This window comes from Quercus suber, unplaced genomic scaffold (assembly GCF_002906115.3).
Source record: "Quercus suber isolate HL8 unplaced genomic scaffold, Cork oak 2.0 scaffold_279, whole genome shotgun sequence".
NCBI lineage: Eukaryota > Viridiplantae > Streptophyta > Magnoliopsida > Fagales > Fagaceae > Quercus > Quercus suber.
In genome coordinates this window covers 125757-269935 of record NW_027069735.1, presented here as the reverse complement: position 1 = coordinate 269935, position 144179 = coordinate 125757, and the positions used below count along the sequence as shown (strand labels likewise).

Sequence of the window (144179 nt, the reverse complement as noted above, 5' to 3'; positions counted from 1 at the left end):
GAACACCTCATGAGAAGGGTTTTTTGGTGTTTGGTGTGCAAATACCAAATATTTGGCATTTAGCACACCTGATGAGAATGCTATAAGAACTATACATAAGTTTCGGTAAAAAAAAAAAAAAACTATATTTAAGTTCTACCATTTTTGTCTCAAAGCTGGTTGAAGTAATTAAAGACAAGATACATAAAAATTTTAAAAATCACTACTCTATTATTAATTGCAAAAGACAAAGAACATAACATGTGATGGCTAAGGGTGTCCATGAGTTTGTCTGGGTTGGGTTTGTGCCTAACCCGCAACCAAGTAGACCAAGTTGGGTGGACATTTTCCAAACTTGCCGCCGATCAGTGAAGGAGTCAGGTTGGATTGGTCAAGTCTTTGATAGATGGTGATCGGTCTCTATAGAGTTAGGGAGGAGGAGATCTGGCCAAAACTTGCCAGATTTGGCAAAATCTGACCAAGGAATTCCAAAGATGTCGAAGAACGACGACCTTTTGGTGGTGGAATCAATCGGGTCAGTTGAAATCGGGTTTCAATGCAACAACTTGCCAACCAATTTGCCAGAATTAGGTTTTGGACTTTGATAACTACCTCTAACAGCCACAGGAGTAAAATCGGGCAGTTTACGGATCAGGTCTGTCGATTTGGGCAGGTTGGTCAGGTCTGTGAGTGATTTGAACTGCCCAAATATAGAATGAAGTAGGGGGGAGAGAGAGAGAGATTAAATTTAAGCCTACTTTTTGGAAAGTTTTGATTGAAATCTTTTTTAAAAATTTCGTAGAAAAGTCGGTACAACAAAATTTAAAGACATTTTCAAAATAATCATATTTTGAGTTGTGATGGGTTTGAATAAAATCTTATTTTATTTTTTAGCTTATGATGTATTGACAGCTCAATTTATCATGAAAATATTTTGAAAATTTGTTATAACTATAGAAAAACTCCATTTTTTTAGCAAGCTAACTAAGCATTGACTTATAAGAATACAAATTTTTTGTCCTAATTTTTAGGTTCCATTCTTTTACTAATTATAATCCCTTATTGTTGGCAAACTTTTTGCTTGAGATATAAAATGTAATCATGACGGTGAACACTCTTAATATTCTACCAATGATATTCTTAGACTCTGTTAGTCTTATTTTTCGATAAACAAACTCTTACGCTCTGTTTGTTTTGACGTAAAATATTTGCAGGGAAATATTTTCTCATTTTACAGTGTTTGTTTTGTAGTAAAACATTTAGTTAAAAGTAAAATATTTTCAGTCAACCAAATCAATCCAAGCAAATTTGTGTAAAATATTTTACACTTAAAATTTTGGTAAAATATTTTACAAATTCTCTCTAACTCTCACCCGACAACTCTCAGGCTATCTATTCTCTCCCTTTCCCGCTATCTCTTCTTTCCTTCTCAACCTCCTTCTCTCCCAAAACCTACTGGCACCACCCACTAACCGGCGCAACCCAACAGCGGTGCCACCCATCGACTGGAGCCACTCACCGACTGGTGCTACCCACTAGCGGTGCCACCCTCGGGACTTTGACTCTCAGCATCAATGTTCCCAACATGAATGTCGAGTGCAACGACAGATCGACGACCACTACCTCTTTTGTGGTGAAGATCGGCGATAAGGTCGATAGTGGGGTAGGTCGTCGTCAGATCTGAGTGCTGATGTCCCTCTCAATGGTGGGGTGGGTCGTTGCTAATGGGTTTTAATGGGCTGGGTCATTGTTGTTGGGTTTTGGTAGGCTGGGTTTGGTGTTTTCAGGTTTGGTTTTGAGGTTGGTGGCCAGAACTGCCATCATGGGTTTTGATGGTGGTTGAATAAGAGTGGGTTTCATTGATCTTTGATTTTGGAATTTTTGTTTTCATTTGGGATTGTTGCTTCCTATTGGTGGTTGTTGTTGTTGTGGTGGTGTGTAGTCACTAGATTTTGGTGGCAGCGGGGTAGTGATGGCTGCTTTTTTTTTTTTTTCCTAGGTGGTTAGTAGTGGTGGTGTGCTTGTATTTGGAGGCAGGTGGCTGTTTACATTTTCAAAGGTCTAATATTGCCAAACACTTGAAAATGATTTCAATGAAAATATTTTACATCAAAACAAATAGAGCGTTAGTGTTGCATACTTGCATTCATGAATTTGAATAAATGATTTGGCTCACACAGGTTTAATAATCACTATATTAATTTGTTATGTGTCCTTCTCAAAAGAAAAAAAAAATTGTTACGTGTCGACCTACATGCAATAACATAATTAGATTGACCATTTGGAGAAGAACATGAAGAGAAAGCAGTACTAAAACCTTTTCCTTTTCCATACACGTTTTGGAGGCAACTCCTTCCAATTCTTTACATTTATATATACACATTGCTTGCTATCCACCCTTCATATACTACAAACTACAACACCTATGAAAGCACAGGTACGGATTTGGGTGCGGGTGTAGGTGTAGTGTGGCAACTCGGCAATTTTTGAAAAAGTAAGGTGCGGATGTGGTGGGATACATTTCTTAAAATATTATTAAAAAAAATTTTATTTATATTTTCTATATACTACTAAGTACACTTTTTCATATAATTGTAAACATATACCAATTTAAGAGTAATAGTAGATAATAATTAAAACATGATGCTCATAAATTAGAATACAACCCACAAGTTTGAAACTAAAACATTCCATGATGTTCAGAAATTAGAATATAATCCACAAGTTTGAAACTAAAACAAAATAAAAGATAAGTGTTCAAGACAATCAAATACAACCATCATCCTTATTGTCAAGATCAATAGCTTCACTTTGAACTTCACTTTCACTAGCAGTAACACTAGTGCTAGCATTCCCAATAACCATGGCCTCCAACTTTGGCTCATCAAGTGTAAGGGTAGGATTCTCAAGAATTCCAACTCCTCCATGTATGTCACTCTCATTCCAAGAGTCTCCTGCAATATCCCACATCTTTGTTACTGCATTTACATACTCCTTATGGCACCTTGACAAGAGTCGAAGATTAGAATGCACATATACCAAATCCTCAGCATGTGCAGGAACCATTTTGTTTCTCTTAAGGAATGAATGAATTTGTATATGCTCCAATTCCTCTTAGCACATGAGGATAAACAAGGTTGTCCAAGAAGTTTAAAGGCAAGGGTTTGAAGCGTTGGTAATGAAGAGCCATAGTATTGCCACCAAACCAAAGGTTGTAAGACCCACTTATTTGTCAAGGCATTTAGTGAAGGAAACCTTCCTCCTGAAAATGTAGCAAACTCAACTTTCACCATCCTTAATTCATTTCATCTTCAAAGTATCGCTCCAAACTTTTGCTCCTTTCTATAGAAATTTCATGATCCTGATGTGGAGGGACAAGTTTTGGATTCTCCGAAAGCCATTAATAGAGTAATACCTAGTTTTAAAAATACACACACACACACACACACACATAGATGGTGAAATGTGTGTTTTACTAGAAAGGGAACTAAGGAAAATAAAAAAAATGAAAGTACTTGCTTAGGATTTAAGTAATGAGCCAAGCAATGTAATGGTGTACAATTTTTAGTCCATCGATCAATGAGTATATCATACACCACATTAAAATATGAGCTATACTCATTTGCTTCCAAGCCTTCATGCCGATACATTACTGCCTTCACCTTCTCTATCATTGAATCCCACATTTCATACACAAGATGAAGACAAGGTCTATTTGTGTCACTTCTTGTAGCATATCATGAATAGGTGCTGTAAATTCAATGATATAATCAACAACATCCCACCAATGATCACTTAGAATCAAATCTTTCACTTTTTGAGCTTTTCCAATATCATCCTCCCCATAAGAAGCCCATTGGTCACTAATAGCCATGGCTTAAAGGCATTTTTTTATCAACTTCAACCTTTGTAGCATAACAATAACCGAAGCAAATCTAGTATCAGCAACTTGGAGCTGTTTTAATGGACAAAATTCCTTAAACATTGCTAACCTCATTGAATGGTTTATGATAAAAACACGTATAAAGGATGGATCATCAACAATATGTGTAATCCAACGACATTCCTTATATGTAACTTCATTCTTGTCAGAGTTTTTTACTGCACAAATATTCTTCAAAGCTAGATTGAGAGTGTGGACAACACATGGTGTCCAAAATATTTTGGGACACTCACCTTCAATAAGAGCTCTAGCAGCCTTCATCACATTAGCATTATCAGTGATGATTTAGACAACTTTTTCATGTCCAATCTCTTTTATAGCATCCTTCAACACCCCAGCAATAATAAGTTTGTCTTTGAACTCACCTGACCCATCAATTGCCTTTATAAACACTGGACCTCCATCTGATGCTGCCATAGTATTAATAAGAGGCCTCCTTTGTGGATTTGACCATCCATCAGAAACTATACTTACACTATTTGAAAGTCAAGAGTCCTAAATTGGTTTCAAAGGTCTTTCAACATTAGCTCTTTCTTTTTGCAAAAGTGTTGTTCTCAAGGCATTGTATCAAAGAGGAACATAACTCAAAATATTATGATAATTTGGGTTCCTTGCAAAGTGAAACGGAAGCCCACCAGTATAAAACATCCTAGTAATTCTACTGTCCAATTCAGCTCTAACACTATTCTAGAATGCTCTCTCCAAAGGAGAATTCACAATCACCTTCCTCCTTTTACCATCAACCATTGAATCTGTATCACCACTCCCTTCCTGTCTCCGAAATGAGGGAATCAGCACATGGAAAGGTGGGGGTAAGGGAATTCGACTTCTGCATTCTCGCTCTAACTTATCATTCTTAACCTAATCATGCACTCTCTGCATTTCCAATCTATGGCCCGGTGTCACATTCTTACATGCTCTAAAACCTTTACCACTAATTTGTGATAAATGAGCATTAACCCTAGAATAGGATCCCACAAAAATTCCATCACAATAGTTGCACTTAAAATGTGTGTTTCCACCTAATTTAGAAGTAGAACCAAGAGGTTTTTCCAATTTAGTTACATTCTGTCAAAGAGGACCATTTGATGAAGGTTTTATGCTAGTAGCTTCATCCATTGAAAATTTAATAATTTCAATTTAAGTTGTTTAACCTACAAATAAATTGACAAGTATATAATAACTAAATAAGAAATTAAGTGATCAACCTAAGTCTCAACATTACAGCTTATATAAAAAATTAAAATTAAAATTAAAAAAATTAGATAATAGATACAAATTGAGGGACATATATAGAATGAGCAATAGAGCATGTGTATAATGGAGATTGGAGGGTGAGAATGAAAGCAAAATACCTGAGTGAGCTTGGGACTTAGGTCAGTGTCAGTTAGCTTGAGACTAAGATTGAAATCGATAGATGGAGAAATTGAGACTGAGAGATGGAGAGATTGAGATCGAGAGAGCTTGGGCAGTGAGGTAAAGGAGAGATTCTAAGTGAGTGGTTGTGGGTTAGGGAGTGAGAGAGGGGAGACTGAGAGTGAGAAAACGAGAGAGGCAGAGAGGAATTGAGAGGGATTAGGGTTTTTTTTTTTTTTTTTTTAAGTTTCTTCAAAGTTCAAAACAGTGAGTTTTACTTTTGTATAATTTTTTATTATTTTTACTAGAATTTCGGCGTGAGTCAAGGTCAATTTCGGCCTAATTCGGCCCGTTTCGGCCGATACGGTTCGATTGCGCCAAATCAGAGCGAGTTGGTTTGAAATTGCAAAAAAAAAAAAAAAAAAAACAACAACAACAAACAGCAACGTAGCACGAATGCACGGTCAGTGGCACCGACCACCACACTCTGTGTCAATGCGCATCGGGTGTGGGTGTGGCGTCCAACACTCCTCAATATATTTACATTTTCCTTTTCTTGACCTCATATTAGCTACCTAATTAATTTAGGCTTCAAACACATTCTAATGAGATCTCTAAGTTTAGATGAGGTGGTTATTGGCAAATTTCTCGGAGTACTTTTTCTAATGAAGACGATTGTGAATGGCTTTAGTTTTGGAGTAGATGGTTTGAGCATGGAATATTATCTGCTCAGGTGCCCATCAGCTGAACTAATTGTGAAGACGGCAGTTATCCAAGCTTTGGAAGCTGATCCTAAGCTAGCAGCCGGCCTTGTTAGACTGCATTTCCATGATTGTTTCATATAGGTACTCTCTCTCTTTCTCTCGTATGACTGTCTTTTAAGGCTTGGTTATTTTCTTTGTTGATGAAAAGATTTGGTTATACTTTCTTGGTCTTAGAATTTCCTGTTTTGTTGGTTAAGTAGGGATCTGACAGGTCGGTTCTCATTGATTCAACAAAGCAAAATATAGCAGAGAAAGACTCCCTCGGAAATTTGAGTTTGCGGGGATTTGAAGTTATTGATAAAGCAAAAGAGCAGCTTGAAAATGTATGCCCAGAAATAGTCTCATGTGCTGATATTCTTGCAATGGCTGCGAGAGCAGTATTTTGGGTAACCAAATATTAATTTAAAGTGAATTATTTTTCACTTTTTTTTTTTTTTGGTGTCATTTTCATTATAATGATTGAGATCAATTTGTAATGGTCTTATTGATTTTAAGGCCGGGGGTCCTCTTTATGACATACCTAATGGAAAAATGGATGGTAAGAGGTCTAAAATAGAAAACATAATCGACCTTCCTGCACCCTTCTTCAACGCCTCTCAGCTCATTAACATGTTCGGGCATTGTGGTTTAGTGCCCAAGAAATGGTGGCTCTTTCGGTAAAATATGTTACAAGTTTTCAAAATGATTGATTCTATATGATTATGTTACAAATTTCGTGTCACTCACACCAAGATTAGTGTAATTAATATTAGGAACATGTTACAACTTACAAGTTTCTTGTTCTTCCAGAAAAAAAAAAATATATATATATATATATCCACCAGGTAAAACTTAAACCCATCTCTTTCTCTCTCTCTCTCTCTCTCTCTCTCTCTCTCTCTCTCTCTCTCTCTCTATATATATATATATATTTATTTATTTATTTATTGTGCAAACTCATTTGAAATGTGCATGCTATCAAAATTTTTGTGATCTTGGTATGCAGGGGCACATACGCTAGGAATGGCAAGGTGCGCATCATATAAGAAACGATTGATGCACGGCGCTGATCCAGATTTAGATTCAGTCTTTGCAAAGACATTGTTCAAAACATGCAGTGCTGGCGATACTGCAGAGCAACCCTTCGACGCAACAAGAAATACTTTCGATAATCTTTACTATGATGCATTGCAAAGGAAAGCCGGGGTGCTTTCTACAGATCAAACACTGTATGCATCTGCAGAAACTAAAAGATATGTGAATGGCTATGCATTCAACCATGCTGGGTTCTTCTTTGATTTCCAACAGGCAATGGTGAAAATTGAGTAAGCTCGATGTTAAAGAAGGTTCAAAAGGCGAAGAAAGACGAAATTGCCATAAAATTAATTGATGTTAAAGCTTTCTATCAACTAATTAGTTAGTCCCATTTAAAAATAAATAAAAAATAAAAAAATCTAAGTTAGGTGTTGTAAGACTGGAAATTTCTGTTTCTTAACAGAAAAATGCGTGATAAAGATCCTTACCTTAGTTTAATTTGTGTTTCTTTAGATTGTAATTAACTATCAATTAATTGCTCATCCTTGGCACCTCATGTTTTACAGTTTTAGTTTACTGGAATTTTGACCTGTACCCCAACAAAACTAAAGCAAAGATGAAAGACGAAACTTGGTTCGTGCCACTATCCGCTGCCACTGGCACTTGTGGAGTTGGAAGTATGATCTTCCTCCATAGATGTATAAATGATACCACCACCATTTTTATAATTGAAATTACATACACAAATTAATCGTAATGTTGAATTGATTACTTCAATACCATAGTTTCATCTAATAATCAATTTCTTGATTTATTTCAATCCCATGATTTTATCTAATAATCAATGTCTTGGTGAATGGCAAAGCAAAAGTAGTTTCTTAGAAGAACCAAGCTAAATATATCCAAACATTTTAAAGCCAAAGAATACTTTTTTTTTTTTTTTTTGGGGAAAACAAACTCAAACTTCATTCGTTCATGAATAGAAAGGAGTCCAAATCTTCTGTCTCATCAATTGTGCTCCACTTCATACTCTACCAATAAAATTTAGACAGCTAGCCTCTCTCATTAAATAAAATATCTCATTAAATGAGACAACTAGCCTCTCTCATTAAAGTCAGAGTTATCTTATTTAATGAGAGAGGCTAGCTGTCCAAATTTTATTTGTGGAGCATGAAGTGGAGTACAATTGATGAGACAGAAGATTTGGACTCCATAGAAAGAGAATTCAAATACAGTGCCTCCAATGCTGGAAGAGGTGACTCTTACAACCATACAATATCCTCAACTACCTGCCTAGCATAACAGGCCAAAGAGTGTGCAACTGAATTCACATTCCGGCGAACACAGCTTATCTCCCCACGCCCGAGACCCCTTAACAACCACTGAATATCCTTATAGACATTACCTAGGCGAGACATATTACATTGTGGCGAGTGGATGGCCTTTATTACTATTGTGCTATCACCTGCAATCACCAAGTCAGAGAAACCAGCTTCAATTGCGAACTCTAAAGCTTTCCTGCACGCCAATACCTCCGCCTCCTCGCTGTCTGTTATTGTAGGACCCTTAGATGAAAGCGCTGCCATGACCTGGCCTTTATCATTCCGGATCACCAACCCAACTCTGAAGTCTGCCATATCTGCAAATACCGCGCCATCAAAGTTAAGCTTGTAATCAAACCATTAGGGGCCTGCCACGAATTCATCAACCCAATCGTCATTGGCTCTAGAACTGCCAAGTGGGATTGTGCTGCATTAACTTCTTTGATAGTCCCTAGCTCTTGCATTAAGCCGAGAAGGTTCCTTTAAATTACTACCACGCAGGAGCGAATTTCATTGATTCCATATCAGCCAGCATTGGACCCCAAAAAATTCAAGATCATCCACTGAGAGCTTGTGCATCAAGTCCGCAAATAGCTACATAATGTCATGTTGGCCACTCAAGCTTTTTTGATATTGGATTGAACACCCAGCCCACACATCCTAAGCCGTTCCACACTCCCACAATGCATGAATCACAAACTCTGAATTCCTCAGACATATAGGATAGTTATCATCCTCGATAATTCGACGCCAAGCCAGATTTGCATGAGTTGGCAATATATTCTGACAAGCTCGCCATCCGAAGACCTTTATTTTGTTTTGTAAAGTTGTGATTTATAATTGTGTTTTATGTTGGCTTTATTCCATCACAAGAAGTGTTGTAATTATTTCAATTTTGTTCCTTGTATTTTGTGGGATTTTATTGTATTGGGTTTAGTATTAAGTTGGTGAAAACTCAAGCTTAATTGAAGATCAAGTGGATTTCATGAGAAGCTCACGAGAAGCTAACCTGCGAAGTATCCACGTGAGAAGCACATGACTGGAAGCTGAAAAGTCATGCCTGGCTGTCAATTTCTCGAGTGTCTCACAGGTAAGGCCTTTACGCGAAGTAGTAGTGAAACATTCTGCCTAGAGGATTTTTAAGTGTAACTTTCTTACCCTTCACTCATACTATATATACCCTCATTACCCACAAATGTAAGGGAGGCTATTCAGAGAGAGAAACCCTAGATCTTTTAGAGAGAGACCTACTCATCCTTAGTAAGAAATTATTGTAGCCTCTTTTTCTTCCCTCTCCCATTGTTATACCTTGAGAGGAGATTTGTACCCAAATATAACCCACACCTATGCAGAGTGTAGAGATTGTTTTAGAGTTTGGGAAGTTTTGGAGATTTTCCAAAAGAAGCTGGTGAGGCTTGGTAGATGCAATTGGGCGTATTGCGAGATCCGAAAAGTTAGACAAGACACGGTTCTGAGAAGTCTTGTTGAAATAAGAGCTTGGAGAGTTTAGGTACATTGGGTAGATTAGGCTTGAAAGGTCTCTTGCTATTCGTGTATCCCAACTGATTGTCTAATGGATCGATTTACCGCTTGGAGGGTGGTGGAGAGGTTTTTCGCCAAGTTCTTCGGTTTTCTCTTTGATAACACATCGCCATGTTATCTTGTGTTTACATCTCTCTTCCCTTACTCTTGTACTTTACTTTTATTGTTTGTTGTTCATGTTTATGCACTAGAGTAGTATCGGTTGATTGCTCTTCATTTACTCTTATTTTCGCACTTAGATAAGTTAGAGTAAAAGCAATCTAGCCATAATTTTTAATTGGGGGTCTAAACAAGCTCTTGTGTTTTAACACATTTTCGAGCTTTCAATTGGTATTAGAGTGGGTACACTCGTTTTGGTTTAATTATCTAGGTGTGATCCTTGACCCCGTGTGTGTTTTGCCATGGGCAGTGTTTTGTATGCTTCTATGGATGTTTGTAAGTGTAACATGCCATGTATTTGTAAAAATGTCTCTATGAGTGTTAATCCTCATAATTGTGATGACATGTTACTTGAATCTATGGGTGTTGTTGACAAACTCTTGAAGAAAGGAGTTAAGAAGTTTCATAAGAATTTGAGCAAGTTTTGTTGTGAAAATGATAATTTGATTGCTAAGCTCAATGAATCAAATAAATTGTTTGAAAAGTATAAGAAGCTTGTTGAAAATTCTCTTGAAAAGTTGAAAGAGTTTGAATGTTTGAATATGGACTTGAATGCTAAACTTGTTTTGTCTGGCAAACTTGTTGATGATCTTAAATGTGAAAATGAGTCTCTTAAGATGCATGCCAAATGTTTGATTGTTGAACCTGTTGCTAAAAAGAAAGAAAATATATGTTGCAATCATGTTGTGTTACCCGATTTTGTGTCTATTGTGTGTTCTACCTCAAAGGATAAATCAGTGTACATTCCTCCACATAAAAAAAAAAATCAAAAAGTGGAGAGAAATGCTCTTAAGCCTAAGCCTCTGTCTAGGTCACATCCTAAGAAATTGAGTGAATCTAAGTTTGTTCCTAATTACCATCATTGTGGTGTGATCAGTAACATAAGACCTTAATGCCCCAAGTTAAAGAGAAAACAAACTCATGTGACTAGATCCCTTCCCAAAAGGCCTAGTGGACCTAAACACATTGTTTGTCATCATTGTGGTGCCCTTGGTCATCTTAGACCTCATTGCTCTAAATTTCAAGCACTTAAAAAAATCAAAAGAAAAGAGAAACTTGATCTTCTTAGAGGTTGTGTTAAAAAGGGTAAACTGGATTTGAGTGAAAATAGCATGTTGTTAAAGAAAGTGTTTAATGCTCTTAACTCCTTGTCTATGTGCATCTCTGGTTCTCATTCTTCCAACCTTCGTCTCACTTCTCATAAGATACTCATTTCAAACAATTATTTCGTTTGGATGAGAAAGGGTTCCTATGGTTGAGTTTTTGCTGTTTTGGTCCTTGATCTAATACTTTCAATCTTTGTAGGACCCCTCATGCATTAAATGTTATATCTTCATACATTTTATTGTATCTTGCATTTATTTGTAGGCATTGCTTTTGTTTTTTATCTTACTTTATTGCTTTTGTTTTGTGTGAGTAAAAATCCAAAACCACATAAAAAGTGAAAAATTGAAAAATTTTGATCGTATATGTTTGAGCACATATCACATGTGGGCCTAGTACCTTCGTACTAATAGCGTAGTGTATTTATGAGTTTAGCTTGTTTTGTATGCACATTTATCTTTGTGGGAAATATCTTGAATTCTATGTGTGACTATTGTAAATCAATCTTCAAGCTTGTCATGAATAATTGGTCAATAGTTTTGCTTCCCACTTTATTTTTATGTTTTTGCTAAAAAAAGCTCAATAAATGTAAATCTCAAAATAAAAAAAGATAATGAGCTGCAAAAGCCGTTACATATACTAGTATTTGACTAGAAAAAAGGAAAAGTGACTTTTTATTGAAATATATGATGCCCAAAAAGCCAAAGGCTTTATTCACAATGTAAGCTCGAAAACGTGTTGAAGAACACAAGAGCTGTTTAGACCCCCGATTATAATTACGGCTCGATAGATTTTACACAACTTTAATATAAAGTGCGGAATAGTGTAAAAGCGAGCGGATGAACAAGTAAGCTACTCTAATCCATAAACTAAGCAACACAGCAGTATAATGGAATATAAAAGAGTAGGGAAGAAGGATGCAAACACAGAAAACACCAAGACGTGTTCTCGAAGAGGAAACCGAAGAACTCGGTGAAAAACCTCTCCGCCGCCCTCCAAGCGGAATCGATCACTAGACAATCAGTTGGGATACATGGGTTAGCAAGAGACCCTCCAAGCCTAATCTACCCGATGTACCTAAGCCCTCCAAGCTCCTACTCCAACAAGGCTTCTCGGAACCGTGTCTTGTCTTAGTTCTTCGGATCCCGCAACAAGCTCCATGTTGCATCTGCCATCCTTGGCTTCTTCCAATGCTTCCCAGCAACTCCAAAGCACTCTCTACACTCTGAATAGGTGTGGTTGTGTTTGGGTACAAATCTCCTCTCAAGGTATGATAATGGGAGAGGGATGGAGAAGAGGCTACAATGATTTCTCACTAAGGAGGAGTAGCTCTCTCTCAAAAGATGGGTGTGTGTGTTGTAGAAAACCTATCTAGGGTTTTTCTATCTGAATAGCCTCTTATACATTTGTGGGTAATGAGGGTATATATAGTATGGTAAAGGGTAAGAAAGTCACTCATTAAAATCCTCCAGGCAGAATGTTTCGCGACTGTCTCGCGGGAAGGCCTTACCCGCGAGACAATCGCGAAAATGACATCCTGGCACGACTCTTCAGCTTCCAGTCATGTGCTTCTCACATGGCTCTTTCGCGAGTTAGCTTCCAGCGACACACCCGCGAGATCCACTAATCTTCAATAAAGCTTGAGTTTTCACCAATTTGATACTAAACCCAATACAATTAAATCCCACAAGATACAAGGAAATGAATTAAAGTAATTACAACACATTTTGTCATGGAATAAAGCCAATATAAAACATAGTTGTAAATCACAACTTTACACACAATATTAAAATATCAAAAATTTCAGGCACCGATCTTAGAAAAAAGATGTATTGTTCAAAAATGATCAAATGTTATGAATTGTAATGAAACCAAATGAAAAGTTTCAAAGATATGTAATCATTTTTGTGGGAGATCATATATGTTCATTTCTATAATTGAGATAGACCACTTGATTTAATACTAGTTGTGTATAACTTGATTGAATTGATCATTGAAATTTCACTCTGAACTAAGGACTATTCTACATTTGATACTTACACACAACACACAAGACTTTTGTTCAACAAATGCTTATTTCATTTGTATGATTGTACATGATCAAATGTGATGTGTGTGTGTGCTCAACCATATGTGGATCAAACTAAAAAAAAAATTGTTTTCTTTTTGTTTGCTTTTGAAAGTGATTTGTATCACCCATGGTTTTCAAGGTATTTTTGTGTGAAAAATATGTTTTCTGGGTGTTTTTGTGATATAAGCTCAGTCACGAGTTAAAGGGTCCAATTTTCAAGTTTTTTAACTTTGGACAAAGAGTTTTGCGACTCGAGACTATTTCGCGAGTAAAGTTTACCAGCGTTATACTAATGAAATACCAGCAAAATTTCGCGGGATTCTAACTAACGAAATTACTAGCGAAAATTTCTAGATCAACCTTTAAAGGGCATTTCGTAGGTCATTTGTTTTAAACTTCTCTCATCTTCTCCCAAACCCTTATTTTATTGTTTCTACATTAAAACCCAACTAAATTCAATTGTTTTTCATTCCATTAACATCCTTAAGTTAATCTTTAACTCTTTTCATTGATTTTGATTCTTAGATTATGTTTTTTGGGGTTTTATGTTCATAGTTGGGATTTTTTTTTAAATAGGAGTTGGAAAACTTAATTTTTGTCAATCATTTTTGTTAGGCTTTGTTTTAAATGTTGATTTGCTTTGGATGTTGGCCCCTTGTGAAAAAAATAACATGTATTTAGGCAAGATTTTCATATGTTCATGCATTGTTTAACATACATGTGTAGTGTGTCTATGTGTTTGATAAAATGCCCAAATGACATGTTCTCGTTATTTTGGACTTCAATGAGTACCAATTTTTAGGGATCACCATAATTATTCATGTTTATCATGTTTTGATCATTGGTGGTTTGTTTTATACACTTTGCCCCGTGAATGCTTGCTCATGCATCTCACATGCACACTAGATGCAACTTTGCTGTGCACACTCTAACACTTGACATGTTTTACATTCACTTATGCTAGTTAAGTCTTTTTAGACCTTTTAGCACATATAACATGTTCTTGTGTCCTTGCCATGCCTTGATCTACATTTTGTTTCATCATCCTTAGCATGTCCTATTTTCTTTATGCTTTGTAGCATTATGTCTTTAAGATGTTTTATTTTTTGTTTGAGCTTCATTTTCTCATTCATCTTACACCCCTCATGCATCATCTTTTACCCTTGTTCATATCTTCTTTTCTTTCCCTCCTTCCTCTTGTTTGATATGAACAAGGAGTATACCCTTGTTCATATCGTCATTTCTATATAACTCATGCACACATTCTTAGGAGGAGAAATTCTACCTCGTGCACATTCGTAGGGAGAGAAAGTCATAGGCGAGATGTATATACCAAGGGGGAGAATATTTTTTTTTTAGAAAACCTTGTTTTGTTTTGTTTTATTTTATGTTTGTTTTCTCGTTATTTTACAGTGCTTTGAGTTAGATTTTGTATCTATCCTTTGTTACTCTCATCGTATCGTGTTTATGTGTTGAACAGGCATTTATCCTTATGCTATTGTGCTTTATTGGTTGCATGTTAGGATGATCATTTGCTTTGCTATATGATTATTATAGTCATATAACTGTTTTGGTGTATGTTCAAGTTGCTCACATGTTTCACATCATATTTACTTGATCACAATTTACTTGTTACATTATACTTGTCCTTTTATCACTTGATTTATCTTGAGGGTCTAATGCGTTTTGTGTAAGTGTTTCAGGTTACAGGTATGTATGTTCCAAGTTCATCACAACTTCTAGATTTAGGTGTGAGTGAGTTTTGCCATTGTTCTCAAACTCACGTTTAAGTCTAAAGTCTGTTTTAGGGTGTTTTGTCACGGAATAGCCAAATGAGGAGATTGAGAAGTTGTGATTTACAACTATGTTTTATGTTGGCTTTATTCCATAACAAAAAGTATTGTAATTGCTTCAATTTTGTTCCTTGTATTTTGTAAGATTTTATTGTATTGGGTTTAGTATTAAGTTGGTGAAGACTCAAACTTAATTGAAGATCAAGTGAATTTCGAGAAAAGCTCGTGAGAAACTAACCCGCGAAGTAGCCACGTGAGAAGCACATGACTAGAAGCTGAAAAGTCGTGCTAGGCTGTTAGTTTTGCGAATGTCTCGCGGGTAAGGCCTTCTCGTGAGGTAGTCGCGAAATATTCTGCTTGGAGGATTTTTAAGTGTGACATTCTTACCCTTCACCCATACTATATATACCTTCATTACCCACAAATGTAAGGGAGGTCATTCAGAGAGAGAAATCCTAGATAGGTTTTCTACAATACACACACCCATCTTTTAAAGAGAGAGCTACTCATCCTTAGTAAGAAATCATTATAGCCTCTTCTCCTTCCCTCTCCCATTGTCATACCTTGAGAGGAGATTTGTACCCAAACACAACCCATACCCATTCAGAGTGTAGAAAGTGTTTTAGAGCTTAGGAAGTTTTGGAGATTTGCCAAAAGAAGCCGGTGAAGCTTGGCAGATGCAATCGGGCATATTGCTGGATCTGGAAAGTTAGACAAGACACGGTTCCGAGAAGCCTTGTTAGAGTAAGAGCTTGGAAGGCTTAGGTACATTGGGTAAATTAGGCTTGGAAAGTCTCTTACTATTCGTGTGTCCCAACTTATTGTCTAATGGATCGATTTACTGCTTGGAGGGCGGCGAAGAGGTTTTTCGCCAAGTTCTTCGGTTTCCTCTTTGATAACACATCACTGTGTTATCTTGTGTTTGCATCACTCTTCCCTTACTTTTGTACTTTACCTTTATTGTTTGTTGTTCATGTTTATGCACTAGAATAGTATCGGTTAATTGCACTTTATTTACTCTTGTTTCCACACTTAGATAAGTTAGAGTAAAAGCAATCTAACTGTAATTTTTAATTGGGGGTCTAGACAAGCTCTTGTGTTTTAACACATTTTTGAACTTTTATGTTTGGCACCTATAGCTTCCATATCTTATCCCAGACGTGGCTTTTTGACACCGGAGCTGAGCTCTCACCCTCACAGCCCGCTTCCTTCAATAGTAATCTCGCAATATAGTAACCCGACTTCACAGAGTATCGTTCGTTCTTATTATGCAGCCATAGCAACACATCTGAAACATACCTGTGACTTTGTGGAATTCTCAAAAATGGCATCTGCATCAAACCTGTGGAAAACCGTGGCTACCAACTCCTTATTCCACTGGCAATTACTCCAATCAATTAAGTCCGAGACCCTCCATTCCCACTCCACTTCATTTAGTGGTATAAGCACCTTATTTGAAGGATGGTTTGGAATTCACTTATTGTGTATCACCCGTATGGAAGAACCATTTCCCACTCTCCAGCAACATCCCTTCTTTAGAATTTGTTGACCTGCAATTAAGCTTTTCAAGACATACGAGCTATTTAGGTTGTCAAATGCTTCCAGAATGCTACATCTTGGGAAGTACTTTGCTTTGAAGCACTTGTAGAGAAGTAATCCTTGGTCCTGCAATAATCTCCATCCTTGTTTAGCCAACATGGCTAGAGTGAAACTCCTTATATCCCTGAAACCTATCCCTCCTTCCTTCTTGGGCAAAATCATTGAATCCCAACTCTTCTAATGAATCTTCTTTTCGTCTCCACATCCCACCAAAACCTGGCACACATAGCATTAAGCTCATTGCTAAGCTTCATTGGCAATTAGAATACACTCGTTATGTATGTGGGAATTGATTGAGCCACTACCTTTATCAATACCTCATTCCCAGCTCTAGATAGCAATCTTCTTTTCCACCCCTGTATTTATTTTTACAAACCCTTACCTTAAGAAAAGAAAAGGCTTGATATTTGGACTTGCCAATCAGCGTGGGCAAACCCAGGTAAGATTCAAATTTCTCCACTTGACTCCCAAAGAATTTTTTATCCAATCCCATTGTGCACCTATAGTATTGCCACTAAAGAAAACAAGGGATTTGTCCAGATTGATACATTGCCTAGAAGCCGTGGCATACAGCTAAAGGATGTCAATGATGGCCTATACTTCATGCTTTGCTTGGCAAAACAAGAGTGATTTATTTGCAAATAGTAGATTTGATATGTTAGGTGCTGTCCGGCAAATAGAAACTCCATGAAGTCGTCCCTCCTCTTCTGCTTTTGCTAGCAAAGACATGAACCCCTATGCTCATAACAGAAAAAGATAAGAGGATAGAGGGTATCCTGGATAGCATGGTTTTAAAAATCGAACCGAACCGGCCGGTTCAATCGAGAACCGACCTCCAATCTAGTCTGGTTATGACTAAAAACCGAAAATCATTCAAAAACTGGAAATAATCGGAAACCTGCCGGTTCAACCATTAAGACTGGAAACCGGTATGGTTGCACCAGTTATTGTCCAGTTTGCTTAAAACACCAAAATGCAGCAGTTTTGACAAGATAGTAAAGATCAGAAAAACAAAGCAATCAATCATGACCATCCTTTGCCACTAAAAAAGACAAAGAATAGAAAAAAAGAGTAGTTAAGGAGAGGGATTCTTCAATGGAGGCACCATCTAACTATCTGAGCACACACAAGAATGTCGACCAAGACAACTTAAACAAGTCTAAAATAAAAGAGAAGAAGCAGATCTAAGTTGAGAGACAAGGGAGAAATAAACTTTAATAAAAAGAAGTGGGGATGACCCAGAGGTATCTAGCGAAAATAACAAGGAGAGAAACAAGTGGGGTAGGTTGGAAAGTGGGGTAGGTTGGAAAGTGCGGTAGGGATATTAAATGGTTAATTATTAGAGTTTTTTTTTTTTTTTTTTTCAATGTTGTCTTGTAGTGTATGTAGTAGTGTCGTTCTTTTGGAGGGTGTGTTTTTTGCTTTTGGGCTTTTGGCAACCTTTGGGCTATTAGCCTATTTCATGAACTTTGATATAGAGGAAAAGAGCTAAGTAACATGTTACCCACCAATTTCCAATTTTGATCATATAAATAAATAATAATAATATATAATAAATGTAGCCAAAGCATAATATATAAAAAATGCACAATAATAATCCATATAAATTTAATAATAAATAATAGTACAATTTTTCTTTTTTCTTTTTTTAAAGAATTACTAATTTATAAGCATAATATATAAAAAATGCACAATAATAATCCATATAAATTTAATAATAAATAATAGTACAATTTTTCTTTTTTCTTTTTTTAAAGAATTACTAATTTATTATGTATTGTTAATTTCATACTAAATATTTTTAATACTATATAAGTTGTGGATTTGTTATTTTAATTTTCTAAATATAGGATATGATAATTAAACTCACATTTTTTTAATAAAAAATATATGTATTTAAAACTAATTATTCTTAGTTTTAAACTTATTACATATTTTATTATTTATATATTATAATTTAAAATTATTAATTAATTAATTATGACCTCACTGGTTCGACCATTGGTCCAACCACAGTCCGACCATAAAACCGGGAACCACTACCTTTTTCGGTTGTTTAACCGGTCTAGTTTTTAAAACCATGCTTGATAGAGCCCCCTAGATGGCAAAATATTACCATATGCTTTCCCATTAATACAGACAAAGAAAGAGACAGTGGTGACACAACTCATAATATGATCAGTCCACATTTCAAGAAAACCTAACTTGTTCATCATGCCCTTAAGAAAGGTCCACTATATCCGGTCATAAGTTTTGCTAATATCCAACTTCAATGCCAAAACACCTTTTTTACCTTTCTTTCTACAATGCATAGCATGAAGGGTCTCATAAGCCATAAATACATTGTCAGTGATAAGGCGACTTGGAACAAAAGCACTTTGGGTGGGCAAAATCAACTTGGGCAAAAGCTTCAATCTATTAGCCATAACTTTTGAAATTATTTTATAAATAACATTACTTGTTGATAAGCCTATAACTTCATTAAAATGTGTTATTTTCTCGTGTATAACACAAATATTTTTACATAAGGTAAGTCGTTACATGTAAGGTCCCAAATTTTACTAGCTCAAGCCCACTTAGAATAATGGGGTGTGCCTTTCAAACCTGGCCCAAATCAATAAAATTTGTAAGAGGAGGGAAGAACAACAACAACGAGCTCTGCCTAAGGACAACTACAAGGCAAAATTTGTGTTTGTATTCAGGAACAAATGAACATAAGGCTCTGTACAGGTGCTCCTAAGGAGACTGGATTTGTATAATAATGGTACTATTCACCTTCTTCTCTCAATATTCTTTCTTCTGTTCTCTTCTTCTCACCCTCGATTCATTTTTTCAATGCCCTCTGCTCTACTTATATACCTCCACCTTCATCACATCTTCACCCTCCATTTCTACTTCACCTCCCTCCTTTTTTTACACTTGTTACCTTTCACATCTGAAGCAGGTGGTGGAAGAGCCCTGCTTAGCTATGTCTTACACTGTTCAGGTCACTTCCTCATTAATGCGACTGATAAAGCTGTTGTCTACCATTTAATGCGGATGCAACGGACTACATCAGGCTGAAAGCTTCCCTACTGCCTACTGACTTTCACTTTCATCAGATCCCAACTTCCACTTAGAATACTTTAGAGTGTCATGATTCAATTCTTCTCCTCCTCAGGCAACTGCCTTCCTTGGGCCCGTGGCTAGCAGTAATTCCACGTCAATGTCGTGACCTTTCAACTTCCTCATCCATCCTTGGGACGATGCTGCAACCTTCCAACTTCATCCTCAGTCCTCGGGCCAATGCTGCGACCTTCCAATTTCATCCTTAGTCCTCAGGTATCCACATTACCCAAAAAAAAAAAAAAAATTCCAATCAATTTGTAAATTGTGATTTTTTAAATCATATCGATCATAATTAAATATTCTATAAAAATTTTAGATCAAGATTTTGTTAAATAATTTAGAGATGATTATACTAATAATAGACTATGGGGGACTTTTCATACGGTTGGGCCTTGACCCCTTCTACTGTATTATGACCCGTTAGTTTGAGGTAAGAGAGTTGGGATTGGCCTTGCTAGGACTACGCTTCAGGCTAGCTTGTGCACAAGTCAGGCTCACCCAATGTAGACACGTTTTGACATGAGTGTTATGGGCTAAACGTAAGGTGTGGTCACATCAGGAATAATTGTTACAAGTATTACAACAATAATACACTACAATAGAATAACTATGATAATAAAATGTATTAAGTAAAGCTAACATCGTGAATAAAGTTAACAGAGTTATGGCAAAATAACACAGCAAGTGGGAATAATACTACAATAGGAAAAGGTAAATAACTTAGTAATTTCTAGCCAAATAATGGGTAAATCATCCAATGGACATAACCAATGAAACAATTTATTTGCTGGATTATGGGCTGAACTTTTCAGCAAAAGCAAACCCAAGAAGGGAGCCAATCTCCAAAGCGGGTAACCTCAACAAAAGGCTCCTGCCATTGAAGTTACTCACTTTGAAGAAAGGGCCTAAGTGGTTTGAGCTTCGATTTACAATCTTTAGAGAATGGGTCTATCAAGAGGGAGAGAAAATGTGGTCTATTGGTGCATGCCTTTATTTCGTTCTCTTTCTTTTCTTCCTCCCTTTTTTGTTCTCTCATTTTTACTATTCATGGCTACCCCCTTTAATATCGTTTGCCATTGTAGGATTTACCCCTTTTGCCCCTCAACCATTTTTGGCTTGTTGTGGGCATCTCTCCAAAATTGCCTACTAATCTGCTGGTTGTCCAGCCATTACCTCTGCCCAGAGTGTGTTGATTGCACCACTCTCCATTTATAGACAAAATTACTTGTCTTATTTCTTACCTCTCTGTGTTTTTGTTTCATCTTAAGGATAAAGATTAAGGTATCTCACAACCTATCTCTATGGCATGCATCAAGTGGTCCCAGCCCACAGTTGCCTCCATTGGGTGAAACGCCATCCCAGCAAGACATTCCCCCAAAGAAGCTTAGGCGAGAACCTTAGAATAGACCCCCCCTTTCTCCCCATCACCAAACCACACCCTCTGAATACCTTAACCCGTGGCCCACCTCCCATGTATTGGCTGGGTACAAGTAGGTGGTGCCCTGGTCCTTTATGCATGCTCTACTTTCATCAGTTTTTGTTTCTTTATGGCCTTCACACCATTTTTGCTGCTCCTGCGTTGTCTGGTTCTGCTATGCGTGCTAGTTTGTGTTTATCCTTTGTGGCATGAAGGATGCATGGGCTTTTGGGCTCATGTTTTCTTTCTTTTATCCCATCCTAGGCTGGGTATTGTCTAGGCTTAAGCCTTTATCTCCATAGCCTGCTGAGCCCAAGCTTTTGTCTCTCTCCTTCATGGCTTGGGGCCTTTTAGCCATTAATCCTGCAATACTACTTCATTGTTTTTGCCATATTTACCTCTTATTATTCTTATGGGCTTATTGGCCATCATTCCTGTCATGTCAGCTCATTTAGTTTTCCACTTTATTCTTTGGGCTTCCTCAGCCTATTTACTTCTTCTTTATCTCTTTTTACTCTCATGAGTTTATTACTTAATTCTTTAGGCTTCCACGGCCCTTTTACTATATTTTTACCTCTTATTACTCTTATGGGCTTATTGGCCATCATTCCTGCCATGTTAGCCCATTAAGTTTACCACCTTATTCCTTGGGCTTCCCCTGCCTATTTACTTCTTCTTTACCTCTCATTATTCTCATGGGCTTACCACTTCATTCCTTGGGCTTTATCAGCCCATTTACCTCTTCTTTACCTCTTGTTACTTTCATGGGCCTGTTGACTATCAATCCTGCCACGTCAACTCACTGGGCTTGTTAGCTTATCTCTTTACCGTTTTGCCCATCGTTTTCTTCTCTCACCTTCCTTATTGTTGGGCTTCTTCTATTATTGGACCCTTTGTCGAAAATGGGCATCAATGTAGAGTATACTAATAGTTTTAAAATTAATAAAACATATTAAAAAATTAATCAAATTTACACATTTTAACTAATAAACGTTGCTTTACAAATATATAGAAATCAATATAAGGAAATATAACAATAATAAAAATTGAATAAAACCTTATTTTTATAGATAACAAATACGAAAAGGATCTATAACTCTTTAACCACGAAATCTGCAATTGTCTTTTGTTTTAAAAATAAAAAATTTTGTATGCATATTTCTAATTCTCCAAATATAAAATATTAATAAAAAAATATTTTAAAAAATAATGAAGGATTGCACTAATGATATTTATTTATAAATTTAACGAGCTACATATGATATATAAGAGTATTAGAAAGGAAAAATAATGCATTAATTATTTATATAAACTTATATATATATATATATTATATTTTTTTTTTTAAAAAAATGCTAGCCCACTAACCCTAGGGGATCGGGCTTTCACCCATTGTTCTTCAAGTCCCCTTTCTCATCCCAATTGGGATAGCGGAGGTTGCTTGTCGTTGAAGATAAGTTGGCGGGGTTACCTTAATGTTGAGATCTGTCTTAAACTTCCTTGGCTTAGTGTTGTAGCTTAAGAGTCTTTAAGACTTGTGATTGAAATGAACATTGAGACCCACGGTCTTAAAGATGGAATAGAAGGGCCAACTTGAGAGCGAGGCAAGCCGAGAACGAGCAGAAACTTACAATTTGAAGACCAAATCATAGACTACTGGACATGGACTATTGGACATGCTATAAAGTGATTTTCAACAAGAACGTTGAGACTTTTCAAAAATAAAAAATTTAGCTTAATCCACCTTGTGAGGGAAGGGGGGGGGGGGGTGCCATGATGAAACAAGGAAATGAAAGGCTACTTTACGTTGGAAGCTCTTTACACTCTCCAAGCAAAGCAGAGGCTCCAGAGGTGGTGGTTTGTGTTGTGCCATCATTTTGGATTCACGACTGACACTAGAATAGATTTCTGCTGCCATTTCCGGAAAGTGAATGGACAGCTGCTCTTTCCCATTCTCATAATATTCCCAAACTTCCTTTGCTCGTCATTGATCGAATGAACTAAAGGTCAATCATTGTCCCACCTAATCTTGTTTTTTTATAAGTATAAAATATGGATTCTTTCATCCCTAGTCCTGTCGTCCTAGAAGGAACAAGCAAGAGACAATGCTAACTAGACGAACTCCTCATATCTAAGGTAGCTTACCACAAGCACCCCCCCCACCAACTAGTTGGGGGACTATTCGTGTGTTCTCCACTTTCTAACCTCAAAAAGAGAGAACGTGTTTTCCTCTAAGTACTCTCATTCGCTTTGCGAAGAAAGCGGGTTTTGCCCTAGCACTATCCTTGGGCTGCAACAAAGCTACCACCATCGCCCATATGCTAGAGATTATGTTGAGTTTGTCCCCTCACTACGACCTTGCCTTGGGCCTTTCCTTCTTTTAGTAGCACGACCATGGCTCTTTCTCGTGGACAATACTCACTTTGTTGTTGTGTTCTATTTTTTTGACCTTGATGGATCAATGATGATAGTGTTCTATGTAAATATAGCATATTTACTTTTTTCTTATAATTTTGCTCTATTTATACCCAAAAAATAGAGATTTATTTAACTTTTACACAGGGATGGATGCGGGGTTTCAAGCTGGGGGGGGGGGGGGGGAGATAAGCAAAAAAAAAAAATTCAAACACACATCCATATAGTCACTGGCAGAGCCAGGAAATGTTCTTAGGAAGAGCAAGTTAGTTATGCCTACATTGTGTTAATAGGTTAAGCCTACGTTGGCTTAAAATGCAAAAAACTCAAGTTAATTTGGCCCAAATTGTGGCCAAAATTAAATTACTTTATTTCACAAACTAACTTTAAGTAAACTTGTGCCTACATTTTTTTCACTGTACTAAATTATTTGTACTTAGGTTAATAGGTTTGAACTTACCTTTTTACATTTTAGAGCTTTTCTAAGGAGTTATATCTAATGTTTCAGCATTTAGGATAAAAAATTGATTAATAGGTATGAAATTTTGAAGATTTATACAATAATTTTTGTTAAAAAAAGTGTGAACAATGAAGTGTAAATTACTATTTAAGTGCAATTAGATCAAATCAAACAATTATTTGTCCTCCTATTATTATCAGATATAAATAGATAATCTAATATTCTAATATAAACCACATTATTATACATTATATTATAATTATTATTATTATTATAAATAGATTTATACAATATATTTTTTTTAAAGGTTTTCATGGGCTTTTGAAAACTCCTGGGTTGGCTGGCTGGGGCGCCTGAGCTAAAAACCAAGGGGGCCCAAGCTAAAAGCCAAGAGGCCCAAGCCTTTTTTTTTTGAAAATTTTACATACTAGATTTTTTTTTTTGGACCCAAGGGGGGCCCGGGCCCCCTTTGCCCCCCACCTGGGTCCGTCCCTGCTTTCACATAAGTTCCAAGTGGTGGGAGATGAAAATTATTGGTTTTTAAGTGAGATATTAAAATTTCATGAGTCATGGGATTCACACCCATTTTAGGCCATTGATTCTCATTAATTCTAACAATTAGCAAAAAGATTACCTCTCACATCATTAATATGTAATTGTTTTTTTATCATGTCTAACTCATTTAAATTAAATTCCCACATTCACCTCACTATTAATAATCATCTTCCTATTCATCAAGTAAATCACCTTGGTTGAGGATTGGCAGACTGTATTTATATCAGATGCAGTCAATGGTTTCAACTTTCAAGAGTTTCATTGAACAATTAAATTAGGCAAAACACCTCAATAGTGATCTTAAAATTATGTACATTCAAGCAATATAATCTGATTCTATTGACCACCAATAGTCCAATATAATGTGAATTTCAGCAATATATTCACCCCCAATAGTCCAATATTAAATTTACACCAAATGAGGAAGTAAAAAGAACTATTGATGAGATGTTTACAAACATCTTCTGTTAATTTCAAGGTCGTATATTATCTTCCTATTTGAACAGAACTAGAAGTGGGAGGGAGAATAAGATATATATATATATATATATATTTATTTTTTTTTTCGTTAAGTGGAAGATGATTATTAAGGAGAGAGAGGTGGTGGATGTGGAGGAATTTAATTAAAATGAGTTGACTTGTCAAATAATAATTATATATTAATGATGTGAGAAGCAGTCTTTTGCTGGCTGCTAGATTTAATAAGAATCAACGGTCTAAAATGAGTGTAACTCTAGTCAAGTTACACCATGTGTAACTTGAACTCCTCTCATATATATATATATATATATATATATAGTTGGGTTCAAGTTACACATGGTGTAATTCTAAGTAATGTTACACCACCTAATAACTTATTATTAAATTAATATTTTGAAAATCCAACCTTTGTATTACATGTTCTATATGTTCTTAATATGCATGCCAATTTTCATATCAATCTGATGCTATTTACCATTTGATCCATAAGCTCATCTTTTATGCATTATTTTAAACTATAAAAATTTGAATTTTAACAATTTATTGATGACATGGTTATTAATTTTTGATCTCCTTGAAATTTTGCAAGTATAAAGAATATACGAAGATAATGTAATTTAACGGTAGATTTATCAATATTCACATCCAATTAAAAAATATTGAGTGGTGTAACATTGCTTAGAGTTACACCAGGTGTAACTTGAACCCAACCCACATATATAAACCTCAATAATCCACTCAATTCCAAAAAAAAGGAATGACAAAATCTTTAAATTTATATTCATTTATTTTTCTACACATAAAAATCGACAGGTACATTATCCACTCAATTCCAAAAAAGGGAATGCCAAAAATGTATAAATTTATATTCATATTTTTCTACACATAAATAATTAACAGATACAAAATTCCAGTAAACTAAAACACTGGCTGCCGAGGACGAGCAATTGTTTCAATCTACAGGAACACAAAGCACACTTAGGTAAGGGCCATTATCACACATTTATCTATTAACAGAACTTTCCATTCGTACAACCTAAAGAAAAAGAAAAATGCTTGTCCGTTCGGTATATCGTTGTTTTTTTTGTAGTTTATTTGTCATATTATATGAGGCAAAACCATAAAAATTAACTTATGTTTTAAAATAGGAGAAGCTAGTTTTGGAGTTTTTTCAACCAAAAAAAAAAACATTTGAAAACTATTTTGCCAAACAAACTAAAGTCTTGATGGAAAACTTTATGGTTTGTTTGGATTGAGAAGGAGGGAGGGAGAGAGGGGAAGTAGAGCAGAGTAGATTTATCACAAAATTAACTTATTTTTAACCAACACTACTCTACTCCACTCTACTACTCCTCNGCAATTGTTTCAATCTACAGGATCACAAAGCACACTTAGGTAAGGGCCATTATCACACATTTATCTATTAACAGAACTTTCCATTCGTACAACCTAAAGAAAAAGAAAAATGCTTGTCCGTTCGGTATATCGTTGTTTTTTTTGTAGTTTATTTGTCATATTATATGAGGCAAAACCATAAAAATTAACTTATGTTTTAAAATAGGAGAAGCTAGTTTTGGAGTTTTTTCAACCAAAAAAAAAAAACATTTGAAAACTATTTTGCCAAACAAACTAAAGTCTTGATGGAAAACTTTATGGTTTGTTTGGATTGAGAAGGAGGGAGGGAGAGAGGGGAAGTAGAGCAGAGTAGATTTATCACAAAATTAACTTATTTTTAACCAACACTACTCTACTCCACTCTACTACTCCTCCTTCCCCCCTCCATCCAAACAAGCCATTAGTATCAATTAATTTTATAGCAATTTTGTCGTACTTCGCCTTGTGAACCTTGTTTAACATTAAGCATACTCATTTTCACCATTGCCCGTTTAAAATCAGAGAAGAACATGACTTTGTTGGATGCATAGCTATCCACGATTCCTTTAGTTTCTGCGGACGCATATAAGGTTTGATCGGAATCGAGCACTCCAGATTTACATTGCAATGCACGATAGTAAAGATTATCGAAAGTATTTCTTGTTTCATCAAAGGGTTGCTCTGCAGTATCACTAGCGCTGCATGTTGTGAATAATGTCTTTGCAAAGTCTGCATTTAAATTTGCGTCCAAGCCGCCGACTAATCGGTTTTTAAATGATGAGCACCTTGCCACTCCTAGTGTATGTGCGCCTGCAAGCCAAGATCACAATAATTAGATTACAAGCAGCTTTCAAATGAGCGTGCACAAAAAATTTGTCTACAGGAACAAGAAACTTGTTAGTTGTAACATGTTCCTAATAATAATTACACTAATCTTGGCGTGAGGGAGAAGAAATGTGTAATATAATCATAAAAATTAATCATTCATTCAAGTCATGAGTTTTATAACTAAGCTGACAAGTCTTAATATTTCATACGAAGATATCTAGGGTTTAAAGTTACCTTTTGTCAATGTAACTATTGAATTTATCAAATATATATATTCAAAACTTGCAACATATTTACCCGAAAGAGCCACCATTTCTTGGGCACTAAAACCATGCTGGCCAAACAAGTTAATGAGCTGAGAGGCATTGAAGGTTGGTGCAGGAAGGTTGATTGTGTCTTCTATTTTAGACCTCGTACCATCCATTCTTCCCTTAGGTATGTCATAAAGAGGACCCCCGGCCTTTAAAATTAATCAATAACACCATTACAATTTTGATCTCAATCATTATAATGAAGATGACAAAATATATATATATATATTCACTTTTAAATTAACATTTGGTTATTTGGTTACCTTGCATACTGCATCTCTGGCAGCCATTGCAAGAATATCAGCACATGAGACTATGCCAGGGCATTGTTTTTCAAGTTCCTCTTTTATTTCATCAATAATTTCAAATCCTCGCAAGCTCAAATTTGCTGGGGAGTCTCTCTCTGCTTTGTTTTGCGTTGTTGAATTAAGGAGAACCGACCCGTCACATCCCTACTTAATTGAACAAATTAAAAATTCGAAGATCAAGAAAGTATAAACAAATAAATCTTTTTGTTAATTTAAAAAGAAAATAACCAATCCTAAAAAGACAATCTTTTAAGAGAAAGAGAGAGAGCACCTCTATGAAACAATCATGGAAATGCAATCTAACAAGGCTGGCTGCTAGGGTAGGATCAGCTTGCAAAGCTTTAATAACTTTAATTTTCACAATTAGTTCAGCTAATGGGCACCTGCGCAGATAATAGTCCATGCTCAAACCATCTACTACTCCAAATCTAAAACCATTTACTACATCAAATCTAAAACCATCTACTACTTCAAATCTAAAACCATGCACAATCATCTCCATTAGTAAAATTAAACCAAGAATTTTGCCAATAACCATCTTAACTAAACTTAAAGATCTGATTAGAATACTTTTAAAGCGTAATAATAAGGTAGCTAAAACGAAAAAAGTATGGAAAATGAGGCTGAGAGAAAAAGGAAAATCTTAATATATAGTGGAGTTTGTAGTATATGAAGGGTGGTGAGCAAGAAATTCTATATATAATTAAAAATGGTTGGAAGGAGTTTCCCCCCAAATATTGTATGGAAAAGAAAAGGTTGACGATAATATGTGGCTTCTCGTTCATCATGTTTTCCTCCAAATGGTCAATCTAATTATAGCTAGTATTGCATGTGTAGTTCGACACGTAACAAATTAATTCACGATTAGTGATTATATTAATCCTGTTTGAGCCAAATCGTCCATTAAATTCATGCATGTTTTTGCAACACTAAATATTTGGAAATTTTACAAGAGGAATATTATTAGGCAATAAAGAAAATAACACTCTTGGCTACGTAAGATTTTAAGGTAAGGCCTAAGGGTGTTCTCTGTTGTGAGTTATGACCACATTTTATAAAGAATTATATCTGAACGCAAAAAGTTTTCCAACAATAAGGGGGAGTTTCAACCATCTCATGAAAAGAGAGCAAAAGTAAGATAATAAGGTGCACCCACGAGCATAGAGATTTTCTTGCATTACCTAAATTTAGGATTTAACTTACTTCCAATACTTTTTTAATTGGAATTTCCTTTTATTTTAATGAAAAACTGTCATATCACCCACTTACTAAATAAAAAGTGGTGATTAAAACTCACCATCACTTATCATTGTATATTGGCGTAAATGCACTTTTGCTTCCTACATTTTGGGTCATTTCTCGATTTGGTCCCAAAACTGATTTTGCTCTTAGGTCATCCCTGAAATCAGAAAATCGATTCTATTTGGTCACAGCCGTCAACCCACTAATAGAAAAATCCTACGTGGCTAACAGAGTGCATAAGTGGTATGTTAGATGCTGACGTGGCTAATAATTTAATAATAAAAAAATTTATTTAATTTTTAAAAATGCCACCTCAACTCCACGTAAGTTTCTAAATTAAAAATAATAATAATTTATCAGTTTTAATCAAATAAAAAAGAGGAAAAACAAAATTAAAAATAAAATCAATTAAGATTTGTGTTCATCTTGATCATGAACACATAAGAAAAACAACCCAGAATATTCAAACACAAGAGTAAAAGAATAAAAACCCATAATATTCCAAAATTTGTACCTAAATTCTTCCACAAAAATCAATTATATATTCAACCAAAATTATTATCCAAAACCATCTCTTTCCCAAATACCCATCAAAATTCTCAATATAGCATAATGGAGGAGAGGTAGAGATGTGGCTTCGCCGTGGGGACTAACCTAGGCTTTACAATACCCACAAACCCACTACCTGAGGCTTCACAACACCCACTACTTGAGGTTTCGCCATTAGAAACAATCTGGGCTTTGCCGTGAGGACTGATCTAGGCTTTGCACTTGAGGCTTCGCCATGGGGACCATCACAACAACATAGCCAGCACAACCATCGATCCTTCGCAACCACCACCACCACTTGTCTGGGGTTTCACAGCAACATAACACACCCACAAATCCATAACCCACAAATCCAAATCAACCCACCCCCCAAACCGATCCTTTGCAACCACCACCACCACCGGTCTTGGGTTTCACTGCAACATAACACACCCATAAATCCACAACCCACGAATCCAAACCAACCCACCACCCTAAACCGATCCTTCACCTCCACTGATCCATAAAACTCCATGGTTGAGCTTGAGAACTTAATCCACAAAACCCCATTTCAAAGCATTTAATCAGCTGGGAGAGTTTATCAAAAAAAAAAAAAAAAAGAATTGACTGGGGAGAAAGATCAAAGAGAGGGAGAATGTGAATCGGCAGAGAAAGAGAGAGAGAGAGAGAGAGAGGAGAATGAAAATAACTTTTTTAATTTAATAATTTTATTTTATTAGCTTTGACATTTTAATAATTTAATAACTTTTCACAATTCAGATTATTTTTAATTTTTTCTAACCTAGCATTTTTTATTAATTTAAATGCTGACATGGATGTTGATATGGTATTTTTATTATTAAACTATTAGCCACATCAGCATCTAATAGGCCACTTATGCACATTGTTAACCACGTAGGATTTTCTGTTAGTAGGTTGACGGTAGGGACCAAAATAGAATCGATTTTCTGATTTTAGGGACTGACCTAGGAGCAAAATCAGTTTAGGGACTAAATCGAGAAATGGCCCAAAATGTAGGGACCAAAAGTGTATTTACGGCTTGTATATTTAAAACAATAAGAAATGTCCAGTTAAAAAAGTACTGAAGGTAAGCCAAACCCCTAAATTTATTAATAGCTTAATTAATACTCCTACAAGCCTAAATCTTTCATCTACTTTTTTTTTTTTTTTTTTTATAGATTTTTTTTTTAATTTTTATCTATGGTTAGAACTTAGAGCTTTACATAATCTACATTCTACCCGACCCCTTCCCCCAGGCTACTACTCGAAACCGGGAGCCCCATTATCCCCAAAGCGTAATAGACAAGTGTGTTAGATTTTATTAATTAATACTTGTGGTTTTTTTTTTTTTTTTTTTTTTAATTATTGATTAATATTTGCAATTTTTTTTTACCAATACTTGGGACTTTCTCCCACTTGGGGTTTGAGGCCATGGCCTGAGTGGTTGAGACAGCCCTGGTTTCATGTTCAAATCTTTATTTGCGAGACTTTATGAGTTTCAAGATTTATCTATTTTTTACCAAAAAAATAAGAAATAAAAAAAAATTGTAGGAAAGTATATATTTTCTATATTATATATTGAAAACCAAATCAAGGTTAGAGGCGAAGGGAGAGGGGGAAGGCCACATCCTTCCTATTTTTTTATAAAAATAAATAAAATTTTAAATATAAAATTTAACTAATGGGCCCCTAGATTTAAAAAATAAATTGGTTAAATAACACATACATCATTTTTTTTTTCCAACTTATTACTTTTATCCCATATGTAACTCGTGTTTAAATTAAAGTGATTCAAATTATATGCAAACACTGGATCGAAATCGCACCGGTATGTATTTATGTCATCACTCATTAGCCACTTGCTCAAAGAGTAGTTGGAGAATGGGCTGGCTAGGTTGAGATGTAAATTTCTAGACTTCCCTTTCTCAAATCTAGAAATTTCTAATAGATGAAGTTTTGGTTCCGAGATGTTGAGAAAAATGGCTTAAATCAAATAGAGTTGCGCAAAATCTAATTGAAATGACATTCTACAAAGATGGATTTAGGGCCAAAAAAAGAAGTTTATTTTACTCTACATTTAAATGCCCTTAGAGGCATGATTTTCAACATGATACAAAGTAGATCCAAGTGCTTTCCCTTAGAGCATTCGCATCTGGGGTTGTTTAAAAGTTGCTATTTTACAATCTAAAAAGTTACTTTATCTATTATACTATCTCGCTTTATAATACACCCAACATCCCAGTTTATATTTTTCCATACAACACAATAAAATAATATTACTACACCATAAAATATTATAAATCTCTCCTCTCTCTACCTCTCTGTCCCTTTGTCTATCCAACACCATTGATTCAAACGCAAGCCTCAGCCACCGAAACCAAAGCCTAAGCACCACTGAAACAACCCAACCCACACCGATTCAAACAAGCTTTAGCCACTGAAACACCCCAGTACCACCGAAACAACCAACCCACATTGATTCAAAGAAGCCCAGTCACCGAAACAAACCAACCCACACTGATTCAAATAAGCCCCAACCATTGAAATTAACCCATCACCACTGAAATCAAGCCAAACCACACCGATTCAAACCAACTTACCACCGATTCAAGCAAGCCCCAGCCACAAAAAATAACCTAGCACCACCGAAATCAAGCTAGACCACCACTAATTCAAACCCACAATCACCAATTTAACATCTATTGAAAGCCACAACTTCAAACCCAAAACACAACAAATTGGAACTAAAGCAACCTGCAACGGCAAACATGTTGCTATCTACTTGAGAGAGAGGGCAACAATGAGGGTAGTGGTGATTTGGAGAGAGAGAGAGAGAGAGAGAGAAGAAACACAGAAGGGAAGAGAGAGAGAGAGATGAGTGAATAAAATAATTGATTTTAAGTTTACAAGTGGGTGAATAGTAGGGTGTAAATCTAGCAACTTACTGTAACTGGGTTGTATAATTTTTAAGATATACAACCCTAGGTGGTACATGTTTTGGGCCACATAGAGTGTAAAATAGCCATGTGGGAGGTTTTACCACCCCCCACCCCCCCTAATGCTATTGCTCTTATGTGCCAAAAAAAGAGAAAAAAAAAACCGTTGTCCTTGATCCTATATCAATAAATCATATTTAAGAACCTAAATTCAATTGATAGTTTGAAACCATAAATATTATCACCACGTATCGTGGGTATACACTAACTTCAGGGGTAGATGCACAATGTTGGTTGGGGGGCATAATTTCTCAATTTTTTATAATATGGGCTATGACAATTTGTGGGTTAATAATTGCATAGCCTAGTAAATCTTTTGTGTATGTGTGTGTATAACAGGAAATCTTTAGTTGCTTAAGTGGTTTCACCCAAATTAAAAAACTTTAACTTTTATAGCTTTACCTACAAATTCCCAGCTATTCTTTCTTTTTAATTGCTAACCCCAGTATATTACAAGTAATTTTATTGGTTACATAGAGTCTAGATACAAATATTTTGTAAGTAGACTTTATAACAACTTTTTATTATAGTACATTTTCTCTTGAGTTAGGTTACCCTTTTCACTTTGTTATAAATACCTACTTGTAATCACATTTCCATTATTGAAGAATTAACCAATTGCTTAGTGCATTATCTCTCTTTCTCTCTCATAATCTCTTTCTTTCTCTATGAGGGTAACTACCTCGAATTAAATCAATTCTCCTACAATTCCTACTCGTCCCCATTAGGAACCTAGTGGGTTCCTAACATAATAGAATAGGTAGGTGCCAAAACATATTTTTAGGGGGTTGGCCTCTAAGACCAAAATGAAATTATATAAAACTTAAGTTATCTATACACCAATTTTTGGTTTGAAAATGTGAGTGAATTTTTTTATATTTTATTATAGATACTAAACTACAACTACAATTATAGAGAAATTCCTAATTTAATTTAATTTAAAAAAATTTAAATTGAAAAAAATATATTTTTTGAATAATTGAAATTATCTATAAGTTTTATATAAAAATTAAATTTAAAATGCATATTTATATAGTATCTGTAGGGGCACTATTTACAGCCCAAGCACAATATGTATGGGATTATGGGTTAATAAGCCAAGTACAATGAATTTGTAAAGAGTGGGTCAAAGAACTACATCCTAGTGAACCTAACAACGGCTAGGATGCGTTTAAAAGACAATCATGCAAGAGCAAAACACGCAAGATTGGGTGAATATATTTTCCGAGGAGACAAATGTTTGTATAGCACAATGAAACTAATTACAAGTGCAGCATTGGTTGCTACAGTGTTCTTTCTCCCTTTTTTTTCCTCCCCACATCATCTGGTCCAAGGACTTCAAGCATGATTGAGTTTCAGTTTAAACACTTATAGAAGTTGTCATTGTGTTAACCTCCCCACATCATTTGGTCCGAGGACTTCAGATATGATTGAGTTTCAGTTTAAACACTTACAGAAGTTGTCATTGTGTTAAGCTCCCTACATCATCTTGTCCGAGGACTTCAAGCATGATTGAGTTTCAATTTAAACATTTATAAAAGTTGTCATTATGTTAACCTCCCCACATCATTCGGTCTGAGGACTTCAGGCATGGCTATAGTTCTTTTCAGGTTGTTTACATTTCATGGACGTGGTATTACATGTTTATATAAATCTTCCAATTGCAGGGCTCTGGTACCTTCCTCATAGGAGAGATGACTCTTACCCCGTGAGCGACTTTTACCAGATTGGACAGTGTGCACACTTCCCTCCCATTCCCTTCTACATTCGAGGTTGACAAAAGGATTTTCACGTTGGGATCCTATGAATTCTGCCTGTTTGTGGACCTGAACCTACCATCGTTAGCCTCCCCACATCCTAGCTGTTGTTAGGTTCACTAGGACCTAGTTCTTTGATCCACTCTCTACAAATTCATTGTATTGGGCTTATTAACCCACAATCTCATACATATTGTGCTTGTGCTGTAAATAGTGACCCTACAATTGGCGCCGTCTATAATAAGAAACTTGTGTGATAGTGAGCACAACGTCTAACGATGGTAGGTTCAAGTCCACAAACAAGCAAAATCCATAGGATCCCAACGTGAAAATCCTTTTGTCAACCTCAAACGTAGAAGGGACCGAGAGGAAAGTGTGCACATTGTCCAATCTGGTAAAAGTTGCTCACGGGGTAAGAGCCATCTCTCCTATGAGGAAGGTACTAGAACCTTACAACTGGAAGATTTAGAAGAACATGTAATACCACATCCATGAAATGTAAACAACCTGAAAATAACCATAGCCATGCCTGAAGTCCTCGGACCAGATGCTATGAGGAAATTGACAAGCAATGACAACTTCTATAAGTGTTTAAACTGAAATTCAATCATGCCTGAAGTTCTCGGACCAGATAATGTGGGGAGGTTAACACAATGACAACTTCTATAAGTGTTTAAACTGAAACTCAATCATCCCTGAAGTCCTTGGACCAGATGATGTGGAGAAGTTAACACAATGACAACTTCTATAAGTGTTTAAACTGAAACTTAATCATGCCTGAAGTCTTCGGACCAGATGATGTGGGGAGGAAAAAAAAAAGGGAGAAAGAACACTGTAGCAACCAATGCTACACTTGTAATCAGTTCCATTATGTTATACAAACATTTGTCTCCTCAGACAATATATTCACCCAATCTTGCGCGTTTTGCTCTTGCATGATTGTATTTTAAACCCATCATAGCCGTTGTTAGGTTCACTAGAACCTAGTTCTTTGACCCACTCTCTACAAATTCATTGCACTGGGCTTATTAACCCACAATCCCATACATATTGTGCTAGGGTTGTAAATAGTGCCCCTACAGTATCTATGGTATATTTTTAATGTTATTCACATGTTATGAGATAATTTTTGTTTAGTTGAAACTTTTATTTGCTTAAGCAGTTGGATTTTATTTTTGAAAAAATAACTTCGTTTACCACTCACAATATTAAGAAATTTGTGGAATACACTAGATTTCTAGCATATAAAACAATTATTTGATACAAATAGCAAAGTATTACACCAATCAATAATTATTTTAAGAAATTATTGTTTCAAGAAATCTCTAAAAAAAAAAACTTGTTTTTCTTTCAAATTAACATCTCATGTAACTTTGCACTCATTTATGATCTAAAAATCAACAAAATACTGAAGTGTTTGGGTACTAAAGTAAATTAAAAAAATAAAAAATAAAAATAAAAATGAGCATATTGAAGTATTAAACACACAATTTGAAAAGTGCATGGGTTGATAAAACCTAAAATTTCTTAAACAGCATTTTATTACTCATACTAAATATGTATTTTATTCTGGATTTGAAATTGAATTCCCTTTAACTACATGCGTTAATAAATAATTATCATGCACTCTTGTAAGGAAAAAAAAAAAAAAAGAGAAAAGAAAATTATTATGTATTATTTTCACAAAAATAATAAATTTTACCATCTCCGATTATTGCACTCTCACCCCTTACAAATACTTTTATTTGTGAAGCGACTTTGCGTTGTGATTAGAGTTATAGACTATTACTTTCTACCATCTCGAGTATTAAGCAAAGTCATTGACTCCTGGGTCCTGACCCAACGAAATATCTTAGTCCAGAGGGCCCAAAAACAGTTGTATTATCAAATTAATCAAGCCAACGTTGTTTTCTCTTTCGGAACATTTTGTTTTTTCCTGAGAATTGAAGCAAAAGTTTCTCACTCCTTTCCGTTGGATTCTCATAATCACAGATCCAACAACTGCATTCTTATTTTTTCTCGAGAAAGAAAGAGTGAGAAAACAATAACAAAATCACAGTGAAGAAAAAAAGAAATGGAGAAAATGAACCAGGCGTTGGAGAAGATGAAGATGATAGTGGGAATGGAAGTGGACGAAGAACAGCAAGAAGAAGAGAGTAGCAGCTCCTTCGCTTTCATGGATGACTTCAATCGCAACTGCACCTTGTCCACCAAACAGGTTCCATTCCTTTTTCCTTTTCTTTTTAAAGTCTAAAGCTCTAAACAATTATAAAGACTAAACCAAATTATGTGAATTGTGAAGAGAAAAAACTTCGAGCTAAAAACATTGTGTCAAATTGCAAGTAAGTTTTATTTATTTTGGTTACGAGATGAATCTGAAATTTAATTTGCATTTTAGACTAATACGACCTAGTGTGGCAAAAACTTCTTCTGTTAAAAAATTAACCCTTATATTGTTTGCTAAGGGAAGGGACAATCAGGATTTGCCTTTTGATTTGAGAAGAACATGCATATTTACTTGTTGGTTCTAGTTAGCTCAACTGGTAAAGTATCTCGTGGTTAAATAAGAGATTTGAGGATCAAATCTTGTAGACACCAACAATCAATTGGTGTCTTGTATTGATAATGAAGCATGAATTACCAAAAGTTGTATGACAATCGAGTCGATTCGATGATTTAAGTTCATTACATACCTGTAGGTCCAGGACTGACTGGAATAGGTTTAGGTTATATCGAAAGTAGATGATCTTAAAGACTATTTTAAATTCAAAAGAACTGCGCAATTTTTTTTTTTTTGGGGGGGGGGGGGGGGTCCTCCCCTTGCAGGAAAATAGCTGGTTCCTTCACTCATGGGGCATTTCTATGGTTGATTTTCCATGTGAAGTGGGTGTTCAATACAAGTTATGATTGGTTAGATCTGTGTTTTTTGTATCCTTTATTTTAGGAATTTTTCATGGGTATGTTTGTATGTTTTGTTTTCAGCTATATAGTTTCAGTTTAGTATCGACAAGCTTTTATTTTTAGAGTATTCCATGTTTTGCTGATTGACCTTTGAACATTTTCTATTCGTTGATAAGATTCTTTTGAATTTATTGATCTCACTTACTCTTCTTTCGGATTAAACAGAGGTTTTATGGTTTTGCCATATGCTTTGTTGCTGGTTTGACTTGTACACTCTTGGTAAGTTTTGAACATTTAGTGATTTCAGTTTAGATTTCTTTCTGGTTAGTTACTACTGATTATTTTGAATTATATATGTGCTTTGAGTGGAAAGTTAATGGAGGTGACTTCATTTGGATAAATAGAAAGGTGGCTTATTAGGTGTTCATTAAAATGTGTATCTCTGCTAAGAACCTTGAAAACTAGTAAATGTATATTGAATGAAGGAATTATTACCTATTAAAAATAAAATAAAAAAAAGGCAATTATTGGCAGACTATTGAATCTATGAAGTTTTTCTAGTTAGATACATTTGGATGAACCAGATTTTGCAGAAAAGGGTAATTTCCTTTCCATCTATCCCAGTTGCTCCAATTCCCCAAATATGTGACACTTTTGTTCGTAAAAACTAAATTTAGTGCTCCAAAAATTTATTTTATTTATTTATTTCTTCCTTTGGTTTGCCTTTATATAAGCTGACGCATCAAGGGCAATAGGTTGAAATCTTAATTAGGATTTTCTCGGGAGAAAGTCAAGTAAAGTAGGGCTGTAGCATCTCAAGAGCTCATTGTTTAATAAATAAACTTAGTTTCATGCCTTCACATAACTAGAGTCTATACTTTAGCAACTTTATGCATCAAGATACTTAAAAAAAATCATTATAAATTGCATGAAAGGAAAATGAATCTCTCAATTAGAACGAGCTCATTAGTCATGACTAATTTATCTTAAAAGGCTCAACCATGCTTTGTTTGCTAACTGGTTCTCTGTGTCAAGGATTTCATTGAAGATTCTGCTGTTGCTCGTATTTTTATTTATTTTTCTATTGATAAGTAAGGATTCCTCCATGTCTCATTTCCTTAGATTTTTACACATCTCAATTGAAGTAAGTATGAATCTCGTTTATAGGTTATTGCCATTATCTTGAGCAACCTCTTTTGCAAGTCGTTGGGTAATTTTTACTGTACCAAAAGCACTCATTTTCTGCCAACATGTGTGGTCATTGCACCATTTCTTGTTTGCAAGCTTAAATTTTACTGTTGGGCTTGCTTTCTAGGGCCAGCCCTTTGTTAGATACCTCTTACCTTTTAATATAAATTGGCTTAGCAGAGCTACCAATTTTCAATTCAGAGATTGTCGCAGAAGTAAAAAATGTATGATAAATACATTAGGATACTAATCATTACTTTAACCTTCCTATGCTTCAATGAACTGGAATGATCATAAACCTTTCCACTTGGCGCTGAGATACATATGACTACAAGTCAAAATTTCAAGTGTGCTAATGATCTCTAACTCAAACGGCATTTTGACATAGTAGATTGGGGAAATTTATCCATGTGTGCATGTTGTGGGTTGAGGGTTAGGAGAATTTTTGGATCTAGAGTTTAGAGATGTAGAAGAATGGGTTAGGCCTCAAAGTTGACTTGATTTTGATAAGATGGGTAAAAAGGACAAGAATACTATTTATTGAAGAAAACAAGTTGCTAGAAAATTATGGACAGCACTTGTGTTCATAATTAAAGAATGGTTTTGATGAGTTATTTGATGACTAGTTAGTAGAGAAACTATGTGGGCTTATATGATTTTGATAGGTAAGAGGAAGGTCTTGATTTGGGGTTGTAAGGGAGAAAGAAAAAAAAAAAAAAGAAATTTATGTTGTTAGGGGCTGTATGAATAGTATCTATAAATGATACCCTGAGACGAAGAAGAAAAGAGAGGGAAAAAGAGGAAATAGAAGCCTTCATGCCTCAATATTCAAAAAACTAAATATTTTTTTTATAAAACAACTTCCTTTTATTTTAGTACAATAACACACTTATATAGACTCTAGATCTTAACTTTTTCTAAGAAAACTTTGAAGGGTATGAGCGGACAACTCTAGATCTGAAATTGCATTTTCTGATAACATTGTTTGTTTGGTTGTTAGCATCAAGAAGTCTTTCTTTCTCCAGCTTATTAGAGTTTCTTGATCATTGTACACTTAGCGCTTGGTTGTGATGTACATCTAGTATACATCCTGTATAGTGTTTCCTTATTTCTAATAAAACTTATTACTTATATGGATTAACTATCTAATAAAACTAAAGCAAATCCTAATTAGACTAGTAAACTAAAACCTAAGAAGGTTATAAATGGATAGCTTGGACTCAAAGAAAATGCATCTAAGATACTCAGGATCTCCTAGAAATTTCTATACTCAACTAAATTACCAAAATACCCTTATATTTCTGGAGTTACTGAAATTACTGTTTTGACCCTGAATACAGAACTTAAATTTTTGTAACTAGGGCTTTAGAACCACTACATACTTCAATTGGGATTCACCTGTGGACCAAATAAAATAAATCTTGAATAGACAAATTTGCAGAGCAGTAATTAGTTAATCTTCCATCTCTACATCACACTTTCTCCTCTCTTAAGAATGGGTGGAGGGTGGGGACTTAGGTTCAAAACCCATTGGGTGTATAACTTTTTTTTTTTTTTTAGTGCCTATTATTGATTTGTTGCTAATTGTCCTTAGCTGCAAACTGGGCTCTCTGCCATTGAAATATCTGGGTCTTCCTTTGGGTGCTAAATTCAAGGATAAGACTATCTGGAATCCAATTCTAGAGAAAATGGAAAGGAAATTGGCGGGTTGGAAACGCTTGTATCTATCCAAGGGTGGTAGAGTCACTCTTATCAAAAGCACCCTTTCTAATTTACCCACTTATTTCCTTTCTCTTTTCCTATACCTGCTAGTGTGGCTTATCGTATTGAGAAGCTTCAACGGAATTTTTTATGGGGCGGTTTAGGTGATGAACCTAAATTGCATTTGGTTAAATGGGCTACGGTATGCACTCCTATTTTTTCAGGTGGTTTAGGCATAAGGAAGATAAGACTTTTCAATATAGCTCTTCTTGGGAAGTGGTTTTGGAGATTTGGGTCTGAGAAGGATGCCCTTTGGAGGCAAGTGATAGAGTTGAAGTATGGATGTCTTTGGGGGGTTGGTGCACCAGACCTGTTAAGGGTCCCTTCGGAGTTGGGTTATGGAAGTGTATCAGTCAGGGTTGGCCTTCTTTCTCTCGCCATATTCGGTATGATATTGGTGATGGGTCTAGGGTGAAGTTTTGGCTTGACCATTGGTGTGGAGAGCATCCTCTTGCTGTTAGCTACCCTGGCCTATTCAGATTTTGCAGGAATAAGGAGGCTAGTGTGGCTGAGCTCATGAAATCCCCAATGGTGTCTTTTTTGGGATGTGAGTTTCTTTAGGGGTGTGCATGTTCGAGAATTAGAGGCTTTATCAAGCTTCATGGAAACCATTTATGGTTCTTCTATTAGGGGGTTTGGTGAGGACAAGATGTGTTGGATTCCTAACAAAGCTAAGGGGTTCTTGGTGAAAGACTACTATAGAATTCTTGCTGGTCCTACTATCTTCGGTTTCTCTTGGAGAAGTATTTGGAAGCAGAAGATTCCCTCTAGAGTAGCTTTCTTTGTTTGGTCTGCTGCATTAGGGAAATGCTTGACGATTGATAATTTGCGAAAAAGGAAGGTGTGGATTTTGGATTGGTGCTACATGTGCAAGAGTAATGATNCTACCCTGGCCTATTCAGATTTTGCAGGAATAAGGAGGCTAGTGTGGCTGAGCTCATGAAATCCCCAATGTGTCTTTTTTGGGATGTGAGTTTCTTTAGGTGTGCATGTTCGAGAATTAGAGGCTTTATCAAGCTTCATGGAAACCATTTATGGTTCTTCTATTAGGGGGTTTGGTGAGGACAAGATGTGTTGGATTCCTAACAAAGCTAAGGGGTTCTTGGTGAAGACTACTATAGAATTCTTGCTGGTCCTACTATCTTCGGTTTCTCTTGGAGAAGTATTTGGAAGCAGAAGATTCCCTCTAGAGTAGCTTTCTTTGTTTGGTCTGCTGCATTAGGGAAATGCTTGACGATTGATAATTTGCGAAAAAGGAAGGTGTGGATTTTGATTGGTGCTACATGTGCAAGAGTAATGCTGAATCGGTTGACCATCTATTCCTCCATTGCCCCGTTGCTATGGATCTCTGGTCTATGGTCTTGGGTTTATTTGGAGTATCTTGGGTTATGCCCCTTACTGTTTTGGGGCTGTTAGGGTGCTGGCAAGGCAGCTTTGGTCGTCATTGAAATGGTTATATTTGGTCCATCATTCCTCATGGCTTAATGTGGTGTCTTTGGAGGGAGAGGAATAGTCGTTGTTTCGAAGATTCTGAGAGATCTATTCCAGACCTTAAGCTTTTCTTTTTTAGAACTTTGTTGGATTGGTTGTTTGCTTTGCAAAACAAATCTTTCCCTTCTCTGTTTGTTTTCCTAGATTCTTGCAATTTTTGTGTTTGATCTGTTTGGCTCCTTGTTCACTCCCTGTGTACTAGGGTCTTTCCCTTTTGATATCAATATATCTTATTACTTATCACTCCAACCGGAACCAATTCGGACTTGCCCAAATTAATCTTAAGCCCCGACACCGCCTCAAACCAAATAAGAATCATACGAAGAATCAAAATCTGATCTAGATCAGCATCACAAAAAATGAGAGTGTCATCCGCAAAAAGGAGATGAGACACTGCCAAGGATCTACCCTCTGAGTTATCCACACAGAAACCTGACAAGCGGCCTTCAAGAACAGCTTTATCCAACATTCTTCCCAAAGCTTCCATCACCAACACAAACAACAAAGGCGACAACGGGTCACCTTGTCTTAAACCTCTAGAGCTACCAAAAAACCCACAAAGAGAGCCATTAATCAAGATAGAGAAGCGGACAGTAGATAGGCAAAAGAAAATCCATTTTCTCCACTTGGCTGAAAACCCACTTCTTTCAAGCATATGCAAGAGGAAATTCCAATTTACATGGTCAAAAGCCTTCTCAACATCCAATTTACAAATCAACCCAGGCACCCCAGACTTCAATCTGCTATCAAGACATTCATTAGCAATAAGAACAGGATCCATAATCTGTCTGTTCCTCACAAAAGCATTCTGAGAAGCTGAGATTATATCCCCCATAACCATGCGAAGACGGTTAGCCAAGACTTTGGCAATAATTTTATAGACCCCCCCAACAAGACTAATGGGCCGGAAATCCCTAATCTCACATGCAGCATGTTTTTTGGGGATGAGAGTGGTAAAAGTAGCGTTTAAGCTTTTCTCAAACTGACCATTAGCAAAAAAGTGGTGAAAAACAGCCAAAAGGTATTACTTTAACTTAACTTTAACTTATTACTTTTTCACCTAGCAAAGAAAGAAAAAGGTATTACTCTTTCAAATAGATTCATAGTTGCATTCACTTGATCAGATTAGAAAATTTAGTTGGCATAAGTATCATGGTAGTCCTTGAATCATATCTAATACACCATATCTCACTTCATGTATGCTTTTTAGTGGGGGAGCTCTGAAAAATTTTATAATGGATTGCTCACAATTGGAAAAGGTATGTTGTTTCACAGTTTTGCTAGAACTTGAGGTTTAGTCACTGAGAAAGAGCTACTTTTGCATGAGTTAGAAATAAGAATAATCTTGATACTTTCATGAGGATAGGACCGAGTTAAAAGGTTTAATGCACATATTCTTCGAGGGAATCAACCTCCAATAGTATCTCAAAGAGAACTAATCACTGTATTATTCTACAATGAATTCCACAATACAATCAGTTTAGTCTTATACTCTACTGACTAGCAACAGAGTACAACAAATTACAGCTTATTCACTCAACTAACCAAGTACAAGCTTCTAATACATGTCTTAACCAACTATAACTAACTCTGAACCAGTGTTTACTGCGCAAAGAATGCTGCAGTAATGTATTGTACTGGAGCCTTAACAGTTTTTTCCCCCTTTCCATGCAACAGTCGATGCTTGTATTCTTCAACCCAATCAAGTTCGGAATGACATTCACAATGGGCAATCTTCTTGCACTTGGAAGGTGTGTTTCTAGATTTGTAAGCTGTATGCCCCATTTTGGTATTTTCAAATTAAATAATTAGGTGGCCATGCGTGTTTCTTTCTTTTTTATTTTTATTTTTATTTTTTTCTGTCCCAGGGTGGTGGGATTGAATATGGTATTTGTACTTAATGTGGATGAGATCATGTGAATTTTTTTGGTTTTTTCATTTATTTTGGCTCTATGGATGGTCCAAATCTGATATCTTCCAATTTCCATTAAAGTATCAGATGATATCTTTTGAGCTTATACAACTTCCAATGCTTGTCTTTAAATAAATGTTATAGAAAATAAAGGAGTGGAGAAAGGCTTTTGGTCATTTCATGCATGGTCTTAAATTTAGGTTTTTCTATTCACCTGTGTTTCAGATTTGAAATGTTGTGATTTCATTCCTGGTTTAAATGTAATCTTACGGTTCCAGAACATTTTTATTTGTCCAAATTGATATGAGAGCTTTAGTTATTTTTCCACTGAATGTGGGCAGTCTTTTTTAAGAGATGAATTTCTTCTTCTTGTTCTTCTTTTGTTCCCGAATTTGGCACGTAGTGCTGGCATCCTGTTACATATTCGTATAATTGTATTGTTACTTGTGTTGATTTTTTAATTCAGCCTTTTGAAATAAATTAGGCGTGTAGCTATTTCTTTTTTTTTTTCTTTTTTTCTTTTTTTCATACTTACTCTCTATGGCTATTTTGTGTTCTTTGGATGCTAAGCTGGACTCTTTTGTTTGGCAGCACAGCATTTCTCATTGGTCCTAAGAGACAAGTGACGATGATGCTTGACCCTGTTCGTATATATGCCACAGCCTTATACCTTGCAAGTATGATAATCGCCTTGTTTTGTGCTCTCTATGTAAGTTGCACAGTGGCCATTTTGCTAGTTTTGTTTGTTTCTACACCCCCCCCCCCCCAGGAAAAAAGAAACCGATCAAGACGAGAAGCTGAAGAAGAATTGGACCAGGTGTAAAGGCCCCCTGCCATGGGGATATCCATCAGCCCATGAAGAGAGATAAAATCAGAGAAATCAAACATAGCCCGGGAAAAGTTAGCAGCCCCCAGTCGCTCAGAAGGAAAACGGATGATATTAAAGTCTCCTCCTACGCACCAAGGCAAATCCCACCAACTGATCAGCCCGGTTAGTTCCTCCCACATCAACCTACGCCTTTTGTTAAAATTTGGTCCGTAAACACCAGTAAAAGCCCACTCAAAATGGTCGCCAACATTTTTAAACTTGCAAGAGACCGAAAAATGCCCCACTGCTTCCTCCACCTTTTCCACAACCCGGCTGTCCCACATCAATAAAATACCTCCAGAAGCACCATCAGAACCCAAGTACAGCCAATCAACATAAGGGCAACTCCAAATACTCCGGACAGTACCTCTAGTAATCCATTCTAGTTTGGTCTCCTGCAAACACACAATATCAGCCTTCCAGGAACGCAACAAATTACGAACCTGAAGCCGCTTAACAACATCATTCAGCCCTCTGACATTCCAAGAAAGAAACTTCAAATTCATTGAGCCACAGAGAGAACCCGAGCCCTATTAGAACCACTACGCCTAGCAGAGGTAGAGCCATAATTAATAGAGCTGAACAGCCCCTTCAGCTCTCTTAAACCTTTCATCCCTGGGCTTTTGAAGCTACAAGATGATGTGTTCACCTCAGCCCTCCGCTTTAATTCAACTTCAACCGCCAATAAAAATTCAGTTGCTTGATCTTCCAAACCCTCTAAGGACGTGCCAAGGAAACTATCAAAATTATTAAATCTCCTTTGAAACCACTCAGAGTAAGGAGCTTGCCTCTCTGAAAAATCCACGCCCACCAACCCCTCCTCATCCACAACCGACAGCTCAGCCAAAGCCGAAGGGAGAGAAGAAGCAAGAGGTTCAACAGTAAGAGGCTAATAAGCATCCTCCGAGAAGGAATCTGAAACCCAGTCCTCCACCAGCCCTTCATCCTCTTCGAATAGAGCCGTAGACTCATTGACAGCTTCAGAAGACTCCCACGGAACTAAGGCCAAGTGTTTTTGGTCCTCCAAAACCTCGGTAGCTACACACCGAGGCCGAGATAAAGGAATCGGAACCGCAACCCTCCTTCCGTCACGTAGTTCCAAAACCCACTGCTCCGAATTCCCCCATTTCTTGACAATATCGCCGGAATGCTCCTGAAGGATCAGTCGGAGGTCTCGCTCTAAGCCCTCTTCACTATCCAAGTCTGAGGTGCAAGCCGATACAGGCATGGGCTCATCGGCCACATCGGAACCGAGAGGCTCAGCCCCGACTACATCGGAAGCGTGATTCAAGTCAGACAGCGCCGATATCACATACCTGGCGTCGTCGGCCTCATTGGAGACTAGAAACTGAGTTGTTTCGTCCATTGTTGACCCCAGCAGCTTTATCGGCACAACACCCACTCCATCGGAAGACAAAACACCAACCTCTAGGGACGATGAGGCTGATGGGAGCGACGAAGCTTTAACTAAAGAATGAGAAACACTAATTGGCAGGGGTTTAAGTTCTTTAGTTTTGGGCCGCCAGACCTTGGGTATGGGCTGAGAAGGAGATGGGCCCTGTTTAGATTTTGGGAGAACAGAGGGCCTAAAGACTTGTGTGGGCTCAACACTTCCCCGGCCCACTTCCCTAATGTTAGAGTGTTTAACAACCCACTTCCCATTCAGCCCACACTCCAAAGACAGAGAAAGTTCCAGCGATAAAGGAGAGTTAGAGCCGTGAGAGTCATTGGCGTTAAACTCAAGCATGAAGTCAGCACCAGGTACCAAACTTACCTTCCCAACACCTCTATCCCTCAAATCCTGGTACTGACTACTCAGACAATCTTGATTCTGACTGCTCGGACAAGGTAAGTTTGAATTTTGAATACTTAAATGCCTTCCTTTTTTTCTTCCACCATTGTCTTTCCGATCACCGTCCACCACCGCCGACAAAAAGGATTTATGTTGCCTGAAATGTTGCCCAGTCATGTTCAATACAAATTGAGAAGATGGATTGACGGTAAGAGAAATTGGAACAATAGCCTTGCGAAGATGAAAACCAAATCCTCTCCACCCACTACCCATCTTTCCTTTCGGCACAATGATGGAACCCTTCCGACGCCCATGAAGAAGTTCAGAGATCATAAGAAAGCTTCCGTGAGCATTGGAACCCAGTTGCAAAATGAAAACCTTACTACCATCCCTAAATGTACGAGCAAAGTTACTAGGTGGTATATTAGAAATGAGATCCTCCACATAAGATAGCAAACGTTTAGCACATTCTTTGCCCATGAAAACTGACCGGAGAGAATCCTTGAATCTTTCAAATATACGAAGCATAAAGTAAGTACCACCCTCCTCAACAGAGAATTCAAAAGTCTTGGACTCAACGAAGAAGAAAATAGAACCTCCCATAAGAGCTGAATAAAACCGCAAATTTTGTGACTAATCGGAGGTAGCCAGGCCTCAAATTTTGTGACTAATCAGAGGTAGCCAGGCCTCACAAAGAGAACTTTCTATACTCGGGTCATGTCAAAATGAACTCAACCTTAAGCTACAACAGACACCATAGGTTGCATACCAAAGTGGTCCATCCATTCACATGAATAAATCTCTTTAAATAAATTGGATCCAGGAAAACTACCCTTTGAAGTAACTATTTAACCAATATTTGAGCAATAATCTCAGGATAACTTTACAGTTGCGAATTATAACAAACCTCCTGCTTTGGTCCCAACTTCATATACTGAGGTAAATCAGCAGCAACTAGAGCAGGTTCACAAAGCTTTATAGCAGTATGCAGATCCTTCAGATGCCCCCATTTAGGCTCACTTAGCAGACCTAATGAAGGAAAAAAAAAATGATGATATGGCTTCAGAGATTTTTATCTACAAAATTCCTGGATCTCCCCCTAGGGCCACATGTGCCTCAATCAAAAATAATTTTTAATAGAGTAACATATTCCACATATTCCTTCATTTAGATTCATCTCACCTACCATATTCATCAATTGGAGCATCATAATCATAGCTAGTAATATCAAATGGGCCCCCAGAAGTCCGGTTGAAGTTTGTTCCACCAAAATACTGCAACATGCGGCAACCTTGTCAAGATATATTTGATCATCTGGAATCTAAATATGACTGAATCAGATATAACCTAAATGGAAAATAATATACATCATAAACATTATCCATATAAAAGAGAACATGAGAGATCATCAGTTTTGATTTTACTTTAATGGCCAATTGTAGTATTCTCTATCCCATCCCTATAGATCTTTCATAATCACTCACCCATGGCACTAGCCCTTTCCCTATATAGTTGCCCATTGAAGCTATAGACTTCTTTCACCAAAGCTCTAGGAAATATGAGAAGGTTTACTGAAACTTGATTAAAACGTGAATGAAAAAGGAAGTGAAACATTTCAATTGGAACAAAGGAAGCCAGCAGGAATTTGGAAGCATTTTGTTGGACACCAGAAAAGAAGCATACAAAACCAATTTAGATTTCAATTCTCTGAAACACTTTTTAATAGAAGTAAATTTTGTCACACGTCTTTTTTAATTAAAGCCAGCATCATTTAAATTATGCATCATACCATATAATAATTTTGAAAGCTTCCTCCACGTTGAAAAAAGCGTGCAACAGCAAAAGCAAGGTCTTCAGCAGGTCTATGAGGCAATCTTCCACCCCATGTTGTATACCTTCAAAATATCAACTTCAGAAAACTAAACCCACTCCTCTGAAATTTGTAGCCATTTACATTCAAATACTTACTAGAAAATAAAAAATTATAAACAAACCTTCAAAGTGAAGACACCTAATACTACTAATCATTAAACCACAAACATTCATTAATTGAACACACGTTCTTGATAAGTGATAAGTGTTCTAGTAGTAAAACTAACTATAAAAAGAAAAGAAAAAGGAAAGAACATTACTCTAGTAATCAGAATTTAAGGCATAAGCATACCCATGCTGCAAGACAGAATAAAACTTCTTTGGTGAAATTATGATATATCAAAGGATACAAATGGAACTTGTCAAGCATCATGATTTGCACAAACTTAAAACTACAAAATATTCACAAGTGAAAACAAATTTTTATATATGAGATTCAACAACATTGATACATAGCTTTCCTAAGGAATTATATGAAGAAACTCTCTAAGAAAGCAAGGAAACTGTCAAAGATGTGACACTAGATAACTATTGTTATCATTTCATTTTTCATATTGTCAAATATTTGATAGTCATATATGATTAATTCATTTCTAAGGTAGTTAAAACATATTGATTGTGAAAAATCAGATAGTTGTTGATTTCACATCTTTCAGATGAGAGCTATTGAGTCATAGGAACAATGAGAGAGAATTAGTTGGCTGATTCTTCCTCTTTTCTTTTTCTTTCTTTTATGTATGCAACAATTTCTATATTCTGATTTAACAGGGTCTTTCTTTATTGCTTTCTCTTTTCCTTTGTCCTTCAGTGGTTTTCAATGGTCAGTGAGATAGACATCAGAACAGCCCCAATAACCTTAGTCAATCATTTCCTACCACCTCAGACACTCTAGAATCACACCCCCCCCCCCCCCCCCCCTATTTGAGATTTTATTTTATTAGTTATGGTCAATTTTATATTCAAGAGAAAATTTGTAATTTTTGCAATTCCTATAAATTAGGGTATGTTGTTAATTTAGTTGAGTTTAGAATCTTTTAGGAGATCCTAATTATCTTTGGATTTATTTCCTTGGAGCTCAAGTTAGTCTTTTATTAGGTTTTAGTTTCGTAGTCAAACTAGGAGTCCCAACACTACTAGGATAAGAAAGAGTCCTTGATATATATATATATATATATTTATATATTTAGAGGGAGAGAGAGATAGAGAGAGAGAGAGAGAGAGTTGATTAGTAGTGTGGGGGGCTCAGGCCAGATAGTCAATACAGACCCGCTTACCAAGGCCAAGATTGGCTCAAGTAGCCAAATCCAATCCATAAGATGGAGATACACCAAACCCAGTTGAAGTGAGCCCAGCCCAATGACACATATGTTGAGAATAAGAAATTATCGTTCGGGAGAAGCCCACAGTGTTCGGTCCACTATCGACTAGTGAGGCGGTGGGAAAGTGATGATGAAATAATTAGATTCGAGTCGGTTACCGAGAGTTGTCAGTGCCTTTGGGAGTTCGTTGCCGAACACTATTTGACGTTTGGAACAAGTTTCAAGAGAATTCTCAGAAGGCATGATTGTTTCTTGGGATTCTGGGTAACAGTGAGATTGCATGGAAATTGGTGAAAAAGTAATGATTTAAACCCCACTAAGGAGAGAGACTATATAAAGGGAGTGAGGGTAGATGATTCAAGGTGGTTAGAAAAAGAATGCAGAGGAAAGAAGGAAAGAGAGAAAATAGAGAGAGGGTGAGTAAGGGAGAAGAGCAATCAAAGGGGAAGGGGTGTTGTTCCAAAAACTCACAGAGATAATAGAAATAGGACTATCCAGCTTGTGTTTGAAGCCATTTTCCTGTAGGATTGTTAGGAACCCACCAATAAATAAATTGGGGGCCAAATCCTTTGTCAGGACTTCAGCTCTCACAAGTTTGGGGACTAGAAGTAGAATTATTGAGTGTTTTGAGCATAGAGGCATGTTGGCCTTTTTATGTTCTTTTTTCCCTTTCTCTTCTATCTTTTCCTTTTCTTCTCTCTTTGGTGCCTGTTCATACAGCCCCTAACATTATAACCTCTCTTTTTCTTCTTCCTTACAACCCCAAATCAAGTGTTCTTTACCTCTCAAAACCCTAAAACTCCACATATTTTCTTCTATCAAATGTTCATCAAATAACTCATCAAAGCACTTTTTAGTTCCTCACAACCCATAAAATGTTCTTTAAAAATTCTAAACCCCCCACGACCACATGTAGAAAAANTAAAAAACTTTTTTTTTTTTTTTTGATAAGTAAGAATGATATATATAAACGAAAGGCTACTCTATGCATGAAGAACATAGAGCAAACCTAGAAAAAACAAGACAAAAACATAAAAGAAAACCAAAAAACAAAAAAATTACAAAAGAGAAAGGGAGCAAAGAAAAGAAGGGAGGGAATCACTAGACGTGAGTCCCCACGCTCGAGACCAATCAAAAAGAGTTCCACAAAAAGAAGCAAACATCTGATCACTGGAGCTATCCAAATCCTCAAAAGTCCTCCGATTCCGTTCCTTCCAAATACACCAAAAGATGCACAATGGGACTAAGTTCCAAATCTGAGACGAATGCTTCCCCAGCCAATTCCACCAGCCATAGAGCAAGTCTGTAATTGATTTAGGTATAACCTAAGACAAGCCAAAAGTTACAAAGATAAAGCTCCATAAACGATAAGCCATCTCACAATGAAGAAGTAAGTGATCAACCGTCTCTCCACAATAACGACACATAATGCACCAATCCACAAAAACCAATCTCCTTAATCTCAAATTATCTCCCGTTAGGATCTTATTCCAAGCTACACACCAAACAAAAAAAGAAACTCGCCTAGGGGCTAATACTCTCCAAATAGTTTTCCAAGAAAAGACAGTTGAAGGAGAATCCCCTAATTTGTTATAAAACGACCGGATGTCAAAAACCCCATTAGACTTCAATTTCCATCTCATCCAGTCTCCAACATCCATAGGAAGAAAATGCAACCCTTCATCCATCTCCCAATCATTAAAATCTCTAATAAAACGAACATTCCAAATTCTTCTCTCCTCCACCCCCTACCTTAGCAAAGAAGCTTCAACAGAAACCTCCTTATCAATGGCAATACCATACAGCCTTGGAAAAGCCAATTGAAAGGATTGATCCTCATACCACCTATCTTGCCAAAACCTCACTCTACTCCCTAACCCAACAATTAACTGACAATTTAGTAGGATGTTGAGAAGAGTGGAGGGAGCTGGTTTGATCCGTGGTTTTAATCTTGAGGGTAGAAGGGATGGTGGGGAATGTGTTTCACATCTTTTGTTTGTAGATGATACTATCCTTTTTTGTGATGCAGATGTGGAGCAAATTCTTCATATTCGGTTGTTGTTGCTTAGTTTTCAGGCGGTAACAGGTTTGAAGGTCAATGTGCATAAGAGTGAAATGGTTCCAATAGGGGAGGTTGTTGATGTGCATGCCCTGGCTGAAATTTTGGGCTGCAGAGTTGGAACTTTGCCTATGTTGTATCTTGGCATGCCGTTAGGGGCTTCACATAATTCCCCTTCGATTTGGAATCCAATCTTGGAAAAAATTGAGCAGAAATTAGCTGGGTGGAAGAAGTTGTACTTGTCTAAAGGGGGTCGTTTGATGTTACTTAAGAGTACGCTATCTAGTCTTCCGACTTACTTTATTTCGTTATTCACAATTCCTACTCAAGTGGCTAATAAAATTGAAAAGTTGTAAAGGGATTTTCTTTGGGGTGATAGCAAGATTCATTTGGTAGGATGGGATAAAGTTTGTCTTTTTTAATACCTAGACCTTTAAAAACACACGACTTACTTCAATTGGACTTCACATGTGAACCCCATAAAATAATTCTTGAATAGGTGAATTTGCAAAGTAATAGCAAATCAATCTTCCATGCCTATTATTATAATTATGACTATATAATTAAATTCATCATTTTCCAACAACTTAAAACTTTAGGGACAATTGGTAATGTATTATGGTATCACAGCAGGTTGATTGGACCTTGCTCATATGATTTATCTCTTGTCGATGTATTCTAATATTTACCATCTAAATAATCTTTTATGATTCACCCCTTTTCTTTTCTTTCTATTTTTCATAAGAGATATTTTCGCTTCTTCATGCATATTGGTCATTTTACCTATGCGCTTCTTACTCCTAGTACCTTGCATCATAGCAAAGGATATCATCACATAACATTAACTTGGCATGTAGTTCAGACCTTTAAATCACTGGTAATTAGGAATCCTAATGTGGAGAAATTAGATCATAGGTTGGCTAGTTGGAAGAGGCTTTACCTGTCAAAAGGGAGGAGATTAATGTTATTGAAGAGTACGATATCAAGTTTGTCTACTTATTATTTATCTTTATTTACCATTCCTACTAGTGTGGCTAATCAGATTGAGAGGTTGTAGAGGAATTTCCTGGGAATGGGATGGATGAGTTAAAATATCATTTAGTTGGATGGGGCAAGGTGTGTGCTCTTATTGCTAGTGGTGGATTAGGGTGGCAATGTCATTTTGATGTGTGGTCTCACATGGCAAGTATCCTTATAACCATATTCCAAATATTTGACAGTGTTTTGTGTTTCCCCAACCAATTCCTCCATGAAAAAAGAAAAAAGAAAAAAAAGAGAAGCAATTCAGCATAGAAGACATCATCCACTGAATCCCAAAAGCTAGAAAAACTTCTCTCCATAAAGTATGAGCAAACTTACAATGAAGCAAAAGATGGTTCACAATTTCCCATCGCAACGATACATGCAACACCAATTAACTAGGGCAGTCCTCTCTTAACAACATTATCAATGGCAAGTATCTTATCCCAAGCTACTGTATATAAAAAAGAAGACACCCTTTTAGGCACCTTTACACACTAGATCTTCCAAAAAACACAATAGTAAAAGGGGGACCAGACAACAAATTATAATAAGAGTGCACATCAAACAACACTAGTCTGAGTCAACTTTCAAGTCAGGTTATCATCCCCCTCACCCCTCCCCATATTCGAATAAAGATGTTCAAAAATAGAACATACACCCTCCAACTCCCTACCATGAAAAGCTATATGGAATTGTAAATTTCAGTTTCCAATTCCCCCTTTTATGCAAAAATTACCAAGTTTGAAATCCTAGCTTCTTTAGACATAGAACAAGCAAATAGATCTAGAAAAAGATCCAAATGCGGTGACCCCCCCCCCCCCCCAACACACACAAAAACAGCATACACTACCTATCCAAAGAAACTCTATGCACCTACCCTAATACTCTTCCACATTCCACACCCATGAGTCCCTCTTACACCTCTAGTGCACCAGCCCCCCTAGTCACACCATATTTGGTTGTTATAAATTGACGCCATAACCTATTACTTTCCTTCTCGAAGCACAATAACTACTTTCCAAGCTAGGCTTGATTAAACAACTCAATTTTTTGAATCCCCAAACCACCTACCTCCATTGGCAAACAAACCTTATTCCAAGAGACTAAAGGATATTTAAAAACTTCCTCAAGTCCCTCAAAGAAAATTCCTCTAAATCTTTTCTAGTCTAGCTGCCACAGCTTGAGGGATAGTGAACAAGGATAAAAAAAATAAAAAATAAAAATAAAAAGGTAGGAAGGCTCAAAAGAGTAGTTTTTAACAAATTAAGTCTGCCACCTATTGACAAATATAAACGTTTCAAACTAGAAAGTCTCCATTTTTTCTATAATAGTACCAAGACTATTAAGGTTAAAATACACCATCACATTTAGTGCTAATCAAGCTCACAAATTTCAAGATCTCAACATAGAAAGGTTAGACTAAGGGTCTACTGGTATCAACCTAGCACGAGAACCTTTGAAGTTGGGTCCACCCGCATAAGAGATCGTATTATAGAATAGATGTAACATACACAACTCTTGCTATATAGATTTTTGGGAAAATTAAACCAAACTTCCTTGAAGTTTTATGAAATGACACTTCACCGGCCATGAGGGTTAACTCACTCTTGAAAACCGGCTTGCTAGGGGAGGGTGTCCAAGAGCTTATAAACACATGATTAAGTTTATTCTTACACTTAATCCATGTGGGACAGTTTTATCATAACAATGTAACAAACAAGTCTATGCCCTATTATATTGTGACTTCACTTAGATAANACCAATTATCCAAGCATTCCTCGATTTTTTGAGTTACTTTATTCATTTCTACTAAATAATGCTCCAATAAACTCGATACAATAGTTCCAATTATTCCTCTGATTGGATCATTGGTTAAGCGAAATTTTGTAACACAGTAGGGCCTCCAATTAGTAAGTTGACTCAGGCCGATTTATTAGATTTTGAGATTATCAATCGACTTAATATGGAAACTCACTACCTTCAATCAACCTCAATTGAATAAGTGGTTGTGGCATTTTGGGGTTGAGGTAACTCATTTATGGGGAGGATAGTAGCTATGCAGTTTGGGGTGGAGTGGGGTGGATGGTACATAAATCTATACGAGGCACTCATGATTGTGGTCTATGGAAGGGTATTAGAATGAGGGGATGCTTTTTAAAGTACACTCATTATGATGCAGGTTCTAACAATCGGATCCAATTTGGTATGACTTTAGGTGTGGGGATCAATCATTGAGGATACTTTCCTTATCGTGTTTGAAATTGCCAATGATAGGGATGCTTCAGTGGAGTCGTTAGTGAGACATGAGTAGGGGGAGGGGAGGAGTAGGGATGTGAGTTCCTAACGTTTATGATTGGGAAATAGAGGAAGTGGCTTCATTTCTCCACTTGATAGACTCATATTCCTATAAGAGAGGGGAGATCAATTAAGATGGAAGTTGAAAGGAAGTGAGGTTTTTGATGTGCAATCTTTTATAATGTTCTAAGGGGTTCATATCCAGATTCTTTTCCACAAAGGATCTCTTTTTCTGTTTGGACAACGGCTTGGGGGAAGATACTCACTTGTTATTTGTGTCGATGTAGTGGGGAAATGCTAGACCATCTTTTGATTCACTATAGTGTGGCATTGGGGTTGTGGAGTTTGTTTTTAGATCCTTTGAGATGTAGTGGGTTTTACCAAAGAAAGTCCTTGAGTTTTTGTGTGGATGGAGGAATTGGGTTGGTAACATCGCTTAGATATTTGGAATCTTGTTCCAATATGTTTAATGTGGACATTGTGGTGGAAAAGAAATTGTTACTCTTTCAACGATTCTGAAACCACAGGGAGTCAATTGCAAGCAACTTTCAGCAAATCTTTATATGAATGATCGAGCATTGGGTTATACAAATATTGATTCGATGGTGTTATTTGTAGAATCATTACCATTTTGTAGATAATTGATTAAGCTACTTCATGTTCATTTAACATAAAGTAGTCTTTTTCAATAAATATTTTCTTCACTATCAAAAAACATTATAGTGACATCTTTATAGGAGTTCTTTGCAAGTTTTCATCAAGGGGGTAGTTGCTAAGTTAATGGTGTGTTATTTTCATGTGCTGTTAAAGCACCTATATTGGTTCATACCAAATTTCACTTTTGTTGACTAATTTTCTTGCCCCCCCCCCCCCCCCAACACACACAAAAACAGCATACACTACCTATCCAAAGAAACTCTATGCACCTACCCTAATACTCTTCCACATTCCACACCCATGAGTCCCTCTTACACCTCTAGTGCACCAGCCCCCCTAGTCACACCATATTTGGTTGTTATAAATTGACGCCATAACCTATTACTTTCCTTCTCGAAGCACAATAACTACTTTCCAAGCTAGGCTTGATTAAACAACTCAATTTTTTGAATCCCCAAACCACCTACCTCCATTGGCAAACAAACCTTATTCCAAGAGACTAAAGGATATTTAAAAACTTCCTCAAGTCCCTCAAAGAAAATTCCTCTAAATCTTTTCTAGTCTAGCTGCCACAGCTTGAGGGATAGTGAACAAGGATAAAAAAAATAAAAAATAAAAATAAAAAGGTAGGAAGGCTCAAAAGAGTAGTTTTTAACAAATTAAGTCTGCCACCTATTGACAAATATAAACGTTTCAAACTAGAAAGTCTCCATTTTTTCTATAATAGTACCAAGACTATTAAGGTTAAAATACACCATCACATTTAGTGCTAATCAAGCTCACAAATTTCAAGATCTCAACATAGAAAGGTTAGACTAAGGGTCTACTGGTATCAACCTAGCACGAGAACCTTTGAAGTTGGGTCCACCCGCATAAGAGATCGTATTATAGAATAGATGTAACATACACAACTCTTGCTATATAGATTTTTGGGAAAATTAAACCAAACTTCCTTGAAGTTTTATGAAATGACACTTCACCGGCCATGAGGGTTAACTCACTCTTGAAAACCGGCTTGCTAGGGGAGGGTGTCCAAGAGCTTATAAACACATGATTAAGTTTATTCTTACACTTAATCCATGTGGGACAGTTTTATCATAACAATGTAACAAACAAGTCTATGCCCTATTATATTGTGACTTCACTTAGATAATATTCCATTTGTAAAAATGAGTAGTGTTAAAGATATTGGGTTATTTAGTTAATTATGTGTAATTGCCCAAGAGTTCAATTATGTAATAAGCCTATGTACAACTAAACCTAGTACATGTAGTCTCTAAATAAACCCTCTTAGGCTCGTTGTACAACATTGTGCTAATATCAAAGATGTAGCCTTCACTTTATTCAATTAACGACTATCTGGCCAAACCATGTAACCCTTGTATTCTTTTTCTTTCTCTTCTACATTTTTCTCTACAATGTTTTCAATTAGTTTTAACATGGTATTAGAGCCACTTTCATGTGACCTTCAATTACTTCTATTCTTCCACAATTTTGTCCTTTTGTCCCACCAACAATAGGCCACTTCCATCTCATCTGAGTGGCCTTGTCAAAGAGCATGGCGATGTGCTACTACAAATCTCAAACGATACAAGTTGCCTCCACCACAACCGCGTGACCAACAAGCTCAAACGGCACCTATCACCGATGGTCCCACAACCATCTCAATCCTCCCCAGTGTCCTTAGCCACTAGATTTGCACCGAGCAAGCACTAAAAAGCCATCTTCCTCAAGCCCAAGCATGTTGCTCCACCTACAAGTGAAGGTCCTACACTTGTTTGACGAAACCACCACACCCCACACAAGCTCAGATTCAAACAAGGCTCTACCAACACCAACCACTTCATGAGTTGTCTAGATCTTGCAAACATAGAGGAAATGCCCCACGTTTCATTAGAGCTAACATGTGTCCTCTAGTTTCTAATGTGAGATGACAACATGGAAGGTTAACACTTTATTGCACAAAGGTAAAAACACTCACAACTAATGAGTTAAGTTCATGCCTACAATAGGACTATGGGTATCTCAAGACACATCAAGTGGTCTGGGCACTTCACCAAGTGGGCTATTCTCTAGAATTTGAGTTTTGTTTGATTTCAATATTAAAAAACATATATATATATATATAATATAATATAAAAAAATGCCCAAATCACCCCTTCACACTCTTCTAGCGTCTTTTGAAGATCTTCTCAAGCGTCCATGTGCTTGCTCGATTTCCATGCTCGATTTCTAGTGACATCATCCATGCCACTACCACATTATCCTCTTATGTCAGCATAACATCATCATGCCATGTCATTTGCACGGCACCTGGTGCCACATTAGCAGCCTTTGCCACATTTGCAACATCTCTTTGGACTTGAATCCAACTTGACTTGATCTGTTAACACGACCCGAATTTGACACTTCGACCCAAATCAAACTAGGTCATTTTTTGAACTGCTTACCCAAACCGTTGACCAAATCTTCACAAACCAAACTAAGGTTTCATCAAACCTCTACATTGAGTTTAGGATGGGGTGTTAAAGATATTGGGGGCCTATTTGGTACATGTGTTTAAACACATGTTTTCAGTTTTTAAACAACATTACATGTATTTTCATACACTTTTTCACCTACACGTATTTCCAAAAAATACAAACAACGTTACCAAACGGCCCTTGGGTTATTTAGTTAATGAAGTGTAATGGCCTATGAGGCCCAATTATGTAATAAGCCCATGTAAACCTAACCCTAATACATGTAGTTTCTAGATGTACCCTATTAGGGTTCATTGTCCAAAATAGTACTAATATCAAAGATGTAGTTGTCAAGGGCTTTATTCAATATGCATAGGATATCAAGCCAAACCACATAAACCTATTGTTCTCTCTTTCGCTTTTTTAAAAATGGAATATTTTGTTAAAGAAGTAATGGTGTGAGAGGGCATGGGCTTATCTATAGCATTTATAAGAACGTATAGGGCAATGTTAATTCTTGAAAAGTTTGGATAGAGTGTCATTTCATGAAACGTCAAGAGGGGTTAATGTAAGCTATACTAATTTTTGTTCTTGGTAGTTTACAAGAGAAGTCGGGCCATGGTGTGATGGAAAGTGCCTTCCACCAAAAGTAATAAATTGCGGGTTCAAATCTAGGAATCAGCCTCTCCACACAACCAAAAAAAAAAAAAACACCAAAAGGCTGCATTTTTTTTTTTTTTTAAGTTACACAAGCACCAAATGGGTTTTGAACCCAAGATATCACTCTCCATTCCATTTGAACAGGGGCTCATTGACAAACCCAGATATATAAATTTTTTATAAGGAATGGTTAAAGGTGGCTGCCCAAGAAGTACAATTTTATAAAAACTTATATCAAGAGACAAAGGAGTGGAGACCTTTTATGGAAGGTTTGGAGTTTGATCAAATTGGGGGGATGGAAAGGGTATGGCTTGAAAGGAAGTTTGAGAAGGAGATCCTTCAAGTTGTATGAGATATTGAAAGAGATAGAGCTCCAGGTCTGGATGGCTTCTCTATGGCCTTTTTTCACCGTTGTTGGAGAGTTGTGGAAAAAATTTCTTAGCTGTCTTTGAGGAGCTTCATCAACACAGTAAGTTTGGAAATTCTCTTAATGCTACTTTTATTGCCTTAATCCCTAAAAAAATTGATGCCCTAATCTTAGAGATTTTTTTGACCGGTTAGTTTGGTGAGGAATGTGTATAAAATCTTGGCTATGGTATTGGCGAACCATTTGAGAGGGGTTTTAGATCATTTGCTATCAAAGTCTCAAAATGGATTTGTGGGTGGAAGACAAATACTTGATTCTGTCCTTATTGCAAATGAATGTGTAGATCATGTTTTAAAAACTAGACCAAGGCAAAACCGGATTTGCCTCCAGTTCCCAGTTTTGGCCCATTTTGGGCATTTTTACCAAACCGGACTGGTACCGGTTCACGTTTGAACCGGTCGGACTGGCCTTTTTTGAAATCATATGGTGTAGATAGTCTGGTCAAGAGTAAGATTCCGGGGGTTATATGTAAGATAGATATTGAGAAAGCTCATAATCATGTAAATTGGGAGGCACTCCTAGATTTGTTGAAGAGAATGGGCTTTGGGGGGAAGTGTAAATGGATTCGTCCTTGTATATCCACAATTCAATTCTCTGTTTTGGTAAATAGTTCTCTAGCTGATTTTTTTTGAAGTTCGAGAGAATTGAAACAAGATCCTTTATCCTATGTTTTATTTATTTATTTATGATGGATGTTTTTAGTAGGATGTTAAAGAGAGTGGAGGGGGTAGGTTTAATTTGATGTTTCAAGGTTGATGGTAGGCAGGGTGATGGGGTATTGATGCAAGGAGCAACAAATTTATTTAAGATATTGTTACTAGATTTGAAATTATTTTTGAAATTTAGTTTTTAATGTTTAGGGTTTGAAGGGATTTGATTAAGCATTTCCATATCGGTGTACTCCCTAAACCCTATTAAAATAGTAGTCTTGTGATCGTGAAATGACAATTGAATTTGAATAAGAATTATTAATAATAATTCTTATTTATTATCATGAGTCGAGAAAATGTCTCCTCCTTTTGTTCTCTTTGTTTGGTGGAGATGCCAAATGCCCTTAGGTAGTGAAGCCTAGGGTTTGCAAGCAAGTTCTAGGTGGTGGAGCCTAGGATTTGTTCTATTGTTTCTTTTGCTCCACTATATTTCCTATTTTCCTATTTGTGTTCTGCATCATAAATTTGTTGCTCCCTACATCAAGTATGTGTTTCACATCTCTTGTTTGCAGACGATACAATTCTTTTTTGTGATGCAAATGTGGAGCAAATCCTTTGTATACGGATGTTGCTACTTTGTTTTCAAGCTATAACAGGTTTGAAGGTTAATGTGTAAGAGTGAAAGTATGAGTGAAATGGTTCCAATTAGGCAGGTTGATAATGCGCATGCTTTGGGAGATATTTTGGGGAGTAGGGTTGGGACTTTGCCTACATTTTACCTTGGCATGCCTTTGGGGGTTTCTCATTTTGGAACCCTAATTTGGAGAAAATTGAGTGGAAATTGGAGGGGTGGAAGAAGCTTTATTTGTCAAAAGGTGGTAGATTGACATTACTTAAGAGTACTTTATCGAGACTTCCCACTTATTATTTATCACTTTTCACTATTTCTACTCGTGGCTAACAAGATTTATCACTTTCACTATTCCTACTCATGTGGCTAACAAGATTGAGAAGATGTGGGATTTTTTTGGGGGAGGTATGGGAGGTAAGTCCAAGTCTCTTTTTTTTTTTTTTTTTTTTTTAGAGGTATGGGAGGTAAGTCCAAGTCTTTTTTTTTTTTTTTTTTTTTTTTGATAAATAACAGAATTGTATTAAAAAAGAAACTAGGTACAACAGGGGTGTACGTGAAAAACAATAAATCAAACACTTAAATTACAAAGATCAATTTTTATCTGAATTATATGGTTTTGAATGTATATGACTTCTTGTAACAAATTCTCACTTATTGAAATTTTAGATTGTTTAAATTTCTAATAAGATCTAGAAAATTCTCTAGGCTCTAAAATCCCCAAGAAACAAAAAGGCATCACCATACCATCCATCCCAGTTCTCTGTCCAAAGTACCGGTTTGTTATAGGAATTTGGCTTGAAACCATCGCAATAGAATCCATTGCAGGCATTTATCTGTGAAGCAGAACAAAAGAACCTATAAATATCAACCATTATAAATTCCAGAGCACCATAACATTTTATATGAAATGCAAGTCATTCTAATAATGAAACCCAATCACCAATCTAATTTACAAAAACACTAGTTCCAAGAAAGCTAAGCACATAACACCTAGGCTAAAAGCTTACAATATTATCTGGAGCATCTGGTTGCTTGCACATGACCCACGGAACCCCAGTGCCAAGATCAAGAGCCATCTGAGAAGCCCATTTAACATATTCCTTCCCTCTCTGGCCATATGAGCTTTCTACATCTCCATATTCATTCTCAATCTGATAAAAATTCATTCCAGTTTTGGCATATCCAATGAGAAAATACAAAGGGAAGAAAGCCTCATTAGAGAAAAGATAAAAGTATGGTAAGCCCATAATAACAAAATTAAAGGTGACCACTGTAAAGCTCATTTAATATAGATATACTATCTGCCTGTACACCACCAAGCAGATGAAACCATAAAACACATTTGAATGTCAGTAGAGGTAATAGGGAACATAATTTGGAATCAAAATAGATAACCAGACTGGGTGGTTTTGCTTCCAAATGATGGATGCATGGACCTCCATGGGGTTGCAACAATGATTGCCACAAAATCACCGGAATCTGATATTTATTGGATACTGCTACAGTCCAACTGGTTGGAGAGCTTGGCAAAATCTCTTACTTATATGTAATTCAAAAAGAAAAGGGAATGAGAAGTACACACAGGAGAAATGAAATACCAACAATATTGAGAAATCCTAGTCCTCCTAAAATGAGATTACTTTTCTGAATAGCAAGTCCAAATTGCAGAATATCAACAACAACACCAACAACAACAACAACAAAAAGTAACCCCCATTGCAGGAGTTGCACAGATTGTTATGGTGATACCTGAAATCAACTCCCATTTTTCACAATCCAAATAAAATAAAATAATTAAGCTAATTATCTGATACCTGAAATCATCTTACATTTGAGGATGTGTATAGCACTGGGACTTAAATGTTAGCTAGGTTTACTAGTTCTTTATTTGATTGGACTTGCGTTTGGGGCTTTACTACTAGTACACTTCCATTCCAGAGTTTATAGAGTTGTTGTCTCTCTATACATAATATTATTTTTCTGTAATTCTTTAGAATTATTTATGTCAATTGTACATAGAGTACTCTTTTTGCGATAAAAAACTGTTTAATTATGAACCAAGCTAATTGTGTTATCATTCCTCCTAAAATGAGATTACTTTTCTCAATAGAAAGTCCCAATTGTAACCCACCAAAAATTAAAAAATAATAATAAATAAAAGGAAAAGAGTCCCGTTGCAGGAATTGTGCAGATTGGTTATGTGATACCTGATATCAACTCTCAGTTCTCACAATCCAATTAACTTAAGTCAATTAACCACTAATTATCTTACAATTAAATTAAACTTCAAAAACAACCTGCAACATAATGATTGGACCCCCTTGCCAAGAAAATAGCATTTCCTCTCGCATCAATTCCACAATCTTTTTAACAAATCGTTGCATCTCCTCCTGGAAAAGATGAAATGTCACTATGATGTTAATAAATATTGCAATAAAATTAAACCACAAATCTATAGCTAGTAATTAAGTCAATAATGAGAAGTTCCTTTGTTGAGATGAATAAATTTTTATTTTGTTTATGACGAGGAATGCCGTCAAGGTATGGGCCAGTGGGACCACCCCTAAGGGGCAAACTCCGGATGCCTACACACCTCCACTGAGCAGGCATCAGGTAATCACAAAATACCTCATCTAGAAGGAGAGACTTCTGGATTTACAGTTAGTCTCGGCACACTCCCTTACCGCTGAGACACCCCAGGTGGGGGCACTCATTAAGATGTATTAATTATAGTACTAAACGAACCCCACCCAACATCTAAGGAAGAAGCAAGCAGCAATCACATTGATATAAAGCACTTCCAGAGGAACTAATGAAACAATCAAACAAGAATAACTTCTTGGGAGAGAAAGCAAAGAGAAAAAGTGCAAAACTGATGATAAAATTACTTTCAAGCTTAGGCAGGATGGGAATGGAAATATTTCTACAGGTGAACCAAGAAACTGAATTTGTTAATTAACAAAATATGCCGGCTAGCATTTTATACAAATGCATATTCCTTTTGCACTTCTAGTCCACATAGATACCTGTTAGCTAAAAGAACCAAGAACAAATGATAAATGTTCCAAGGGAGAACCCCTAAAGATGGAACTTTACAAAGATGTAAAAACACTTCAAACACAGCCTGCACATTTTCTTTTTCTTTGCATACTCAAAAAAAGATCTGATGGTAAATATAAAATCTATGGCTTCCGCCATGCAATTAGCCCTGTCAAAACAAAGATGCACAAAAGTGTTTTAACATATTTCAAGACTACCATGCTTTCATGTAAATAATAAATAAATTGAGGTATTAAGAGCATTCGCATCAGCTCATGTAAAATTTCTGTCTATTTTACACGAAAAAACCCACTTTTCTATTTTACACGTTTACTCTTACAATACACCCACATCAGTTCATCTATTTTACCACCTCTTTTATTTAAATAATCAATTTTTTCAATTATTTTATTATTTCTCAACTAACCCTTTTTATACGCGCTATACCTCTCTTTCTTTCCATTTTTTCTGATTCTTTATACCCATCTCTCTCCCTCTCGTCTCCCTCTCAGTCTATCTCTCTATACCCATCTCGTCTCCCTCTCAATCTGTCTCTCCACAACTCCGATTTTTTCTAACTCCGATCCACAAGCACCGGTCTCCCTAGCTCCGATCAGGCTCCGATCACAAGCTCCGATTTTTTCTAACTCCGATCCACAAGCACCGATCTCCCTAGCTCCGATCAGGCTCCGATCACAAGCTCCAATCCACAACTCCGATCACAAGCACCGATCCATTGAGGTTGTTGAGCACGAAGAAGAGAGAGAAAAATTGGTGCGAACGGATAATATTATTTTAATATATACAAGAGCTACAGTACCCATGTATATTTACACGGGTACTGTAGCTCATGGAAAAATATGGCCAGTTTTACACATTTTTACACCCACTGATGTGGGTGTTTTTTTGCTCAAAATGTGTAAAATTTGCACTGTATATGTATTTTAGAAGACTATAACTGATCTGATGCGAATGCTCTAAGGAAGTACTTTCACTTTCAATTTAGGAAAGAAGTCACACAGTAAGTGAGTCAAAGTTAATTATAACGAATAAGCTAATATGTGTGCACATGACATGCCTCCTAACATAAGCAATTATCATTTAGTAGCTTATTATATTGCACAAATAAGAGGTAAATATTTTTGATAAATAACATAACTTTATTAATGGAAAATAGTAACCCAAATATACAAGGAGTATACTATGGGTACACAATCAAGCTCCTAAGGTACAATGGTCAATCATATCTGAGAGAGAAGTAAAGGAAAAGGACCCCAAAGTTAGCAACCAATCAAACAAAGATTTAAGGAAAAATAACTTAAGATCTAGAATATTTTGTCCACAACCCTCAAACCTTCTACCGTTCCACTCCCCCCAAATGCACCACATTAAACAATGAGGTACAAGTTTCCAAACTGCTAAGACCTTGCCAAGAAGCTAGCATATCCGAAACTATTTGCGACCTAACCCAATGAACTCCAAATAAATACTTTCATCATTGCATTTCCAAACTTTTTGTCCCAGAAGATTTCCATTTTGAGTAGAATATACCAACTAAACATATTGAAATTTCATTTCTTTGCCTTGAAATCATTTTCATACCCCTTAAGCCAAGGCTTGAGAGACAGAGAGGAAGATAGAGTGAGAACGGTGTCAGCCATTTAAAATGGTGTACAGGGGGAACCGACACCTGTGTTATAAAATGACAAAGTTTGGCTATAAACTTGACCAACAATAGGAAGATCATGTCATCTTCCTATTGTTGGTTGTACCCTAGTTTGTAGCCAAACCTTGTTCATTATAAAAAAAAATATAGGAAAAGGATACAATAGTTGACAAAAGAGGGCTGTAGAATACAAAGATAGCAACAGTTTGCATTTGACATTACACCATTACTCCTATTTTATTGGTACAATTTGATCTTTGGTTCTAGTATTTGAACATTGTTATCTAATGAAAATCCATTTAAGATATGGCAAAAATGAAAATAAATATATTCTAGAATTTTGAGAAAAAACTGATATAGGACAAGAGGGAACAAAGCAAAATCTGATTTAAAACTCCTGGGGCAGATCCGGTAGCACTTGGGCAGCTTAGGTTTTTAGGAATTAGGGTTAGGTTTCTAGGAAATAGTAGGGATTATAGGGTTCCAATGGAGGAAAGGAATAGTGGGATTTGTGGAAGAAACAAAGGGAAAACCCCAAAATTTGGGTTGCTGTTCTAGGGCTGTGAGCAGTAACCCGTGAACAGTGATAGGGGTTTAAGAACAGAAAATAAAAAGAGATAAATTTCCAGGCATCACACCTAGGGTTCCTTAGCATCACACAAACCTTAAAAAAACTTCAAAGCTTCTCTAAGAATCTGAAAACTTTATTATTCTTAAAATAGAAGACTAATACCTATTCCTAGTTGAAATAGCACTTTATTTAAACTCCTAATAAGATTTGGACTTGGACACTCAAATCTATATATAATATATAATAGCCAAACACATTTGACCGTTAGTTGACCTAATATTTTGTCAAATAAGTTTTGGAAGTCTCACAATTTTACACATCACTTATTTATTTATTATGTCAAGAGGAGAGTTTTAAACTAACTATTACTCAGCAAACTGAAGATTTTTAGACCAACTACTACTCAACAACAAAGTTTTAAACAAAACCAAAGACGTTTGGCTATTAATTGATCTTCTAATATTTTGTCACGTAAGCTTTGGTAGTTCCACAATTTTACACATCATTTTTTTTATTTACTAATTTATTATGTTAAAAGGAGAGTTTTAAACAAACTACTACTTTAGCAAACTGAAGAGTTTTAAACAAACTACTACTCAACAACATGAAGAGTTTTAAAACAAACCGACATACTACTACACACACACACACATTACCACACTGGGAGCTATACTCTTCGGGAGACTTTTACAGAACTCTATAACATTAGTTGTAATAAGGAGTCTTCTATTGCAGATGTTTTGCACTTTCCTAACCATTGGCTTCACTGGGATCTTTTTTCTAGAGCTCCCCAAGATTGGGAAACGGAACATTTTTACACTTTTCTAGATCTTATCAATTCTATGCCCCTTAATGGTGAAGGTCAAGACAAACTATGTTGGAAACCGGCAGGGAATAAGAATTTTAAAGTGACTGAGTACTATCTTTCCCTTTCCTCTACTCTTGACATTTCTTTCCCTTGGAAACCTGTGTAGCATTCAAAGGTCCCTCCTAGGGTTGCTTCCTTCTCTTGGACTGCTGCATTAGGTAAGATTTTGACAATTGAGAATTTATGGTATAAGGGTGTCGCAGTTTTAGATTAGTGCTATATGTGTAAAAACAGTGAGGAATTGGTGATTCATCTTCTTCTTCATTGTCCTATTGCTTATGAATTATGGTTATGGTGTGGACTCTATTTGGTCTTCTATGGGTTATACTGCATGGTGTCTCTGATTTATTTTCGAGTAGGCAAGGTTCCTTCGGTGGGCATCAAAGCATTGATTTATGGAGTGCTGTCCCACATTGTCCTATAGTGTATTTGGTGAGAACGAAACTCAAAATGTTTCGAAAGGAAGGAACAATCTATTTCAAAATTTAAATCTCTTTCTTCTTCACACCTTGCTAGAGTGGAGTTCTTCCTTTAATTTTTTTTCCTTGTTCTAATTTTTTAGAAATGCTTGATCTTTGTGATTTATGTGTTTGATGTACTATTATCCATGTACACCCCCGGTGTAGTTGGACTTTTGATAAATACAATTCTGTTATTTATCAAAAAAAATATATATATACATCACCACACCAAAACCCTTCATGTTGTTTACCCTCTCTCTACCGTTTTTGCTCTTTTGTTTCTACAAACCCTTTGTCCTCAAGCCTCAAGGTATCTTTTACATAAATTTCTCTTTTGTAACTACTTTTGTTTTTCATATTTTTTTTTCCTTTAATATTCTGTGTTTGTATATCTTTTTTCGCATTTTTACTTCCATTGCCCTTGTGTTTGTGTAATATTTTATTAAGAACCAAACTTCTAGACACCATGTTTGTATCTAGAGTTTTTATAGATGGAGTAAATGCTAAGGGCCCGTTTGGTTTGTGTTTTCAAACAACATTTTTTAGTTTTTAAACAGCATTTCACGTATTTCAACACACTTTTTCACCCACACGTATTTCAAAAAACTACAAACAACAATTTTCAAACTACTCTACCAAACACCCCCTAAAAGAAAACTAGAGGTAATGGATGCCACCAAAATGTATTGATTTTTTAATTTTCATATTTGACATCTTAATTTTGTTGGATGAATATTTTGTGCTATAGAATGTTATATTTTGTTGTTCCATATTTCATAAAAGTTTAAACATAGTAGAAACATTAATAGTGTATCTTTGTTTCATCTTATAAAAAATACACAATATAGTTATTTTTTCAAAATATGTATATCTTAGTTTCGTATTATAAATATTGATTTTCATTCATTTTTAACTAATTGTAGCATTGAACATAGTGAAGATATTTAACTATCCGGTGCATCACACAAGTTAGAGACTAGTAAAACTAAAATAGGACCCAATAGACAATTAGCACAGCCTATCCCAGAAATTATGAAATTACAAAATTGCCCTTGCCACTTAAAAATAAATATAACAAAATAAAACTAGCTACCCACTACCTGCATCAACAACCAACAAAAATGTGCAAGTGTAGAGGTTCAAAGGTGCATTGTACCTTGAAAGGTACATTTTCTGTACGAAATTCTATGCCGGGGACATCACGCAGCCACACTGGAAAGCCCCTATAAGATTATCAGCAAAAATCAGATGAAAATTGACAAACAAAATATTTCACAAGAATGTCCATAATAGTCTTATCAAAGGAGCATCAAAGGGTCAAACTATAAGTTAGATTGAGAACTGAAGAATACATACTAATATTTCTTCTTAATATTCCACGACTAGCCTAAAATCTTCTAGGAAGAATATACCATTACGCATGAAAACATTGCTTCTTTTTCTCACTGCAATGTGCAGTCATGATGGAAATTCAAGCATTTACAAGCTACTTTCAAAATACCTAGCTACTAATGTATAATTGCGCTTAGAATAGACTTTTGTATAGTTTTCTTTCTTTAATATACTTACCCAAAAAAAAACTTTTTGAAGATGCTGATGACAGAATAAGAAATCAATATATAATTTTTCCAAGTGCATCTAGAAACCAACTCATTGAGAGAGCTTCTTCTACCTCATCCTCAATCCCACTATCTATTTAACTCAATTTTAATTTAGAATAGCTTTAGCATGAGAATTCCACTTATATGCTAACCTTATGCTACTAATTTTGCTAAGGACAGAATTGAAGGCACATCAATATAACTGGAGTAAGTTTTGGGTTATAACTTTTAATAGTTCCAATAAGATTTTTTTTTTTTTTTTCAAAAATCTAACTTCATTGAGTAGTCTAAAGTTTTCTTTCTTTTCTTTTTTATTTATTTCCAACTTGACGGTTTTCAATTGTAGTATATTTGACATGCCATTTGTGACTAGTTCAATTAGATAATGCTCCTTGATAACAATCCATTTTAGTTTCATTTCTGTATGGGTGTCTCATTCTCTAAAATCATAAACAAGTTGTATAGGTGTCTCATTCTCTGTATGGGTGCCTGGATCACTTGATAGGATCCAAACTTGTTTTGGTGAACCAAGAGTACTTTTCCTAGTTAAATAATGTTTACTCGCAGGAGGAATTTAGAATGAGAGGCCTGGCTACCTCGGATTAGTCACATATGAGGCCTGGCTACCTTGAATTAGCCATAGATTTTGTGCTTACTTCATAGTCTGGTTGCTGCTGCTTTAGATTTCGTGCTTTCTTCATAGTCTTGTAGCTGCTGCTTTATTTAATTCGCAATAGGTGGTTCCACATTTTTCTTCATTGAATCCAAAATGTTTGAGTTTCCGTTGAGGCAGGGGGTTCTTATTTCTTATTACGGATCTTTGAGAGAGGCCATACCATGCGCTCTGTTTTTATGGGGAAGGAGAGTGCAAACCGATTTTTGTTCCACTCAGAGGAAATAATTTCAAAGCAATCACCTGGTCATTATGCAAGAACGATTAGAGAGGGTGATATTGTTTTCATCCTTCAATTGGGGTCCAACGCCCATGGCACATTTTTAATGGTTTCTGAACTTCTTCATGGTCAACAGAAGGGTAACATAGTGATACCTGAGGGAAGGTTGGGTAGTGGCTAGCGCAGCTTTGGCCTAAACCTCAGGAAAATTTTAAAACCAACTTCTCTTACTAGTCAGGGATCGTTTCATAGAATACAGAGTGCACCAAAGGCTGAGACGGCGGTGGTGGTTGACAGACCTCATAATCACGGCGGTGCAAAAAATAAAGGCAAGGAGAAAGTTACGGTCTTTCAAAATTTGAAATCTTCAATTCCCAATAACTCATACCATGATCAAGGCAGGAGTTATTCTAGGAAAGATACGGCATAATTCGGGGTAGATAAATTGTCTAATATTAACGTGATTGCCAAAAGAGATTTGCTGACTCTAGACATCTCTTTACGTGTGGAGCGTGGGAAAGAGGGGCAATAGGCTACAGTTTCTTCTTTTATTAAAGATGTGGGCTCCAATCACATTAGCCATGGAATAAGGCCCAACACTTTCAAGGGCCGTAACATGTAACCAAAACTGGGCCCCCAAACCTAAGCCTAAAGCCCAACCCATCTCTCAGCAACCCATTAGATCTAAGCCAAAAGTCACCCACTCTCATCAAATCACCGATACGATGCCGATGAAGCTCATCTCCCCCTCCATGCATCCTCCAACTATCATCACCATCAACGGCACTTCTAACCCACCGAGGAGCACCACTAGTAACGATTCTAATATGCCTCCGACGTCCACCATCATCAAGGACACCGCTTCCCATCCGTTGTCCAACATCGTCATCTCCCCACCAGTGAAGAACAATCCCACTCCTCCACTAACGACCACCATCATTAAGGGCACCACTTCCCAACTGACGACCGACATCGATATCTCCCCACCAGTGAAGAACAGCCCCACCACCAACAGCAACAGCTCCTCCACCACGGGTTGACTCTTTAGAATTTGGGTCTGTGTCGGGCATCAATCCTCCACCGTTGACCAACAGCATTTCTCAATCGAGCACTTCTGCGGTGGCCAGTGCTATGCTCTCCGATTTGCTAGTAGCTCCAGTGCTAGTTACCACTGAGGATTGTCATGTTGAGCCTCACCCCTCCATTAAGAATTTCGTTGAAGATTTGGAGCACACCTAGGGTAATTTAGAGAAATGGGTCTTAGAGCTTCGTGGAGGGAGGCAGATAGCTATTCCTCTTTCACTATACCACTCACCTGGGAGCATGTCAGATTTTTTCGATCTCAAGGGAGCTGTGGGACAGGGTAACAACACTTTCAAGGAAGAAGGGCATATTGTTAATTGGGCAGATGAATGTAATGGTGCTCTAGATAACGTTTCTGTAGTATCAGGGTCAAATTGTGAGTTGGGGGACTCTGATGGGGGTCTTGTAAACTAGGAAAAGATTAAAGAACCACTAGTTGTGCAACCTTTGGCCATGGCTAACCAGTTGCTCCACTTGTAGAGGTGGTAAAATGCTTCCACTCAATTATCACCATGGGTTGAGAAACGAATTAAAGCTTTTAGAAAATCTGTGGGTACTTCCTTGGAAGGCTTTGAAGCGAAAATTATTAGGATTTTGTTAACTTTGGAGGCTAAGAAGAAAGCTAAAATGCAGGGAGAATGCCCTCAGAAGAGAGAGCTTAAGACAAGTTCTAAAGGGCATAGGGAGTTGAAAAGTCTACTAAATTCTTGGAATTTTGAGAATAATTCTATTTTGTTAGGAAATGCTAGTGGGGAATGGGATTCTGTGGTGCCTCAATGAATTTGAAAATTATCTCCTAGAATGTTAGGGGGCTAACTGATTGTGGAAAAAGACTTCGAATTCGTAATATGATCAGAGGTTGGGGTACAAACATTATTTGTCTTCAGGAAACAAAAATGGAATTGATAACAAGGAGAGAAATCCGGAGCTTATGGGGTTGTCAACATTTGGATTGGCTATATTTGGGCTCTATAGGTGCTTCGAAGGGTGTTTTGGTGATGTGGGATAGAAGGATGGTGGAAAAAATTGACGAAGTAATGGGAAGGTTTTCTGTCTCATGCAAATTTAAGAATGTGGAAGATCATTTTGTATGGGCTTTCACTGTTGTATATGGACCAAACTCTGATCGTGACAGACGACTGCTTTGGGAAAAGCTGACTGGTATTCATAGTTGGTGGAATATGCCTTGGTGCATTGGTGGTGATTTTAATGTAGTGCAATTTCCTTCAAAGTGACTTGGTGCAAACTCTTTCTCATCAACCATGCTTGATCTTTCAGATTTCATTTTTGAACACAATCTTATCGATTTACCATTGGAAGGTGGTACTTTCACTTGGACTAATTCTAGAGCAGTGGCTTTGCGGTCTAGGCTTAATAGGTTTCTTCTCTCTTCTGATTTGGAAAAGCACTTTCCTAACATTCGTCAAAAAAGATTGCATAGATTACTTTCAGATCACTTTCCAGTTCTTTTAGAAGGGGAAAATTTTCAAAAAGGCAACCACCCTTTTCGCTTTAAGAATATGTGGTTAAAGGCAAAAGGTTTTGTGGAGAAAGTGAAAACTTGGTGGGAGTCCTATCATTTTTAAGGTTCCCCTAGCTTTCAATTTGCAAGCAAATTGAAAGCTTTGAAGCTAGGTTTAAAGAAATGGAATGTAGAAGAATTTGGCAATGTGAAGGATCAGATGAACAAGTTATGGAAGAACCTTGAAGTACTTGATTTGTTGGAAGATAGTCGTCCTCTATCATATGATGAGACTTTGGAAAAAGAATGGCTTTGTATTGATCTTGAAAAGGCAACTCTTATGGTTGAAATATGTTGGAGGCAAAAATCTAGGGCCCTTCGAATCTAAGAGGGGGATAGAAACACTAAGTTCTTTCATAGAACAGCAAACTCCCATAGAAGGTTTAATACTATAGACAATCTTTTGGTGGAAGATGAATTGACATCGGATCCAAATTCAATATCAGCTTGCATCTCTCATTTCTACAAACAATTGTACTCTAAAAATGAGGGCCAAAGACCTATGCTAGATGAAGTGGAATTCTCTATGATTTCTGAGGAGGAAGCTGCTTGGTTAGATAGACCATTTAAGGAAGAGGAGGTATATGGTGTCATCCAAGGTTGTAATGGCAATAAATCTCTAGGACCAGATGGTTTATCAATGGCTTTCTTTAAGGCTTGTTGGGACTTTTTAAAACTTGAAACTATGGAGGTTCTTGCAAACTTCCATTCACAAGCTGTCTTTGAGAAAAGCTTTAATGCAACTTTCATTGCTCTCATTCCAAAGAAAGTAAATGATGTTAAAGTGAGAGACTTTAGACCCATTAGTCTAGTGGGCAGTATTTATAAAGTCATTTCCAAGTTGCTGGCAGGCTGAGAACGGTGATTACTGGGATTATCTCAAAGTCTCAAAATGCTTTTGTTCTAGATAGACAAATCCTAGATTCTGCCTTAATTGCTAATAAGTGTTTGGATAGTAGGATCAAGGCAGGGATACCTGGGGTTTTACATAAGTTAGATGTGGAGAAAGCTTTTGATCATGTCAATTGAGATTTTCTTATGTATATGTTGCAATGTTGTGGATTCTCTGAGAAATGGAGAAGGTGGATTTTGTTTTGTATCTCCACAATGAAATTTTCAATTTTGATAAATGGCTCCCCTAAGGATTTCTTTGGGAGCTCTAGGGGGCTACGCCAAGGATATCCTCTCTCTCCCAGCTCTTATTTGCTATTGTTATGGAGGCATTAAGCCGCTTGTTGGATGATGCAGTTCTGGCTGGACACATCTCGGGTTTCACTATTGGTACCAGGTCTAATACCCCCCTCATGATGGCCCATCTACTCTTTGCGGATGACACTTTAATTTTCTATGATGCTTTAACAAGTTAGATTGAATATTTGTGGGAGATTTTATCCTCTTTTGAGGCAGTGTCAGGGTGGCACATTAACCTAGCTAAGTCAGAATTAGTTCCAATTGGAGAGGTGACTAATATGGGGGAGCTTGTGGCATTGCTGGGTTGTAGACAGTCATCTTTGCCAATGACTTGCTTGGGACTGCCTTTCGGTGCTAAATTCAAGGATAGGGCGATTTGGAACTCTATTCTAGAAAGAATGGTGCAAAGATTAACGAGTTGGAAGCATTTATATTTATCAAAAGGTGGTAAGATTACCTTAATCAAAAGCACTCTCTCAAGTTTGCTAACTTATTTCCTATCTCTCTTCCCTATTCCAGTGGATATTGTTATTCGTATTGAGAGGCTTCAAAGGTATTTTTTATGGGGTGGGATAGATGAGTCCCCTAAATTTCGTCTAGTAAAATGGGCCCAGGTTTGTTCTCCCTTGCAGTCCGGCGGTTTGGGTATTAGAAATTTGAGAACCTTTAATCAAGCTTTGTTGGGGAAATGGTTGTGGAGATATGGAAGAGAGACAACCTATCTCTAGAGGCGGGTTATTGAGACTAAATATGGGAATGATTGGGGAGGTTGGTGTACAAAAGAAGTCTCTAATCCAAATGTAACCATTTCGATAACGACCAAAGCTACCTTGCCAACACCCTAACAGCCCCAAAACAGTGCGTGGCATAACCCAAGTAACTCCAAATAGACCCAAAACCATAGATCATAGATCCATAGCAAAAGGACAATGAAGGAATAGATGGTCAACCGATTCACCATTTCTTTTACACATGTAGCACCAATCCAAAATCCACACCTTCCTTTTTCATAAATTATCAATCGTCAAGCATTTCCCTAAGGCAACAGTCCAAACAAAGAAAGCTACTCTAGAGGGAATCTTCTGCTTCCAAATACTTTTCCAAGGAGACCAAAGAAAGTGTTGCCAACTAAAATTCTATAATAGTCTCTAACCAGGAAGCCCTTATCTTTGCTAGGAATCCAACACATTTTATCCTCACCTAGACCCCTTGAATGAGAACCATATATGGTTTCCATGAAGTCTGACATAGCCTCAAGATCCCAGTCATGGACCCCCCCAAAGAATCTCACATCCCAAAAGAGGACACCATTGGCAGACTTCATAATGACCACACTGGCATCCTTATTCCTGCAAGATCTAAACAAGTTAGGATATCTAACAGCAAAAGAAGTCTCTCCACACTACCGGTCTTGCCAAAACTTCACTCTAGACCCATCACCAAATCATACAAAATATGGTGTGGGAAAGAAGGCCAACCCTGACTGATATTTTTCCATAAACCAACACCATAAGGGCCAAACACAGACCTAGTACACCAGCGCCCCCCCCCCCCCCCCCCCCCCCCCCCCCCCCCCCCCCACCCCCCCCCCACAAACATCCATACTTCATCTCTATCACTCGTCTCCAAAGGGCATCTTCCTCAATCCCAAATCTCCAAAGCCACTTTCCAAGTAAAGCTTCATTGAAAAGTCTTATCTTCCTTATCCCTAAGCCACCTGAAGAAATAGGAGCACAAACAGTAGCCCATTTAACCAAATGAATTTTAGGATCATCTCCAAAACTGCCCCATAAGAAATTCCGTTGAAGCCTCTCAAGTCGGTTAGCCACACTAGCAGGTATAGGAAATAAAGATAAAAAATAAGTGGGTAAATTAGAAAGGGTGCTTTTGATTAGGGTGACTCTACCTCCCTTGGATAAATATAATCGCTTCCAACCCGCCAATCTCCTCTCCATTTTCTCCATAATTGGATTCCATATAGTCTTATCCTTAAATTTAGCACCCAAAAGAAGACCTAGATATTTCATTGGGAGAGAGCCCTGCTTGCAGCCAAGAACGACCAGGAAAAGGTCAAAATTATGGACTACCCCAACCGGAGCCAATTCAGACTTGCCCAGGTTAATCTTTAGACCCGACACCGCCTCAAACCAGATAAGAACCATACGAAGAATCAAAATCTGTTCTAAATCAGCCTCACAAAAAATTAGCATGTCATCCACAAAAAGGAGATGAGACACCGCCATGGATCTTCCCTCCAAGTTCCCCACACTAAAACCAGACATGCGGCCTTCATGAACTACTTTATCCAACATCCTTCCAAGAGCTTCCATCACCAAAATAAACAACAAAGGAGACAACGGATCACCTTGCGTCAAACCTCTGGTGTTACCAAAGAAACCACAAGGAGAGCCATTAATCAATATGGAGAAACGAACTGTAGATAGACAAAAGAAGATCCATTGTCTCCATTTGACAAAGAACCCACTTCTTTCTAACATTTGCAGTAGAAAACTCCAGTTTACATGGTCAAAAGCCTTCTCCGCATCCAACTTACAAATTAGCCCCGGCACCCCTGACTTCAATCTACTATCAAGACATTCATTAGCACTGAGAATAGGGTCAAGGATCTGTCTGTCTCTCACGAAAGCATTCTGAGATGTAGAGATTATATCCCCCATCACCTTGCGGAGTCTATTAGTCAAGACTTTAGCAATAATTTTATAAACCCCCTCAACCAAACTAATGGGACGAAAATCTCTAATCTCACTTGCTACATGTTTTTTAGGAATGAGAGATATAAAAGTTGCGTTTAAACTTTTCTTAAACCGACCATTGGCAAAAAAATGATGAAATACGGCCATAAGATCAGGTTTAACAATCCCCCAGCACGTTTGGAAAAAAGCCATAGGGAAGCCATCTGGACCAGGGGATTTATCACCATGAAAACTCAAAACAACATCAAAAATTTATGCCTCTTCAAAAGGTCTCTCAAGCCAATCCGCATTGTCGCTAGAAACCATTGGAAAAACCCGCGAATCCGGAAATGGACGATCAACCTGCTGCTCGGAGTACAAATTCATGAAGAAATGAGTAATGCAGTCTGCAATTATACCCTGATCTGAAGACAAGGTACCATTAACCATAAGGCTTTCAATACCATTATTTTTTCTGTTAGAATTAGCCATTCTATGAAAGAATTTGGTATTGGCGTCCCCTTGCTTCAAGTGCATCACCCTAGACTTTTCTCTCCAACTAATCTCTTCCATAAGAGTTAACTTTTCAATATCAATACGAAGATTAGTTTGTTCTAACTTCTCCTCAGCTGTTAATCTATGAGTCTCTTCTTTAGCATCCAAAACATTCAGCTTGCTCCAAAGGTCCTGTTTCTTAAATGTGACATTGCCAAACTCAGTCTCATTCCACTTTTTTAAATCCAACTTCAAGGCAACCAACTTCTTAGCTAGAATAAAACTTGGGGTTCCTTGGAACAAATAGGATGCCCACCACTTCTTCACTTTGTCAACAAAATTATCCACCCTCAACCACATATTTTCAAAATGGAAAGGAGTTCTACCTCTTCGCTGACACCCACCCTCCAACAAAATAGGAAAATGGTTAGAAAGAACTCTAGACATCCTTTTTTGGGTGAACTGAGAGAAGTGGTCTACCAAAAGAGGGGAGAAAAGGAACCGATCCAGCCGACAAGCAAAGGATGTGTTGGACCAGGTGAAAAGGCCCCCTTCCATATGAATATCCATCAACCCATGCAAGGAGATAACGTTAGAAAATCCATACATAGCCCAAGAGTAGCTAGCAGCCCCCAGCCGCTCTAATGGGAAACAGATTATATTAAAGTCCCCTCCAAGGCACCAAGGCAAATCCCACCAATTGATCAGCCTGGTTAGTTCCTCCCACATCAACCTTCGCCTTTTGTTCAAATTTGGCCCATATACACCTATAAAAGCCCACTCAAATTGGTCACCTACATTTTTAAACTTGCATGAAACCGAAAAATGCCCCACTGCTTCCTCCACCTTGTCCACAACCCGTTTATCCCATGTGAATAAAATGCCACTGAACCCAGGTACAGCCAATCTACATATGGACAACTCCATATACTTCAAACAATACCTCTAGTAATCCACTCTAGTTTGGTCTCTTGCAAACACACAATATCGGCCTTCCAGGATCGCAGCAAGTTGTGAATCTGGAGCTCTTGTCAACTTCATTCAGCCCTCTGACATTCCAAGAGAGAAGCTTTAAATTCATTGAGCAACAGAAAGAACCTGATTCCTATTAATACCACGTCGCCTAGCAGGAGTATAGCCATGATTAATAGAACTAAACAACCCTTTCAACTCTCTAAAACCTTTCATCCCTGAACCTTTTAAACCACATGTTTTCTTGTTCACCTCCGCCCTCCAATTTAATTTAGCTTCAATAGCCAATAAAAACTCAGTTGCTTGATCTTCCAAACCCTCAAGGGACGTGCCAAGGAAGCTATCGAAATTATTGAATCTCTTTTGAAACCAATTGGAATAAGGTTCCTAACTCTCTGAAGTATCCACACCCCTAAAACTTTCCACATCCACAAGTGACTACTCTGCAATGGCCAACGGCAAAGAAAAAGCAATTGGTTCAACATCTAGGGGTTGAACAACTTCCTCCGAGTAGGTATCCGAAACCCAATCCTCCACCAATACTTCATCCTCTTCAAAAAGAGCCGATGACACATTCGTAACGTCAGAAGACTCCAACGAAACTAAGGCCAGCTGTTTTTTCTTTTCCAATACCTCTGTAGCTGCACACCGAGGCAAAGGGATTTGAATCGAAACCGCAACCTTTCTCCCATCACGTAATTCAAGTACCCACTGCTCCGAATTCCCCCATTTCTTGACTATATTGCCGGAATGCTCCTAGATAATTAATCGGAGGTCACGCACTAAGCTCTCGTCGCAATATTTGGTACAAGCCGACCCATTCCTGGCCTCCTCGGACTCGTCAGAGCCGAGAAGCTCAGACTCGACAACATCGGAGACTTGAGTTGAGTCAATTGAGTCAATCTGTGCCGATGACTCATACCTGGCTTCATCGAGCATATCAGAGTTGAGAAATTGAGCAGCGGCAACATCGAAGACCATCAACGACATCAACGGCATTATCGATGGACACGATGATGAAGACTGGCTCTCGCATGGACACAATGAAGACTTCCCTAGAGATTGGGTCTCTCTCATCGGGAAAGATCTGGTGGCCAGTACTTTTCTTTTGGGCTGCCAGACCAAAGTGGACTTGGGCTTAAATTTGTGGACATAGGGTGAGTTGGGTGGGTTGAGTGGAAAAGCTTCAGCAAGTGTATTGGGCCTAAGGACATCTTGCATGGGCCCAACACTAGAATGACTTGCACAACCCACTTCCTTAATGTTGGAGCACTTAATATCCCACTTACCGTTCAACCCACGCTCCGAACTTAAAGAAACTTCTAGCAACAAAGGAGATTTAGCACCCATAAGAGCATCGTCCTTTAATACAAGCGTGAATTCAGCCTTAGGAAACGTGCTTACCTGCCCAACACCCCTATCGCGCGAATCCTGGTTCAGACTGCTCAAGCTTGATTTGATTGCTTAATTAGATTTGATTGCATTTTGAATGCTGGGCATTAAATGCTTACCCTTTCCGCTTCCACCATTGTTTTTCCAATCATCGTCCACCGCTACCGACAGAAAAGATTTCTGTTGTCTAAACTTTTGCACTGTCGAAATCAGGACAGATTGCGATGGCGGTTTGACGACAAGCGAGATAGGAGCAATAGCCTTACGTAGATGGAGCTCAAATCCTCTCCACTCACTACCCAGCTTTCCTTCCGATACAATGATGAGGCCCTTCCGACGACCATGAACGAGTTCAGAGATCAAAAGAAAGCTACCATGTGCATTGAAACCCAGTTGTAAAATAAAAACCTTATTACCATCCCTAAAGGTTCTAGCAAAATGTTCAAGAGGTGTATGTGACATGAGATCCTCTACATAAGTTAGCAAACGTTTAGCACTCTCTTTACCCATGAAGACCGACCGGAGAGAATCCTTATTTCTTTCATAAATACGTAACATGAAGCAAGTACCTCCCTCCTCCACTGAGAATTCAAACGTTTTGGATTCGACAAAAAAGAAAATAGAACCTCCCATGATAAACAAGAAAAAGAACAAACCAGAGAAATATGTGACTAATCCGAGGTAGCCAGGCCTCAAATCAATGCATCAGACTTAGAGAAACATCACAAACTAAACTGACAATATTAGAAGTGAGAGAACAATTGTGGATGCTAATTTCCTGGACCTTCACCATTATGGATCTTATCAATTCTATGCCCCTTAATGGTGAAGGTTAAGACAAACTATGTTGGAAACTGGCAAGGAATAAGAATTTTAAAGTGAGTGAGTACTATCTCTCCCTTTCCTTTACTCCTGTAATTTCTTTCCCTTGGAAACCTATGTGGCGTTCAAAGGTCCCTCCTAGGACAGCTTTCTTCTCTTGGACTGCCGCTTTAGGTAAGATTTGGATCATTGAGAATTTATAGTATAAGGGTGTCACAGTTGTAGATTGGTGCTATATGTGTAAAAAGAATGGGGAATCAATGAATTATCTTCTTCTTCATTGTCCTATTGCTTATGAATTATGGTCTATGGTGTGGGCTCTATTTGGTCTTCAATGGATTATGCCGCATGGTGTCTCTGATTTATTTTCAAGTTGGCAAGATTCCTTCGGTGGGCATCAGAGCGTTGATTTATGGAGGGCTGTCCCACATTGTGTCTTACGGTGTATTTGGCGAGAACGGAAGTCAAGATGTTTCGAAGGGAAGGAACGATCTATTTCAAAATTTAAATCTCTTCTTCTTCACACCTTGCTAGAGTGGAGTTCTTCCTTTAATCTTTTCCCCCGTTCTAATTTTTTAGAAATGCTTGATCTTTGCAATTTATGTGTTTGATGTACTGTTTTCCATGTACACCCCCGGTGTACCTAGACTTTTGATTAATACAATTCCGTTATTTATCAAAAAAATATATTAGGGGGTGACAATTGACAAAATGGTGTTCTACGCCCAAATGCAACCATGCCTTTTAATTACATACACCAATAACACCACACAGGCACCTAGAAGATGCTGGAAAGAATTATTATGCATTTATTAGGAGCACATAGATAGTCGGCCCACTTATAAAACCTTTCTGGATCATGCAGCATTGAAGGGAATTTTATTTCATTTAATTGAATTGTAAGTGGAAAGGAAACTTTTTCTTTAAGTAGAAAAAGGAACTAGTAAATATGAGGGGAGAGAAGATTAGACCCAAAATTCCACTCGGCGCATACATAAGGTCCTATGCGAAGATGGAGATAGAGTCCACTGGATCCCACCAGCTTCACGAACTTGACAATATCATATCTCCCTGCGAAGTTATACTGAACAAACAAACTAGGAGAAAATTAAAATTTTGACAAACAAATATATATATGTGTGTGTGTGTGTGTGTGTGTGTGTGTGTGTGTGTGTGTGTCTCATGTTTAGAACAAGTCACAACTACACATCAAATCACAAAGCTACCCAACCCAGAGTAGCTGTGAAAAATTTTTTATTGCACCTGTCCTCTGACTGGCTCATGCCCATTCCAAAACGCATAAGTTTGGATCACATCTGCTCCACCTTCCCTGCTCTTTGCAATCAGATCAGGCCACATCTGGGATCACATGAAAATAGATATCATAAGACACTTAGAAAGAAAAGCAAGCAAGCAACGATACCCATGATAAGGGAAGGCTTAAGAAGCTGCCCATTTTTTTAAATAAATGAAAAAAAAAAAAAAAAGTTTATACACGTTAAAAGATGGAATTTCAACCTATGTTGCACTCTCCATGATGATTACTCTTTAGGTTTGAACCTCAAATTTCTTATTCTACGACAAGATACTTTACTAGTTGAGCAAATTAGAATTCACTAGGTTTATGCATGTTATAGAAGCATTATAATCAGAATAAAACATTCCTGGATTATAAATAAATAAAATTGGAGCAGATGAATATAGAATTGAAAAGAAGGCAATTTTAGGGAATAATAATTGAAGATGAAATTAAGAGTAGAAGTAGGGATTAGGGGTGTAAATGTAATGATTCATTGATTCTCAATATTCATGCAAAATCGGATATATGTACCTGAGGAGTGGCGCGGGGGTAGTGGATTCCGGCAGAGATGAGCATGCGACGCTTGCCGTCGACGATGATAGCCCTGTGGTCGTAGCTCACGTTGAATGGCTTGAACATGTTGGCCGAGCTTGTCTGTGCTACCTCAATCGCCATCAACAACACAGACATTAATGCACACTCAACCAAACCTCTATTCCTGCTCCCACCCATTTTCGCAACACACACAACACCGTCGACTAGAAGAAAGACACTGCTAACATGAATGAGATTGTTTCAATGGATATCATAATTAAATTTTGGGGCACCTCCCCCAAACTAGGGTGGAGAATGGCGAGTTGGGCGGGTTTTGGATTGGGTACATTACTAGCCATTATCAATTTAAATATATTTTTTTTAAACCCAATTTAAATAAATATTAAATAACCCGAATTTTTTTTCTAAATAACAATAAATATTAAAAATTTTAGTTAGTTGTCACGTTAGAAAAGAATGTTGAAAACTAACATCTCGAGTGTCTAAAACTCAAGTTTCAAGGTAAAAATCGAGTTTTTAAGTCTCCATTTATAAGCAGATGAGTATGATTTGTAAAAAAATCCACGTGGAAATCGAGTTTTAAATACTCGAGTTCGAAAAATGCCACTATAAGACTTAAAAACATCATTATAGGGCTTAAAAATGGAGTTAAAAAAAATTAGGGCTTAAAAACGCCACTATAGGGCTCCCTGAACCCGGTATTAAACACTTATGAAAAAATTTTGTAGGAAAACGCCGCTATAGGGCTTTAAAACGTTACTATAGGACTTAAAAACGCCATTATAAGGGCGATAAAACTAAAAAAAATTTATGCATGGAACTCGAGTTTCTAAAACTTGAGATCTATGTGGTATTTTCAGATCTAAAACTCTCGCAAAGCGAGTTTTTGGGACTCGAGTTTTAATATGGATCTCGAGTTTCTAAAACTCGAGATGCTATTTTTCATAATCTTTCCAAACATTGCTTAACTTACTACATTGTTAAGCATTAGTATGTTGGTCTGCAGATTTCCCCTAAATAACCATTCTCTACCTAACCCATTTAGTCGGGCAAAATTTACCAAACAGTACCTTTCCCAAAAAAAATTAGGCGCGTAGCATGCGTTCAAAGTTATTTTGTAAGTTAGACTGTTTTTGAAAATCGCCTTTGGTAAAATTGACTTTGGGCTGAAAAACAAACATTATAGTGGCGTTTTTTTTTTGTGCCTATAGCAGCGTTTATAGAAAATGCCACTATAGGGTACCTATAGTGGCGTTTTTACAAACGCCACTAAAAAAAACGTCACTATAGTGTTCGTTTTCCAACCCAAAGTCGATTTTGCCAAACTTGATTTTCAAAAACAGTTTAACTTACTAAATAACTTTGAACGCATGCCACGCGCCTAATTTTTTTTGGGAAATATACTGTTTGGCAAATTTTGTAGATTTAATCACCCAACCCCAACCTGCTCATTAATATTGATGAATTTTGTTATATCAGTGGGCTGAAAGTCTCGAATGTTGACGATTTTGTAATGAGTCCTGAGAAAATAAACACAGAATCAGAGGAGACTGGTGGAAGCCGACCAAGAATCCTCCAATGGCAAAGTTAGTCTTTTTGTAATTCCAAAAATATTGGAAGTATCTCAATGTCTTACCCTCTCGTTGGCGATCGTTTATATAGCATGTGGGCAACGGTTACTTATTTGATAACCGTTCCTATTGCTGAGTAGTACGAAAGATTCGGAGGTAACTTTCATAATTGCCATGGAAGTTACATTATTTGGGTATGCCTTTCACAACGGTTGGATTTGGCTTACAATGGTTCGACTTTTCTCACGCCTGGTGAAAATACGCTCGTCTAAGGCTCAAGGTGCTCAAGACAGAACAACCTCGTCTGTCCCTTAAGGACAGACAGATGAGGTCTCTATGGATGAACATGGGGTAACTTCCTTCCTTCTTTTTGGACAACATGTATGGACGAGACATGACTTATGGATTTTTATTGGATTTTTATTACACCATCAGTTGCCCCCTCGTCCATATGGGTCATCTAAAGGGAAAGAGGTGACCTTGCGTTACTTGGGTGAGTCTAACTAGTGTTAATGTGCCACGTGTCACCATTTCAATGGTGGTCAGTCTCGTTGATTCATTTTTTTCGAGACGAAGACTACGTGTCATCATTTGATTGGTTGTGTCGTTTCATATGCTTAGGTCAGCCATCTATAAATAGTGGAATGCCTCCACTGCCCTCCACACTTCTGAGATTTTCCTTCTTTGACATTCACCGTCTAAAGCCTTGTCTAGGAGTTTCCTTGCGTCCATAGTTTCTGTTCGTCCTAGAGCCAAGTATTCCCTCTTTTCTCGTCTTTTAGGTTTCCAAAATTTTCTTCTCAAAAAATGTCAGAAATAACTATCTCCTCATCTAGCAATAGTACAGAGAAAGCTATAGACGAGTATTATGACGAGAGTAGTGATAGCTCTAGTGACACCAGTAATAGTAGTGGGGGAAACACCACGGACGAGGAATATGTCTCAAGGGTCCCTTAGCTTCCCTTAGAAGTAGTGCAAAAACAACTTAGAAAAACTTCAGGGTCCCAAGCAGGCACCTCGTCCTTCATCCCTCCATTTAGTCCTCTAGACGAGACGGAGATAACTGTGTATAGTTGTGCTGTAGATATTCCTTTCAAGACGGATGAGAAGAGACTAAACAACCTTAGGGAATGGTACCAAATTCTGAACGAGTTTAATCCTAGATTGTCTGTCCGCAAAGAGTGGTGTTGTAATCCTCATTTTGGGATAGGTGTATATGAGGCTTACCTTTTAGGGGGTCTTAGGTTTCCTTTAAATGCTTTTACTAGAGAGTTGTTAGTTAAACTAGGTTTAGGAGTATGTCAATTTAACCCAAATGCATGGAGATTGATTATCTCTATGCAAATTTTGTGGAGGGAAGTGTTTGGAAGGGACTGTCCTATTACTGTGGACGAGTTCCTCTACTATTACAAACTTTCAGAAATTCATCAATCTCCTGGCTTTCATTAATTCATGGCCAGAGGTAAAGATTGTAGACTGGTGAAATCCTTAGCCTCGTCTGACAGAAAATGGAAGACGGAGTTTTTCTTCGTCTCTGGCTTCTGGGCTAGAAATCCTGTAGACGTTGGTCGGGATACATTTGGTCGTTTTACTAGGGACCTAGGAAACCTTCGTCCTGAGGGTAAGTCCCTTAGCTTTCCCCCTCTTCTTTTTTGTTTATTATTATTATTATTTAACCTCCCCTTGTTTCATTACAACCATTGAACGACCTTTCTTGAGCAAGTTGCATCGTGACCGCGTCCACAGGGCTCGTCTACATATAGACAGGGATTTTCAGTCCTTGGTTAATCTTAGATGACTTGCCAAGTGGGGGTTAGGCCCTAACCCATCTGAAATAGCACTTGCACATGAGATTACTGTGAGAAAAAGTAAGTTTCAAACTCCAAACATTCCTTGCATCTTTTATTTTTATTTTCATTTGTGCCAAAGAAAACTTTCTTTCCCCTTTTTTCTTTATATGAATGATAACCATGAGAGGAAATAAAGGAAAAGAAGTAAGTGGCGAGGGGGCTCGTTTTGAACCTGAGTTTCAAGCTCGTCCGTTGGCTAGAGATAAGAGGAAGACTTTATCCAAAAACTTAGATTTGAAAAATCTTCCTAGTAGTCGTGGCAAGAAAAACCAAGCATGGCTCGTCCCAAGTAGTCAAACCTACTCCTCTGTCGTCCCACCAGCCTGCCAAAGTGTTTGATGTTGACTTGTCTACTCCTGTTAAGACCACTCCGTCCAAGACTTCACCGTCTAAAACAACTGTGTCAACCTCGTCTCAACCTTCCCGAAAGGGCCCTTTAAATATTATTGAAAATGAAGACCTGGCCTGGGAACGTTTCAAGAACGCTGTTTCTGACAAAGATATAAACGTTTGCTATGACATGTCCCTTAAAAATTTTGAACACTCTGGTGTCCATGACCTTTTCAAGGTAACATTTATACTCCGTCTTGACTAAAAATTTTCATTCTCCTTCTCTTTTTTTTTTTTTTTTTAACTTTTATTTATTGTTGTTTTTTATAGGGCATGTCAAAGTTTATAACAGCGTCTAGACAGGCCACAGGGTTGGATAAGACGAGGATCTTGTTAGAGACGAGGATTCAGGAGTTAAAGGATGAGGCTAAGCAATGGGCTGAAGTGGCTTCCAAAACCACAGACGAGGTGAAGGAGTTGAAAACTTTGGTTGAGGATTTGAAGGCTAGTGCTGCGGAAAAAGATGCTCATCTTGAATACCTGCAGAAAAAGAGTGACGAGCATAGTATTCTTCTCTCCAAGGTAAAGGAAAACGCAGTAGCTGAATTCAAAGCGTCCAAACAATATACTGATATTTTGGACACTAATTATGCAACAGGGTTTGAAGATTTCAGGATGGATACTATGGAAAAGTTCCCTAGTGTAGACTTTAGCTCCATTGTACTTAATCTAAATGCTGCCACCACTAGTTCTCTCCTTCACCTCAGCTTTGAGGACACCAATATAAAGGACGATGGCACGACCCTGCCTCAGGACGACCCTAATGTTGATGCTTCAGTTTAGAAAACATTTCAATGTTTTATGTTCTCATTCCATTTTTTTTTTATGTAATCCAAGCACATTAGGCTCGTCCATGTTTAAGGACAAGTTTTTATAAAACTAAGTTTTAATTTTGTAAGGGTGTTTGGACATTTCTCGTCCGCCCTTGAAACAATTGAATGAATGCTGTTTCTCTTATATATGCATGGACGAGAGTCTTTATTTTCATATACAGGATTCCTTGTTTAACTCGTCTACATTTCATATATATGCTTAAACCATTTTTATTAGAATTTTACTAAGTGTAGTTTATCCAGGTGAAATTGTAATTATCAGCGTTACCCGTCCTTAGGTTTGGCTGATTCTCACGTTTAATGATGGTAAGACTTTATGTTTTTCTCGTCCATACGCTGGAACATTTTTGGCGTCCATGCGCTGGAACATTTTTGGTGCATGAACAAGTTGTAAATACTCGTCTATACATTTCCTTGTCCATGTCCTGGATTTGCTTGTCTTACTTTGTCCATCATATGGACGAATATGCCTTAGGCATTGAGATTTGCTTAAGGTATAGGGTTTTACCTTGTCCTTTACTTTGGACAAGCACGCCTTGATTTTATTTAGACAAGTTGACGTTACATCTTTGCGTTTAGAGATTTTTTTAGTCTTTGAGTTTTTTTGTCTTCTCATGGGTTGATTTGTACAGAAGTAATATGGCAGTGATTCACACAACATTATGTACATTGCATAAATATTGCTCACAAACGAGGCATACACTTAGAAATTCATGCCGTTTTAAGAAAATAAATACAAACCAAACCATAACTTCGTCCATAACTTTAATATAATAATAATAAAGCAACACTAAAAACAGGTAAATAAACTTATGTAGATAAATATATAAATGGTTTTCATGCTCGTCCAGGCTAGCGTTTTTATTGGTAGTACCTCCTCAGGTGCTCAACATTCCAAGGATGCTCCAATTTCCTCCTGTCTAAGGTTTCCAAGTAGTAGGATCCTTGCCTTTTACAATTAACAACTTTATAGGGACCTTCCCAATTAGGACCTAGTTTCCCATGAGCTGGGTTCTTTGTTACCAAAGATACCTTTTTCAAGACGAGGTCTCCTATGTTGAATCGCCTTGACTTCACTATTGCATCATATTGCCTAGCTATAAGGTTCTTGTACCTTGCCATCCTTTGTTCAGCATTCATCCTCACATCGTTTATTAGATCGAGGTTCAAACGGAGTTGCTCTTCATTATCTTTGTCCTGATAGGTTGTCACTCTATGATTGGCCATGTGCACTTCTGCGGGTATGACTACTTCAGTTCCATAGGCTAGCTTGAAAGAAGTTTCTCCTGTCGAAGTTCTTACTGTCATCATATATACCCACAGAACACCTGGTAACTTGTCTGGCCATACTCCCTTTGCCCCCTCAAGCCGAGTCTTGATTATTTTTAACAAGGATCGATTTGCTACTTCAACTTGGCCATTTGCTTATGGATGGGCTGGGGAGGAGTAGTGATTCTGAATACCGAAGTGCATGCAAAAATCTTTGAAGAGTGCATTATCAAATTGTCGTCCATTGTCGGATATCAGCACTCGGGGCACTCCAAACCTGCACACAATGTTCTTCCATACGAAATTCTTAACATTTTGTTAAGTGATATTAGCTAAGGGTTCTGCTTCTACCCACTTGGTGAAATAATCAATACCAACCACAAGGAACTTCATTTGCCTTACATCTAGTGGAAAAGGACCCAGGATGTCTAGTTCCCATTGCACAAAGGGCCATGGGGCCGTTATTTGGGTTAGATACTCCAATAGTTGCCTGGGGATATTGCTAAATTGTTAACATTGATCGTAGACCTTAACATAAGCTTTTGCATCTGCTTGCATATTTGGCCAGTAATATCCTGCATGGACAACTTTGTGAACGAGTGATCTTGTTCTCGAATGATTGCCACACGCCCCTTCATGGATTTCTCTCAATATGTAGTTTGCTTCATCGGGAGCCAAACACCTAAGATAGGGCTGTGAAAAGCCTCTTTTGTACAACACCTCGTCCATAAGTACGTACCTGGCCGACTTTACCCTTAACTTTCTAGCTTCGTCTCTTTCTTCTGGAAGTTGTCTGTCTTTTAAGTATGATATAATTGGAGTCATCCAATTTCCTCTACTCTTCACTTGTTGTACTTTTGGGATGTCTATACTTGGCATATACTGAATTTCATCAAATTTGTCCACGACTTCATTCGCTGAGGCTTCTTTCGCCAAGGCATCAGCTTCCATGTTCTCCTAACTTGGGATTTGAACGAAGTTAGCTTCCTCAAATTTTCTCATAAGGCACATCACCTTACTAAGGTACTTCTTCATTCGTTCTTTCTTAGCATCATACATCCCTCTCACTTGGTCTATGACTAACTGAGAATCTCCCAAGACAACTATGAACTTCGCTTCTACAGACTTAGCCAATTCCAGACATTTGAGGAGAGTTTCATATTCGACTTCATTATTAGTAGCTTGGTACTGCAAGCGAACCCTGTGTTTTAGTTTATCCCCTTTCGGAGATTGTAGAACTACACTTATCCCTCCTGCATACTGTGTAGACGAACCATCCACATGGACGATCCATTTCTTATCTTCCATCTCTCCTATATCGTCATGGATTGGGGTAAACTCTGCAATGAAGTCTGCTAGTGCTTGAGCTTTTATGGCATGCCTTGGTTGGTACTTTATGTCAAACTCACTGAGCTCAACAGCCCATTGAATCAATCGTCCTGCAGCTTCCAACTTGTTCATTGTCTTCTTAAGCGGATGATCCGTCATGACGTTGATGACATGAGCTTGGAAGTAATGCCTTAGTTTCCTGGAGGCTGTTATTAGCGTGAAAGCTAGCTTTTCTATCATTGGATATCGTTCTTCCGCTCCCCTCAAGGCTTTATTGGTATAGTAGACTGGCATTTGTACTTTCCTTTCCTCCCTTATCAATGCTGAGCTCACGACATGGAGGGTCACTACCAAGTATAAGAACAACTCTTCACCCATCACAGAAGGACTTAACAACGGAGTCGTAACGAGGTATGTCTTCAAGTCTTGGAAGACTCTTTGGCACTCGTCCGTCCACTCGAATGCCTTTTTTAAAACTTTTAAAAATGGCAAGCACTTGTCAGTAGCTTTAGAAACAAACTTATTGAGGGCGGCAACTCGCCCGATAAGAGATTGAACTTCTTTGACACTCCGCGGAGGCTTCATATCCAGAATTGCTTTAATCTTTTCTGGATTCGTCTCTATTCCTCTATGTGAAACCATGAATCCAAGGAATTTTTCTGAGGATACTCCGAAAGTGCATTTGCTGGGGTTCAACTTTATGTTGTAACGTCTGAGTGTATTGAAGGTCTCTTGCAAGTTGTCCAGATATTTTCCATCGTCCAGGCTTTTCACTAACATGTCATCCACATAGACTTCTACGTTTCGTCCAATCTGAGGACGAAACATGTGGTTAACCAGTCGTTAATACGTTGCCCTAGTATTTTTCAAGCCAAAGGGCATTACTTCATAACAGAATAAGCCTTGGCTAGTAACAAAGGAAGTCTTCTCTTGGTCAGCCTCGTCCATCCTTATCTGGTTGTATCCTGAGAAAGCATCCATGAAACTAAGTAATTTGTGGCCTGCAGTAGAATCCACTAGTTAATCAATGCGCGGTAACAGATAGCTGTCCTTGGGGCAAGCCTTGTTTAAGTCGGTAAAATCCATACACATTCGCCACTTACCGTTTGCCTTTTTAACCATTACTACGTTGGCCAACCAATCTGGATAGTACACTTCCCGTATAAACTTCATCGTTATCAGCTTCTGAACTTCGTCTTTAATAGCATTATCTCTCTCAAGGGCGAACACTCTTCTCTTTTGTCGTACTGGCTTGGAGGAAGGACACACATTTAGTCGATAGGTGATAACATTGGGATCTATACTTGGCATATCCTCATGACTCCAGGAAAATACATCAATGTTTTTCCTCAGAAACTGGACTAGGTCCTTCTTAATTTCTTCTTCTAGATCTGCGCCAATCCTAGTACATCTTTTAGGATTGCTATCATCCAAGGAAAAATCTTCTAACACTTCAATGGATTCGGCCACAATTCTCGTTTCTTCAATGCTCATCATCTGTTGTTGCTCGTCCATGGCGAGCATGGCCAAATAACATTCCCTTGCTGCCAGTTGGTCTCCTTGCACTTGTCCTACCCCATGCTCTGTAGGGAACTAAACTAACAGGTGGTAAGTGGATGTGATTGCCTCCCAACTATTTAGAGTTGGTCTTCCAATTATGGTATTATAAGAGGACGAGTAATCTACCACAAGAAAATTTACATTTTTGGTTGCCTGTTGCAGATATGCCCCTACTACTACTGGCAGCATAACAGTGCCAACAGGTTGTACCTTCATTCCTCCAAAGCCCACTAGAGGCGAGTGTACTGGACGGAGCTGGCCTCGTCCAACCCTTATTTGCTGAAAAGCTGGGTAATATAGGATGTTCACCGAGCTCCCATTGTTTATCAATACTCTTCTAGTTGTGTAGTTAGCTATAATTAAGGTGATAACAATAGCATCATCCTGAGGATGGTGAATTCCTTTGGCATCTTCGTCTGTGAAAGTGATTGCTTGCTTGTCCGCGGTCCTTGCTTTTGGTGATTGTCCAGAAAGTTGGACGCTCTGCACTACTTTCAAGTACGCCTTCTTTGACTTGGACGACTGTCCTGCCAAACTTCCCTCTATGATAACTCTTATCTCGCCTAGTGGTGGTCATGATGATTCCTCTACCTTCCCTTTCAATTTCTTATCCTTGTGGTCTCGTTCAAGGAAATTTCTCAGCTTCCCTTGCCTTATGAGATTCTCAATCTGTTGCTTTAAATCAAAACATTCATTTGTGTCATGCCCATGGTCTCTATGAAAGCGACAATATTTATTCCTGTTACACTTGTTGGGATCTCCCTTCAGTTTCTCTGGTCACTTCAAAGTAGGGTCGTCCTTGATTTGCATGAGGACTTGTTCAAGTAGCAATGGTGTGTACTGTTGATTCCACGCTGAAGGACCTACCTTCTTGTCTCGGTCTTTCCTATCTTCTGTTCGTCCCTTCTTAGGACAAGGACCTTGTTTTGAATGACGCATTGGGTTGGCTTCCATTTCTCAACTCTCTTCCTCTTCTTAGCTATGATAACATCCTCCGCATTCATAAAATTCTAAGCTGAATGGACTAGTTCAGCTCTTGTTCATATAACTTGTGGATGAACAAGTCAGAATGAACCCCATTATGGAATGCCGCCAAAAGGAGCTTATCATCCACCTTGTCCACTGCCAAGGCGTCCCTGTTGAACCGCGTGATGAAGGACCGCAAACTTTCATTCTCTCCTTACTCTATGGTTAGCAAGCTAGATGAAGAATGTTTGTACCTCTACCCTCCGATAAAATTATTGACGAACAACTTGCTTAATTCCTCGAAGGATGTCACTGTGTTAGGAGGTATTTTGCTAAACCACACTCGTACAGGTCCTTTGAGGGTAGTAGGGAAAGCTCTGCATGTTATTTCATCCGGAACCCCTTGAAGGTGCATGGTAGTTTTAAAGGTGGCAATATGATCAAAAGGATCCCGCGTCCCATCATACGAATCTAACGAAGACATCTTGAACTTGGGTGGCAAAGGGTGAGCATTGATGGAGGCCACAAAGGGGGAATCAGTCCTGTGAACCAAATCTTCTATAGGGTTCGTTTTCCTCATATTCTCCCTCATCTCATCCATAACTTTTCTCATTTGGTCCATTTCCCTCTCCAAATGAGGTACCCTCCGTGGAGTGGTACCCTTTGACTGGCTTTCAGGTTCAACATTCCTTCCATCTTCTTGACTCTAGGCCTATCCTTTAGTGTCCCATTCGTTGAAGGTGTATGGTAGTTTTGAAGGTGGCAATATGATCAAAAGGATCCCGCGTCCCATCATACGAATCTAACGAAGACATCTTGAACTTGGGTGGCAAAGGGTGAGCATTGATGGAAGCCACGAAGGGGGAATCAGTCCTGTGAACCAAATCTTCTACAGGGTTCGTTTTCCTCATATTCTTCCTCATCTCATCCATAACTTTTCTCATTTGGTCCATTTCCCTCTCCAAATGAGGTACCCTCCGTGGAGTGGTACCCTTTGACTGGCTTTCAGGTTCAACATTCCTTCCATCTTCTTGACTCTGGGTCTATCCTTCAGTGTCCCATTCGTGACACTGCCTCCTTAAATTAAGTTGTTTGACCAACTCCTGGTTCTGGCGGGTTAACTCCGCCATAGCAGCGGCCATGGATTGCACGTGTTGGACAGAAGATGGGTGCATGGTGGGCGCTGATTGACGATCGCGATGAGGGTTACTAGAGGCGTCCCTGCTCTGTTGAGGGCCTAGACTAGTAGCTCTTGATCTTGTCTGAACCATTTCAACCCTTTGTCGGAGAAAGAAATCGCAAAACTCAACAAATTAAGTTCAAGGGTGACAAATTTCTTCCCCATAGCCGGCGCCAACTGATGAATTCTGTTATATCAGTGAGTTGAAAGTCTCGGATGTTGACGATTTTGTAATGAGTCCTAAGAAAATAAACACAGAATTAGAGGAGACCGGTAGAAGCTGGCCAAGAATCCTCTAATGGCAAAGTTAGTCTTTTTGTAATTCCAAAAATGTTGGAAGTATCTTAATGTCATACCCTCTCGTTGGCGATCGTTTATAAAGCATGTGGGCAACGGTTACTTATTTGATAACCGTTCCTATTGCTGAGTAGTGCGAAAGATTCGGAAGTAACTTCCATAACTGCCATGGAAGTTACATTATTTGGGTATGCCTTTCACAATGGTTGGATTTGGCTTACAATGGTTCGACTTTTCTCACGCCTGGTGAAAATACGCTCGTCTAAGGCTCAAGGTGCTCAGGACACAACAACCTCGTCCGTCCTTAGGGGCGGACGGATGAGGTCGCTATGGACGAGCACGGGGTAACTTCCTTCCTTCTTTTTGGACGACATGTATGGACGAGACATGACTTGTGGATTTTTATTGGATTTTTATTACACCATCAAATATTATTCCTTTTTTTTTTTTTTTTTTTTATATTATAATTTAAAAATATATATTTTTTATTTTTTAAATAAAAAAATAATAAACTTTAGAGGTAAGCAGTAACTATAATTTATTTTTTAAACATGAAGGAAAAAAAATCATAAATTTTAGTAATTCTTTTTTTGAATTCTAAATTAAATTTGTTACTTGATATTTATGACTCTATTTTTAAATGAAATTACCTTTCATTAATATGGGTATTTTTGAACCACATAAAAGTCTAGTTGAAAAATGAGAATCCTCTTATATATAATATAGATTACCAGTCCTTAGTCCTCAGTCCTCTTTGCTTTCTTGCTAGTCTTCGTGTACACTTTCTCATCCTTCAGAATCCATTGTTGGGAAAACATATGGAAAACACAATTTTATATCTCATACAAAAACACATGCAGTGAAATATGAACGGATCTACTTCATTCATGTAAGATAACATGTAACATTTGAGTTTTGGAAGCAAAGAATGAGAGTGTACCTTGATGCAGTAAAATTCAAAATCAAATGAAGATTGGACTTGAGATGTCTTTCAATATTCACTTCAATTCCACAATGTGCCCAAGACGTATGGTCTCTCAATCAGTTCTATATGTGATCTTTTAAGAGAATAACACAATGTTTTCCCTATTAAAGTGCTCTCTTTTTTTTCTCCTTTTTAAATCGCACATTATCTCTGCACTTAGGTAGTTACTTTATTTAATAACTCTTATTAAATAAATAACTGATTATCTAATTGGGTTAAATTTATGGGCTAGCCCAATTGGGTTTTAGTGTGTAGCTTGGAGTGGGACCAAAAAAGACAAATAAAACTCTAGCTCCAATGGGCTTTGGACTTATCTATCAACTCTTGACAAGCTCAAAACTACTATTAATTATATTTAATACCATTATATAAATATAATTGCACTCTAGACCTTATTAATAAATTATATCCCAAGACTTTATTAAACATTTAATCCCTTCATGAAAATATTTGTAGTAATACAAAATCATAACGTCTAACTGTCACTTTGTTTAGGGTTGTAAGAAAAGAAAGCTCAAACATATACACCCGGATTGGATGAAAATCAGAACTGAAAATCTGTTTTTCATAAACCTCGATAGATAGCATATCTGTCAAGCTAGCTGTCGAGCATCGGGGTTTAACAGCTTTTAAACCTCGATAGATATTAGTTGTCGAGTTTTAAAATCCAGCACTTCTTTATTTGTTTCTTGGACAGATTTACATGACTTTAACATTTGAACTTAAAACCTTATTTCTTGAAGTATTAAACACATCCTAGCTCTACCTAATTACAAGTAAAGTGCATTTTGTCAAAAAATTAGCCAATTCTAATTTAACATATATTCCTAACATTAAATTACATATGTCCTAACAAAAAGAATATGTTGCTGGACCATTAGGGCAAGAACCAAGAGAGAACATTAGAGAAAACAGTAGAAAGTTTGTAAGAAAGTGAGGTAGAGAAAAGGCCCCTCTTTTAGGAAGAACACCATCATTATACAAAGAAAAACTTCCATTTTTCACATAATAGAGAGCTTGAAAGAGTAAGAGACATTCTCCCTTGCTCACTTGTGGTTTTTCATCCCTTCCTAAGGGTTTTTCACGTACATTCTTTGCTTTCTTTACTTTCCTTACAATGCTTTCTTTTTATCTTGACTTTTTAATGTTAAAGCTTTCATTTTTATCACTTTCGAGCTTTTTCATTAAAATGTACTGTAAGATAGCTCATCTACTTTTCATATAAGTTCACAAATCTAACTTGCATGTACATGCTTCAAGAGTGATTTTCTAGTCTTTTTCTACTACCCCTTTTCCTTTGGTTTTCATACTCTATGGTTGGAATGAAAATGTTGTGGGCTTAAATTTCCATGGTATAGCTATTCTTTGTATGTCATTTTCAACAAAACTAATTTGATGATCTAGGTTTAGGTTTTGTTTTTGTTTTATTTTTTTATTAACTAATTTGAGCTTTAATTGATTAATAGTCGTGTTTTTTCTTAGAATTTGCTGAGAAGTTTGAGTGTGGGTGATTGGTGGATGGTCGGATTTGTGCCAACTTAGTGGTGACTGTGCTGGTTGGTGGTGGCTGGGTTTGTGGTGCATTTTCAAGTGTTGAGATCACACCAAACACTCGAAAATTTTTACTTGAAAATATTTACATTTGAAAATATTTTATATCGAAACAAACAAAACAACAATTCAATTTATTTTCATTGAGAACCAAAAGTAGAGTAACTAATTTTGAGACCACCTCTAAGGGATTCCTCCTTGTAATAATATAATGTGTGCACATCCGTTTCTGTCTTTGTTGAATATGTAGCTAGTAAAGATTGAACGTGCTTCCTTTTTTATTCTATTTTCTTTTTTAAATAGACTGAAAGTGCTTCTACATCTACTTCTATGCCCCCATATTTGAACATGGAAATGTAACCAGCATAAATCTGTCTTTCGCCTTTGTTGAACAAGGTTGCTCGCCATGAGTGATTCTTCTACAGTTACTGCTATACTTGGTACCAGAAGTTAATAAACATCAGTATTAGTGTGTGGAATCTCGTCAAGCTGACTTATATGTCTTCATTATATGTGTAGCTTACAAAATGTAAAATTTGTCTTGATCTGCTACAATACTCGAACTTCAAGATCAGAATGAGTTAAAAATCGATGTTTTTAATTGCAGCTGTGTCCGACTCCCCAGGACAACAAAATAAATACAAACTGAAAGAACAAAACAAAGAAGAAAAGAGAATAGCTTAACAGGTGTATGGAAGCAAGAAATATGTTCACAAACATAGGCTAGAATTCAAATTTAATCGGGTGATTGAAGTAGCTGACCTAACAAACCACATTCAAAATGCATCCGTGAAAATGAAGAGAGAGAGAGAGAGAGAGAGAGAGATTTTTTTATATTATTTTATTATGTAATTTATATTATTTTAATATATTATAGATAAAAATAAAAGTTGGGATGCTAGGTATATTGTAAAATGGTATTGTATAATTGATAAAGTAACGTTTTGGGAAGGTAAAATAGTATAGGATGACATTTTTGGATAGGAATGCCCTAAGGATCAACTAATACAAATTTACACGCAAATGCACATGCTGAAGAAGGGGCCGAAATCCACAATCACAACTACATAAAACTGTTTCACTCAAATCGAGAAAGATTTGCAAAAGGCATTTACATATTGTAGTATATTTAAATATAAAATCAGAAATTATTCCTTGTTCAAATATGTGCTTCCAAAGCCTTAGTGTGTGTTTGGGAAGTGTTCCATGTTTGCATTTGTGCATTTTGCTAAAAAATGTGAATATTAGGATACTGTTCACGAACCCACATAAGTCATCCAAACACAGATTTCAATATAAATTTGGGTCCCATAGTACTATTCACATATTTAAAAATTATTTTGCTATAATGTTTTCAGTAATAAGTTTTCAGTTTTCAGTTTTTAGCAAATAAGCAGTATCCAAACACATTTTTAAAATATATTAAACTCCTTTTATATGTGCACACAAGTGTGTGTGTTTCTCATTCCATTTAGGTTTTCCTGTTGGAATTAATGATGTTGAATGCTAACAAACGATGAAATTCTGCCACAGCTACTTTTATCACTCCTCTAGGTCCACACTGTAATAACTGGTTTTTCTATTTGCCTGCTAACACTTTGCAAACATTATGGACCACACATCATGGGCTCAGACCTTCAAATTTTAATCAATTGAAAAAAGGAAAAAAGAAAAAAAAAAAAAAAAGATAGAGAGGAACTCTTAATGGATGTACCAAGGCTTGAGGCCTAATCACGAAAGAAAAAACAAAGACAACCTGGTAGAGAAATTTGAAATTCACGAGGTTAGTCCATACCTTTTATTCATCAAATAAGATGTCGCGTCATCCAATATCACACACACACACACACACACACGATGCAAAACATATACCATAGTTTTTTTTTTTTAAATAAAGAGATTTATTAATAAAATAGGTTAGGCAAGCTCATGATGATGAGCACTTAGTAAACTCAAAGAATTACAAAACTTATGCACAAAAATGGATTAAATCTATGAAAGCTTCTAACTGATTCCTTGATTTGTCTGTATCCTTAAAAGTAAAATTATTTCTCTCCCTCTGATCAAAAAAGAAGATTATTTCTCTCCCTCCACAATACATAATGGTGCAAAATTCCAAATCTCTGATTCCCAAACCAATTCCATCACCCAAATAAAAGGTCAATCACCCTCCTTGGTAGCACCCAATAGATTTGTGCAGGGAAATGAGATGAGCTCCTGTTTAGGTTTGATGAGAAGGCTTGGGATTTGAGTTGATTAGATTATCCTATAGGTGGATTAGCACTTCTGCAAGAACACACAGTTCCAAGAAAGCTCTCAGAGCGTATCTCATTCACTAACTCAAAAATAGATTACAAATGAGAACCTGATATGCTATTTATACAATCTACACTATGCTAAAAGCCATTGGATTGGTTCTAATCAAGACTAAATCTGATTGGTTAAAGCTTATCCAATCAGCTAACACATTTATTAACTAAGTACAAGTGGATCTAACTGACTGCTGATACAATAACTGCTAGCTGTTTGGTTCCAAGTCTAACTGCTTAGACTTCTCCAACTAACTGTCACAGCAGAGAACTCCAGCCTACCATGCTCCCTTCAATTACAACTGACTTGGAATTGCCTTAGGAACTTAGTTAACCATCAAATCTTAAACCTGGTTCGCTGCTGGAAGTGTTAGATCACAATAAGATAGGCTACTGCACGGCTGAACTCAGCTACTGAACTGATGTAACTTGCACCGACTGCTAAAGCAAGGATTGGCTGCCCGTTGCTGCCTTGTTTCAAGGCTGCTAATGGAAACAACTACTTTGATGATCCTGTATCAGAATTCCAAACATTCTAAAAACCAAGATCCATAAGCCACAAGCAACATCACAATCGATCAACAAATGGTCTATTGTCTCCCCTCTAAATCGACATGTACAACACCATCCAACTAGGGTAAATCCACACTTGATAAATAAAAAATTAGAATCTTTCCCCAGGCTGCTGTCCAAACAAAGAATGAAACCCCCTTAGTGGCCTTAGTACCCCAAATACTCCTCAAGAGGAAAGAGTTAGTCAATGCACTATGGAGAACAGCCTCATAACAACAAGAGATGACAGTAAATACGCCACTACCCTTCAATTTCCGCTAATTCAGTCCCACAGTGTATCTACATATTAAGTTGACAGTGATCTCTGTTGAAGTAACCCCGCAACACATCTTAGGATAGCTTTACTTGTATATAGACAAACTGGAATAATGGTCATAGCTCAGCCCTTCTTTTCAGTATTTTTTCATCTTCTCAGGTCAAATACACCCAGCAAAAGAGAAAAAATATAAATAAATGATTAGGTCAATTATGAGCCTTATTTAATTTAATTGAGATTAAAGTTTAGTTGAGTTGAGAGTTGAAGCTTCGAGGCTTAGTTGAAAAAAGAGTTATAGCTTTGACTCATTGACTGTAAAAGAAAAACTGAAAATCAGTTAAAAACATAGTTTATTTAACATTCATCATACCTGTATCCTTTTTTAGCCAGAGAATATTTCAAAAGGATTTCTTTATTTATAGAAGAGATGACTGCATAAAAAAATTTAAACAGATAAATTTATACCTTATTGACTAGAGTCCATAGTACACAGATCAGTATATAACAATACCTATTTGAAGAAAGTACACATTAGAATGTATTCAAAAATGCTCTGACCTTTACACTTTTTTCCATTTCCATTATCATTCTTAAACTCTCACTTCAGCAACGCAAGCAGAAAATATTCTTTCAAACAACTTACCCGTCAACAATGAATTGGTCATCCTGATTGTCTCCCTCAACCCTAGCATCTCCATGAACCATTCCATTCACATGGTGCAAATTCTGCATCATTTGTGAAAGATAGTGGTTGCTAGCACTGGTATGATCAGAAAGCCCAGTTGGATGAGTAGTCCATTGAGAGACAATCCCAAGAACCTGGCTAGTAAGGTTTTGTTGCTCATGGAGAATTCGGGTCTGAATCTGATCCATTTCCGCCCGATGCTGACTCAGCATCTCATCAATCCTCGTCTTCCACTCTGATCTTCTCCTATTTATCCTCTCTTGCTGTTCCCTCACGTGAAATAACTCTTCTTCTCTTCTTCTTCTTTCCCTCTCCTCAATATCATTCCCCATAACTTCCCAGTCTCGAACTATCTGCTTTCTCAACTTCTCTCTAGCCTTCTCATGCTCTTCCTTCTCTGTCTCCCTCTCTTCCCATTTCTGTTCCCATTCTTTTTCGATCTCCACACGAGCACTCTCCCTCCTCTGTCTCTCACACTGTCTCTCCACCTCACGCTGCTCAAAGTGAGCCTCCAATTCCCTCAACTTCCCCAATTGGTTCCCAAGAAATCCCCAAGCGTTATTCTCCAACCCCATCAACACTTTCCTCTTCTTCTTCTTCTGCTGCTGCTTTTTCTTCTTGTTTGTTTTCTTCTTCCTCTTAGAATTAGACCCATTCATTTCCACTTCTTCATACACAAAACCATCATCCCTCCCCTTCCTCATCTGATCATTTCCATTGTAATTCTCCTCGGCTTCCTCCCCATCATAGTCAAAGCCCAAACCCATCACCCCATTCTCATCAACATCATTAATCCCAGCCACAGCCACAGCCACTGCAAAATCCCCATTCCCCTCATTACCCATTTGGCCAAACTCCATCATATTCATCCGCCTCCCAATGAAACCAGTCTCGGGCTCGGGCTCGGGCTCGGGCTCAGGCTCAAGCTCAGGCTCAGTCACCAAATCATTACTAGTACTAGTAGTACCATTACCATTGGCATTGGCAATGGGAACATCCCCAAAAACCTCCTTATACCTCAAAAAATTGGACCAATGGGTAAGGCCCTCAAGCCAATCAAAATCATCGTCAGAGTCGGGCTTCTTGATCTTTTGCTTAACAAGCAAGTACTGGTGCCTCATGTTCTGGACCTTGGTGGACACATCCTTCCAAGTCCAAAACCAAGGGAAGGCAATAGGGTCGCGGGCATGGTGGACCGAATTGACATAACAAGCAATGGGTCTGAATTTCTTCTCACGGGTTTTCATCTTGCCCAGGCTCCCATCGCACACCATCTCTCCATACTTTACCATTAGGGTTTTCTCTTCTGGCTCACTCCATTTCTTTCTTCTCGGAGGATTAGGATTAGGATTTGGACACATCATTTCATTATTTACTACTATTATTCAATTTATCAGCATACACTACCCAATTGAAATTCAATATTGACTCCCATTTTTTAACAACTACAATTGTAGAAGAAGACTATATAGTTCGGGAACCAAAAGAAAAAAAATGAAAAAATGAAAAAAAAAAAAAGTGGTCTTAACAAATTGAAGAAAAGTGCTTACCTTGAAAGCCCTATAGCTTTAGTGATTTGGATATCGATTTGGATTTGGAAGCTGTTGGCAAAATAGGGACTTGGGAGAGAAAGAAATTGGAGAACTTTGATTACATGATGTACGGATGTGAACTATGCATGATTGTTTTTTTTTGGGATGAATAAGGTGGGTGCTTGGTTCAATCAAGACATAGAGTAGTATTCAGCAAAAATAAGAAGACACAGAGTAGTAATATTAGTTGGAATAGTAAAGTAAAGTCAAGCAAGTAAACTCGAAGGCAGCAAGTTTAACTGAGAGTCTCTGTCTGTCGGACGATAAAAAGATTTTATTTGGGATTGTCCTAAACTAACTCCTCCGGGAGTGCACCGCACTCGCTGTCCCAGGGTTTGGGATTTTCTTGATTACTTCATACCAGGGGTAACACACACATTGGAGTTGGAAAAGAGTTCTAACACAAAGGCATATTACAATTCTACAAAAAAACTATGATAACTTTTAAGGGAGGGAGAGTGGGGTAAGTTATACTACACACAACATACTCTCCTCAGTAAAGTTTCAATCTTTACTATTGGGAATAAAATATGTTATAATAGAAATAAATAAACCTATGCATAACTCATAAGTTTGGTTTTGAGTTGTAACATTAAGTAATAAAACTTAAAGATTTATTTTTAGAAATATCTTACTAATATAATTATGTTTTCTTAAAAATAATACTTTTTAAATTCAAAAGAGATGAGTTATTTTTTATACTTTTTATTTTTATAATTGTTACGTGTATATGAAAAGTTTATTTATTTGGAAATATATTAATTTTAAAAATTATTGCACCTACAAAGGCATAACTATTACACATTTTTTAGAGAGTAATAGTAATTCCTCATTTTGAAGAATAACTATTTATCAGGAATGACTATTCTATGTAATAAAAATGTAACCAAACTAAAAAATAGTTAAACCATAGGAATAACTATTACATTACAATGCCTATTATAGTCTACCAAACATACCCCTAACTTCATTTGATTTTTTTTATGTTCAAATTTTATATTTATATTTTTCATGTTTCAATTTTTTTAATAAAAAAAATTCAATAGTTACAATAGAGAATTAAGGATTTGAATCCAAGACGTCGCTATTGGAATTGCCATATATGAAATGGAATGAAAAATAAAAGTTTAAAATGAAACAATCTCAATTTTCAACGGTCAAAAGTGTTCTTTAATTTAGTTTTTTAAGTATTAACATTGTCCATTTTCAAATTTAGCCCACTGTAGTGGAGCATGAGGAGTTGGTTTGGCTTGCTAGGAACCTCAAGCTGGAGGTGACCGAGTATCCAAGTAGATCTACGAGCTTGGTGGGTATGCCCAAGTCAATGATGATGATCAGGAAGCGACCTTGAGTTCTCGGCCAAGGAAGAGGCATTAGCAGCGGTGATCCCTGTAGTAGACACATAGACAAACAGACAAACATAGACATATAGCCAGTTTCTTTTCTTTTTCTTTTTCCTAATTCTTTTTAGCATATCTTCTGCACTTACATTTTATTTGAGACATTGGGTTGTATTTAAGAACATCTTTACATTTCTGCTTTTAATTTAGGATATGTACTTATTTACAACTCATGGGATGTGTATGCATTTTATATTATCTTGCTTTTTTTCTTTGCTTTGAATGACATTCTGAGTTTGAATTCTGTCTTGAGCAATCCCTTAAGCCATAGGAATCATGAAAGAAGCCTTGGTGTGGAAATAACATTCCAAATAGGAAAGGGAATCTAAAACTCTAGTGAACATGAGCCTACAAGTGTATGCGAGCGTGGGCTTTGACAATGTGTATGCATCTAGGACCATATGCATGCTGCCAAGCAAAAAACTCTAGCTGACTTTTTCCATTATAAAACAGCCATGAGAGGTTTCCAAACCTTCATAAAACATGTTTTAAGCTTAGGAACCAGTCGACAAGGTTCCTAATGGCAGAATTCATTTATTTGGACGTCTCTATGTGGATTAACAAGCTTAATCTCAATTTCAAGGCTGCTCTCATCCCTCTTGGTCTCTCTTGTATTTCTTTCTTTCAATAAATCAAAGCAGATGAGCCTCTTCTGCATGCAACTATTGAGTTTTGGATTCCTACTTAGCATGTTTTCCAATTCAATGGTGCGAAATTATGCCCCGCTCTTAAGGAATTTGGTGCAATCATGGGTGAGCACGACTTTAGTGTTATCATTCTTCCTACACTCGAGGAAGATCTTTCTGACCAAACTCATCAACTTTTGAGGATTCCTCTATCTATGACAAAGACGTGGTGTAAGTCCAATAAGATGAATATCTTCATGGTTTTCAAGTATTTCTCTAAGAAAGAGGTTCCATTGGCTAGAATGAAATTTTCCCATCATCTCAATGCTTTTTTCCTTTTCATTCTTGCAAGGTTCTTCTTGGTGCATGAAACACCTCATGTGGATCCTGAAATTCTTTATGTAGTTAAACATCTAGGGAGTGGGAGCTCATTAGCCATTATCTTGGCCGAAACCCTTAATCGTTTGGATGTTGTTCATGGGGAGGAAGCAACACTCTTTGTGGGAAGTCCTCTTCTTCTTCAGGTATGATCCCTAATTCTTGCCTAGGTTTCCTCAACCTAGAAGGATTCCTCTAATTTTTGCATGGATCACCTTTAGGTTTTCAACCCATCAAGGCTCTTTATATCGTCTTTGAATATTTCTCACTTTTTGTCTTTTTCTTTTATCTCTCCTTTTTCAATTCACACTCATGCTCTCTTTTTCTCTCCCTCAAATATGGTTGTATGAGAAGCTCAAATTGACTCATCCTCCCCTTATTCATCTAATCGGTATCAACCAAAGCATTATCATGATTGCAAGATTTAAGATAAAGAGATGGATCTTGTTAAGCTTAGTGAACTATTGAAGTATCTTACTTCTGTGGACATCCAATGGGTGGTAGAATGGTGACGTATCGAGGCCATGACTAGCTTTGGTTTCAAGGAAAACTGTGTACCTTTGGTTGGGCTTCGCCATTGCTCTTATTATTCTACATTTTGTATTGCATGACAATTTGGCGACCGTCAAGGGTGCTTGTGGTGATAGTTCTTATCATACCATAACATTCACTAAGAGAAACTTAAGTAGAATTCAAGAGACTTGGCCTAGAAGGGTGATGAATAGGGACATTTATAGACAGTGCATTTTGTATTCCTTATGACTTGGGCCCCTATTCTCCAATGATGTTGGAATTCTAAAGCCCAAGGTTGGTTTAGGGCTCAATCAGATTGAAATTGACTTGAGGAAAGTGTTTTAGGAAAAATATAACTCTTTTATGAATGAAGAAAATAAAGGACATGGAAACCAAGGGCATGCGTACGCATACATGCGTATGTGCATGCATGCTCAAGATTTGCGTGCACATGCTTCATGCATGCATACACATACACTGGCATGCATTACACATGCTAGAGTTCCAGAAACTATATGTACGGCACCAGGTCCCCAAGAACATCTAGGCCTTGGGCCCAAGCTGCACAGGATGGCCCGTGGTTACGAACTCCCCTGTCAGAAGCTGGGATGAAGGCCCACAAGGGACACAAATACGTGCCCTGTGACCCTACGGTTAGCCTAAAACCTATTATCCGGTCGTTGAAAAACTGGCTCATAGTTCTGCGATTGGCAAATCTCATTGCCACCAAAGAACGACTGCACAGGAAAACCGTATCTCAGATGCCCGGTAAAACTCTGAGAAACATCGCCTCCGAGCATCCACCTCCAACGGGAACTGGTTCCAAAGCCACTCCTACCAAACATCCGCCTAAAGAAAACAACATTAGACCCTTGAAACCACTAACTGCAAAAGTAATCATAGTACCCCACTAATCAGAGTGCTATAAATAAGAGAATTTGGAGAAGAAGAGGTTGTTGGTTGTCAAGAGGTTCTAAAAGAAATAGAAAGTAGGAAAGGAGTGATACAGAAAGTAAGGGAGCGAGAGAGTGAAAGAGAGAAAGAGAGAGAAAGGGAGAGAAAACTTCATTGAGTCTCTGGACCGAGAACGACCCAAAGTAGGAAATCCAAAGCCCACATTACAAGTAAGTTGTGAGCCCAAGTGAGTCTAGGCCCAAAAGCCTCATCTAGGCGCGCACACTATGAAAGACAAGTTTTTTTGCATTAAAGTTTGGTTTTGGAACGAATCCCACATCGTTTGGAAGCCGTTCCAAACCCCCTTTTTTTTACTATAAAAAATCATACATGGTACCTTTTCAATACACACAGAAAATCCTAAGGAAAAACACAAGATTCACTAGAAATAGTGAATCAAAGAAGGAGTTTTTCACAAAACATTCTCAAGTTAATATTTTTCTGATTGAGGCCCTTTTTGGCCTTGATCTTCGAGTTTCGAGTTTACTAATCACTTTTTTGTTTGATTGTGAATAAATTGACTGAGGTAATAGTCAAAATCAAGCTAAAGAGCTTTATGTTTTGCATGCAAAGTTTAATATCCTAATTGAATAAGAACATAACACATGCATATAGGGAAATGATCCAAATTCTTTAATATAGGCCTAGGTGTGTGGATGTAGGCCTAGACAATGGGATCTAGATCTACACCCCACCAATAAGGGCCAAAACACAAGAAAGAGAGACATCAAGGAGCAAAAGGGCTATAGAAGCACATGGCATAGCAACCAACATATAGATCTAAGCACATAAGTATGGCATAAAGCACATAAACACATAGATCTAAGCATAGGCAGGACACAGGGCCTAAAGAGACATAGATCTAAACATAAACATATCATAGAAAGAAAAAGCTACGTAGGTCTAAGCGTAAACATGTAGATCTAATCATAAACATGTCAAGGAGACTAAAAGCATGTGGATCTAAGCACAAACATTAAATTTAGATATATCCTAGCCCAAGAAGGCTAGGCCAACAACATTAAAGCGATAAATCATGGCAAAAAGCAAGGAAAAATGCTAAAAAAACCATAGAACATGCTACAAAGCAAGATAAAGCTAAAAACATGCAAGATAAAGCAAGAACATGCTAGGAAAAGAAATGGGAGTGGATTGTAGCTAAAAAGCTACATCCATACCCCTAAGCCTCATGTCCAAGGTATAGAACCAAGGAGAGAAAGATTAAAAGTAAGAACACTACCTTGTGATTGTAGAGAATAGAGAATAATCAAAGGTGTTTGGATATGTTTGAGAGGGAAATTAAAGAGAAGAGAGAGAGAATTTGCCTAGAAAACTGCCCAAAATCTTTTTTTTTTTTTTGGGCAAAATAAGGGGCTTGGAAGCAATTATAGTGGAATTATGACCCTTCAACCTCCATCAGCCCTTGAGTGGCCGTCAGCCCCCACCAGCGGCCATACAAGGGTCGCCGGCCACCCCTGTTGACATCAGCTATTTTAGCTTTTCCTGGTTCAGTTTTGGACGCACATTTGAAGGTCCTCCTCGACTCGAATTGACCTAATCTTAGTGTCCTTGGAAAGTTTGGATGTCTAGTTTCCATAAAAATAAAGAAATTAGAAATACGATGGTTGGATCAAAAGTTATGGCATTAAGAAGCATGTTGACGGGCTTTGCTTTGTTTTCTAGATATCTCAACCATTTTAACTCTGATTTTGACCCATGAATAGTCATTGGAAAGGAATTTGGTAATCTTCACAATGACGTTGGTTCTAACCTGTTCTGATGATCAGATCAAAATTAGGGTTTCTGGTGCCCTTGGGAGTCAACGTCGAGTTAAACTTGGTCAAATTTGCCAAAAATCTTTGAGTGACTCAAGTTTGATGTAAAAGCATGAAAAATGTTGTTTCGGGTGGACTTTGATATCGTTCGACTTTTGGTCAACCCAAGGTTGACTAAGGGCATTTTGGTCAATTTGACCAAAAAAGGCACTTTGAGTGTTCCGATGCTCGAACAGGTTGTGCCACATCAATCTAGATGTTTCCGTGACCCCATGGAGAAAAGATAATATTTTTAGAATTTTTTGGGTTCGGCATGCAAATCGTGGGCGGACAAAATACGGTATCTACACACATATATACACATCCTAAATTGACATGTGGAAGGGAAAAAGAAGCATGCCTGAGCCTTCCAAGCTTGAGTTGAAGGATGTGTCTTGAAGTCATGTTGTAGATGAGTGTCGTCAATGCCCTCATCAATCTCTCCAATGTATGTCTCTTATCCAGCCTAACACGGTGAAAACCTCAGTCTACGAGTATTGTGCCTAGGAGCGCTAAGGCCTAGCCCATTCACGTCGTTAGACTCTAAGTCTATGTCTACATCGAACATGAGCTCATCCTCAAGCTCGTTAACCTCTAGGCCTCCTCCCTCCTTGGTATGGGTAAATAGTGACGAACCCTACCAAAACTAGTGTGGTACTAGGATGAAAAACTGGTTGTCTCCATTAAACATCGGCTCCTAATGTGATGTGCTATGTGTATAACCCCAGAGAGCATAATATCATTACCTCTTCAATCGAAATGTTGTTGGAGAAATCAAGCCACTTGCTCATTGGTCAAAATATTATCCTCGTCACTACCAGATGAGTCTTTGTGGACACAAGGGGTCTTTTTGGAGTCCCCATCTAGTTTTTCAATGGTCTAGAAATCATATATATAGCGCCCTTTTCGAGGAAGGACCTTTGATCTCACTACCAAAGTATGAGTTTGGAGATTGGGTACATTCTTGGGAAGGTGTTAGGCACCTAAAATCGCCCAACCCTAAGATTGGCCTCCCATTGTTATGTCTTATGTCTTAACCTTATAAAAGAGCAAATTCAACACTTGTATTCTAACTCACGCACACACTAGCATGCATCTAACATACAGCATGACATCATTCATCCTCAAAACACATATCTATCTATAAAGCAATAGAGAGCCAAACACATATGAGAAACCTTAGCATGTGAAACCCTATCTACATCTCAAGGCAAGGCAGCAACCCCGAACATGACAGTGAAGCAATGAACATCAATATGACAGTAAGCAAGTCATATCATGAATAAAAAACGAGGCATCAACTTTATACACATATATCAAGAAAGGATTAAACAAACAACATGCATGTACATATGAATGAACTGGGAGCCGTGCATTGAAAATGAGAGATTGTCTTTACAGAATAAGTCCAATTGGGTATTGGAGTAAAGGTTCAATTGTAAGTTGGTATAAGGTACTAGGATTTCTTTATTTGTGACTGCTTGTTTTAATAATAGGGAATTCTCGAGAATTGTGACCTTAAAATCACCCAGTGGGGTTTTTGCTGTGTAAGTTTTCCCCATTCATAAATAAATCACCATGTCAATTTAATTTTCACTGCATATTTTAGATAATTGGTGATTTGTTTATGTTACCACGCATTTTACATGTTAATTTGATTAATTAATAAACTTGAGTAATTAGTCAATTAATTCATCACAAGGGGTCAATGCATTCTTGGCCTATCAAGTGGTATCAAAGCAAGCACACTCTGATTAGGGTTAATTTTTACTATGTGATCCATTGACCCCTGTTTGTCATGGATACAGTCTCTATTATACTTCTTTTATTTGATGGCACTAACTATGCATACTGGAAAGTATGCATGAGAGCATTCTTGTAGTCTTTAAATGAGAAAGTGTGGCAAGCTATGGAGATAGGCTAGACTAAGCCTACGGAAGTGCCAGCTAACTAGGATGATGCTAAGATCAAGGCGACAAACTTTAATAGTAGGGCATTGAATGCTTTATTCAGTGCAGTCACAAATGTGGAATTCAAGAAAATATCTTCTACTAAAACTGCTAAGGAAGCATGGACCATTCTCCAGACAACCTATGAAGGAACCAAGGCTGTCAAGGATTCAAAACTTCAGAGGCTCACTACAAGCTTTGAAGAGATCAAGATGGAGGAGGATAAGCCATTTGATGAGTTCTATGCCAAGCTCAAGGACATAGTGAACTCAGCTTTTAATATTGGGGAAACCATTCCTGAACCCAAGATTGTGAGATAGGTGCTTAGATCTCTACCTGAGAGATTCCAAGCCAAGATCATTGCCATTAAGGAATTAAAGGACATCGACAAAATTCCTTTAATTGGGCTGGTTGGAAATCTACAGACCTATGAGTTGGGTTTGACGAGGATAAGGAAATCAAGCAAGAGCAAGGGCATGGCTTTGAAAGCCAAGAGCAATGACACTGATGAGTCTTCAGACGACGAAAATTCTAAGATGAAGTCCTACATCACCAAGCAATTCAACAAGTTCATGAAGAATGCCAGACAAAGACCATAGACAGTTGAGTTCTTCTTAGTCTAAGAGCCAAGACAAAGGGAAGAAGGATGCTAGGGATGGCGGTCAGTACACTATTCTCTTAGTACCAAAGTGTTTTGGGTGTTAAGGCTTCGGTCACATGAAACAAGAGTGCCTTACCTATCTTAAGACCATCAAAAAAAGCAAGGCACTTGCTACTACCTTGAGCGACGCCGAGCTTGAGGATGACTCCGATAATGAGGATGATGGAATTTTAAATGCCTTTACTACCACTGTAAATCCTACTGAAGGGATTGTTGAAGTTGTGGATTAATAAGAGAAACTGGTGGAGTCTAAGTTTGAGAAGATGGATGACCAAGATAACATCTACACAACCTATGCAAAGTTATACAAGGTCTCAGAAAAGCATGAGAAGTTGTATAGGTTAGCCACCAAGAAGGTTAGTGATGTGGAGCTTGAGCGAGAAGAAATCTCTACAAAGTTTGATAAAGCCAATTAGACTATTGGAGCACTAAGATTTGAGAATAATTTCTTGGCTGAGAAGTCCAAGAAGCTTAAGGCAAAACTGTTCCAAGTCAAAGCCCAGTTGGAAAGGACTTCAAGTGCTAAGCTCGATGAGATGCTCAGTCTTTAGAAATTAGCTTCTGATCGAACCAATTTAGGATATGATTTCTTTTCTCCTAGTATTGCTTCTACTAGTACTACTGCTTTTGTTTCTCCTACTAATAATGTTGAAACTGAGAATAATGACGTTAAAAATGAATTAGCTAGTGAGAACGTAGACAAGGGTAAATCTATCTTAGGAGCACCCCTAAGCTTGATAAGAAAGAGATTAAGAACCCTAGGGCTAAGAAGGGAAACTCTCAAAAGCCTAAGCAGAAAAAGCAGCATTTCTGTCATTACTATGGCACAACTGGACATACTCGACCTAATTGCTATAAGTGGTTAGCCACTCAACAGAGCAATAGCATGATCGCATCGGGAAACCAGAATCAGTTTCCATCCTCCTTTTCTCCTCTTGGAGATCTTCTTAAAGCCCTCATGTTCCTTTCGAACTTGAACGGAAAGGTTCTTCCAAGGTGTGAAAGGAAAAGGCTCCAAGTGATTTTGTTACTTTCTTTCTCTCTCTCTCTCCTTCTTGTTTTTGGTTTTGCATTACTTCTGTGTTTTGCTTTCTAGTTTTGAGTCAGTCTAGTTTTATGCATTACTTTATTTATTTAGCATGTTTTTGGTTGTTTTCTTTTCAATTTTCTTTTATTTTGTTTTTCATATAAAAATAAAAAATACAAAAACAGTGTGTGATTGTGTACATTGGTACTTGTGTACCTTAGATGGCGATTAAAACAAAGTTTTATAAACTTTGTATCTTTTGTAACTTAAATGAGCATCTCTATGCACAACTAAGAAAGTGAGTTTTGTAGCTCATGTTTGTGATGAGTAAGATTAAGTAATCTTGTGTACTTAACACTTGTATCACTCTTTTTTACGGAGTGGACTAGAAAATCCTAAGAGAAAGACATAAATAACCATCTCACCACTATTGCCTGCCAATTATGAAATGACATTTGTATGTTTTGGCATAGCAAAAGTGGAATGTCAAATGCTTAACATAATTAAGTATTTCTTTTCTCTCTCTTATATGCCCATGCATGGTTTGCTTAAAAGAAAAATATGCAAAGAAAAATAAAAGCAAAAAGATCAAAATGCTTTATATATGATTAAAAGCATGTATTCTATGAGATGTGGGAGTTATAGGATGTACCTCGAAGGTGATAGTCCCCATCAAAAAATTATGATTGTGTGTAAGTTAAAGTGATTTTGTCATATCTCATATCGTTATAACATGTAGACACTTATGCAATCTTGCAATGTTCTTCACACACAACACGCAATATTCTTTGTTATGTTTGATACATGTGCATGTACAATGTGATTTGGCCATCACAGGAAATACTTGTGATAATGTATGCTCACTAAACTGTCTTAACTTGTTTTTCAAAAATAAAATTGGTTAAACTTGTTTAGTGTGTGTGTGTGTGTTTTGGATCTAAATGCTTATCATTTTTATTGTTGAGAGATGATTTTGAGAGCCTTAAATGTTGGTTGGATCTTTGTTTGAGTAACATGCTTGATTGCATTTATATTTATGTTTTTCTCTTCCTTGAAAAATTGTTTTTAAGCAATCTCGATAGCTCTCGACAGCTAAGCTATCTATCGAGACCCCTCAGCTTCTCTTTGTCACAATCTCGATAGCTCTTGATAGCGAGTTTGATCAATCAAGAAACTTTCTGTCTCCTTAATAACTTCTCGATAGCTACCTCGATCCATCGAGCTTCTTTTCTCTTAGATCCTTGATACCTCCTCGTTAGCTCTTCGATAGCTACAAGGTGTGTTTTAAACCTCGATAGCTTCTTGATAGCTCTCGATCAATCGAGGTTTATGATTTTCCTATAAATAGGATCCTCATGATTTCAGATCTACTCTCCTCGATCTCTCTGGACAGATTTCAATCTTTTCACCTCCCAAACTGACTTTTCTCTCTCTAAACCTTCACTCCACATGATTTTTGGCTTGTTCTTGTCTCTAATCACTTGGTATGATCTCTTTATCTCTCATTCTTTATGCATTTAATGCATTTAGATCTAGGTTTTGGTTTTTTTGAAAAATTTTGGGGTTTTTCACAATTGATGAAGGTTTTGTACAATTTTTGGGATGAGTGTTGCTTAAATTAGTTTAAAACCTCATGCATTGCATCACACTCGCATTATAACAATGTTTCATGCATTTTAGATGCATTTAAAATTTGTTGATATGATGTATGTTGGTAGGTTTAGATTGGGCTGAGCCTATGATGCATTTAAATTTGCATGTCACATGTTCATGCATTTTTATGCATACGTACCTTCCTGTTTTTATCATTTAATATTAAAACTTCTTAGTACTTTTCTTATTGTCTCCCTCTCTTTCTCTCTTTCTCTCCCTCTTACGTTAGTTGCATCATGGCACGTCAACGTAAATCTACTTTGTTCTGGAACCCTCTTCGTTTTGGGGCATCATCTTCTTCTTCTCCATCTGAGCCCACTCCCTCTCATGTATAGTTTCGTGATGAGAAGGCCAAATAGGACTTCTCGGAGAACTTTTCACTACATGGCATTCATTCAGAATGCCAAGTCGTTTTGTCAGACTTCTCTGATACTAACCTACCCACTGTCATCCATAATAGGGGTTGGGAGTCACTTTGTGGAGTCCCAGTCACGTGCCTTTCTGTGATCATGTAGGAGTTCTAATCCAATATGCACGGATTTGATTACTCTATAACTCAATCTACTTGCATTCGAGGTATACAGATGGCAATTACTCCGAAAATTGTTTCCAAGGTACTACACGTGCCTAGGGTAGCCCATCCTGCCTACCCTGGCTGTGCGCGTCTGAGGACAGTGTCCAAAGACGAACTTGTGTCTCTATTTTGTGAGACACCATCATCTTGGGGTGGCCGTCAAAACACCCCCTGCTCGACCTTTGCTAAAGGTTTGAGATTCCTAAACATGGTGATGACATTCGTTCTCCATCCATTGTCTCACTACAATACTATCACAGAGCCTCATGCTCGATTTTTGTTGTCTCTCATTGAGGATATCTTTATCGACTTTCCTTCACACTTTATACTCTCCCTTATAGATGTCTATAAGGACATAGCGACTTGTGATAAGCTCATTTTTCCTTCTGCTATCACGAGACTCCTTCGCCATTTCTCTATCTCCTATCCTAAGTCTCCCTACTTCTCGTATATGTGTGCCATTGACACTACTACCATTAAGCAGAGTCTTGCACAACTTCGCTCGAGGCAGCCTTGACCAGAGACAGAAGCTCCTCTAGCTTTTACCGCTCCATCCACCTCCGCCCTTTCTTCTTAAGCGGGTGGAATGACACTTGAGGCCATCATGGCACAGCTTATGCGCATGGATGCTCGCCTTGACACTCTCAGCGATGAGTTGAGTCAGGTGAATACCCGTGTCGGTCGTATCGCGCAACGACAGGCTGTGATGGGTGGTTTCACAGTGGCTTCCTCTCCATCTCTGCTAGCTTCTGAGGATGAGAGTGACGATGGCTCTGGCAGTGCTGATGATGCTGAGGATGATGATGATGGCTCGCCTAGTGATAATAAGATGTCTACTTGATTTACTTGCTCTTTGTCCCTCGTGACAAAAAGGGAAAGTAGTTTTGATATGAGAGTAGTCATACTTATAGGGGGAGGGTTAGCTTAGGAGATAGGGGGAATGTATATTGAGGGATGTAGTGAGGATACCTGTATCTTTTCTTTTCTTTCTATTTCAGATACATTATATCTTGTATACTGGTCTTGTGACCATTTTGACATACATTGTATTTATATTTGATTTATATATATATTTTGATGTATGTTATTTCACCTATCTCTCCACGTGTTGTTTCTTTTCTATCTTTATACACATGTTTCTTATATAATGTATACAATCTATTATTTTTGTTTTACACTAAGATGCTTTGATGAGTTTTGTTTAAAGTGCTTCAGAAATACAGGTTGTCAAAGTCTTCTTGCCATAAAATTTCTTCTAGCAAAGTTTTTCAAGAGTTTGTGTTAGGATAGATTTTATTGTATTCAACAAGTGAGTATAAGTTGAGTATTTATGACTTCTCTCATATGTTCATTTGTTTGTTGTGGTTTTGTGACGGATTACCAAAGGGGAAAATTGTTAGGACATATGTGATTCATGTTAGGAAAATATGTCAACATTTTATGTAATTCGCTAATCCTTTGACAAAACGCACTTTACTTATAATTGGATAGATCTAAGATATGTTTAATACTTCAAGGAACAAGGTTTCAAGTTCAAGTATTAAAGCCATGCAAGTTTGTCCAAGAATAAAGTGATGAAGTGCTGGATTTTAAAGCTCGACAACTAGCATCTATCGAAGTTTAAAAGCTGCTAAAGTCCGTGGCTCGATAACTAGCTCGATAGATGGCTATCTATCAATGTTTATGAAACTCAGTTTTTCAGAGCTATTTTTCATCCAATCTGTGAGTATGTGTTTAGGATTTCTTTTCTCACAACCCTAAACATATATAAGGATTATTTTAAGGGTCGTAAACCTAGTTTGCCCTAGTTCTTCTTTCTCTTGAAGAAGCTGTTGTGTTTGTACACCATAGGGTTTTGTGACCAAGCAACTTCATGATCTTCATAGTGTGATGAATAAAAGAACTTTGCAGCCAACATCCTTCTCAAGTTGGTGATCAAGTCGCGTACTATGATCCGCGCAATTAGTTAGTCACATACTAGGAGCCGTGCATTGAAAATGAGAGATTGTCACTACAGAACAAGTCTAATTGGGTATTGGGGTAAGGGTTCAATTGTAGGTTGGTATAAGGTACTAGAATTCCTTTACTTTTAACTGCTTGTTTTGATAATAGTGGATTTTTGGGAGTGGTGACCTTAAAATCACCCGGTGAGGTTTTTACTGTGTAGGTTTTTCTCATTCGTGAAAAAGTCACCGTGTCAATTTAATTTCTGCTGCATACTTTAGATAATTGGTGATTTGTTTGTGCTACCACACATTTTGCATGTTAATTTGATTAATTAATAAACATGACTAATTAATCAATTAATTCATCACAAGGAGTCAATACATTCTTGGCCTATCAATGTTTGTTTGATAACATGTTTTGATGATGAGCATGAATGTGTTTGGTGATCTACATGTTCCCAATTTAATCCTTTGATGTTTATGTTGCTGCCTTAACATGATGTATGAATGCTTACAAGCCTTGGATGCGATATGATGACATGATGAATGCTAAGTTGATGAGATGCCATGATAGATGTATGATGCGGTTTGTGATGAGATGATTGCCATGATAGATATATGTTAGGTTTGCTTGATGAGCATGATTAGAAGTATGGTTAGGGTTTGGGATGAATGATACCATGTTGTATACTTAGATGTATGCTAGTGTGTGTGTGAGTTAGAATACAAGTATTGAACGTGCCTTTAATAAGGTTAAGATATAAGAAACAATGAAAGGAGGCCAGCCTTAGGGTTGGGTAGCTTTGGGTGCCTAACACCTTTCCATAACTGTACCTAAACTCCTAACCCGTACTTTGGTAGTAAGATCAGGGGTCTTTTCTCGAAAGGACGATATATTCATGGTTCCTAGACAATATAACTAGGTGGTGGCCTCAACATTTTCCGTTGTGTACACAGTAGCGACTCCACTGGGGATGATGAGTTTAATTCCTACGTGTCATATATCTTGACCTTAATAAAAGCTATTTCAATACTTGTTTGCACACACATCACTTGGTTCTTTTGTCCCTTAACCTTAGTTGGTGATGAGTAGGAAGATGGAAGGCTCCATTTAGGCCAAAAACTTTTGGAGTTCATCCCACCAACTCAAAATCTTTGCCATCGCCTATAATAGGCTTTGAGTATGTTAAAGGTTTGCTTTCAATCCACTATGGGGTCTACTTAGGCCCTCAGTTGGAATCATAGCCCACCAAGTTTTGAGTGACCTACTTATCTATCTCTCTAGCCTTAAGGAGCCAACCCACACTAGAGAGATCTTAGATCCTATCAAAAACGATACCCATTATATATCTCTTGTATGTTCAACCATACACCATGTGTTCACCTAATTCTAAAGGACAAATGAAAGATGTAAAAAAAATGAAGGGATGACTCTAAAGTTATGGTATACCCTAAGATGTTTTGGGATAAAAGAAAAGAAGTTCTCACATATAAGAGGCTTATCCCTAAGTCCAAAGGTATATCTTAACCTAAAAAGTTCATAAGACCATAACCTAACTGCTATCATAAGCCTAAGTTGAAAATGCCCTTTTGAAAAAGAGGACTTTAGGTCTAAGGTAACTAGTATGCTTTGGACTTAGCATCCAACATCCTACAAATTCAATACAAACTTCCCTAATCTTGGGCCTCCTCGTTGCATGCCAAGGCCCAAAATGATGAGAGATTCATAGGCTTCGAGAGGAGGGCCAAAATATGTTCTACCTAAAGGGCTACTTCAAAAAACTTCTTTTGTAAAGAAGAAAAGTTTTCAAAAAAAAATCTTTTTTAAATATTTTCAAAAAGAAATTTTGGCAAAGAAAAATAATTCAAGAAGAAAAGTTTTCAAAAAAGAATAATCTTTTGTAAATATTTTTTTAGAAGTTGAATTTCCAAAAAAAAAAAAAAGAATCTTTTGCAAAGAAAAGAATCCAAGAAAAGAAATATTTTGTAAAGAAGAAAAATTTCCAAAAAAAAAAAAAATCTTTTGTAAATATTTTTTTAGAAATTGAATTAAAAAAAAAAAAAACCTTTGCAAAGAAAAAGAATCCAAGAAAAGAAATATGTTGTAAAGAAGAAAAGTTTTCAAAAAATAATAATAATAATAATCTTTTGCAAATAATTTTTTTTAGAACTGAAAATTTCGGGAAAAAAATAACTTTTGCCAAGAAAAAGAATTCAAGAAAAAAAATGTTTTGCAAACAAAAAAAATTTCAAGGAAAAGAAATTTTTTTTAAAAATCTTTTGTAAATATTTTTTAAGATGAATTTTCAAAGAAGAATTTTTTTCAAAAAATATAATTGTTTTTAAATAATTTTTTTTTAAGAAGCAAAATTTTCAAAAAAAATCTTTTGCGAAGAATAAGAATTCAAGAAAATAAATGTTTTGCAAAGAAAATTTTTCGAGGAAAAGAATTTTTAAATCTTTTGAGAAAGGGATTTTTAAAAAAGGCAAAGGAGAAAAGTTTTCGAAAAAAAGTCTTTTGTAAATTATTTTTTTTTTCTTAGAAGTGGAATTTTCAAAACAATCTTTTGCAAAGAAAAAGAATTCAAGAAAGAATTTTTTTGCAAAGAAATTTTTTTTTTAAGGAAAAGGCTTTTTGAAAAAAGAAGCTTTTGTAAATGTTTTTTTTTTCTCAAGATTTGAATTTTCAAAAAAAAAAAAAAAGAAAGAAGGATGAGTTTTCAAAAAATTTAAAGATAATAATAATAATAATAATAATTTTTGAAAGGAAAAATTCAAAAGAAGATGAAAGATGATCCACAAAGCCATGATATACCCTAAGTTTTGGGCCCATTCAAAAAAATTTCAAATCAAGAGAGTCCAAGATCATGAGTATACCATAGACTTTGGAGGAAGGCACTGAGCCATAAAGTCATAACATGCCCTAGCTTTTGGGTCAAAATTCAAAAATCTTTTTCAAAAGGAAGAGAGCCCAAGATCATGAGTATGTTATTGGCTTTATTGAGAAGATGTTGAACCCATTCATGCTTTGGGAAAGTTTTGAAGTCCTAAAACCCAATGAGGATTACAAGTTGAAATATTTTTAAACCAATTGACCAAACTCTTTGAACTAGGGGCAAGGCACATTTGAGAATGAAAGATAGAAATGGATCGAACTTTTGAAACTTGGGGAGAGAGTGAACATTCAAGATAGGCTTTGTAATGGGATAAGTAAAAGACTTTGATGTGTTGAGATAAAATTTGATCACCTTTTTTTAATTCTTCAAAAAAAGAAAAAAAAAAATCCAAAACAAAAGGAAAAAGCAAAAAAGATGTGGAATTCTAAATGTCATGGCTCATTTTAAATACAAGTTCAAATAAGTTTTTCATTAAAAAAAAAAAAATGTTGGGCTTGCATTACAAATGGGGCATTGATCTTTGTGTTTAAATTGTTAGATGAGACCATTTTCATAAGGTCAAATAGAGCACAAGATGTGGACTAACTTCATCTTCTTCAGCAGGCGTTTGTTAGGTAGATCTATTCAAAGCTTCCACTGGGTTGTCAGTCTCTAAATGTGGGGGTTTGAAGTGTCTCCCCCCCCCCCCCTTTGTGATGTGGGCAATTTTGGTTGGATCAGAGGGATCGATGTCTTGGGGTTTGAAGTATCTCCCTCCACTTGTAGGTGTTTGGTTATTCTCTTGGGGTTTGAAGTGTCTCCCTTTGTTTGTGGACGTTGGATAGTTCTCGGGTTCTTGTATTTCATTCCATGTGTCATATCCTATGGTGGTAGTAGATGTCCTATCCATTAATTCTTCCCACGTCATTATGAAGCATTCGGGTAGGTCATAGATCAAGTCAGATAGGTCTTCCTTATTTTCTTCTTCAGTCATCAAGCAATTAATCCTCGGTCCTTTCCCAAAGTTGTGATTGGGTAAGGGATTGTTAGTGATGATAGGCCTTATGCAATCACCTTGTTGTTTATTAGGTCTTGAATTTCATGATGAAGGGTGAAACAATAGTCAATTTCCTAATCAATAACCCTTTTGCTTTTAGTTTGTCATACACTTGGCTTGTGGGCATGTACAACTCATGAAATTCCCTCTTAGGCTTAGGCCCTTGTGGTACTTGCACAGGTGCAATCAATTGATAAGGATCATTTTTATGAATGTTGGAAATTTTTGCAGTCTTGGAATTAGATCCTACATTCTTTCTAAACCTTGGAAGGTCATCGGTCTCTATAGTACCATTGTTTATAACATCCTCAATTTGGGTTCTAGTAGCAATTAAAGCTTTAAAATTGGGAAAATATTGTGCAAACAAATATTTGTGGTATATAGCCAATAAATTTTTTACAACCATGGTTAACTATTCCTCCTCACTCAACCTACTCATCATCTATGCTGCCTTGACTCTCCACTTGGTAATGAAAGTAGAGAAGGATTCTTTCGATAGACGTCCTCCCATCTGTGATGTCTACTTCTATATTGTACTTGTATTGCTTGTGAAACTCTCAGTAGATGTCCTCCCAACTTCTTGCTCTTACATCATCTATATTGAGGAACCACCTAAAAGCAGCTCTGGTCAATGTGTCTTGGAAAATTTGAGCAAGTACTTCTTTGGTCGCGCCTAAGGATTGCATAGCCCTCATATACATATTTAGATGGGACTTCGAGCAACCTGTCCCATCAAACTTGTCCAAGGTTGGCATCTTGAACTTGGGTGGCAGCCTCGCATCAGGAAAAAGTGAGAGGGCATCGTAGTCCATAAGTTCCTCTATCTTACGGGCTCTTCTAATCATCTCCTCCATTTCATCCATCCTCTCATTGATCTTCTTCTAACTCTCTACGACTGGTGGATCATGATCATTCTTGTCCTCTTCTTGATTTCTCTTCGAATTCTGAAACTATTGCATCATACAGTTCATGTCTTCCCTCAGCTGAATCTGACTAGCTACCATGGTGTTGAATAGCTCTTGGGTGTTCATGGGTTCCTTTGTGTTTGGGTGTTCTCCCTCTTCTGCCATATTGTTAAAAGCTTCAAACTTCTTGTGGCTTAAGCTATCTTGGAGGTCAAAGATGGGGATGTGATGTTGCAGCAGTAGAGTCTCTTCTATGCTTGAAGGCTTTAGTATTGTGATGGGAGTGACGGGCTTGGAACTGGAGCTATTGGCTTGAGTGTCGGGCTTAGGTTCTTTTTGTAGCCTTCCTTCAAATCTTGACTAGATTCTCCCCTAATGACAGGCTTGGTCAGGTTAATCAAAGCTAAGACCCCATCCACATCCATTAATCAACCAAAATAAACACATACAACATGCAATGCAATTTTAACCGGGACCGACCTAAAAGTAGGTTCTAAGTCATTATATTGTAAGGTGGGTTTGTTGTTTCATTATTTCTCATAGCTAGGACGTTACACCTCCTAACTTGTAATGTAATAAATATTTCATTGGTCCAAATGACATGGTTTGTCCATTACAATCAATAGTGTTAGGACATATGTATTTCACTTGTTAAGAATATATGTCATTCTTTTATGTAGTTGGCTAATCCTTTAATAAAACGCACTTTACTTGTAATTGGGTAGATCTAGGATGTGTTTAATACTTCAAGAAATATGTTGTTCAAGTCTAGTATTAAAGCCATGAAGATTGGACCAAGAAACAAGTGAAGAAAAGTTGTTCATTAAAGCTGGACAGATAACTTGACACCTGCGGACAGATAATTCGATAGCTGCTCGACACCTTTCGATAGCTAGGCTATCTATTGAGCTTTTCAATTGATTGTTATTGCAATCTCGACACCTTCTTAACAGCTGGTGGATCGATCAAGAAAGCTTTTGTCCCTTTGACACCTGCTCGACACCTCCTCGATAGCTGTATCTGTCGAAGTTTAAATCTTGACATCTGCTATCTATCGAGGTTACGGAAATCAGAATTTTCAGATCTGATTTTTGGGCCAGGCTTTTGTATTTATGTAGGGTTTCTTTTCTCACAACCCTAGACCTATATAAGGCTTATTTTAGAGGCCGTCACATAAGAGAATACAAGGAGAACATAAGAAAAAGGTGACTGATATCTTATTCTCTCTGAAAGAAGTTACTGCATCTTTTACGCCTTAGGATTTTGTAACCAAGTGCTTCTTGATCTTCATTGTTGATGAAGTGAAGAACTTTGCAGCCAACAATCTTCTTCTAGTTGGTAATTAAGTCGCATACTAGCATCCGCGCAATTGGTTAGTCACGTACTAAGATTCATGCATCATCAAAGGATGGCGTTCATATATTGAAGAGTTCAGAGATTCTGAAGCGGTAGAAGGTTTCTGCTGTGAGTTCATCTACGGGGATTGTAGAGTCTAGGGATAAAGGTTTTGTACTAGATCTGAAATTTCTCTTTACTATAGTGGATTGTTTTTCGGGAAGGTTTCCCCCCAGGTTTTTTATTGTGAAACTAGTTTGTTTCATTAGTTTTCCTAAGTCATCATATCTTATTATTTATTTTTTCCGTTGCACATGATTTTGACATGATATTGATGTTTGTTTGTTTTGACAATTTTTATTCATAATAAATCTAATTAACAACTTGGGTTTAAAATTTGTTAATTTTATCAACCGAGGTCTAAATTTCCCAACAAATAGGAAATGATCCAGTGACTTTGGGCTATGAGTTGGTGAGACCACTGGGTACCCAAATCTAATGAAGACCGGTAATCTATGGTTACTACCACCACAAAATTTTTGAAAAAGGGTGCATACATTGTGGTTTGGATGGCACACATTATGACAATTAGGGAAAGATTTTAACAAACAATACAAACAAAATATCATACAACAAAAATATAATACAACATCCCATCAAACATAAATAAACAAACAACTATATCATGCAAGATCATGCGAAACAAGGGTACATATTTGGTCATTTAAGTCTAATACGAAGCTTAGCCCTCGACATCTCTATTATAGTTGCCACTGTGAGAGACCTCGAAAGTTGCCTCTAAAAAAAAAAAAGAGATTTTTGGAGTGCTTTTTAGGGCACCTCTCTTTTTGGGTAAGTGATATAGAGTGGCCACTTATTTTTTATACAAAAAAAAAAAAAAAAAAAAAAAAAAAAAAAAAAAAAACTAAATACATGATTGAATTATTCTCTTCATTGATTGAATAAAAATTTACATTATTGGAAAATTGAAAATTACATAGTTTTGGGTTCTAGTTACAATCTACCAAAAATACATGGCTTTTAATCCTAATTAAATTCTACCCAAAAAAAGAAAAGACAAGGCTCAAATCTACTTATCCAAAGACCTAAATTCGAAGACTATGTTACGGAATGGGAAGGTGATAGGCACGAATTCCACCCAGACAGAGTCTGGCCTCTTAGATTCTTGTGACCAATGTACCTTTTTATACATGTCATGAATGATATATTGAACATGTTAAATAAAGATTAAATCACATAAATTTATTTATGAATGAAGTATCTTCTTTTGTTTAAAACAATTCAGATCTATTTTGATTGGTAAAAAAATTGATTTTGTTTTGTCAAAATACCAGATCTGTTTTGTAGGATGTAGAAAAATGTGGTTTTTAGAGATAGAAAATTCAGATATGTGTTTATCACATGAAATAAAGTCTTTTGATTTGAAGAATATCAGATCTATTTTATTTTAAGTACTAAAAAATGGTTTTTGATAACAAAAAAATTAGATCTGTTTTTTATATGTTTTATAAGAATGAAAAAGATTTTTTTTAAGAAGAAAGTTTCACTCATAATTTATATTTATGCAACATGAATTAAATAAAACAAACACAAACACAAACACAAACACAATCATGTTTAATCTTTTTCTTTATTTCAAAAATCTGCATGTGTTAAAGAAAAATCAAATCTGTATCTAAGAAAGATACAAATCAGTTTTTTTATTTAAGAAAAATTCAGATATGCATTTAATGAAGACGCAGATTTGTTTTTGAATTAAGAAAAATTCAGATCTACATCTAAGAATGATGCAGATCTGTTTTTGTTTAAGAAAAATTCAGATCTACATCTAAGAAAGATGCAGATCTTTTTTTGTTTTAAGAAAAAGAATTATTCTCATGCAAATTATTGGAATTAAGAAAAAGATCATAACAATTGTATAAAAATCAAGATCATGCTTTAACAAAACAATAAATAATAATTCATGGATAAAGAATAACATTCATCATCATAAACAAGAAGCATAAAAAGAAAATATGATTGAAAACAACCTCTTGCGTGAGCACTCCTTATTCTTGAGAGGATGTCTTAGGATTCAAAGAAACTTATTTGGTTACCTTTAAACCTAAAAGCCCTAATTTTAGCAACAAGTCTCAGAAAGGATCAGCAAATATCAGCAATTTGAGAACCTCAAAACGTATGCCTCTCAGAGCCTAGAAAAAAGGTCCTAAATTATAAGACCCAACCTCTATTTATAAAGGCTAGAAGAGTCTAAAAAACAGCTCCAATGTATAGAACGTGAATCGGGACTCAACCTTTTGCGAAAAGATCGAAAAGGGTGTGCCTTATCGACACCCGAAGGGTGTTGGGCCAAAGCCCAAAAGGGGGAAATTCAGCCCTTTTAAAGTGTCGTTCGGCACTCCAAAAGTGCCGAATGGGCTCTTGGACATCGAACGTTCTTCCATTTTCGGGTGCATTTTGGACTCTCCTTCTAGGGTTTTTTAGTCTAGTCCCCGCACCTACACGTGTTTTCATCCTTAGTCTATGAGTTTTTTTTTTTTTTTTTTCTCTTTTCTGGATAATTTAGGCTTTTTCAGGAACAATTATCTTGTAGATAAATACCCTAAAATAAATCTTGATAAAGTTCAGATTATCCACAATTTTATTATTACACAATCATCTCTTTTATTCCTATGCATGCATCCCTATTTTAAAAAATAATTATCAACCAATCACGGAATAATTTAGTTAATTTTAATTGTTTAACCAGTCAGAATTAATTTAAATTAATCGTGTGTGGTCGACTCTACCTAGACACAATGCATGTTGACCATGCAACTTGATTATGCGATATCTTTCGATCCGATGGTCCTATTTGTAAATTGGACACACCAACGAATCTCAAGATCATTTTTATGATATGCAATGAATGAATTAATGCATGTAATGCAAAGACAAACTAATGCCTATAATACGAAAACAAATTGATGCATGTAATGCAATCATGATTTTTGGGGTACATGGATGGTCATTCAAGTCATTCTCCTTGATTAAATCATGGGTGCAAAATTGAGTGTCTACAAATGGGATTGGATCCAAATGAGGGGAAGAGAGAGGGCGAGATGTGTGAATAATGTAATTAGGCTTTAAGCATAGGGGAAGACATGAATTTTGAAAGATTGATGTAGCTTATTCTATTTATAAGTTTAAGATAATGAAATGATACAAGGCTTAGAATACGAATAAGGCATACATGTAGTCCACATTTTGAAGCAAGCAAGAAAAGTTTATAGGTCCAAAACTTTAAAAGACATTAGGAGCACATGTTTATTCGATCAAATTCATTTTTAGGTACACTTAAGATAATCTCAAAGAACATCCCTAGCCTTGTTAAGATCTACTCATTGAGGAAGATATCAAGAATCAATGACGAGCATGAATGAAAGTATTGACATTATGAGTAAGACACTTGCTCCCATGGAGGTGCTAATGAAGGATGTAAGCACTTGACTACAAAGGCTTGAAAAAATACATGACCCATAAGCCGAGGATGTTTTTGGCGATCCAAAAGAAAGAAAAGAAGTTATTGCCAAAGACACCCCCAAAAAGAGAAGGGAATTTGATGACATTCACATGTCGTTATTAGAGGCCCTTGAAATCTTATCTAAGAAGGGTTATCTCAAGCCATTTGAACCTACTTTTCTTCCAGTTCCAATCCCAAGCACTTGGAACATGAATGAGTATTGTGCTTTTCACCAAAAGGTAGGACACAAGACAAATAATTTCTTTAAATTGAAGCACGAGATTCAAGATTTGATTGATGGTGGGGTGATTGCCAAGCCAAGATTCCATAGATGAAGCAAGATCAAATGGAGGGGTGTGCTTAAGAGATTTAGCCCATGAGAATACCTTTGCTAGAGGATGAGTCGTTCCAATTTTGTTGAGTCTTTATCAATTGTCATATCTTCAATTTGTCAAGTTTATTAGAGTCTTTTTCAATGTTGTGTTGTTAAGTCTTTCCCTTTGTTGTGTTATTGAGTCTTTGTCTTGTTGTTGAGTCATGTTCCTTTGAATTTTCAAATCAATGTTATTTCACTTTCAATAAAGTTGGCCATTCAAATGTGACGTGTATCATGTGATCTCTTTTTGATAGTTTTGAAATGAAAGAATCCTTAAACCTAAAACATTGGTTAATCCAAATAAAGGAATTGAAAGAGGAGATTGTCCTAGTTCATTCGGTCATAAAGAACAAGCATGAAAGTGATAAAGAGAGTGACAAATAGAGAGAAATAAAAAGACTTCGATCAGGTGAGAGAGTACACAAGAATAAGTGATGAGAGATTCCTCGAAGCACAAAAATTTTTTTTTTTTTTTTTTCTCTTTTCTGGATAATTTAGGCTTTTTCAGGAACAATTATCTTGTAGATAAATACCCTAAAATAAATCTTGATAAAGTTCAGATTATCCACAATTTTATTATTACACAATCATCTCTTTTATTCCTATGCATGCATCCCTATTTTAAAAAATAATTATCAACCAATCACGGAATAATTTAGTTAATTTTAATTGTTTAACCAGTCAGAATTAATTTAAATTAATCGTGTGTGGTCGACTCTACCTAGACACAATGCATGTTGACCATGCAACTTGATTATGCGATATCTTTCGATCCGATGGTCCTATTTGTAAATTGGACACACCAACGAATCTCAAGATCATTTTTATGATATGCAATGAATGAATTAATGCATGTAATGCAAAGACAAACTAATGCCTATAATACGAAAACAAATTGATGCATGTAATGCAATCATGATTTTTGGGGTACATGGATGGTCATTCAAGTCATTCTCCTTGATTAAATCATGGGTGCAAAATTGAGTGTCTACAAATGGGATTGGATCCAAATGAGGGGAAGAGAGAGGGCGAGATGTGTGAATAATGTAATTAGGCTTTAAGCATAGGGGAAGACATGAATTTTGAAAGATTGATGTAGCTTATTCTATTTATAAGTTTAAGATAATGAAATGATACAAGGCTTAGAATACGAATAAGGCATACATGTAGTCCACATTTTGAAGCAAGCAAGAAAAGTTTATAGGTCCAAAACTTTAAAAGACATTAGGAGCACATGTTTATTCGATCAAATTCATTTTTAGGTACACTTAAGATAATCTCAAAGAACATCCCTAGCCTTGTTAAGATCTACTCATTGAGGAAGATATCAAGAATCAATGACGAGCATGAATGAAAGTATTGACATTATGAGTAAGACACTTGCTCCCATGGAGGTGCTAATGAAGGATGTAAGCACTTGACTACAAAGGCTTGAAAAAATACATGACCCATAAGCCGAGGATGTTTTTGGCGATCCAAAAGAAAGAAAAGAAGTTATTGCCAAAGACACCCCCAAAAAGAGAAGGGAATTTGATGACATTCACATGTCGTTATTAGAGGCCCTTGAAATCTTATCTAAGAAGGGTTATCTCAAGCCATTTGAACCTACTTTTCTTCCAGTTCCAATCCCAAGCACTTGGAACATGAATGAGTATTGTGCTTTTCACCAAAAGGTAGGACACAAGACAAATAATTTCTTTAAATTGAAGCACGAGATTCAAGATTTGATTGATGGTGGGGTGATTGCCAAGCCAAGATTCCATAGATGAAGCAAGATCAAATGGAGGGGTGTGCTTAAGAGATTTAGCCCATGAGAATACCTTTGCTAGAGGATGAGTCGTTCCAATTTTGTTGAGTCTTTATCAATTGTCATATCTTCAATTTGTCAAGTTTATTAGAGTCTTTTTCAATGTTGTGTTGTTAAGTCTTTCCCTTTGTTGTGTTATTGAGTCTTTGTCTTGTTGTTGAGTCATGTTCCTTTGAATTTTCAAATCAATGTTATTTCACTTTCAATAAAGTTGGCCATTCAAATGTGACGTGTATCATGTGATCTCTTTTTGATAGTTTTGAAATGAAAGAATCCTTAAACCTAAAACATTGGTTAATCCAAATAAAGGAATTGAAAGAGGAGATTGTCCTAGTTCATTCGGTCATAAAGAACAAGCATGAAAGTGATAAAGAGAGTGACAAATAGAGAGAAATAAAAAGACTTCGATCAGGTGAGAGAGTACACAAGAATAAGTGATGAGAGATTCCTCGAAGCACAAAATGTGAGTGAGTTCAAAGATAGGAAAGAACAATTGATTGAATGATTTGTTTTTGCATGGATGACACTACAATGATGAGAACTTGATGAGCGAAATGGTTAACCTAGGTTTGGAAAGGCTAAGCGATCAAGGTCGAAAAGGATGAGAGGCCATCTTTCTACTACCCTTTGTTACAATGACAAATTGTTTCCACTTGCCAACCCCGTTGAGCCTAGATGAATTCCTTCTTTATACCTATGCCAAGAGATTACCCCATACACTAGGGGCATGTTATTAAGAGATGATGATTGAATGGGTTACCCTTAACACTAGGGGCATACTCTAATATTGGAAATAATCAACCCTATACTATGGGCAAGTTTTGTGATAGAGAGATGTGCGGATGATTTATTAGTGAAAGGATGCCCTTTCCCTAACAAAGGGCATGGAAAAAGAAAAAAAAAATGGAAAAACAAAGAAAGCCTTAGACTCCCAACCTCATTACCATCTAGAAACAAGTCCTCTCTAATCAGTTGAGATTGTATAGCCTCACAAATTTTGGAAAGCCTAGAGAAAAAGAAAAGAGAGAAAGAAGAAAGGCTCGCTAGGCTGAAAACCTGAAAGAGCGGCCTAGGCAAAAGTTAGGGCATCTTGGAAAGAAGTGAAGAAGAGCCACAAGGAAAATGGTGAACTTACTCCAAGCCAAGGGCAATCCATGAATGAGAATACAAGGGAAGATGAGACTAGGTCTAAGTTAAAGCAACCATGATGAGAAGAAAAAAATACATGAGAGATGAGTTGATTAAAAAGAATACAAGAAGAGAAGGATGAGAGAAGTGAGGTGTGTATGTTCAAACAAGGACAATGATCGAGTTCGCTAGAGATGATCGAATTTTAAATTCATATTTGGACTCATCAATAAAGATGATAGGTAATATATGCAAAACTAGTTCGAAAAGAATATGCATTGATATGCAAAACCATCTGGATCCATGATCCCTTGTGTTCACCTCCTTTCTTCAACTCCAAATTTACTTCAAGGAACTCCCCTGTGGGCCCAAGGCACAAAGCAACCTCCTCAAGAGTTGTAAAGAAAATTTTTCCCATAAAGTCAATAAAACCACCCCTCTTGGGTAGAATCAACACGAACTCCTTAGCGAACCATGAAGGAAATAGAAGGATTTTCCTCAGTGGACCATACATCTCAAAGACTTCCTCGTAGGTCACAATTAGTCCATCATATTCCCTGATAAGTTAAGACTATCAATCAAATCCCTAGCAAACTTTGGTATCATAGAAAGACTCCCCCGTGGGTCTAAAGGCACAAAGGCAACCCTCTCAAGAGTTGTAAAATAAAATTTCCCCAATAGAGTTGATAAAATTTCCCCAATAGGCAACCACACATCATCATACTCCTCAGCAAGTCCATCATCCTACTCCTCAGTGAGTCCATCACCATACTTCTCAGCTAGTTTTTCCTTACCATCTCCAGTAAGCCATGAAGGAAACAGAAGATTTTTCCCTAATGGTTCATATACCATCCTACTCCTCAGCGAGTTTTTTCTTACCATCCCTAGTGAGCCATGAAGGAAACAGGAGATTTTCCCCCAATGGATCATATACCATCCTACTCCTCAATGAGTTTTTCCTTACCATCCTTAGTGAGCTATGAAGGAAACAGAAGATTTTTCCCCAATGGATCATATACTATCTTACTCCTCAGCGAGTTTTTCCTTATCATCCCCAGTGAGCCATGAAGGAAACAAAAGATTTTTCCCCAATGGATCATATACCATCCTACTCCTCAACAAGTTTTTCCTTATCGTCCTTTACTCATGCACATATCCTTTGGAAATTGAATAGAGATAGAGATAGAGACCAAGGTGTCACGAACCAATGAAAAGCGCTAGCCACATTTGCGCTATACCTCAAAATGACTAATCACAATTGAGGCTCCTTTGTAGTTGTTAATAAAGCCTAGATCTACCCAATAAATACCTGATGTAGGACTCATCACACACCTACACACATCACACAATCAATCAAATTGGGGTATAACAATCTCCCCCACTTAAATCTCTAATGTCCTCATTAGGGCCCATTTTGTGGGGTAGTGTCTCTGAGCCCACACGGGGTTATAAGGCTAGCTCTGATACCATATGTAATTTTAAGGACTCAAAATAGTTCAAATATTCAAAAGTAATTCATATTCTTAACAATCTTATGACTATGGTCACGCTATATCCCCTGTGACTAAGTATCAGAGTAAAAATGAATAACCCCCATTGGTTTGGGTATTAGAATACCAATGAATAACCCTCATTGGCTAGATATCAAAACACCAATGTATACCCCCATTGGTTTAGGTATCAGAGTACCAATGAATAACCTCCATTGGCTGGGTATTAGAATAATTTTATAATCAGATTGTTAATAATCATATATATGAAATCATATTTTCTAACAAAAATATATCTTATTCAAATACATATATAGAATCATATATTCAATATTCAAATCTATTTGTGATATTTCTATATTCTTTACTTTAAATCAATATAGCTAAAAAAACAATTAAATAAAATAAATCTTATATTTAATGCTCATATGTATTTGTGAAAATTATTTAATCTTTATTTTGAGTCATTAAAACTACTTATGTATTTTTGAAACTTATTGTAAGTTGTAGCTTTGATATATGGAAAACTGATTACTTTCTAAACCATCTATGATATATTTGTAAGATTAAGGTATGTGATCCATTTGTAACTTATTATTTTAAGACTATGAAACTCCTTTAGTTATTTTTGAAAACTCATAGCATATTATAACTTTTGAAGACTTATATTACATCTTATTAGTTTATATATATATATATATATATAAAGAAAAATATTATGATTAGGTGGAATTTTTGTGTGAGATAAGCAGACAATTATGAGATATTTTTAATAGTCTTTCTTCTGGTCAGGTACCATTATAAGTCTTTCTTGAATTATATGATTATTGAGTAAATGGTGCTTGTAAATTGTTAGGTGAGATCTAAGAATTTTAGAGAAAGTGTTAGGGAGAAGTTCTTGTGGTAAGCTAGTTGAGGTAAGCAACCTTATCCTAATTGGGTTTTATTTTGCTTATATTAATGTATTTTTAACTACTGAAAATTGTTTATAATTGCAAGAATTTTTATTTCTATTGTATTACTAATTTCAAGTAAAGGATTATTACAAATATATTTTAATACTGAGTATATGATTATTATATACATGCTTGAATAAGATATATTTTTGTTAGAAAATATGATTTCATATATATGATTATGAATAATCTGACTATAAATTTATTCTGATACCTAGCCAATGGGGGTTATTCATTGGTACTCTAATACCTAAACCAATTGGGGTTATTCATTGGTACTCTGATACCCAAACTAAATGGGGTTATTCATTAGTGTTCTAATACCCAACCAATGGGGGTTATTCATTGGTATTCTGATACCTAAACCAATGGGGATTATTCATTGGTACTCTGATGCCTAGTCACGGGGATATAACGTGACCATAGTCATAAGATTGTTAAGAATATGAATTATGTTTGAATATTTGAACTATTTTGAGTCCTTAAAATTACATATGGTATCAGAGCCAGTTCAGTAACCCCGTGTGGGCTCGGAGACACTACCCCATAAAGTAGGCCCTAACAAGGACGTTACGGATTTAAGTGGGGGATATTGTGATACCACAATTTGATTGATTGTGTGATGTGTGTGGGTGTGTGATAAGTCCCACATGGGTATTTACTGGGTAGATCTAGACTTTATTAACAACTACAAGGAGCCTCAATTGTGACTAGTCCTTTTGAGTTGTAGCGCATATGTGGCTAGCGTTTTTCCTTGGGTCGTTACATATGGTATCAGAGCCAGGTTATCTCTAGTAGTGACCTATTGTTGGACCACTCCAACCAAGCACTGCATCATTTGGATCATCTTTGGTGGTTGGCCTTAGTCGTGCCTGAATTCTCGGTTCCCATCTTGTTGATTCCTACCATTGCTAGAGTTATTGGGAGTGTTCCCAATGTTTTTGATGCGATGTGGCATCCTAACCTCTGTTCATTATGCACGTGACAAACTAACATGTTATCAAACTTCTAATTTAATTTAAAAAAAAAAAAAACAGATCAAAAACTCATCTAGTATAGATATCATACAATGTATTCCCAAATGCCTAATTTCTACCCCTCTCACCATTTAGTTTCATTACTGGTCAAAATATCCACATAAAAAAAAAATACTCTAATTCCAAATAAGCTTAGATTTGACAAGAGAGAGATTCTTAGGCTCTTAACTCGAACCCAAGTAAGAGCTAGGCACGTGACACAAGGTCACCTCAAGGCAAGAGCCTAACTAGAATAGGTAGAGATGGAGATAGAAGATGAGTGCCACCCAAAGAATTTTAAGGCAAGAGCCACATATGGATCCTTGTTTGTTGGGTTAGCTCACCCTTTGTTTTTCTTTTTAAAGTGACTCTAGGATAATGAGTCACTCACGTTTTGCTTGCAATTGCAAACAGGTTCTAGGATAGTGAACCTATCGTTGCCCGTTTCCTAAGCAAAAAAGGTGGGAATTCAAACATACAAATCCCACGCAACTCTTCAGAGTTGCACCCCACCCCATGTATGCGTGATGTGTGTCATGTGCATAGGTTGGGCCCGAGTCGTACATCGAAACAAAATGTTTTGTCTCTTATTATTTTGATTATGTTAGTAAAGCTCACGAATCAGAATAAGGGCATCTATAGACACCGCATTTTGTATCCCTTACAACTCAAGCCCCCATTTCCCAATGATGCTCAAATTTCGAGACCCAAAGTTGGTTTAGGGCCCAATCAAATGTTAAATTGACTTGAGAGGTGTTAAAATGGAAAATATAACTTTTAATGAGAAAAAATCTATTTTTGGAAAATAAAGGCCAAAGAAAACCCACGGTTTATGTACACAGGCACAAACTCGTGTACGCAGGCCACATGCTGCGTACGTAGGCACAAGTCTGCTTACGCAGCTAGGGTTTCAGAGACATAAAAAATGCAAGCTTTCTGCATTAAAGACTAAAGTTTGGAATGAATCCCACATCATCTGGGAGCTGTTCTAAACCCCTATTTTTCAACTATATAAAGCCTTACATGGTTCCTTTTCAAGACACAGAAAAAATCCTAAGGGAAAACCTAAGATTCACTAGAAATAGTGAATCAAAGAGGGAATTTTTCACAAAACATCTTCAAGTCAATTTTATTTGATTGGGGCTTTTCTGGCCTTAATCCTTTGAGTTTAAGATTACTAATCACGTTTCTATTGATTTGTGAATATATTGACTGAGGTTTTTTTTTTTTTTTTTTTTTTTGAGGTATTCTTTTAAAATTTACTTTTTTCATTTCTACCTTCAATCTGTTTCTTTGCTTAGTTTATTTTTATATATGTTTGTTTAGGTTAGTTTTAGACTTTATTTATGTTTTTTAGCATGTTAGGCTATTAGATTTACCGTTTTGTGCCTTTCTCTGTTTTACTGTGTTGTTAAAGTTTCTAGGCTGGTTTCCTTGTACACATAATCCTTTTTGTGTATGCAGGCTTGTTCATGCGTATGCATGATCCTACCCGGAAACCCTAACTCTTCTGTTTTGTTCTTTATCTCGAATAATGTGCTTTTGTTTTAGATTCTTTTTCATATGTTTATGGTCTTGAGTCTCTATTTCATATATTTGTTGTTGGTTTACCTTTCACATGTTGGTTATTTGATCCTTTGAAGTTTATGTTGCTGCCTTAACATGATGTATGAATGTTTACAAGCCTTGGATGTGACATGATGACATGATGAATACTAGGTCGATGAAATTCCATGATAGATGTATGCTAGGGTTTGTGATGAGATGCTTGCCATGATAGATGTATGTTAGGTTTGCTAACTGAGCATGATTAGATGTATGGTTAGAGTTTGGGATGAATGATGTCATGTTGTATGATTAGATGTATGCTGGTGTGTGTGTGAGTTAGAATACAAGTATTGAACATGCTTTTAATAAGGTTAAGATATAAGACACTATGAGAGGAGGCCAAACTTAGGGTTTGGTAGCTTTAGGTGTCTAATACCTTCCTAAAACTCTACCTAAACTCTGAACCCATACTCTGGTAGAAAGATCAATGGTCCTTCCTCGAAAGGATGCTATATTCATGGTTCCTGACCATATAATTAGGTGCCAATTTTGACACTTTATGTTGTGTCCACAGCCATCTCTCTCCAACTACAGGTCTTTTCTAATCTCTCATACCATGTAGTCGCAGGGCTAGTTAAGCTATCAGGGAAAATCTAGCAAAACAAAGGACGATTGTCTCCATAGGATGCCATCTTCCAATAGAACATGTACAAATGGGCACAAGGATCTCCAGTGCCATCATATTTGACTAACTTAGGTGACTTGAACTTGGAGGCATAATGACTTGAGGAAAATTGGTCAAGCTATCCAAATCGACACTTCCTTGGGCACCAGAGCCCTCTATAATATGTATCTTCTTAGTCAAGGTCTCCACTTGACTATTGCCCTGACCATACCCAGACTCTGAGGTCTTATCCTTAGGAGGATTCAATTCTTGGTTACCTCCTTGTGGGATGAATGGCGGTGTGGTTTGGCCTTGATTTGGTTTTGGAAGCAGTTAGGCCTCATTTTTAGACTGGGGGCACAAAGCCCTCCGGAGTGGGATTAGATGAAGCTCGGCTCCCTCCTACAACTAGCTATTGTATCATACGCATCATTTCTGCCATCTTCTCTTTTAGAAGAGCAATCTCATGAGTGTTTTCCCTGATGGAGGAAGGACCACTAGTAGACATCTCTTTAGCATGAGACCTAGTGATGATAGGATCGCAATGTGATGGTAACTTAGACTGTTTCCTTTAAGCAATCTTTTCTCTTTATAATCCTAGAAAGGAAAGAAATGGGATGGGAAAGAAATGGGGTACATTTGAAAACATGACAATGTGGAAACACAAAAAAAGCACGAAGTTAGTTTAGGTTCTTGCTTATTTAAAATGCATCTATCATTTTCCAAATATTGGCTTGGACCCTTAAGCGGGTTTTTATCATGGTGAATTTCTATAGTGATGCATAATAATGTGCAAGTTTGACGAGTAACCAGAACTTTCATATCATGCTTCAAATTGCGGGATGGACCCTTCTCTTTTGATTACATAGAAAGTAATGCTTTTACAAGGCTTTTTACAATGCCCCCAAAACATGGGCTATAGACAATGGCTCCAATAGTAGGCCTTTTACAATACAAGGAAATTCAAATTTACAATGAAGAGGCTTTATTCTGGATGGCCTTGCCTCTTGGGCTCTTGGCCATGTCCTCCTTGGTGCAGAGTTCTGGCTACTTGCCACAAATTTTATCAGTACACATTTACATGATGGAGCCATTAATGTATGCATGCAAGCCCTTGTAGGGTTGGTAACCCATAGGGATTGGGTATGATCTAATGTGTAAGCAACATGGTTGCTTTTCCCTAGGGTTAATCACAGATGTTGTGTAAACAGGATGGATAGAACCTGGTGTAGAGCACAACTCTTTGTCGTAAGCAATAGGGCAAACTTGCAAATGGAAACTAGACACATTCCCCTTGACTCATTTTGAAAGCAATCCTAAAAAGGATATCCTACCCTAGGCTTGGACGTCCACTTGTCTTTGGCTTTTCCTAGTCCTCACAGGTTTTAACTTAGTCTAAGTGTGGACACAACGGAGGAGTTGCCACCTAGTTTTTGCAATGTCCTAAGAACCATGGATATAGCATCCTTTCAATAAAGGACCATTGATCTTACTACCAGAGATATAGGTTCAGAGTTTAGGTATGTTCTTGGGAAGGCGGTAGGCATCCAAGACTGCCTATCATTGTGTCTTATGTCTTAACCTCGAAAAAATCATGTCCAATACTTGTATTCTAACTCACACACACACACTAGCATACATTTAGGCATACAACATGGCATCATTATCCCAAAATGCATACATATCCATCCATAAAGCATAAGAAACCAACCCAAACATATACGACCCTAGCATTCATCTAACATGGCATCAAAGCATTAACATAAACCCTAGTGTCATACATCTAAACATGATTCATCATATTACACCATGGTAAACCCTTACATCTCACACCTCATCCTAACATTCATCTAGCATGGCATCACATCATCTCTAACAAGGCAGCACATGTATAATCAACCCAAGGCAGGAGCATAAACAAAAGAAAATATCCAAGCAACATGTGATTCATCCAAACATTCACATTCATCTCTAACACCAAAAGGAGATCATATCACAAATGCATGAACATTTCCAATGCATGACTTACCTTTTACTTACCTTGCAACAACTCAGCACCTATGGCATTTATGCATGAGCATGTGAATGCATGCTCATGTCATCAAAACCATATAAATACAAAACAAACCCTAATTCTAACATGTGAGGCAAACCAAGCAATTAAACATGTGAAACATAGGTATTGAAAGCATAAAAGCATGAGAAATAGAAGTTAAACAAACAAACAAACATGTGAAAGTAGAAATGAAATAAATGAAATAGAAATTAGGATTTCTAGGCAGCAGCCTGTGCACGCAAGAACAAGCCTACATGTGCATAATTAAGCCTGCGTGTGTGTGCAAGATTATGCAGGCGTAAGTTCTTGCCCAGAAAACCCTAAAAGCACAACCAAGCTTAAAACACTAAATCTAACACCCCAAATGCATTTTAAACATATAAAAACATAAACCTAGACTAGAAAAACATATCAAAACACGTTATAACAAGAAAACGAGAAAAACAGAAGCATAAAAAGGAAAGGAAAATTTTTTTTGAACTAATACCTCAAAGAAAAGCCCTTCAAGCTTAATTTTGACCATTCCCCTTAGTCAAATTTATTCACAAGCCAATAAGAAAGTGATTCACAATGTTAAACTAAAAGGATTGGGGACAAAAGAGGTCTTAATCAAGCAAAATTGACTTGAGAATGTTTTGTGAATAACTCCCTTTTGATTTACTATTTTCTAGTGAATCTTGTATTTTTCCCATGGGATTTCTGTGTGTTTTGAAAATATATCATGTAAGGCTTTTTATAGTGAAAAAAATAGGGTGTGGAATTCCTTCCAAACCTTAGCCATTATTGCAAAAAACTTGCAGTTTTTATGTCTCTGAAATCCTAGCTGCGTATGCAGGAGTGTGCTTGCGTACATAGGCCGAAGGCCACTTTGGTTATTTTATTTCCAAAAATAGATCTTTACTCATTTAAAATGTTATATATTCCATTTTAACACTCCTCAAGTCAATTTGATATTTAATTGGGCTTTAAACTAGCTTCGAGCCTTAGAGTTTGGGCATCATTGGGGAACAGGGGCCTAAGTCGTAAGGTGTACAAAATGTAGTGTTTACAGATGCCCCTCTTTTGATTCGTGAGCTTCACTGACAGGATCCAAAAAATTAGAGACAAAACATTTTGTTTCGACGTACGGCTTAGGCCTAACCCACGCACACAACACACATCAGCATACATGAGGCGGGGTGCAACTCCCAAGAGTTGCATGGGATTCGTATGTCCGAAGTCCCTCCTTTGTTGCTCGAGAAACAAGCAACGACAGGTTTACTATCCTAAAACCTATTTTGAAACTTGCAAGCAAATGACGAGTGACTCACTATCCTAGAGTCACTTAAAATGAAAAAGAAAACAAACAAAGGCACTCTTCGAGCTAACCCAACAAACAACAAAAGGATACAGTCTCTGTGGTGTCCATTCGAGGTTCTTGCCTCAAACTTCTCCAGGCGACTCGCTCCTCTTATATTCTTCACTTCTTTCTCTACCTTTTTTTGGTGAGGTTTTTGCCTCGGGTTGACCTTTGTCTCTTTCTCTATCTCTACCTTTTTTTACCATGCCTACATGTTCAATTCCTTGAGGATATGTGCATGAGTAGTCTTAATTGTCGAATCCATTAGGGTGGTGAAAACTCACTGAGGAGTAGGTATGTATTGGGAGGAATCTTCTGCCTCTTTCATGACTTACTTGGGGATGAGAAACTAGCTAAGGAGTAGTGTAACTTTGTAGATATGTGATCCACCAAGGAAGAATCTTTTGCTTCCTTCATGGTATGTTGAGGACTTTTAAGGAAGAATCTTTTGCTTCCTCATTGTGGATACTTTAGGTGTACTTGATCTGCTGGGAAGAATCTTTTTCTCCTTCACTAGGGATTGTTTAATTATGCTTGGGTCCATTGGGGAAGAATCTTCTGCCTCTCCTATGAGGATGATGTTCTAAATATGCTTGATTTACTAGGGAAAAATCTTCTACTTCCTTACTAGGGATAGTGTTCTTGAATTTATGTGATCTACTCAAAATGGTTTTGGGATGTACATGCTTCATTGGGGGAAGAGACTTATGCTTCTTTTATTGCTCACTAAGGCGACCTTGTGCCTAATTGGGGCAATCTTGAGATATTTTTTTTTTTAACTGTTCATGACTAAACTACAAATAGTTTAGTAGTGAGGCCTAAACTATATATAGTTTAGCCATCAAGTGTGTTCCCGCATCTTCATTTTTTCCAATGGTTATTAACTGTTTCTTTTTCTTCTTCATTCTCTTCATCTCCCTCATCTTTGCACATTCTTCATAACTCTTCAACTTTTCTTTCTTTCCTCTACAAAAACTTCTCTCTTCTCTCTTTTCCTCACATCATCTAATTCTCCCATTCTCTCAAAACTCCCTTATTCCCTCATTTTCTCTCTAAAATCTCTTCATATCCTTCAATAACAACCAAGGCCAAGAAGACTTCCTATGTCCTTTCCTCCGATGCATTTCTCCTCACCCGTTGGAGTGGAGCAGTGAGATTAATGGAGCCTTCTTCATTGACATATTGGCTAGAGAATCAAATTCCTATGGTTGAATCTGTAAGTTTTCCAAACTTTATTCATTTTCAAGTTTCTCTTTGATCTTCCGTTTTGATTTGTTTTTGGCCATGTAAATGCTTGGGTTTTGTTATGGGATGGGCTTAGTTGAAAACCTGACACATTAGGAGGGGTAGGAACATGTTTAGGATTGATTTTGGATGATATATGTTTGAAAATGTTAAAGGAAACTTCTTGTCTGTGCTTCTGTGTGTGTGGGCTCGAGCCTGCTTACGCAACTTGGACTTATACGTACGCAACTCTATTCTTGTGTATGCAGCTCTGTTCTTGAGGCTCTGTTTACATGTGTTTTGGCCTGCATACATGGGGTCCTGTTTGCATATGTGGGCCTCAACTCGCATATGTGAGACGCCTGGCAAAGCCCTCACTCTGTCCATTTTCACTTCTCTTTTCACTGTTTCACTTTTATATGCAATCCTAATACCCTTTTTTGTCATTTTTGCACCTGAACATCACCGCATCCTTCTTTTTATCTTTATTCTTGCATCGTAAACATCATTTTTCATCATTTTCACTTGACTTTAGAATCTAATGTTATCTTTTTCTTTTGCCGTCCTCATTCTCTTATGCTGGTAGGGGAAGCACAACAAGATGGTGGAGTGGTACAACCTCCTTATACCTTCCATATTGCTGAATAGGAGATGACGGTGACTGCCTATGACTTCCACCGCATAACCGGCCTTAGCTTCGAAAGGGCCATCATTAATTTGGACAACGTGTCGGGCATCCAGCTGGGTCTTGACATGTTGGGGAGGAAGTACTCCAGTGAGACCATCCATTACTTTGACTTGGTATTGGATTACATGCTTCTCCCACAAAGGACTATGGAGGAGCGCGTCCGAATGGCTAAGGCTTTTCTTCTTTATTTGTTGGGAGCATATCTCTTCACCAATGGTGGGCAAACGGTGTCCTTAAGGTGGTTGACTCTTTTTCAAGACTTTGCAGATGCATGGAGGGCCAACTGGGGGCAAGCATGTATTGCCTATCTTTACTCTACCCTCGACACTTTTAGCTAGGGCCCTTTACGGCAGCTTGTGGGGCCTTGGAAGCTCATTAATGTTAGTTCTCTTTCCATCTCTTGTATTTTCATTTGTAGCTTGTAGTCTTGTAAATTGTATCATCTTGCAAATTTTCATCTTGCAAACTATCATCTTACAAATTGTCATCTTGCAAACTATCATCTTGCAAACCTTACCATTTTGTATCTAACTTGTGGCTTGTGCTTCCTTTTGCAGTAGTGGATTGTTAGGTATGGCCTCAAAACTCTAGGCATCGATCTAAATTTAAGGGAATTCCCTCGAGTGAGGGTCCACCTTACTGGGTTAACTTGAGATGAAATAAGTTTAAGAGTTCCAATTTTCATGCTTCTTCATGCATTTCCCTTAGGATACTCTTCTTCTAACCTTGTATGATTATAGGTCAACTGGACTTCATAGGCCAGCCAACCCCTACCTGTTTCTCTAGATTTGGAAGCTGCTGCTATCATTGCTTCGGAGATTACCTAGCCCTTCGAAGGAGCAGGCTTAAGGGCACTCTACTTGGTGGAGAATGAGCGATGTCAATTGGTAGGTAGAGATGACCCACAGATTCCGATGAATCCTCCGGAGTTCATGCTTGCCCCACACTCTATGACTGATGCTGAGTATAACTTGTAGGGGAGTGGTGTTCCCTATGCTGGGTGGCTCCTTAATTGATTGGACTATGAGGAATTCAACATCACCCGCCTCATGCCTTTCCTTACTGCTCAGGTATATGCTCAATCTCTTCTTCTTCTTTTCCCTTTCCTTTATCTTGTTTGTCATAGCTTCTAATGGTGGAAAATTTGTAGCAAGAAAAGCCTACTGCCAATTAGCTAATTGATCCTTCATATCTCCCTTGGACAGTCTATGCTTATGGCACCCGAGCAGTGAGTTCTTCTTTCCCTTTGTTCTTCTTGCTGTCTCTCCTTTTTTCTGGTTACTAATCCTTCTTTATTCAAACTACAGCCCATCATCCAAGAGCATGAGGAGTTGGTATGGTTGGCTGGGAATCTCAAGCTAAAGGTGACCAACTATTCAAGGAGCTTATACAGTCCTAAAAGGCGGCCTACCCGGGCAATGGTGGTGATGATGATGACGATGATGGTGGTGATGAGGAGGATTTAGAGGCGACTTTTAGCTACCAAGGAAGAGGCAACAACATTGATTACTTGCAGTCAAGACACATAGGCATACAACACACATATTTCTTTCTTTTTGTTGCTTTTATTGTTTTTTATTTCCTTTAGCAGACATTTGAATTCAGTTTGAGGCAAAGGGTTGTACTTAAGAACATCTTTTTACATTTATGCTTTTAATTGGGACTAGTAATTAATTTACAAGAAATATGGTTAATTGTATGTTTCCATACAATATTGCTTCTTCGATGCTTGAAATATGCCTTGAATGATCCTTTATGTCGTAGGAACCCTAGGGATGCCTTGGAATGGAAAAACCATGCATAAAACAGGGGAGAATGAACTTCTGCCAGGCGCTATGCGTACATGGGAATAGGCCTACATACACGGCTTTAACTTCGCATATGTAAGGTTGACCTTGCATACGTGGGCCGCAAATCAGAGTAAACCCCAACCGCCCTAATTAAGTATAAAATTAGCCGTTTGGGTCCCAAAACCCTCACCAACATATTTTCAATTCAAAGAGCACTTTTCTAAGGTCCCCCAATGGCAGAAAAACTCTCCACTTGATGTCTCAACTTAGGTTAGGAGGCTTGGTCCTGATTTCAAGGATTCCATCACCCCCTATGGTCTTTCTTGTGTCTTTCCATACAATCAAATAAGGGTGGATGGGCCTCTTCTTCGTGTTGCTGTCAACTATTGGGTCCCTACTTGGCATGTTTTCTGCTTCAATGGAGTAGAACTATGCCTTACTATCAAGGAATTCAGTGCCATCATGGGTGAATCAGAGATTGACGATCTCGTCTTCCCTACCATAGGTGGGGATCTCCCTTCTTTGTTGCAAGCTGTGTTGGGCGTCCCTCTTGCTACGGCAAATAGGTGGTGCGTCTTTGGCATACTCAACCTTAGCTTGGTTTTCACACACTTTTTCGACTTGACCGTTCTCTTAAATGAGAGGTCACGTTCATACTTTCTTCGTGCCTTTGGCTTATGTGCTCTTGCAAGGTACTTCTCAGTCCAAAGGTCATATTGTATGGACCTCCAGATGTGCATGGTGGTTTATAAAGAGAGGTGACCTAGCTTGATCTTGGAGGAAACCCTCAATGGTTTGGATGCATTTCATAGGAGGAAAGTAAGCTTCTTTGCGGGAAGTCCTCTTCTTCTTCAGGTATAATCCCTAACTTTTCCTTAGGTTCTCAACCTAGCGGGATTCCTCTAATTTTGCATGGATTGCCTTTCGGTTTTTAACCCATTGAGGCACCTTATATCATCTTTCATTATTATTTATACATTTTTTTCACTCATGCTTTTTTTTTTTTTTTTTTTTTTTTTTTTTTTTTTTTTTTTTTTTTTTTTTTTTTTTTTCAGATATGGCTACAAGAGAGGTTTTGGTTGCTTCAACCTCCTACTGTACCCCCCAGCACATACCTCCTCAGGCATTTTAGGGACCATTGGCTTTATCAAAATGACATGAGCTTTGAGGTGTACATGGAGCTTATGGTCACATCAAGGAGACCGACATTCAATGGGTCGTGGAATGGTGGCACATTTCAAGCATGGTTCACCATTGCTGCAAGGACTACTATGTGCCTTTAGTTGGACTTGGTTGTTGCTCATACTACTCCACTCATATCTCAAGAAAATTTGGAGAGCGTTAAGGAGCTCCTTATGGTGAAGGTGCCTTCCACATTGAGGTATTTACTGACAGGATCTTGGGTAGGATTCGTGAGGTTTGGTCGTGCTGCAGGGTGACTAGCAGCATTGCTCCTCCTCGATACATCTATCCCACTGCAAGGTACAAGCAATGGTTGAAGGATGACATGAAGTGGATATTGAGGGATGAGAAAGCTTAAATGAAGAATAGCAAGAAAGCAAGGAGGGCTGAGTGACCACCTTGATATGCCCTATATTTTACTTTTCTACACTTTATGATTCTTATGTTTTTGTTTTTGAATTTAATAAAGGATTGGAGTGTTCCAAATCCCTTATGAAAACAATCTTGTTATCTTTTAATTTTGAGCAATAAGTGAATCACTTTTTTATTATCTTTGCTTATTGTCATCTTATTCCTTCGTCTTTTTCTTTTTCTTTTCTGTTTCCTTTGCAATGTAATTTTTGCCCATGGCATCCCTTCAAGAATTTTTTCCATGCCTATGGTCTTTTCTCCTAACTTTTGCCTAGATTGCCCTTTTAGTTTTTCAATATAGTAGGATTCTTTTGCCTTAATTTTTGCCTAGGCCGCCCTTTCGGGTTTTCAACTTAGCAAGATTTTTTTCTTTTTCTTTTTCTTTTCTTTAAATGTTGTATTTCTAGAGTCTGTCCATGTTAATTGGGCGAAGCATCTCTTCCCCATCCAATTTTTTGATCCTTATAGCACCTTCAAACATGATCTTCTTAATAATATAAGGCCCAGGCCACCTTGGCTTCATCTTTCCTCTTGGTTCAAAAGTCTCATCTCTAAGCACCTTTAGGACCAAGTCCCATTCTTTATGGTTTCTCGATTTCACTTTCTTGTTGAATGCTCTAGTAATCCATTTTTGGTACCCTTGTGCATGATATTGTGCCTTAGCCCTCTTCTCATCTATTAAGGCCAATTGTTCATATCTCACCTTAGCCCAATCCTTTTCTAGGACCTTGGTTTCCACCAATACCCTCAAAGATTGTATCTCTACCTCAATAGGAAGCACCGCCTCATTACCATAAACCAAAGAGTAAGTTGTTGCCCCAGTTAATGCACGGATAGAAGTTCTATAATCCCATAAGGCAAACGGAAGCTTCTTGGCCCAATCTTTGTATGTCACTACCATCTTGGCCAAGATATTATTCACATTCTTATTAGCTGCTTCTACAACCCTATTAGCTTGTGGTCGATATGTTAAAGACTTGTGATACTCAATGCTATATTCTTCCATGATTCCCCAAACTTTACCCTCAAAGTGAGAACCATTATCGGAGATGATCTCTTGGGGCACCCAAATTGACATATGATGTTGTCTTCTAAAAACCGAGCCATATGCTTAGCCTTTAATACGGAATAGGAGGCTGCTTCCACCCACTTGGTGAAGTAGTCAACTGCCACCAGGATGTATTCGTGCCCATTTGAAGCCTTAGGAGCTATCCTTCCGATCACATCTATGCCTTAAACCGAGAATGGCCATGTAAAAGTCATGCTATACAACTCACTAAGTGGTACATGGTTCAAGTTGGCATGTGTCTAAAAATCATGGCAACTTTTCACATAGTCCACACAATTAGTCTCCATCGTATTCCAATAGTACCCCATCCTTAGAATTTTTTTGGTTAACATTCTTCCATTCATACGAGGGTCACAAATCCCTTGATGAACTTCTTCCATTACTTTCTCTACTTCTTCCTTCTTCAAGCAACAAAGGTGTATACCATTGTAGGACCTTTTATAAAGTTGTCCTCCACATAGGATGTATTGTATTGCCATCATTCTAATGGAATAACGTTCTCTCTTGTCGGCACCATCCGGATATGCCCCTAGTTCCAAGAACTTCATGATGTCATAGTACCACGAAACTTCCTCTTCCTTTATCGTCATTATTGAAGTTTCGGTCTTCCCTTTATGCACTTCCTCTTAACTTTGCTCAATCTCCAAGGGTCATATCCGTACTCCCTTGGGTATTTCAACTATGGAGGCTAAGATAGCTAAGGCATTCGCAAATTGATTTTGAGCTCTAGGGATGATTGTGTACTCAAGCTTGTCAAAGGTCTTGGTCAAGTCCTCCAAGTATTGTTGATAAGGCTTCAAGTGTCCTCCTTCACCTCCCATAATTTTTGTGTTTGGGCTATAACCAAAGTTGAATCTCCAAAGACTTTGGCCTCCTTTACCCTCAATTCTTGAAGAGCTTCCATTCCAGAAATACAAGCCTCATATTCAGCCATGTTATTAGTTGCTTCAAAGTTCAACTTGATTGCCAAAGGTATGTGAGATCCTTCAGGGGTAATCAAGAGTATTCCTATCTCATTCCCATATTGGTTTACAACTCCGTCAAAATACATCTTCCTTGTTCCTAACACAACATCCAAAATGTCCTCATTCGAAAAGTCTTCTTTACCATCTTCCCCCACTATAGGATTCTCGACACAAAAATCCAACACGACGCTCCCTTTGATAGTTTTTCTAGCCACATACTTCAAATCGAATTCTACCAATAAGATCAACCATCTTGACAATCTTCCACTCAAAGCAGGCTTCTCAAAGAGATACTTCAATGGGTCCATTCTTGCTACCACCCATATTTGGAAAGGTAAGATGATATGTCTCAATTTCTATACGGCCCAAACAAGTGCAAAGCATGACTTTTCTATGGGAGTGTACCTAGTCTCATAGTCATGGAACCTCTTGCTCAAGTAGTATGTGGCCCTCTCATTCTTGTCATCGTCTTCTTATGCAAGCATACTTCCAACCGCATTCCCTATGATAGAGAGGTATAGGAGTAAGGGCTTTCCATGTTGTGG

At 37.2% G+C, this 144179-nt stretch overlaps 5 protein-coding genes and 1 pseudogene across 7 annotated transcripts; 2 read left to right on the top strand and 4 right to left on the bottom strand.

The window, feature by feature from the left end:
- The first annotated feature begins 5883 nt into the window (after positions 1-5883).
- LOC112038805 (peroxidase 47-like) lies at positions 5884-7411 on the top strand (annotated as a pseudogene).
- Positions 7412-26459: 19048 nt separating this feature from the next.
- Positions 26460-28499, bottom strand: LOC112038814 (peroxidase 47). The gene is made up of 4 exons (XM_024071672.2): positions 28174-28499; positions 27858-28046; positions 27581-27743; positions 26460-27265 (listed from the first exon to the last, which is right to left on the bottom strand). Exons 1-4 carry the CDS (start codon positions 28438-28440, stop codon positions 26883-26885), a joined length of 1002 nt encoding a protein of 333 aa, XP_023927440.2. The 5' UTR covers positions 28441-28499; the 3' UTR covers positions 26460-26882.
- Positions 28500-36263: 7764 nt separating this feature from the next.
- LOC112038822 (uncharacterized) lies at positions 36264-44522 on the top strand. The gene is made up of 4 exons (XM_065781800.1): positions 36264-36664; positions 37573-37626; positions 43465-43538; positions 44291-44522. The coding sequence occupies exons 1-4, from the start codon at positions 36521-36523 to the stop codon at positions 44520-44522; spliced, it is 504 nt and encodes a 167-aa protein (XP_065637872.1). The 5' UTR covers positions 36264-36520.
- A 2705-nt stretch (positions 44523-47227) lies between these two features.
- Positions 47228-81865, bottom strand: LOC112028432 (beta-galactosidase 9). Its single transcript, XM_065781808.1, has 10 exons — positions 81515-81865; positions 80947-81042; positions 80655-80767; positions 68176-68242; positions 62712-62804; positions 61422-61565; positions 61159-61247; positions 48149-48254; positions 47546-47633; positions 47228-47388 (listed from the first exon to the last, which is right to left on the bottom strand). The coding sequence occupies exons 1-10, from the start codon at positions 81713-81715 to the stop codon at positions 47243-47245; spliced, it is 1143 nt and encodes a 380-aa protein (XP_065637880.1). The 5' UTR covers positions 81716-81865; the 3' UTR covers positions 47228-47242.
- A 15756-nt stretch (positions 81866-97621) lies between these two features.
- On the bottom strand, positions 97622-100983 carry LOC112028438 (uncharacterized). Of its 3 annotated transcripts, none has more exons than XM_065781807.1 (3): positions 99101-100983; positions 98923-98968; positions 97622-98608 (listed from the first exon to the last, which is right to left on the bottom strand). In XM_065781807.1, exons 1-3 carry the CDS (start codon positions 100504-100506, stop codon positions 98594-98596), a joined length of 1467 nt encoding a protein of 488 aa, XP_065637879.1. In that variant the 5' UTR covers positions 100507-100983; the 3' UTR covers positions 97622-98593. The 3 variants fall into 3 exon arrangements, with proteins under 3 accessions (XP_065637879.1, XP_023916896.1, XP_023916897.1); XM_024061128.2 differs by lacking the exon at positions 98923-98968 and adding an exon at positions 98828-98888 and having other exon boundaries at positions 99101-100982; XM_024061129.2 differs by lacking the exon at positions 98923-98968 and having other exon boundaries at positions 99101-100982.
- Positions 100984-143465: 42482 nt separating this feature from the next.
- LOC136071019 (uncharacterized) lies at positions 143466-143942 on the bottom strand. Its single transcript, XM_065781798.1, has one exon. The coding sequence runs from the start codon at positions 143940-143942 to the stop codon at positions 143466-143468; it is 477 nt and encodes a 158-aa protein (XP_065637870.1).
- Between the last annotated feature and the right edge of the window lie 237 nt (positions 143943-144179).

Bases quoted from the DNA above. Each gene is read 5' to 3' on its own strand.
- LOC112028432 (XM_065781808.1), bottom strand. From the start codon at position 81,715: ATGGGTGGGAGCAGGAATAGAGGTTTGGTTGAGTGTGCATTAATGTCT. The intron at 80,768-80,946 runs GTGCAATAAAAA...TTGTTTGTTCAG, and splicing joins ATGAGCCAGTCAGAGGACAG to TATAACTTCGCAGGGAGATA. The intron at 47,389-47,545 runs GTAGGTGAGATG...TTCCTTCATTAG, and splicing joins TGCTCCAATTGATGAATATG to GTCTGCTAAGTGAGCCTAAA.
- LOC136071019 (XM_065781798.1), bottom strand. From the start codon at position 143,942: ATGGACCCATTGAAGTATCTCTTTGAGAAGCCTGCTTTGAGTGGAAGA.
- LOC112028438 (XM_065781807.1), bottom strand. From the start codon at position 100,506: ATGATGTGTCCAAATCCTAATCCTAATCCTCCGAGAAGAAAGAAATGG. The intron at 98,969-99,100 runs GTAAGTTGTTTG...TTCTTCAAATAG, and splicing joins GACCAATTCATTGTTGACGG to GTATTGTTATATACTGATCT.
- LOC112038822 (XM_065781800.1), top strand. From the start codon at position 36,521: ATGGAGAAAATGAACCAGGCGTTGGAGAAGATGAAGATGATAGTGGGA. The intron at 36,665-37,572 runs GTTCCATTCCTT...CGGATTAAACAG, and splicing joins GCACCTTGTCCACCAAACAG to AGGTTTTATGGTTTTGCCAT. The intron at 37,627-43,464 runs GTAAGTTTTGAA...TCCATGCAACAG, and splicing joins GTTTGACTTGTACACTCTTG to TCGATGCTTGTATTCTTCAA.
- LOC112038814 (XM_024071672.2), bottom strand. From the start codon at position 28,440: ATGGTTATTGGCAAAATTCTTGGTTTAATTTTACTAATGGAGATGATT. The intron at 27,744-27,857 runs GTAACCAAATAA...TTAATTTTAAAG, and splicing joins CCAGAGATGCAGTATGCAAG to GCCGGGGGTCCTCTTTATGA. The intron at 27,266-27,580 runs GTAAATATGTTG...CTTGGCTTGCAG, and splicing joins AGAAATGGTGGCTCTTTCGG to GCGCACATACACTAGGAGTG.